The sequence below is a fragment of the Mchenga conophoros genome, linkage group LG22 (assembly GCF_057382185.1).
Source record: "Mchenga conophoros isolate Kocher_MC1m ecotype Shallow Benthic linkage group LG22, M_conophoros_male_GT1.1, whole genome shotgun sequence".
Taxonomy (NCBI): domain Eukaryota; kingdom Metazoa; phylum Chordata; class Actinopteri; order Cichliformes; family Cichlidae; genus Mchenga; species Mchenga conophoros.
The window spans coordinates 34,194,304-34,338,482 of NC_140546.1; the positions used below are offsets into that span (position 1 = coordinate 34,194,304).

The 144,179-nt window shown below is 43.3% G+C and overlaps 2 protein-coding genes across 20 annotated transcripts in view; one reads left to right on the forward strand and one right to left on the reverse strand.

Annotated features, from left to right (window-relative positions):
* The first annotated feature begins 10,353 nt into the window (after positions 1-10,353).
* Positions 10,354-91,035, forward strand: LOC146549786 (triple functional domain protein). 17 transcript variants are annotated; one of them, XM_085263331.1, is made up of 63 exons: positions 10,357-10,983; positions 30,953-31,003; positions 45,702-45,776; positions 48,862-48,976; positions 50,600-50,792; positions 54,371-54,475; positions 54,694-54,890; positions 55,178-55,418; positions 56,137-56,259; positions 57,079-57,270; positions 59,969-60,100; positions 60,211-60,441; positions 61,111-61,233; positions 62,539-62,730; positions 63,158-63,327; positions 65,399-65,573; positions 66,439-66,634; positions 67,122-67,288; positions 67,412-67,531; positions 67,626-67,817; positions 67,895-68,044; positions 68,152-68,266; positions 69,603-69,718; positions 69,801-69,923; positions 70,017-70,211; positions 70,295-70,413; positions 71,087-71,153; positions 71,310-71,419; positions 71,527-71,596; positions 72,038-72,127; positions 72,211-72,303; positions 72,398-72,509; positions 72,621-72,811; positions 72,948-73,049; positions 74,105-74,134; positions 74,655-74,797; positions 74,905-75,004; positions 75,119-75,362; positions 75,966-76,073; positions 76,281-76,474; positions 76,558-76,728; positions 79,090-79,185; positions 80,015-80,163; positions 80,277-80,343; positions 80,445-80,548; positions 80,651-80,720; positions 80,816-80,905; positions 80,988-81,080; positions 81,229-81,279; positions 81,395-81,472; positions 81,561-81,752; positions 85,288-85,468; positions 85,582-85,839; positions 85,933-86,399; positions 87,160-87,407; positions 87,527-87,668; positions 87,750-87,777; positions 88,072-88,234; positions 88,374-88,495; positions 88,581-88,659; positions 88,752-88,952; positions 89,050-89,188; positions 89,330-91,035. In XM_085263331.1, exons 1-63 carry the CDS (start codon positions 10,914-10,916, stop codon positions 89,879-89,881), a joined length of 9,273 nt encoding a protein of 3,090 aa, XP_085119457.1. In that variant the 5' UTR covers positions 10,357-10,913; the 3' UTR covers positions 89,882-91,035. The 17 variants fall into 17 exon arrangements, with proteins under 17 accessions (XP_085119445.1, XP_085119448.1, XP_085119450.1 ...); XM_085263325.1 differs by lacking the exon at positions 10,357-10,983 and adding an exon at positions 27,239-27,371 and having other exon boundaries at positions 75,951-76,073; XM_085263326.1 differs by lacking the exon at positions 10,357-10,983 and adding an exon at positions 27,239-27,371 and having other exon boundaries at positions 75,951-76,073; positions 87,530-87,668.
* Positions 91,036-97,439: 6,404 nt separating this feature from the next.
* The window catches only part of LOC146549787 (growth factor receptor-bound protein 10-like), a 68,603-nt gene continuing 21,863 nt past the window's right edge, over positions 97,440-144,179 (reverse strand). For all 3 annotated transcript variants that reach the window (XM_085261780.1, XM_085261779.1, XM_085261778.1), the window contains exons 3-17: positions 138,669-138,762; positions 128,561-128,798; positions 126,095-126,218; positions 115,010-115,166; positions 112,613-112,728; positions 111,485-111,559; positions 110,624-110,761; positions 110,357-110,467; positions 108,677-108,775; positions 108,498-108,575; positions 107,208-107,324; positions 106,669-106,735; positions 106,463-106,550; positions 104,164-104,257; positions 97,440-103,139 (exon numbers count right to left, since the gene is read on the reverse strand). In XM_085261780.1, coding sequence (XP_085117906.1) covers positions 102,993-103,139; positions 104,164-104,257; positions 106,463-106,550; positions 106,669-106,735; positions 107,208-107,324; positions 108,498-108,575; positions 108,677-108,775; positions 110,357-110,467; positions 110,624-110,761; positions 111,485-111,559; positions 112,613-112,728; positions 115,010-115,166; positions 126,095-126,218; positions 128,561-128,798; positions 138,669-138,762 — 1,743 coding nt within the window. In that variant the 3' untranslated portion in view covers positions 97,440-102,992. The remainder of the gene's footprint in view (positions 103,140-104,163; positions 104,258-106,462; positions 106,551-106,668; positions 106,736-107,207; positions 107,325-108,497; positions 108,576-108,676; positions 108,776-110,356; positions 110,468-110,623; positions 110,762-111,484; positions 111,560-112,612; positions 112,729-115,009; positions 115,167-126,094; positions 126,219-128,560; positions 128,799-138,668; positions 138,763-144,179) is intronic.

Sequence of the window (144,179 nt, forward strand, 5' to 3'; positions counted from 1 at the left end):
TATTTAAGTGTGAGTGCAGAGTGGAGTCCATCTAGTCTTCAAAGTCGAGTCACTTATGCGAGTCTCGTAAAACATATTCATACAGCATTACTGCAACGGCACCTCAACAGCTGGTTTACAGCGAAACATTGCGGGGTCTGCTCAGGTGAACAGCAGCTACCCATCCAGGAGGAAGCCCAATTAGGTACACCTGTTGAACTCATTATTAATGTTAATATCTGATCAGTTAACCACATGGCAGGACCCCATGGTTTCCCTAGTAAACCAATGGGGTCGGCTCTGACCCCATGGGTTCTCCAGGGTTAATGCATTTATCCATGGAGACATGTCTGGTGAAGTTTAAATTGAGCATCAGAAAGGAGAAGAAAGGTCATTAAAGTGACTTTGAATGTATTATTGTTGCTGTTGCCAGATGAGCTGGTCTGAGGATTTCAGAAGCTGCTGATCTACTGGGATTTTCACACTTTAGGCCTCTTTGTACCAACTGAGCCTCATTTAAACATCACAGCCTCTCTGAGTATTGATGCTGACCATCTTTGGATGGCTGCTTCCAAATAATCATCTCAAACTGGTTTCCTGAACACTGTCGTGTTCAGGAAACCAGTTTGAGACGGCCTCCTCCTACTGTGGAGGCCGTTTGAGGCTGTACTCAAACGACCTCCACAGTAGAGCATCTTTGGGTTGAGCTGGAGTGGGGGACTCAGCTCGTGGATGTGCAGCTGTAAAATCTGCATTAAAACATGAAAAGGGGGTCCAGCCTAGTATTTGCAAGGTATACCTAATAAATTGGTCACTTAGTCAGTTTAGTAAGGAGAAGGAAAGAGAATAGAAGATACAGAAGAGTGCAGAGGATGGATGTGTGTGCTGTGGGTGGAGGGGGCTGTTTATTATAATTTATTGAACTGTGACCATTGGATGAAAGATATTTTTCCTCGGGTGTCAGTTTGGCTCACTGGTCGAGGAGCGAACCTGCTGCCAGCTGCCGATCAGCCCCGATCTGAGGCCGTCTGCTGTATGCCTCCGCCTGCCCTCCCTTTCTATCTGCTCATCACTGCTCAACTGTCAGTTAAAAGCAAAATTCAAACATAAATATTTAAAAAAGGCAAATATTTTTCCTCTCAGTTTATGCAAACATAAGTGCTCTTTTTTCTAAATATAGCAACATGCTGTGGAAATCAGCATCTTAAGAGTATTCCCTCTGATCCACGACAGAGGTTAGTTTTATTTAGAAATGTCCTCGTTTAAAGACAGCACACTCGGTGTCAGTGAAGGAGCACTCTTCCAGATTCCTTCTCAAACATTTTGATCACCCCGGGTTATATGTTGTCAAAATGTGCTGTCATTTTGGAGGAAACGGTTTATTCAGTGACTCAAAAACATGGAGGAAAGATTCTGGGCGAGTTACAGCCTTTCCCAGTGTTACGTTTCGGTGTTGTCAGTGTGTTGTTTTTGGCGTGACTGTTATGTGTTTTTACTTTTTTCGTGTTGCACTCCGGTTGCCTAGGCCGGGGTGTAACATATGGGGGCTCGTCCGGGATTGCCTTCGCTGGGGGGTCCGGGGACCGCCCCAGCCTTTGTTGTCGCTGGAGGGTCCGTGGGACCGCTCCAGCCTTCATCCGCCTTCGTGCATCGATCCAACTTATCCACGGTGGGTTGTAGTGCAAAATCATCCACATCAAAAGTCATTGTGACTAGATCACCCCCAACACTACAAGAAAACTGCCAACCAAAAACTGCAGACAACCCACAAAATACAATGAGCAAAAAGGATGGCAAAAGAAAAAAAAAAAAAAAAAAGGACGAGCCCCCACTTTATGTTACGCCCCAGTCTAGGGGTACAGGAACGCAACACAAGTTTGAAAGAATTGCCCCGCCCTGGTCCCCAAAACCATACACAAAGGGAAACCAATTTCTTAGTGAATCGTGATTTATTTTTCTGCACTGCAAAAATGAAGCTCCGGGGTGAACAAAGGCCAAAATAACAAACAAAACAAGCTAAGTCAGGAGGAGGTGTTATCTACAACCCTATGTGAAATCAAATATCAAACAAAAGACAAGCGCTACACCTAACTCCCTAACTGAAATAAACAGGAGAAAACAGTGCAAGGAAAAACAATAAGGCAGCTCACCCCTTCTGTTGCAGTGCTATTTACAAGGCTATTTACAATGAAAACTAATGTACACACTATATACAAAACTCCAAAAAAAGTCGCACAAAGTCACAGGCACAAAAGTCTCAGGTTTTGGAGGCCAGGGTCAGGTCTGCTGCTGCTGTCAGTGGCTGCCATTTCCTGGTTCATCACTGACGGGATTAGGAGTAGAAATTGACTGAACAAAACCAATGCTTTTTGGCTTTTTCCATGTGTGAGATTGCTCTTTGCGACGGAGCGACGGACAACTGGCAATGAGATGGCCAGTATCATGGCAATAAAAGCATTCTCGGACAGTCATGGGGACCTGATCAGGGCGCGTTTGACGCTTAGGAGAAACCCTCAAACTCCTCGCAGGTTTCGACAACGGGGCACATTCACGGCGCACAGCTGAAAACGCAACGCGATGGGTCAACACAAACTCATCTGCGAGAACAGCAGCTTTAGACAACGAATCCACCTTTTGCTCATTGATATATACAACAACATTCTCTGGAAGACACGTTTTGAATTCCTCCAGCAGGACCAATTCTCTTAGCTGAGCAAAGTCCTTCACTTTACTTGCAGCTAACCACTTATCAAACAAGAGAGTCTTCTCCCTGGCAAACTCTACATGTGTTTGGTTGGCAGATTTTTCACACGACCGAAACCTCTGGCGATATGCCTCTGGAACTAGCTCATAAGCCCTTAAAGCCTTCGTCGTCTGCTGGAGGGTCCGTGGGACCGCCCCGGCCTTTGTCGTCGCTGGAGGGTCCGTGGGACCGCTCCAGCCTTCATCCGCCTTCGCTGGAGGGTCGGTGGGACCGCTCCAGCCTTCATCAGCTTCGTCTGCCTTCGCTGAGGGGAGGGTCCGTGGGACCGCCCCAGCCTTTGTCGTCGCTGGAGGGTCCGTGGGACCGCTCCAGCCTTCATCCGCCTTCGCTGGAGGGTCGGTGGGACCGCTCCAGCCTTCATCAGCTTCGTCTGCCTTCGCTGAGGGGAGGGTCCGTGGGACCGCCCCAGCCTTTGTCGTCGCTGGAGGGTCCGTGGGACCGCTCCAGCCTTCATCCGCCTTCGCTGGAGGGTCCGTGGGACCGCTCCAGCCTTCGTCGTCTGCTGGAGGGTCAGTGGGACCGCTCCAGCCTTCATCGGCTTCGTCTGTCTGGATCAAACTTTTCACTTGGTGTTAAATGTTTGATTTTTGGGTGGGGGGAACTGTTACGTTTCGGTGTTGTCAGTGTGTTGTTTTTGGCGTGACTGTTATGTGTTTCCTGTTTTACTTTGAAAGTCTGTGTTATCTTAGTCTTTTCAGTTTACGTTTCCCTGTCTCGTCAGTTCTGAGTTGCCCCAGCTGTGTTTCCCTCTTGTTGTCCATTTTCCTGATTGCTCCCTCTAGGTATTTAAACCCTGTGTTTCAGTGTGTCATGGTCGCGATCTCCCCCGTGTTGTAAATAGTTTGGTGTTTTGTTGTAAATAAATAGTTTGTTGTAAATAGATTTGTCGATACTTTCGTTTCGGGATTTTGGTGGTGAGCTTTAGTGGGGTTTTTTGTGTGTGTTTTTTTTTTTCTTTATTTTTACTTTTTTCGTGTTGCACTCCGGTTGCCTAGGCCGGGGTGTAACATATGGGGGCTCGTCCGGGATTGCCTTCGCTGGGGGGTCCGGGGACCGCCCCAGCCTTTGTCGTCGCTGGAGGGTCCGTGGGACTGCTCCAGCCTTCATCCGCCTTCGCTGGAGGGTCCGAGGGACCGCTCCAGCCTTCGTCGTCTGCTGGAGGGTCAGTGGGACCGCTCCAGCCTTCATCAGCTTCGTCTGCCTTCGCTGAGGGGAGGGTCCGTGGGACCGCCCCAGCCTTTGTCGTCGCTGGAGGGTCCGTGGGACCGCTCCAGCCTTCATCCGCCTTCGCTGGAGGGTCCGTGGGACCGCTCCAGCCTTCGTCGTCTGCTGGAGGGTCAGTGGGACCGCTCCAGCCTTCATCGGCTTCGTCTGTCTGGATCAAACTTTTCACTTGGTGTTAAATGTTTGATTTTTGGGTGGGGGGAACTGTTACGTTTCGGTGTTGTCAGTGTGTTGTTTTTGGCGTGACTGTTATGTGTTTCCTGTTTTACTTTGAAAGTCTGTGTTATCTTAGTCTTTTCAGTTTACGTTTCCCTGTCTCGTCAGTTCTGAGTTGCCCCAGCTGTGTTTCCCTCTTGTTGTCCATTTTCCTGATTGCTCCCTCTAGGTATTTAAACCCTGTGTTTCAGTGTGTCATGGTCGCGATCTCCCCCGTGTTGTAAATAGTTTGGTGTTTTGTTGTAAATAAATAGTTTGTTGTAAATAGATTTGTCGATACTTTCGTTTCGGGATTTTGGTGGTGAGCTTTAGTGGGGTTTTTTGTGTGTGTTTTTTTTTTTTCTTTATTTTTACTTTTTTCGTGTTGCACTCCGGTTGCCTAGGCCGGGGTGTAACACCCAGGTTAATGCTGGTGTTTTGTTGAATCTCCTGCATGCTGCTGTTGTATTTTATACCACTGGCCCCTGCAGATTTTGACAGTTATACAGAGAAATGTCAGCACATATTGGAACGCTGTCTGTTTTCTTCAGCGACCGATATTGGTCCATCCAAATTGTAGACAACTCAGTCACCTGTCTACATTTCCTAAAACATTTGCACGTGCTACCAAAGCAGTCTCTTTATGATGGGACAAAACACTAACTTTTGCACAGAAATGACCACAAAAGGAGCTTCTCGCACATGCACGCTTTAATCTATCAGTGTGCACGTGTGTGTCTTGCACAGTAATAGTCAACTGAAAGAAAGCTTTTTGTTAAGGACATGACAGTCCAGTTAACCTCTCAGCCTTTTTCCATTTAGCAGCCGTGATGCACTGACACACCTACTGTTTCTGTGGCTGTGCCAGTCTCACCCACCCTTTTGTCTTTCTCTCCTTCCACGTAACTGTTACGGAGGAGCAGGAGACGGCCAATGAGAGGACACCGTTCTGCTGTTAGCTGGCCCTGACTGCAGCAGATCTGGGGAGCCCGGGTTCTGACGCAGAGGTTCGGTGGCACAGTTCAATAGGCGTGACGTAGAGGAAAGTCGGGGATGTGCAAACAAAAGGTGGGGGGGGGGGACAGACAGAGCCCCATCACTTCCCGCTTCCTTTCATTTCATTTCAGAGGTTGTCTCAGAGCACAGGAGTAATTACTGCTGACATTTCAGAGGGATATATTGCTATTTGGCAGGGGTTACTGTGGGAATGAAACAACCTGAAGGAAGGAGTCAGCCGTTTGGTGGTTCCGAGTTATTAAATAGAGATCACCACCACAGAGCCGCGTTCTCATCTGTATAGTTTCATCCCATCTCTTCACATCGTGTTTTATTAATGCGGAATGAAATGTGGCATATCCACCTGGTTTATGTCATTCAGAGCAGCGTTGGGTATTTGAAGTCCTCATCTGTGCGAGGCCGGATGCACAGCTTCAGCTGATGATGAGGGGTTTTTCTTGCAGAAGCGTTGTACAGAATGATAACTCACCTGAGCAGCAAATGACTCATGAAATGCTAATTAGAAACGATACAGGCATCACTTTAAATTCTAATCCAAACTGATTTAAAGTACTAACGAAATCAACTTTGGACTCACAATTAAAGGCCTTCAAAATTGTTTTTCTCATTCAGTATCAATACAAAAGCAGTTTGGTTCACGCTGAAAACAAGATTTTAGCGAAAGTTGCAACCTTTAACTGACTGGTCACATATCTCTCCAGGCATGATGTCTTTATTGGTGTAGTTTCTTGTTCAAAGAAGAGACAAAAAGGTTATATGAGAAGAATTTTGCAAGAGATTTCGAGCTCTTTTTTTAAAAAAAAAAAAATTTAAATCATTAATAACAGCCGCTTAATTTAAAAGCAAGTACCTCCTCTCTCAGTTAAGTTTGAAAGTTTTAGTCTCTCCCATTGTTGTGGAGGGATTTGGGCCTACTCTTCTTTACAGTGTTGCTTCACTTCAATGAGGTTTGCAAGCATTTGTTTATCCACAGCTCTCTTAAGGTCCTGCTACATTAACGGGGTTAAAGTGTGGACTTTGATTGTGCCATTGCAACACCTTGATTCTTGTCTTTTCCAGCCATGCTGCTGTAGAACGGCTGCTCGGCCAAGTGTTAGCTTTAAGAGAGATGGCCTCACACATTTGACTCTAGAATACTTTGGTATACAAAGTGTCTGTGAAAGTTCTCAGTCATCCAGGTCATCATAGTCTAAGGAGCTTGGAAAGAAAAGTATCTGGACTTTAAGTTTCTTCCTTTCATCTGAGAACTTGAAGAAACTTAAAGAAGTCCAGACGCTTTTCTTTCCAAGCTCCTTGGACTTTGGTACACAGAGGACATCATGGCCGACTCAGTGACGGCACAGTGTCCAGGTCCCGTGGCTGTGTTTGTGCTGATATGGCATGTTTGTTTCTTTGCAAACACGACTCTGTGCATTATCGCCAAGCATTGAGAAGATTCAGAAGTCTTAGGGTTTGTTCGGATGCAACTTTGCAAACCTAAGCTGCGCTGCCATGTTCTTTTTAGAGAAAAGAGGCTTTTTCCTGGAAACCTTTCAAATCAGACCATACATGTTCAGTCTCTTTCTAACTGTACTGTCATGAAATCTAACATTTAACATAACTGAGGCCTGTAGAGTCTTGGGTTTTTTGTAGTTTCTCTGAGCACTGGCTGGTCCGACCTTGGGGTGAATTCACCGAGATATCCACTGCTGGGAAGGTTGGCAACAAGCTTTAATGTTCACCGCTCCTGAATAATCTCTTTCTGTTCAGAATGTTTGGAAAAGGTCTTCTGTAGATGAGCCAGACAGCTTCCTTAAGGTCATTGATGATATTTTTCCACCTTAATCAGTTTATCAAATGCAGTTGATTAGCAGCACTTGGATGCCACTCACCCTCATTTTAAGGCCCGCTAAGAACCACATGATGTTTATTATATCCTGATATGTAAAACCTTACATACCCATGTGGAAGAAGACCAGTCAGTCACTAGTGTCAGCCTGCCCCCTTCTGGATGTTTCACAAGCAACACATGAGCGCCTGCATAAGAAGGCAAAGTAGGTAATAAATGAGCTTCACTTGCTGATTTAAAATGCCAACATACTTTATTTAAATCAGCTGTTGGTGAGCGAAGAAGATAATTTATTTCTTATGATATCAGCACAGAGGTCTGTGATGTTTAACACAAACTCCGACATGGTCTTTGTCTTACTGGGTTTACAGGTAAGAGGCTGGGAATGACATCAGCTGTAGTGGATGCACATTAAGCCACTGACACTCATCATCTGCTTTAAAGCACAGGTGTCAACCTAATTTCACTTTGCTCTTAAGTGGGCTAGAGCCAATGTAAATGTCATAAATGTCTGTACTAGATTGTGGAAAAACAGAAACTCCCTGTTAGTTAATTGTTTATGTATTACTTATTACCACTGGTGAAGTGTGAGCACCCATGGAGGAAGTCTTTATCATTAATAAAAGCTTTAAAACCTAGGAAAATACAGTCTCAAATGTCTGCCCTCCTGCATGTTTTCCGAAGTCGTCCAGCGGACCAGATTGGAGTCTCTGGTGGGCTATTTCTGACCCCAAGACCTGATGTTTGACACACCTGTTTTAAAGTGAGACAAGGAACAAGAATAGTTCTCATTTCAGAGGGATTTTTTTTTTTTTTACTTTTTGTTAATGAATGAATGGGCAGAAAAAATAAACTCGGTCCAAAGTTGAATTCCACACGTAAAAGGCCGTAAACTGTGAGCACATGCATCATAGTTTGTTTTTGTTTTGTTGTTTTTTTTCTCATTTTGCAAACACAGGTAAAAATGCATCTTTACTTGTAGATCTGCATTTGAAATCATGTTGTTAACAGCTGCTTCAAAGGAAAGACTGCAGAGCATCTCCAGTCCTGAACCTAGTGCAGCGAATACATTACAGCTAAAGGTCACTTTCATGCTGAACTCCAGTCAGGAGTACATTATAATGTCATCCCACTGATAAATCAATTTTGCTGTGGGACACTACACCTCCTCAGACGTCAATATAACTGTTTTCACTTGCTCAATTATTTGATAGCATGCTGCGTATATGGGTGTAGGAGGTAAGGGTCTGTTTGTGTATTACTTTCACAGGTTACACAGAAATGTTCATGTTATAGAAAACAAACTGGTCCTCCTTGTGTAAGCAAGCATAAAAACACAACAACAACACTTCCTAGAGACAGGAAGAACCAGCCTCTGGCTCGACAGACGTCCGACTTAACCGGTTAGAGTGAAAGGAAAGAGAGAAGATGAGCTTAGAAACCATACAAACAATGAACACCTAGGTTAGTGTGAGTCACAGTAGCCACACCCAGCTGCTGTTCAAGGCTTTGGCCTGTGAGAGGCCAATCAGAAGAAAGCGAGCTCAAAGGAAGGGCAAAGGGAGCAAAACCAGTCTACTTTAAACTGAAACATCAGCTGTGTGATGCTGGAAGACCTCTGCTTGATGAGCTCAAGCTATGTTCTCGGTCAGGCCTGCTGTCCCTTGCAGAGTCAAGTGATGGCTCAGTCTTATAAGACCTTATGTCATCCATTTGTTCATCTGGATGTATCTGAATGTTTTACATTACTTCATCGATCTTCATTTCACAAAAATGCACATGAATCCTGCCTTTACTGCAGCTCAAATCTTCATTTGACACCAGTGCCCCTCACCACAGTTACAGCTCAGCTTTCATAGCTTCCTGCTATTTTGTTGCTTGTCATCAAAAAACAATGAACCATGACTCTTATTCACAAATATAGTGCAGACATGATTAAGTTATCCCTCCACATGACCCACTGTGAGATTATTAGAAAAACATGGATTTCTCCCAGCCAATCAGCAAAGATCAGGTTGTGCGACAGATAGTGACATATTTGCATCTGACCAATCAATAATGGCCTGGAGCATTTCAAACTTCAGTGTTTTTACTGAATTTGGGAAATTTGAGTTTTTTGCTCCTAACCTGCTCCCACACTTGTGGTCGTCACATCAAAGCTACCAGTGGTAAATGGTAAATGGCCTGTATTTATATAGCGCTTTACTAGTCCCTAAGGACCCCAAAGCGCTTTACATATCCAGTCATCCACCCATTCACACACACATTCACACACTGGTGATGGCAAGCTACATTGTAGCCACAGCCACCCTGGGGCGCACTGACAGAGGCGATGAAAGCTGATGAAAACCACGCATTACATAGTTTAAACGTTATTCTATGGGTGAGCCATACTTGTGTTATTTCTAAAAAACAAACAAACAACTTATTATAAACATAGAATAAGTGGTATGTTGGATGTGTTTTGGTTGTTTTATTTGTTTTATGAGCTTACTTAATAATAATTTAGTAATTCTATGTTTGTAATTCATTTTGTTTTGATTGAATTTCATATAAGGAAAATAAGGAATACCATCAGTTATAATGCTACTTTTTAGTTCTTGTTATGTATTTACAATTTATCTGTCACTGTACATTGTTTTCTGCAGCTCTATACTTCACTGTTGTTGTTTTCCATCAAATTTGGCTGGATATTGACTCAAAAATGCACTTTTTTTCTTTTGCAGCTGTCTACTTTGCTCTTTTATGGAGGACAGCCCATCAAGTACCATCCGATAGAAAAGCACAACCTGTATTAGGACACATGCACATGCTCATTTCAGTGAATTAAATTAAATCTTTGAAGAAAAGTATAAATGTTGAGACACATTCTTAACATATTACAGCAGCTTTGCCACATACTGTGAAGCAGTTGAGAAAAAAAAGAACTTTTCTGTCACGTATGTGTTACTTTGGTGTAGTATGAAAGACTGGAGGAAGTGTTTATCAGTAAGACAAGCTGTAAAATGTATTAAAATATAGTCCAGTAGGCCAAGTGGGAGTGTTTTGAGGGGCCGATTCTGGCCCCGGGGTCTTATGTTTGACACCCCTGCTGTAGACGTTATAGTGGGGGGGTAAATGTCTTGCTTGATACAGCAGCACTTCCAGGATTGGCCGGCAGATGGCGTGAGTAGTCCAGGTCACAATCAGCGCTCCGGGAAAATATTATCATGAGATGGCCTGAATCAAAACAGAGGACCTTTCATGTATGGCTGTATCCGGGAGGTTATCTTATCTCTGCTCTTTGCTTTCAGTAGGCTAACGTAACATTTATACACTTTTTATGGTTGAGTCGCTGAAACAATCAGGAGCACTTGAACCATGTGGAACGGTTGTATTTTTTCTCCATAAAAGTTGGTGCTTTCCCCGAAAGTGTGGGTTAGACAGCTTTTAAACGGGTCCTTTTTACGTATTTACCACAACCGTCGGACTTTATTTTCTTTTCAGTGTTTGTGTGTCGGCTTTTTTGACCTATATTTCGCCGTAAGTTGGTCGCACACGCGTTAACTGTGACCGCCGTCGTTCGTCGATGACCCAGCCTCTGCTCATTTCCGAAAGCTTACGGAGATTCACCGAGCAGCGACCCAGCCCCTCCCGTCCCCCCCTCTCGTCACCGCTCCAGCGACTCTCCCCTCGGCTCCACTCCGAGGAGGAACCCGGTGCCCCCGGCTGATCGTTTCCAATTACGTTACCCCAAGATGGAGGTCTGCAGATGGCACTGCTAGCGTCAACGACTCCCCGCAACCGTCCGTGTGGCTTTAATGACGCTTTTGTCAGGACAGGAGTGATTGTGTGCCATCTTTTTGTCGATATTTTGGGGGGCTCTACTTGGGAGATACCGAGCTCCAGATTCGGGTTGTGGCAGCCATGAGCTCCGGGGAAGGAGCGGATGAGACCACGAAGGACGCCAGCGACATAGAGGCGTTCTTCAAAACCGGTAAGCCCAGGAAAAGAGTGGGAGAGGTCGGACTGAGCTCCGCGGAGAGCTCTCCTCTGGTCCAGCTCTGTGAGGGACATTTTTTCCTGTCCATGTTGAAAGGTTTGGGGCTCGCACAGTGAAGAATATGGGAGGTTTTAGCCATTGAATTTCATAACTGTCGACATAAATGAAACTCACAATAAATGCCAGTGACCCACACAGCTGCGGGCATCTCCGAAATATGTTCCTTGACTTCCTTTTCTGAGCAGCTGCATCCTATAGCTCAACCAGACTATGGAAAGACAACGCTTGCCGGGTTGCTAATGACCAGAGTTCCATCTCCGGACACCTCGCCTAGATATTGCAGTATTTTAAGAAGTGCAGCACTCCGTGTTACCAACCTCCCGATCCAATAACTTAAAACCACTCACATCGATGTAAACTGACAGCAAAAATAAGTGAAATGGCACAGGCTGGCGTTAGGAGAAATAAAAGAAGGGGGTAAAACAGCAATTGTAAATATGCGTTTTCTATTCAAACGCAGCCTGACTGGTTTGGATTCTGCCGACTTTTGGTTATTGGTGTTAATTAAGCGTTAAAGTGGGACAACTTTAATGTATATTTAGGTTTAAGCTAGCGGAGTAGTTTTAGAGTTTATTAGAAAGAGACATGGAGCCGTACACAGCTGTCCGATAATAGACCCAGGAGCTTGCTTATTCCAACAGCAGCTACCAGTGCTGCTAACCTCAGAGCTAGTGAATCCTGATCAGATTTGGTGAATCCTGTTCGCTAGCTGGTTTAGCTTAGTTAGCCTGGCAGTTAAAGCTGGTTTGTTGGTGGGTGGTTTTTTTTGTGTATTGGGAGGAAACGTATATGAGGAGTGTCCGCTTAGCTTTGGTATTCCGTCAAGTCGGTTTTGTTTGTAGTTTTCCATGCTGTCAAAAAAATAGCACAACGGCGCAAGCTATGTAAACAATACCCGGCGTGGCACGTATAGCCTGGGTGTGCACTGTGCAGGATAAGCTAGTTTTGTAACATGGCTAGCAGAAGCGAAAGCGTCTTTTTCCTCGGTCAAACCTCCGAATGTCAGTGACACACATTTCTCCATGTAACACACACTTTATTATATCAATATAGAGATGTTACCCCGTCGCATGTGCATAATCGCTAGCATTAGCTAAGCAGGCTAATTTGTCAGCGAGGACTGTGTTGAAGTCTTAACACGGGCCTACAGTCATTGCATCGGCTCCAACAATAGCTCATAAAACATGTTAATTCCTGGGGACACTACCGGACGTCTGAGCACAGTGGAATACAGGCCGTACGATTTGATATCACTTTCACGATTTGACACCGTGAAAACGTGACTCAAGGATGGCGTTTGTTATGCATGGCTGTCAGTAAACGTGCAGCATGAAACACACAGTTTGTACAGATAATCACAATATACTCGAATGAAATGCTGAAGGTCTGCCTGCAGTGTTTGTGGGTCTTTCATGTGAAAATCCCGTTGAAAATCCTCTTGCATGTGCTGGATAACCCTTAGCTCGTCTCAGAGGGGCTGCTGATTGAGATCCAGTGCTTGATGTCATGTCTGCAAGTGTCATCATCTAACTCCACTTAAATACACCCCAGTGGTTACTGTTGCACGCTGCAAGTTTGTAAGAGTAACCTGCTGAGAAGCGCTAAAACCATTTCTTCTTAGTGAATCGGTTGTTGGTTGTGTATCATGTGTAATGGTATCTGCAGTTTGTTTGTTTGTTTTCAGGTGCTATGCATTTTAGTACCTGACACAGAAATATACAACAGTGAAGTGTATGAGGAATAAAATGCAGCGGGTGCTAATGTACTCTGCCAAAAATTACTGCATGTTCTACTACAGCATCATGTCTGGTAGATTTTGAAGTACACTTTAGAGGGGCTGTAAACAAGGATGAGAATGCAGCGTATTGACATTCAGCCTCCTCGGCTCCTGTGGTTTTGTGTCTAGTGAGATAATAAGCCACAGAGGGAAGTTTGGTATCCGTATTGAGCTGATCTGATGGCTTCCTCTTAAGGAAAGAGAGGCAAGAAGAGGCATCCTGTAACTCGCTAACGACCGCACTTTGTGTGTTTTTGTTGATGTTGCACAGCTGCAGCCATTCTGCCTCACTGTTAATCGGATCCGTTCCTAATTTATTTATTGTATAATTGAAATTTCTAGATATGCCCCCCACCCCACCCCCTGTTCTTATTACCACAAGCCCATCTGCTCCAGTTTTAATTTATAGTTTAGAAATAGCTCTTTAGTTACCAAAAGAGCTCTTCAGCCTTATATTAACTTTTGTTTGTCTGCGAGAAGCAGTGAGAGCGATAATTAGCTTGTGTTGTGTGTGTGAGCTTGGGGTTGAACTTAGCATGGTTTGGGCTGCCTCTGTCGAATTATTAGAACTGAAATTGTTGATACAGTGAGAAGAAATCACACACTCGACGGTCGCGAATGAACATTTCGTGCCATTATCTGCAGCTGGCTTTGTTTAATCGTATGAATATTTTAACACCAGTGTCATTTATATTTCAGGCCAGTCTGTACTTGATGCGTTCAATCAACCTGTCAATGGGCAGAGATTCAAATCCTGCCTGTGTTCAAGCACTAACCTTAAACTTTAGGCGACTATTTCTGATTTTTAACACTATGTGAAGCTAAGAGTGACAAGAGTGTGTATCCGTTTGTGTTAAGGGAAAGTATATCCCTGTTTTTCCTTAGAAATGAGCTGATGTGATACCGATACTAGGCCTCTTGTCTGAAATCGACGGCTGATATTTGTTTATGTCAGTTCAGTTTTCAGAGTTTACTGTAGTTAAGAGCTGAAAGACTTCATGCCCAACAACTGGTCTGTTTTATTGGGGAACTTAATTATTACACAGAAAAATTAAGGAGGTATAAAAACAATATCAAACATCTGTATCCATCCAGACTTTCTTAGTCGGCACATTCTCAGTTTTCCTTACTAAAGCCCACTTTGATCAGGAGTCGGCCGCACCAGAAGTTTAGCTACACTTTTAATCCCTCAAGTATATTTATTTTCGTGAAATGAAGGGCAATTTCAACAATACTTCTCATATATGAATATGAGTGGAAGATCCTAAAACGAAGGTGAGCCAAGTCGAGTAGGTACTAGTGGAAAGGTTTCAGTGCCCGTGTGTCCGGCACTTACAGGGTTGCTTTCAGCAGGACAGTGATTGACAAGACCACCTACTTTATGAGATCATTCTAGTTATGGATGGAGATTTACTGTAAATGTAACTGGACTGGGTAACAACCTGCGAGCCACGTCCAGTGTGCAGCTCTTTAGGGTATAAGGAAATGCTTATTTGTCTGATATGCTGGTTCACACTGTGCAGTCTCCACTTCCTTGAGCTTTCTCTGTTCTGTCTGATAATAAATGAGCTTTTTCTTATTGTTTCAAACCATTTTTAAATGGAGCATCCCTGTATTGCTGTGAGTCAGCCATGTCTGTAGTGAAACCAGTATTGAAACTAATACAGGCCTCAGCCTACCACTGTCTTTATACAGCCAGCTCGGTGGGAGCTTAAGTGTCACGTTCGGGCTCTCCACCTTTTTTGTTTTGCTGCTGAACTTGTGGGAATCTTGTTCTGACAGGTTTGAGTGTCTCGCCACAGGGCAGGCTATGCTTTTTTTTTTTTTTTCTTTCCGTCCCCAGCTCCATCCTCGTCTCTTTTTTTCCATCCTTTAGCGTTTGTCTTTCCCATGTCTTCTCTCTTTCCTTTCTCGCCTTCCATCCGTCCGTCTGTCTCTCTGCCTGCTGGCTGAGCGTTCATTTGCCGATGTCTGTTTCATGTTTTCCCTCCCTGTTCGTTCATGCTGCGTCGTGTCGGTCCTCTCCGTCCTGATGCAAAATGACAACTAATATTAAAAAAGAAAAATGCTTCCCTGCGTCTCTGTCTATCTCTTTCCTCTCTGTCTCCCAGACTGGAATTAATACCAAGGCCTCAGAGCTGTGATACAGGGAGCTTTGTTGTGGCATGTTGTCAATCCTCAAATTATTCCACTCCGAATGTATCTTTAGCTATACCGACGATGACTCAGAGATTGATTTGGTGTCAGTTTCATACATTTATTACTTGTTGGTAGTGCTGGGGCACCATTCGCAGCGGGAAAATTTACAGTCCTCACTACTGGCCCCTCGTGAATGAACATTTAGAGGCTACAAAGTACCGTTCATAACGTCGGCCTGTGTTTGAATGGACACCAGTGTGTACGTGTGTTTGTGTGCGTCTGTGTGTGCAAGAAATTGAGTGAAACAGACAAGCAGGGAAAGAGGGAGGGAGAAATGTGATCCAGAGTTTGCATTTATGACTCAGGCCCATTCACCCAGGTTGAGATCTCTGCACACGCTCAATGCGAACACACACACACATGCGCTCTCTCTGAGACTAATGGATATTGATCCAGGAGATGGAGACTGATTGAGGTCCCTCAGTGAAGGTTTCCTCCAGGCTTAAAGCTGCCAAGTCAGACGCAGAGCAGAGGCTAAAGCCTAATGCTGCACAAAGCAGATTTCTTTTATCATCCCGTGTTTGTTGGATGGAGGCAAACGAAAGGATTGGTGCATCGCAGATCAATACAGACAAATAAGTCAAGGCTAAGGTTGTTGTCACTTTGTTTTGCTCTTTTAGCCTAGAGCGGCCAAAATCCAAAATAAATGACTAGATGAATTAAACAAAGAAGTGGTATTAATTCTGTTCTTTAATTGATCAAGTTATTAAAATTTAAGTTTATCAGTTTTATTTACTGCATTCATTTGCACAAACTGGTTTATTTTTCTACATTTCTTTCTATTTGCAATTTGAATTTTTATCAATGCAAATCAGCAAATCAATAGTTTGATTTGTAATTGAGGCATCTATTTACTTTCTCTGAGAAATGTTGGAGACTTGTAAGAGGAAGAATTAAATAAAAATGTTGAACTAGCTACAAAAATCTCCTCTGTAAAAACCAACCTAGCATGTAGAGTCATTGGCCACTGTATTAGGGGCACCATTTGCCTTTCGAAATGACCTAATTCTTTGAGACATAGAGTCAACAAGGTGCTGTAGATATTCCTTAGATTTTGGTTTATGTTGACATTACAGCATCACACAGTTGCTGCACGTCCATGTTGGGAATCTCTCATTCCATCAGATCTCTATGATTGAGATCTGGTGGCTGTGGAGCCCATTTGAGTACAGTGAACGCCCTTTCATTTTCATGAAACCAGTTTGAGGTGATTTGAGCTTTGTGACTGTGGGTACACAGTGGGCATAAAGGGATGGACATGTTCAGCAAGGTGTGACGTTAGAATGATGCACAACTGGTATCAAAGTCTGCCTAGAAAATATCTCATCATCACCACGCCGAACCACTAATACAGGATGGGTCCATGGGTTCACGTTGTTCTGACCCTACCATCCAAATGTTCCAGCAGAAATTTTAGCTCTTGAAACCAGACAACATTTTTCCAGTCTGTTGTTGGCTAATCTTGGTGAACTTGTGCCGGTTAGAGCCCCAGCTTCCTGCTCTTAGATGACAGGAGAACAGGCCAGTGTGGTCTTCTGCTGCTGTATCTGCTTCAAGGTTCAGCATGTTGTTGGTGCATAGAAGCTCTTCTGCACACCTTGCTTGTAACAAGTTGCTATTTGAGTTACTGTTCTCTTCCTATCATCTCCAAGGAGTCCTCCATTCGCCTCTGACCTCTGGCATCGACAGGGCATTTTCATTCAGAACTGCTGCTCACTGGATATTTTCTCTTTTCCGGAACATTCTCTGTAAACCCTAGAGATGGTTGTGTGGGAAAATCCCAGCAGATCAGCAGTTCCTGAAATACTCAGACCAACCCATCTGGCACCAACAACCGTGCCACGTTCAAAGTCACTTAAAAGTCACTGCTGAAGTCCCTCATTCTGGTTTGAACTACAGCAGGTCCTGCTGACTTTGTCTACAAGCCAACGCATAGAGTTGCTACCACATGATTGGCTGATGAGATATTTGCATTAACGAGCAGTTAAACAGGCATATACTTTAACCTTTTTTTTTTTCTTATTCTTTGTTTTAATAATAAGTGTTTGCATTAAACAGCTATAACCTGCCAAATATCAGGTAATAGGACAGTAAGGGGCAAATGCAGACATGACAAGCTTGCATCCTGAAGATGGCAAAGGTGTGTTGTGTATGGCTGTACTGTTTAATTCAGTCAGAATTCATTAAATGTTTCAGAATATAGAAATCAGTGCGTTTGAAACCCAAATGTTGAGATGCTCCGTCTGAGTAATCAAGTGGAACTCGTCTCTGCACTCGGGCATCACGTGGTTCGCAGTACTCTTTGTGAAACCAGTAGTCACTGTTCTCTGTCAATGGCGTTTCACGCTAACTCACACGAGCACTTTCTCCCAATTTGTTGTTCCCACTGACCCCCGTCATTTGTGTTGGTATTGTCACGGCGTGCTACATTCTGCCTTGCTTCACTACACAGGGTGGCTGTTTTTCGTTTTACTCAGGCACACATGAAAATCAGGTAGTCGACGCATCTCAAAGTAACCACGCAGAAGAGAGTAAAAAGGGCAGAGTAAATGGGAGCCAGCTGGAGGGAAAGATGATGGTTATGAGAGTTAAAGCTTTTATTTGCCGAAGCAGCTTCAATCAAAAGCAAATGGATGGTTGAGTAAAAAGCCTTTTTGAAAAGGGCCGGAGATTAGGCTAAAACACAAGGATAAAAAAAAGCCTCTTTCTGCTTGAACTGTTCTCTTTATTGTGGCATTAAAAATGTAATGTTTCACTTAGAAAGGCATTCATCCCTTAAAATGAAGCACTAATATAACGCGGAGCACATGGCAACAAGACCAGCAGCTCAGGCACTTGGAAACCATTAGTGCTGCAGAGAGGGGCGCAAACGTCTTTACACGTGGATAAGGATGGAAATTTCAAGGGATTTCATCAACATATAAAAATTTTTATATCTGGTGCTAAAACTACAACAAATAATATCACTGAGAGCCATATGTGATCGCTTTTGTGCCAGCATTTGCTTCATGTCCCAAATAAGAAATAACCCCTGTGATATACTCGTGTTTTTGCTCAGAAAATGCTGAGAATCAGCCAGCTAGCAAAATTTGGCTTAAATAATTTAAAGTGCTTACATTTCCCATGAGTAGCTAAGTAAACACATAATCTTTTTCACCCCTTGTAACAGGTGCAGGCGCATTAAATTTTAAAGGCATTTTGCAGAGCAAGCCAGACCCCCTAAATCTGCTCTGAGGTCAGTTTGAGAGGAAGGCTAATATTTTGTTCGTTTGTTTGTTTGTTTTTTGTGGGAGGGTTTTGTTTTGTTTAAACTGTAATCTGTTGAAAGCTGAGGCGTTATCGTCAAAGTTTTGGTAAATGATTAACAGGTTGCGAAAGCCATCCTAACGTCAAACAGTCGTCTTAACAATCACAACGCAGACACATAAAAGCAGCTAATCTCACACCAGCAAGGACGGCAAAGAGAAAGTAAATTAACGCTGAGAAGAAGAGGGAGAAAGTGCACTTTAGGGTTGGACAATTTGTTAAGTATTTTCAGCCAGCCTTCATCAGTCCAGCAATCCACCCCTAAAAATTGGCTGGATTAGGTTGCTTTTAGCTATCTGGAAGAAGCAGAAGAAGAATCTAGCTGCGAATCAAGAGCGTGAAGAGAGCCTGTGAGCTCAGAGAGTTGTTTAAATGGACACTTTGGGAGGCGCTTCATTTCCAAAATATAAAAAAATCAAATAATTTTGGCCAACTGGTCACTATAGGTCCATGCCTCTGGTTTTAGCATGAGGTTGCTAAACACACAGCTGTGGTTGTCAGCTTGGCTCTTAACATCTGTGGGTAAACTTTCTGCCCAACTGGCACATTGCATCATCCCGCTCAAGGCATTTGCCGCTCATCTGTGTATCGTATCACAGGCTCGTAAAGACCGGTCATCTGGTTCAGTGTCGGAATGACGTGTTCTAGTGTGCCAACTCAAGATTTGCTCCCCCGCCATCTTTTTAGCATTTTTTTATTCTGGTCGAATTTGAATTAATGTCATGAGATGAACCAAGAGGTGACTTTCTAATGGTCGTCTTGTCTTAACTGTACCAAGTTTATCAATTACGAGCAAATAGATTGAAGGGAAAAAAAGGGAGAACTTTATGAGATTATAACCAACTGATCAGCAATTTTAAAATGCAGTCCAGAAAGGAGATTAGACGCACAATTCTCCTGTGCCAAATGGATAAATGGATATTGGGAAATATCATAGTAACAGACAAAGAGGGAAAGATTATTGTTTGACCTGAAAGACTTGGGGTCCACTGCAGAAACGATCGGAAAACCCGACTCACAGATGACTGGCTGGACTATAAAGGCTGTAATTTTTCAATCAGAAGGCAGTGAGTGAAGCCATCAAGAGCCACGAAGTAGAACAAACAGCGTCACTTGATTTGTTTGTAGCCTAAAGGAGAAATGATGTCAGTGTGAACTTTTAGTTGTACACAGTAATATAATACCTAAACTCGAACAAAAAGCCTTAGATTTCTTTTCAGAGGGAACAACGCTCACTTCCTCAACAGTCAAATGCAGATAAACTAGTTTTGTACGTCTTCAGATGTGCCATACATGCCAATGCAAAATGTTCTGCAGGAGCTTACCAATCAGGGAGGACTAGTTCTGGAAATCTTTAAGTAGGGGGGGGGGTGTTTCTGTATATGTGCAGTGAAGTTATGTTCCAGATGTGTGCAGTGCTTTATGCTGAACGATTAAACTGTACAGATGTATTTCTATGTGATGTGTTAGGCAGCCGAGCAGTGTGACAGTGTGATGATGTGAGCTCTAACAGCATTAGGCATTTTAGAGGTGAGAGTTCATTGGATTACACACGCTGACCTAATCCAATCTGGCGTTTTATTCTCTGGGATTACACTGTGTGTGTGTGTGTGTGTGTGTGTGTGTGTGCGTGCGTGTGTGTGCGTGCGCGTATGTGGCGCACATAGAGGTGGAGCAAAGGGTGGATTTGGTGTGAGTCTGTGTGTGTGTGTGTGTGTGTGTGTGTGTGTGCGCGCGCGCGCGTATGTGGCGCACATAGAGGTGGAGCAAAGGGTGGATTTGGTGTGAGTCTGTGTGTGTGGGTTTGGTGCACATAGGGGTGGAGCAAATCTGTGTGAGTCACCACCCACAGTTACACACGCACAGAGGGGGTGTGTAGAGTTAAACAAACATAATGTGGTGATTTATAAATGTTAGCAGTGCCAAGCTAGCTGTATCCCTTTGCTTCCAGGTGCTTGTTTGTGGGTTTCAGTGGTATGAGAGTAGTTATCATCATCTGCTTAAGAAAATGAATACAGTTTTGCACATATATACATAAAAATTGGCAAAACTTTAAAGGGGTCCTACCAAGCTAATTTTCAGCTTTTTTTTTCTCTTGGAGTGTTAGAGTAGCTTTGCATGATTGACAGTTCAAAATAACCTCTATTTATTTTATACTGGGGCCTGGTTTATCCTGGACTGGAGGTTGCTTGTTCTCACTGGTAAAATTGGTTGCAAAGAGGTGCACAACTCTTGACTGAAAGCCTCCTTGCAATTGCTTTGGTCAGTAGCGGATTGTTGCAGTTGTTGGTACAGATCTATTTATCTGCAAACTCTCGCCACCTGCTCCCCAAGTGGTAGTGAAACTGAGAACAGTTTGATAAAAACCAAGAACAGAGACGGTTGCCTTAAAAGTAAAAGTTGCACAACTTTTACTTCTAAGAAAAATGTTGTCTCCGTTTCTGGATGAATGAATGCTGATTGGTCAGCTGGTTATGGATTTACAGCAGGATATACTCCATACTGATGGCACTAACTATACTCTAGAAACACTGTTGCATCACACCATTTTTTTATATGTGTAAAACAAGCAGCTGCTTGTTTTGCTCAGAGGTGCCCGCTATCAGGTGGCTACTAGTGGAGATCATCTCCGGGTACTGGCTTTGTGCATAAAATCAAAAGAGCAGATGCCATAAAGCGGCTTGTAGTGCTGTGATGTTGTTAATAATTTACAGTCAAAGCTGTAAAAAGTCTAAAAATTAAAATACATCCATTATCTCTGCCCCATCTATTAAAAACATACAGATATTTGTTTAAAAGTGTTTCCTGCAGCTGCATAGCCCTGTCATTCTGGGCTGTCTTTTGAGTAAACTCTGTGAAACAAGAAGTTCAGTGAGTCCGTCTTCACGAGTGTTTAGAAGTTCTTTGATTAAAAATCGTGTGGTTGTACACCTTCTTTATTTACAGCCAAACAAAAAAACAAAAAGAGTCTTAAAAGGAGCATTTAGAGGAGTTTAAAGCCTGAGATTTTGGCTCGCAGGGATTAATTACACAGATGCTGACTTCATTATTTGGAACTGTTTTGGGGTTTTTGTTTTTTTCATATGAGTATCCAGAATTGTCACAGTGTCTTTATAAAACAGAGAATCCTAAATGGTATGCTTTACACAGATTATTTTATGCGAATTAATCTGTTCATGAGTGAAAAATACTTTCTGCACAGAGCAGCTACAGTTATAACTACACTGAGTGTGCCAGGGATACTTTGTTTTCATATTTAAAGCAGCATTGAGGTTTTATGCATCGCTGTATCCGGGTATGAACGTTTAACACTTGCACAAAAAGGGGGGAAAAGTCTTTTAGTGCTATAGGGACATTTTTTATCTTCCCTTTTTTTTTAATGTCCAGACTGAGTTTTCAGTCTGTCACCATGGCAACAGCAGCTATCCATGTCATCCTGTCTGACCACGTGTTATGTTTTTTTTATTTTTTGTACAAACAGGTCTATGTAAACCAGGTCGGCAAACGCCTGCACTCTCACTGAGCCTTTATGCTCGCACAGGCGTGTAAGTCACCGCCCAGATAAGAGCAAAGGCCAGCTGATAAGAGCTAATAACCACAGTGAGCTTCTGCAATCTGCAGTTCAAGGGCGGATCACGCTCTGCATTCGGTTGCATTACAAACAGATTTTGCTGTGTGGTGTGAACATGAGGCAGAGCTAAAGGGCTGCTCGTGAAGCAGCGTGGCTGTCCACGAGAATACGTGTTAATCACAACCTGCAAAACGAGGTATTTTCGTCTTTAAAACTTTTACAAGGCGGGCGGGAGTGAGGAGGGGTGTCGAGCAGCAGTTGGCCTTTACAAGCACTGTTTTCCCCCTGTTGAATTAAAGTTGCTTAAAATTAAATATAATAATGCCAAATATAGGCCATTAGTGTGGTAAAGTGTTTGTCTGATGTGCAAATGGAAATAATTTGGGCTTTTTTAAAAATCCCCCTCAGGAGCAAGTGAACAGCACACGCACGCACCTCCACACACGCACACACATATGCAAACCTCTCGCCGCTCGCTGAGTGTTTATAAAAAGGAGCTTGTCCCACTTTTTCCCTCTCATCTACCGCGCTCTTGTTCTGTAATTTCTCCGGCACGATATCTAATTGGCGCAAGCTCGGGAAAGATTTGCCGCCCCGCCGCCGTCTTCCTTAAAAAAAAACCCAAACTGGAACAAGAGAGGCGAGCGAGTCGAGGGGGCAAAGAGAAAAATGGAGAGAGGATGGAGAAGAAGGAGACAGGAGGTACGTTTTGAGGGGAGAGGAGTCGGGGGGGGGGGGGCGGGCGCAGGTTGCGAGTTGCTGTGAAATCTTGTTTGCTGATAGCTGCTGTCTTTATGCAACCTCCTAAGAGGAGCATAAACAGCCAGCTTTTGGAGCGAGGGAGTGATTATTGGCTTGTGCTTGAGCGAGATAAGAGAGTCTGCTCAGTGCAGGTGAAAGAGAAAGAAGAGAGAGCTGGGAAATTCAAAGAGAGCGAGAGAGGCAGACGTTGGAAAAACAACGAGAGAAGCGCACCTTTGAGTGGCAAACTGTGTTAATGAAAGGGGTCACTAAAAAGACTGAATTACCTCACAATTGATTTGGATCGGTTTGAAATATTTGCCGGGATCTGTGGGCTTTTTCTGAGAGCAGAAAGACTGAGAGTGAAGCGAACTAGGACAGGTCCTGAAAGACCATTGTACTCCTTTTTCTTTGGGTCTCCAGTGCATTCAAAACTGCTATCTCACTGTTGCCCTCCCCATCTCGCTCACTTCCTTTGACTACTTTTCACCTCCTTTTTTTCTCCTAGCATCGAGTAATAAAAAGAAAGAAAGAAAAGAAACCAATTCACTGCAAACATCACAATTTGTAGCTTTTTAGGTCTTAAAGCAAAAGGCTGTTGACTGCTGAGCTCCTTGAGATGGTCCCAGAGGTACCAGCCGAAATGAAGAATAGTTTAAAGCGGTGGCCTTTAGCTCTGATCTTGGGGGGCAGAGCAAGGCTTTTTTCATTGTTTTGGCATTCAGCATGGATACACCTGGGATCCATTCTGAGGGCAGATACCAGTGTGGCTAGAAACACGTCTGTAATTGATAAATGAATATAAAGTACATTCCCAACATTTATTTTCCTCTTTTCTGCCACAGTTGAGGTTTTGAGTAAAGATTGAGTCAGCTTTCTCTGGCGTGTTTCCTGGTGAGCAGCGTTGGAGTGTGGTTGATGTTTGAGTTATGGTGAATGATGTTTGGGGTTAGATAAGAGCTCTGTTTTACCTGAGTGTTTGCGTGTGCGTGAACGCCAAGCTCTCCGGACTGTTGGTCATGTATATTTTACTGCTTTCTCTCAGTAGTGTGCAAGTAAGCACGTGTATATAGTGAGGTTCGTATGCCAAGAACAAACGAGGACGTGGGAATGTCACATTCCTTGAACCTCAGATCAGTCGGAGTGATGAAAGTCATGTATATTTATGTTTCTTATAGAGAATTAATCATTCTGAAAGAAGAAATTGTGGCGTTTCTGTCCTGATCGCTAGTCAATCCTGCAAGCACACCGGCTGTGCTGGCAAATATATTTCATTATCTCAGACATATGACATACATATTTTTTACTGATTCTAATCTCCATATTTTGGTGTAAAATAAAGTTATTAACAGTTATTTGTTGCTTTTGACAAATTAGCAAGCGTACATGTGATGTTTTTCATCTCAGCTTCATAAAGCTGGTATGAAGGCTACTGCTAAAAATATCAGGAGCCATGAGCAACACAAAATTACTTGACTGTAGTTGTCAGGACAGGCAGTGTTTCCCACGCTTAGACTTTACTTGGGTGGAATGCCAAAGTTCGGTGTAAGCATTTGGCAACTTGGCAAAACAGTTGGCTTTGGCAAAAAAGCTCTTTATGTATTGTCATCCGCAGTTAGTACACTGGTGCATGTTTTGCTCCCTTTTATTTTGAAAGTCCAGTCACTGTTGTCGTGGACTTTAGATTATTTGGTTAAGTCTCTCATCTCCCAGTTAGAGACCGCACAGCTGGTGATGGTAGTCCTCGTTCCTCTTTGGAGAAGTTGGCTACAAACTGCAGCTCTAACCTGAATCTGCAGGGGGTATTTGACTGCTTCCTGCACCGCCGTGCACAGAACAATTACTCTATCTGTGCAACTAGAGGATTATTGCTCTGTTCTTTTATATTTTCTTTTAACAGTCAAAGTCTTCTAAAACACAGCAATATTGTTAAGCTTGCCTCTTCCTCCTTTAAAGTGCTCAGCACTACCAACACTGCTTTTGCCAGTAGTGGAGTCCTAATCTGTTGGAAGGATTTAACACTTATACTTCAGCAATGAATCTACAGTGGGGCAAAAAAGTATTTAGTCAGCCACCGATTGTGCAAGTTCCCCCACTTAAAATGATGACAGAGGTCAGTAATTTGCACCAGAGGTACACTGCAACTGTGAGAGACAGAATGTGAAAAAAAAATCCATGAATTCACATGGTAGGATTTGTAAAGAATTTATTCGTAAATTAGGGTGGAAAATAAGTATTTGGCCACCTCAAACAAGGAAAATCTCTGGCTCTCACAGACCTGTAACGTCTTCTGTAAGAAGCTTTTCTGTCCCCCACTCGTTACCTGTATGAATGGCACCTGTTTGAACTCATCATCTGTATAAAAGACACCTGTCCACAGCCTCAAACAGTCAGACTCCAAACTCCGCCATGGCCAAGACCAAAGAGCTTTCGAAGGACACCAGGAAAAGTATTGTAGACCTGCATCAGACTGGGAAGAGTGAATCTACAATAGGCAAGCAGCTTGGTGTGAAAAAATCAACTGTGGGAGCAATCATCAGAAAATGGAAGACATACAAGACCACTGATAATCTCCCTCGATCTGGGGCTCCACGCAAGATCTCATCCCGTGGGGTCAAAATGATCATGAGAACGGTGAGCAAAGATCCCAGAACCACACGGGGGGACCTGGTGAATGACCTGCAGAGAGCTGGGACCAAAGTAACAAAGGTCACCATCAGTAACACACTACAACGGCAGGGAATCAAATCCCGCAGTGCCAGACGTGTTCCGCTGCTGAAGCCAGTGCATGTCCAGGCCCGTCTGAAGTTTGCCAGAGAGCACATGGATGATACAGCAGAGGATTGGGAGAATGTCATGTGGTCAGATGAAACCAAAGTAGAACTTTTTGGTATAAACTCAACTCGTCGTGTTTGGAGGAAGAAGAATACTGAGTTGCATCCCAAGAACACCATACCTACTGTGAAGCATGGGGGTGGAAACATCATGCTATGGGGCTGTTTTTCTGCCAAGGGGACAGGACGACTGATCCGTGTTAAGGACAGAATGAATGGGGCCATGTATCGTGAGATTTTGAGCCAAAACCTCCTTCCATCAGTGAGAACTTTGAAGATGAAACGAGGCTGGGTCTTCCAACATGACAATGATCCAAAACACACCGCCCGGGCAACAAAGGAGTGGCTCCGTAAGAAGCATTTGAAAGTCCCGGAGTGGCCTAGCCAGTCTCCAGACCTCAACCCCATAGAAAATCTGTGGCGGGAGTTGAAAGTCCGTGTTGCTCGGCGACAGCCCCAAAACATCACTGCTCTCGAGAAGATCTGCATGGAGGAATGGGCCAAAATACCAGCTACTGTGTGTGCAAACCTGGTAAAGCCCTATAGTAAACGTTTGACCTCTGTTATTGCCAACAAAGGTTATGTTACAAAGTATTGAGTTGTATTTTTGTTATTGACCAAATACTTATTTTCCACCCTAATTTACGAATAAATTCTTTACAAATCCTACCATGTGGATTCATGGATTTTTTTTTTCACATTCTGTCTCTCACAGTTGAAGTGTACCTCTGGTGCAAATTACTGACCTCTGTCATCATTTTAGGTGGGGGAACTTGCACAATCGGTGGCTGACTAAATACTTTTTTGCCCCACTGTAACTATCAGTTAGCGTTTAGGCAGTGCAGCTGCAGTGGAAGTAACACCAGGATAAATGCTGTCAGTGGGATGGGTACGTCACAGGACCTATAAAGATGCTTAAAGTGGGAACAGATACCCCTTTTTATTCTTTCCCCCAACTGCAAATGATGTCCTTAAAGTTAAAGTTGGTCAATACCTGAGTCAGTCTGATATCAGTCTGTGGCTGAATGGGGTCAAGTTGGCAATTATATGCAGTCTGATTCTGATAAAACAGATATTAACTGTAACAAAAAAATCACATCTGTTTGATCCTTCGTTCTGTGCTGGAGTTGAGTCCCCTTGTGTTGTGCTTATTGACACACTCATTCAGAGTGATGGCAACATGTTGATAATTTGTCTGCATTTGTAAATTAGACAGGAATTATTTTCAAAGCTTTGACAATTTCTCTGAGAGCGACTGCAGTCCGTCCAAGTCAGGCTGCGACTGTTTTCAGAAAGGTGGCCTTCTATCATGAGACTTGAGCCCTCTTGTAGTATTTGGTATTCCTCTATGGATGCAAAATCACCACGCAAAAGACCGTTATACTATACTGCATCAAGTTCCCACCCCTTAATTCAGTCAGTAGTGGTACTTTCTGTTTCCCAAATATCTGTGTATTGTGTAATGATTCATGGCAAGCAACAAAAACCCCTCTCACACAGATGATCCCTTAGGTAATATGTTGTTAAGTGCTCTCTCTGTGGCCTCTGACATTTAAACATTTTCTCCACCCTGCAGCTATATCTGCCTCTAAACTCTCCAACGCAGCCTTGACAGCTGGGTATTGCTCATTGTTTTTAAGACACTCACCTCAGTTCAGTCAGTGTGAGCCAGACAGTCGGTATTTTTAAATGAAAGGGACTCTTTCCTATTTGTGTGTGAGTCAAACGATGAGTGTGCCTGCCGAGAAGCTGAAGGCAGGGGCCCACAGAAAGGGTGGTCCCGTGTTAATGCGGGCTAAGAGTCAGAAACGGTGTGTGTCGGGACAAGAGAGAGCTGTCTGTTTTTTAAGGGGCTCCATAAGGATACAGTGCAGCCAGTGTTCAGCAGGGCTCGGTGAGTTCACTCTATCTCAGTTTTTGGGAGAGGAAAGTTTGGATTTGTTCAATGGGAATCGGGCCGTTGGAGTTTTCGCCGTGTCGTTTCCTCAAAAGCCGTTTGGTGTGTATGTGTGCGAGCTCTGTTTAAGTTCATCCAAAGAGCTTGGCTGACGGTTCAGCAGTGGGCTTATCCTACTATGGTCTTAACAAAGTTGGCTCAGAGTGTATGCATGTCTGTTTGTGTGCGGTTGGATTAACCCACTGCTGTAACGGCCACATCGCAGAGGAAAAGCCTGTTTTCGTGCACACGTGTTGTGTTTTTACCCCCCCTTCATGCATGTTTGACTACTGGCTCAGCTACAAGTGTTGTTGTTTAGATTGGGATAAGCTGTGGGCTGCCACTACTGTAAGTCTGGTATTACATTGTTGCACACTGTGGCTTAAGCGGACATCTTTGGCATGGCAAATATGTGAAGTATGTAGGTGTTTGGTCTTTCTCTTGCCTTCTCCCTTCACCTCTTTCAGTCTTTGTGAAGATTTTGTTTTTCCAGGTACACTGCTTTAGAGAACATTTCCTTGATATCTTTGGCCTTCTCTCGACAGCTCGGCTCTACTTTCCCATGCAGTGTTTTGTGCGTGAGGCTGCTGTTGCCTGCAAGTTAGGTCTTGTGTAGTTTTATGTGTACTCTGCTGCTAAATGTTCATTACTGAGAACTGCCACCAGCAAAATGTTGCTTACCTACTACCTAAGCTCACAGCAGAAGATGTTTGATTTTTGCATGAATGGAGCCAGGCTGGACCTCCTTAAAGAAGACTTTTGCAAAACAAAGCAGAGTCACTAGTTTCAATCTTGGCTAAAAGTTTGAAACTAGTGCAGCTTTTGCTTTTTACTGTTCGGTCACACACCTGCAGGTGCAGATTCCTGATGGATCATTGTTTAATGAAAATAATTGCAATTCTGTCAAAGAGTGCTATAAATCTTTGTCCAGAGCATTATTCTGCTGTTGGACTTCCTGGTTTGGATTTCATTTTCTTACCTTAAACCACCTGATTATGAACGTGGTATATGTTGGATAGATGTCTCATAAGTTTGCAAGTTCAGTGAAGAGCAGGTTTTGCTGCTGCTTTAATTAAAAGCGGACTCTTCTGGGTGTGATTTAAGGAATTTATTTAATGCGGCTTAAACTATTACTTCAGAGAAATCTTTTTTCAGCTGTAAGAGAGGAACTGTAATGCCAGTGTAGAAATTTACAGGGATGCCTTAGTGCCATCCGGGCCGAAAGGGTTTCCTGGTAAACAAAAGTGTGTCGCAACACAAATGATTTGCATGCTTTCCTCAGAGGGATCCAGGTAGCCTCTAGTTATGTCTCAAATGAGCTTCTACACTGAGGGTGTTTTCACACCTGTTTGTTTACTCTGGTCCGAATCCTTTGATGAGTTTGTAAACGTGTAGCTTTTCCCTGTGATTTGGTTTCTTTTTACACAGAGAAAAATCTAAGTGAACGCTGAGCAAACCACAACGTGTCATTACAGACCACGTGAGAATGTCCTGTCCGCTTATTGGCCAGATGTGTCTGGGAGCAACAAATGTAAATACAGGAACAAGGTGCTGCGTTCTGGACAACTGGAAAATACTGAGAGTTTACATTCATTTCACATCTAGTTGCCGACTCACACTGACATTTGAACATCTACAGCTCCTCAACACATCCCAGTACAGAAGTATTTTTACCCAAACTTGCAATGTCACACAGTACTCAGACTAACTGCACCAAGTGAGAAAATGAACTGCAGTTTGCTTTAAAAGGACTAAACAGGCAGGTGTGAAAACGCCCTAATGCTGATTTCCAGCTCCATATTTTTAGTGATGGACTCTGCTAGACTCTGCAGGATCGACAGCTCGAAGCATGTTTCCACAACACTGCTTTGCACGTAAATTTCTCATGAAGTTCTTTAAACTGAGATACGCACAGAATCAACTGTAGGCGTCGGTCACAGCACGTCATGCGTGAGTACTCCTCACCAATGAGCTTATGCTGCGCTTTGCTCAGTAATAGGATAGACAGGTTTCAGAGTGTAGTAGGTACTGCTTCCTATGTGAAAAGGCCTTTATGCACTCAGTCTAACTTGTTTGAAGCTAGCTGTTTTAGCTCCCTTGCCCTTCCTTTAAAGATACTTTCTTTTGATTGGTTGTCTCTTGCAAAGAGAGGGTCAGTAGGTAGAGATTGTGTGCTCACAGCTGGAGATCTATGCCTGGGATGGCCATATTAGGGATATCTGCTCTCTGTGATATCATAAAGGGGGAAAATCATTCTTCTGCTCATTTATACACCGACCCTATTATTTGAAATGTTGGCCATGTTTCATATGAGCACCTACCTTAACAGTGGAAATCAAACTGCACGTACCTCAGTGCATATTGTAGATACTTGGTATAGATCATGTACTCAGTACCACAGTCAGCATCTCTCTGCCTCAGCGCAGCGATCTGTACCATTAAACAGGAAGCAGCAATCCTGAGTCAGAATAGATCGAGCATGTGTCAGTGAGTCAGCCAGTCGAGCGTCCACCCTGTTTACATGTTGACAGCACATGACGCTGACGGTATCTTCCCCTCCGTCACAGCAGCGGCCTCACTCACTCACAGGCTATAGGCTGCATCAATGGACTGATTGTTGAATTTGCAGAGAAACCACCGGGCTTTGGTCATGAGTTATAGGCTGATGAGAAGATGACTCCGGCATGCTCGGGTCCGGTGTAAGCAGAACATGCTGTTTAGGGGTCGTGGGAATCATCACGTTCCTGGTGCCTTGCTATAATGTTTTACTAGTTAAGGGAGGAGAGCATGATGAAGGTAGTCTCTTCCCCCCATAGTAAGGTGTTTCCTGTGACTAAGGCAATATCACTTCTCTTATTAATGTTGGGGATTTTTCCATCCTAAGTAATGCGGAAGCCCTTTCAAGACAGCGAGTTCTTGTTTATCTTCTTTATCCAAGGCTTTGCTGGTAATAAACAGTGTTCTTAATTATTGAGATTTTTTCTGGCAGTTGATTAGTCTTCTGTTTTTTAGCCACATTGATGGCATGTTAACCTGACAAGTTTGTGTTTGTTGTGCTTTGGAGTTTTAAAGCCTCAACAAATATGGGATGGTTTTTCATGGAATTGATCGCTAACATTCTGATCCTGCTCAGATCAACTTTAATCACTTTGTAGCATAGAGCGTAGTTGTTATTATTCCACTACTTTACCAGAAACTGTTAAAACACAAACTTTCCTTCAGCCGTACTTACCATTTATTCTATTTAATAGCAAATGTAGGAGCATTTTAACTGGAAGTGTTTATGATACACTGGTATTGATAGTAACTCTGATATTGAAAAAAACATTCATATGATGTTTATCATTAATGCTGTTAAAGATACAATGTTCTTTTAATATGTTTTCATGTAGTCATGCTTACAGGACTTCTTTCCACTTCGTTTTGAGTGAATTCATTTGCCAAATTCGTTTTGGCTGCGATGTGTATTTTTATTTCTGTGTCATGCATTTTAATTGGGGATAAAAACAGTTGCTCTTTTTTTATCTGTGTTTCTACAGATGGATCCCTCCCTAAAGAGCCAAAAGGAGATGTATCGAGCCAGATAGCAGGTAAAACATAAGATTGTTTTTTTTTTCTTGCAAGGCCCGTTTATATCCATGTGTGTGCTGGTGGTGCAAGAGGGGAGTGTATTTTACTGAGGGTGGAGGGTCGGGGAGGTCGGTATATTTCAAAAGAAATATGGTGTGTTTGGTGTATTTTTACATGCACACGAGCAGGCTAAAGCCCTTTTACAGATGTAATGTAGACCTTTTTTAAATTTAAAAAGTATTATCCTGCTAAGGGTTTTAGCATACATTAAGTGGGTAAAGAGATGTTCTCCAGAGATGTTCAGTCAGATTCAAGTCTGGCTGGGTCACTCGGGGACATTGACAGAGTAGTTCTGAAGCCTCTGCTTTGGTATCATGGCTCTTTGCTTAGGGTTGTTGTCCTGTTGATGAACCTTTGCCTCAGTCTGAGGACCAGCGCGTTTTGGACCAGGTCATCATCAAGGGTGGACCTGAACATTGCTGGATTCACCTTCCCTTGACCGTAACTAGTGTCCCACTGCTGAAAAACATCCCCCAGCTTGATGCTGCCACCACCATGCTTCAGTTTAGGGATGGTATTGGCCAGCTGGTGAGCGGTGTCTGGTTTCCTCCAGATGTGATACTTTGCATTCAGACCACAGTGCTCAAGCTGGGTTTTATCAGACCAGAAAATTGTTTCTCATCCTCTGAGAGTCCTTCAGGTGTCTTTTAGCAAACTCCAGGTCATGTCATGAGCCTTTTATTGAGGAATGGCTTCAGCTTGGCCACTCTACTATACACCCCTGATTGTTGGAGAGCTGCAGAAGTGGTTGTCCTGCTGGGAGGTTTTCTTCTCTCCACAGTAATGCTGGAGCTCTGCCAGAGTAAGCATCAGGTTATTGGTCACCTGCCTGACCAAGGCCTTTTTACTTCGATTGCCCAGACTGGCCAGCCAGCTGTAGGAAGACTTCTGGCGGTTCCACAGTTCTTCTGTTTTCAGATGATGGAGGCCACTGTGCTCATTACTATCCTCAATGATAAAGACAGGTGTGTGCCTTTCCAAATCATAGCCAGTCGACTGAATTTACCACAGGTGGGCCCCAATCAAGTGTCAGAAACATCTGACAGATGATCACTGGAAACAGGAGGTAGCTGAGCTCGATTTGTATGTGTCATGGAAAAGGCTGTGAATACATGTACTTGTTATATTTTTGTTTTTCATTTTTGATAAATTTGCAAGAATTTCAAGCAGAGTTTATTCACTTTGTCATTATGGGGTGAATACTTTTTGGATGCTCTGTTAAATTTCGCCCCTGTTCCTGTCCATTCTCTTGTCTGCTGGTGTTGGACATTGTAAGGTTCTTGTCTAATAGCACTGATGAAGGGCGGTTCAATGCTCTGCCCCTCCCAGTATCAATACAGGTCATTGTCATCCTAAATCTCACATGTCCTCACTTTTCCTGTCATCCTCGTCTCCACCTCTCCCATCTATTCCCAAAACATACAGGATGTGGACAGCTACCCATGTCTGGCACCTCTCCCCATAGCTATAACAGGCTATTAGCAATGAGTTGAGATGGACACTTACGCTGCCTGCTCCATGATTTATTCACACAAACTGCCATTCATTCAGAATCACTCACCCTAAATGACCTTTTCCTTGTGTCCTTTCTCCAATCAGTTGTACTAAATCTTCCCTTTTATTATCCTCATGGTGCAGCTGACACTTAAAAAGTAGGCTATGTTCCTCATGTGAGGGTTAATATGTGCTGCTGAAACGACACATTTAATGACCAATTTGACATATAAAGTTATTTCTGCTCTGTTCTTCAGTGAGAAATTTTACTATTTCATAGGAAATTAGAATAGAGCCATTTGTGCAAACCTCTTAATTAGAAACTCTAAGACTATCAGCAGTATTGGCTTTGTAAAGAGAAACAAAAACAGCCCTCAAATTCTACACACAAAGGAGGACAGTGAGTTGGCAGGTTGCTCCAAAGCCTCAGGGTCTTTATAGAGAAAGCTTCAGTGCCCGTAGGAAAAAGGCGATGAAAGCAACACAAACGCGGTTATATCTGAAAAACACTTGGCTTTAGTGTGACTGTTTAGCCTTTCTGCATGGTGCTTTTCTTAAGCATCCTGCTGCTTAACAGTTATCACTTCGTGGTTTAGACTAGGTGGTGGGTGGGGGGGATTATGTCTGTCCATCTGTTGGACCTCCTCATCCACTGGTCTGACTGGGTGACTGGAAAGTGGGTTGCAAGGGATGGGAGGGTGAGGCGAGTGCTCTTATGTAATGATGTTAAAGCTTTCGAACCCTGACAGATGTGCTTTCTATCACCGTCTCACTCTCTCTCTCAACCCTTTTCGTCTGTGTCTGTCCAGAAGTACCCGGTGTAATCTGCCTCAGTGCTTGTTGAAATGATTTGGCATAAATCTTCAGCAATCAGCTGCAATCTGCAATCTGAAAGCATCGCCTCAAGATGGCGTGTTCGAGCAGATTGGAAGAGCTGAAGCACAAAAATGCTGCAGGAGTGTCTGATCTGCAGCAGTCGTCTGTAGAAGAGCCACTCCTCTGTCACTTACTGTGTAATCTCAGTAAGTGACAGGAGCAACGTGTGGAAGGAAAATGAGTTTTTATTCTCACTATTACAGCAGTAGAAGGGTTTTTTGGGGTGGAGGGTTAAAAAACAAACAAACAAAAAAACAAAACAACTTGTTGTTGTAACGGTCTTTTTCTCTCTGTCTCGTCACGGTTCGTCAGAATAGGATCAGGTGGCATTAAAAGACCCGGCCGACTGAACTCTTGGCACCAATAACAAGCTGCCTTTTCTTTCTCTCTGTCTCTCTCGCTGTCTTTCTTTTATTCCTGCTTCCTCTACTCTCCCTTTTCCCTTCTCCCCTGCTGTGTTTGGGTCGCTGGGGTAACCCTGGCCTGTTTCTCGCTCGGTTAGCCTACCCTGCTATTAGAGGTCTGGATGGATGGGGAGAACAGGAAGAGGCGGGGGTAAGGGAAAGATGGTGTGCGCTCTGTCTCGGTCTCCCAAGCCAAAACTCCGATTTGGGGACACAAAGGGGAAAATTGGGAAGGACACGGAGAATCTGAACGGACTGGAAACAAACACCCAGGCTGTGCTGTTCAGTCTTGAATGCTGTCAATTCGGTGTTTTAGATCGCTGCTCGTTTTCATCAACGGCAAATGATTTTCACTGCAATGAAAGTGCTACACAGATACCTTATCAGTGTAAGGGTGGTAAAGGGAAAGTAGTGACACTGTCCCTGTATTGGATTGAAAGAGTGCATTTGATGCAGAATTTACTTAGATGGCACCTAAACATGACTAATTGACCAGATGAACACGTTCTTACTTAAACTGGTTTCTAACTTTGTGTGTATGTACAGTCAGTGTGAGCTGTGGCCACAGTGAGGTCATTGTTATATTGGCACAGCAGCCAGTCAAAGGTAAGCTGTGCAGCAGCTAATCAGAGCTGCTTCAGTAGGACTGATAGATGGGACATGAGCCATTTGTCAAGAATTCAAACCACATATAGACAAAAGAAGATTGTTCTTTTCGTCTGCACTGATCTGGCGTTGTGGCTCTGTTCTGAGATCTCACAGAACAGGAGTCTGTGGCAACAGATATAACTGTGATAAAATCATAAACGGCACTAAAGGCAGAGCTAGGGCACAGGTGGGCTATTAAGCTGCTTGCAGGTTGTGCAAAAGTAGCAGCTCAAGTAGTCCATTAGGCCTTGGTCACGCAGACACAGAGACCTGTAGGCGACTGCATGGCAACCACCAGTTGGTAGGGAAAAATTAGCATTAACTGACTGGTTTTGGGTGATTGCTGGAGGTTGCTGGCAGTCTCGAAGAGGAAACCTCACTGGGAATGCTTAGGTTGCTAGCAGATTGTCACATTTAGTTTGTAGAGAAGACTTTTGTGCAAAACTCACTGACCAATCACCAAGTGGTTGTGAAACTGTCTTTGTCATTCTTCAAAGCAGAAGCTGCACATTTTTTTTTCCATTTTTTATTTGTTTTAAATGGGTTGATTTTAGGATAAAAATCAGCTTTTACTTTGAAGATGGACCTTCTCCATTTCCAAATGGGGTTGCACCCCTTTAGTGGTTAGTGAGCATTTGCAGACTGCTTGCAACTAAGGCAATCACAAGGAGGTTTTTGGTACAGCACCCTCTTTGTGGCAGTTTTCCTCCTAGCAACCAGAAGTTCACCAACCAGTCTCTAAGTGTGGCGGAGGCATCTTATGTGATATGTAGAAGTGTATCTGCTGATGTGCCTGCCTAAAACTAAGCAAAATGGCATCATTGCATTATAGAAACATTTCAGAAGAACATTAAAAGTAACAGAGGAGTTTAACCAACTGCTGACAAAAAGACAAATACAGTCGATTCAGTAGAGCTGGAACTGCAGTCACACCTGCGAACACTTGTGTGTCATGTTTGTTATTAAGTGCGATACAGCCAGGTTAGCTGTAATAGAGTTGCAAAGGGGGAGGAGAGCTGCTGTTGTTCCCCATTGTGTCTCCCTTTCTGTTTGTTCTTAAAACAATATTCTTAATGTGTTTAACACAGAAAAGCAGCACTCTGTGGAACAATGCTAGGGGCACTGTAAACTTCATATGCAAATTGAGGGGGGGGGGAGCTTGAGAAGCTTAATATTTACTAAGGAGGTAAGGCTTAGCAGTTTAGGATTTATCTGAGATGAATCTGTCTGGAAGATTATAGTCTTAAATGTATTTCATTTAGATTTTTCTAGTACTGCTTTTTCTTCATAGGAAAGGAAAATAGCTTAATGCACGCTTCGGTTAAATCAATTTAAAGTGTAGAAATGAAATTAAATCCATTGAGCGTGTAGTATTTATGAGTAAAATGGGCATGCAATCAAATAAAATTGCTCTGTCTGGTATCTTTTTTTTGTCATGGAGACACTGCTGTCCACTCCTTTATCCCAGAGGAATTCCTGCCAGTCCCACACATCCCTCAGCAGGGAATTTATGGCACGCTGTGAATGTGGGAAGTCCACAGCTATGCACTGATTCACACTCTTGCGCGCGAATCTGGTTTCTGTTGACCCGTAACAGCTGGTTTAGGAGCGATGGCTCCCAGTCAGCTGCTGGATAGCCCTCATGAGATATAACTGCTCTTTAATCTCACAGGAAGATGCTGCGAGTGTTTCCTCCTCCTCTCAGCTGACTGTACCACCCGTCCCATCTGTTGGTGTGCACACAGCTGTCGCATTCTGTCTTCATATTGAACTCAGAAACACACACACACACCGACCCCTGAGGTATTTGTTACAGTGCCTCTGGGGAAGACTTGTTGTTGTTGTTGTTGTGGTGTTTAGCAAACTGAGTAATGCCCACTCAGAGGCCACTACAAATCTCAGGCCTCTGAGGTGTGTGCCAAGTATGTACATATTGTAACACAAGCACAGCCCAGTTCCAGTCGTGGCCTGCAACGAAGAAGAACTGGCCGTGATCCGGGAGTTTCAGCAAAGGATGATGGACATTCCTGGCATCACCCCCATGGGTGTAGTCATATCAGTGATAACTTTGTCTCGCCCACTTCATACAGCACAGGCGACACGGGAAATGTTGGGACTTTTTGTTGCCTTGGAAAAATTCACCCAGGTGTGCTTTTTTTTTTCGTCTTATGGGATACGGTTTTCCTCTGTCTCGACTTCTCAGATAATTCTTCATTTAGTGATTGGCATTGGACGCCAGTTTCCCTGAATTCCTGAATGTAGACATCATCAGCAAGGTAATGACCTCCTCATTGGTAGCTAATGGCTTATTGATCATAAAGAAAAGAGGAATGTAATTTGTTTTTCACAGTTTGTCATTGAATTGGAAAAGTTCAAATGAACACTGGCTGTGTACTTCATTGCGCTGTGAATGGATTGTAAATTTTCTTGTTAGGCTGTTTGATGACTCTCGTAGCAAGCACTTCCTCGAATTCAGCATTCCAACGTGACTCAGTTAAATCATTGGTTGTAACATAAACTCTGTGACGTTAATACGTCCTTATACAGAGTCATGGTTGTATTTAATACACTGTCCTCTTTAAGTTTTAAGAATTCTTAGACTTGGTGAACTAAAAACCAATTTGCATGAATTTCTCTGCACTTACTGAACATTGCATGTAGTGCTGAAATGTAGTTACTATACTAATACTTTAATCAGACGATTAAAGTTTTGTAGGTCCCTAGAATTAAATCACATCTGTTTAATGCATTAAAGATGTAGCAATAACGTGCCATTAAGCACCAAATTGCAAAAGTTACCTCAAAGTGCTTTAGATTGTTAGCTAAAGAGTGAAGACAGTGGGAAGGAAAACCCCTTCTAACAGTAAGAAACCTCCAGCAGAAGCAGGCTCAGGGAGAGGCAGCCATCTGCTGTGACCAGTGAGGGGACGGAGACGAAGGAAAAGATGCACAGTGAAAGCGAGGTGAGATTAGATTAATAATAACTAATGTTTAATGCAGTACTTCGTGCTGTTTCTGGTTCTTCACTTTAGCCCAACAGAGAAGACAGAAATCCTGATATATAAAGAACTTCTTTGTAGTAAAGAGATAAACATAACAACGCTCCATCATCGGGTCATACTTTGTTCCTTTTCGTTTTTCTGCTTCTTTTTTGTCAAGTGAACACAGCTATGATCGGTCTTTTTGGTGTGCAAGTCCCACTTTCAACCAGTCAGCAATCTGTCTTGGCATACCATCACCATCGAGTTAAGTGCTGTTGGCTCTTGGGAGGAGGTGCCGTAAATCCAAGTCGATACAGTCAACGTTTACATATACAGTCCCAGCCTCTACTAGCATAGGTTAATACTGAGCGGCTGCAGAGCAACAACATGGGTGATTTGAGCCGATTGAAGCAAGTACCTATACGAGTGAAGGAAAAGCACTCGATTGACATATGGCAATCTGCTAAGTACCTTAGAGGGTTAGCTACAGTAGCTGCAAAGCAGTGAACTATGAGAAGATCACTTTGTACGTGGGCGGAGCTGAAGCGTTTTGCCTACAACCTCACGACTCACTTCCTGTGCTAAGCGGCTTCTCCTCGTTCATAAATGCAGTGCAGGCATATTATAATTGCTGCCCCTCCTGCACGTTGAGGATTACCTCCATTTACCTGTCTCTCCAAAAGACAGACAGATTAGCAGCTCACCTAATGCCACACGAGGTTCTCACTGTTTATCCACAGAGCCCAAGTGTCTGCACCGGTAACCCAATTTCTCCTTGGAAATGTTTGCTCCAGCTTTCCATATGGATGTGTAGACATCACCAAAAATGGGTGGTTTTGGTTGTCTGCAGGGTTGGAATATCTCCCCTCAGGAATCTCAGGATTAGCTTCAGCTGCGGCAGCTCTGCCCGCAGCGGACTGGGATCCCGTCGGCACATCGGCCAGTCACTCTATGATTAGATGATGCTGCGAGCGGGCTGCATTTCTCCAGCAGCAGCCGAAGCCAAATCCACAGCAATTTATGGAGGTTTTACAATTTAGGGAAGAATTTTCAAGCATGGCTTGCTGGACAGCCAATCACAAGTGGCAGTATGCTTATACTGGTTCCTCCCTCGTCCCACTGACAGGTACAGTGTTGCCTGTCTGGTGATGCACAGGAGAGGGGGACGTAGAATCTACCATGCAGTCAGCACCATCCTTTCCTTTGTGCTCTTCCTCGTCATTCCTCAATCAACCCAATGGAAACTGAACTTAGTCGTCCCTCCATCGTTCCCTGACGTCTACTTTATTCCTCCTTCGCTGTCATACACCGCTTCTCTCTTTCCTCAGCCTAGTTATGACACAATGATGTGTTTCATTAGCTTACTAATTTTCCTGGTTCCTCCTAGTTGGTTTTGTTCATCATTTACCCAGAAACCCTTGTTCTCCAGTCTGCTTCTGTGCGGGTGTGGGTGTGACCTGGCCACTCTATATTTAGCTGCTGTGCCACTTTCTCTGTTCCCAGAGCACTGCAGAGTGCTGGGAGGTGATGGAGGATGGGGTGGCTGTGTCTTTAAACTTACCTTTTACTTTTGATGATTAAAGAAGAAATCCACCCAAAATACTGCTCAGATAAACTCTGGAAATAAGAAGGTGTGTGTGTGTGTGTGTGTGTGTGTGTGTGTGTGTGTGTGTGTGTGTGTGTGTGTGTGTGTTTTGGTCAGTCTGCGTGAAACCTTAATCTGATAAAAGTCGCCGTACAGTAGCAAATTCAAACAACTACAAGGCCTCACTGTGCGCTCTTTTTACACGCTCACACTCTTCCAAACACGCAGCGGTTTTCTGCTCGTCTCTTGTCAACATTAGGTTTTTCATTGACCTTTGATTATCCTCCTGCTCAGTGGCAGCCGGCCAATCAGACAGCAGGTTTGCAAGCAACATCAAAGATTGTCTTTGCTTCAGAAGATGAATCACTCTGTGGTGAAAACATGCTGACTTATCTGTTTGTGCGCATATGCTGCAGTTCACCTCGATAAGCGCGCTTCTTGAGCATTTAGCTTGGCATCGCTGCTGTAAATAAGTGGCGCCGATAAACATCGCGCTCGAGCTAAGCTGCGAGGTAATGTTCAGGGAGCAGCGTGTAGGCAGCTGCTACAAAAGCAGCTTTCTTGTAATTTAATGGCCGTATTGTCACATGATGACCACAGCATTAGACAATCTGTTCCAAAGCAGTTGTATGTGTCGCGTAAGGTTGTAATTCATAGAAAGTATGATCATTTTCATAGCTGGTCTAGATCAGTGATGTCAAACTCATCTTCAATCAAAGGGGACGTACGGCACATATAGCTCATAGGATAGATCGAACTGGTGAAACTCTGCCTTCTGTCAATGTAAAGACATTTAGACACTTTTAATTCCTGAGTTATCCTTGTATAAGAAAATTTGTTTTTTTGTTTTTTTTTAAATAGCACAGCTCAGGTTTTCTGAAGTCACTACTGGGCCAATTCTGGCTCCCAGGTCACATGTTTTACACCTCTTTGTCTAGAAAATGAAAAGCATTTATCCCAGTTTTCTAAAATCCAACCAAACCTTGTCATGTAAGTCAAAACAAGTAAATGCTCACAATTGTTATCGGTGTTTACAATAAATATACCTTGAATAGGTGTTTCATTTCTTGCTAATGTGTTAATCACTCAATGTAACATTAAAAACACCTAGAAGAAGTATAAACATTTTTTAAGTGACTTTTTTCAGTTCTAACTCCACTACACTAGCTTTACATGAGTTAACAAACAAAACAATCCCTGTTTATCTTTTACTTGGGCCCTCTGCAGCTTCTCAGTTCCTCTGCCTGAAACAAGCTGCCTTAGCTCCCTTCCCCATGACTTTAAGACGTCTTTCTTCTGATTGGCTGCTCGTTGTAAACGGAAGCTGTGATCAGCAGGTCGGTAGGCCAAAGCTTTGTGCCTGAGAGGACCATGTTGGAGTGAGCCACTCTCACTCACATTATAGAGAGTTAAGGGTAGAAAACATCACTGTTTGTTATGACGGTGTGTTGTTGGAACATACCGTCTGTGACAGATGAGAAAAATAGGCTAACTTTTACCCATATTGATAGCACATTTAGCGATTCCTAATACCTTGTGTCCTAATTTTTCATAAAGAGACTTAAAGGTAAAGCTGCCGATGCAGCAGGATCATATGGAGAGAGGTGGGGGTGAGCCTTTCCCAGCTGTCGTAGGGTGAGGCAGGGTGTAGCCTGCACAGGTCTCCAGTCTGCCACAGAATAACTGTGAATGTCTCACTGGCTGCAGCTTCTCAAACGTGACAGATGAATGCCTCTTTGACATTTTGGAACCATCCCTTTTTTGGCTTTAAGTGTTGCTCGGACAACCCAAGCTTACGTCTTTTTAAGTTTGATGAAGTCGAATTTGAAACGCAGCGATCAATAAATAATCCTGAGATTCAACCCAGTTTGACTCCCCCAGCGCTCTCCGTCTCCTCAGAGAGCGGATCTGGACCATGTGCAGCTCCCAGAAATAGAGCCAGAGCAAGCGCTCTCTGTCTGCACTCCCCTCCTCTCATGCTTCATCTATAAAGAGCTACAAGCTCATTCTCTACAGGAGCGCAGTGGGAAATGTAGTTGATCATGCTAATTTGTTTTTTGTGGCACCCTGAGGGAGGGAAGGAGACAAATGAGAGGAGAGAAGAATAGTAAAAATAGAGACAAGTCCTGATTCTCATCCATCTCCTCCGGTGGCAGGAATGAATTAGCATCTCATTAGCATACAGTCGTAAATACGACGCCATGCAGAGACCTGAGACTGGAGTGCAATTTCAAAAACACTTCAGTGCCCGAGAGGGGTGTGTTTCTGAGCGTTTGTTTATTATTTAATCTTATTGAAGGTACACGTATTGAAGGTGCTTGAGAGGACGCAGCGTAGGGCTCTTGAGTTTAATTTGTAGTACTGCGTTCAATTTCCTCTGCAGCGGGTAGTGTTATTATTTACGTTAGCTCTGTCATCACGAAGCTGAGCTGGATTTGGAGCTGATAAATCTTGGAAAATGATTAATGTAACTGAACTCTCAGAAGGAGACAAGACTTAAAATTGCCAGAACTATGGAAATAATACCAATGGTGTGTGTCTACACACTTACTGCACAATAATGAGCTAAATACAGTAACCGCTTGTTACATTTTCTGTCATGGAGGTAGTGTACGTGAAAAAATCCATTATTTCTTTATATTTTCCTTCCAAGAAGCCAGTCTTTGTTTTGCTTTATTTAAAGTGGGTTTGAACAAGGCTTTAAGGTTTTCTTGGACATCGGCTGCTTTCTCACTTTAGTCTGTCGATATCTGGAGTTCGTATCTTTAGGCAGTTTATTATTAGCAGCCGGTTTTGTTTTTTTTGTTGTTTTTTTTAACTGAATCTATGATAAATAATGAAATCACATTTTTGCACCAACGTGGTGATTCCCAAAGAGTTCCTAAAACTTGGCAAATCTCGGCATGGTGTGGAGTGTGTCCTGCAGGGCCTGGAAAAATGGAGGGTAACAGAAGTGGGAATATCCAGGTCCTGGGAAAACCATGTGGCCCTTCAGTTGACCCATCTTTTATTCACTGAAACCTCATCAGAAATGATCACAGTGGAAGGGTGGCTGTCAATTCAGTTCAGTTTTATTTATACAGCATCAAATCACAACAACAGTCGCCTCAAGGTGCTTTATATTGTAAGGTAGACCCTTCAATACATGCAGAGCAAAACCCAACAATCATATGACCCCTATGAGCAAGCACTTTGGCAACAGTAGGAAGGAAAAACTCCCTTTTAAAAGGAAGAAACCTCCAGCACAACCAGGCTCAGGGAGGGGCGGCTGGTTAGACAGGATAAAAGACACGCTGTGGAAGAGAGCCAGTGATTGATAAGAAGTAAAGATTCAATGCAGAGGTCAGTTAACACAGAGTGAGTGAGAAATGTGACTGAAAAAGAAATACTCAGTTATGCTGCAATAGGTAAAGGCTGCTGGGCCTATACCTATTGCACTAAGGGAGGATTCAAGGTCACCTGATCTAAACCTAACTATATACTTTAGCAAAAAGGAAAGTTTTAAGCCTGATTTTAAAAGTAGAGATAGTGTCTGTCTCCCAAACCCAAGCTGGAAGCCAGTTCCACAGAAGAGGCTGAAGGCTCTGCCTCCAGCTTTCTTCTTTTAAATACTCTAGGAACACAGAGTAAGCCCGCAGTCCGAGAGTGAAGTAGTGTAATGGGGTGATGCGGTATTATAAGGTCATTAAGATAAGATTGTTCAAGACCTTGTATGCGAGGAGGAGTATGTTGAATACAATTCTGGATTAGGAAGCTATTCAAGAAGCTATTCTTAAGGAAGGGAAACAGGGAGAAGGTATACAGAATTGGAAAAGAACTTGGCTGAACAGTGGTTTTCAGCCAGTGGTGTTGGAAATCTTGTCAAAATTGATGGAAGTATGGATGCAGAAAAGTACCATCAGATTTTAATCCACCTTGCGATAATATCTGGTTGCATCTGATTGGCAGCAGCTTCATTCTTTACCCTGATAATGATCCCAAACACACTGCCAGGGCAGTAGAAGCTTACCTGGACAGGATAACACACAAAGGAGCACCATCAGTCATGTTACAATAACTCTGTGTACCTATTTCCCACTTTCCTAGCAAAATGTAAGAGTGGAGAGTGGCTCAAGATTTTTGCACAGCACTGTATTATCTTTGTGCTAATCCATACACTGTGTTTACACTGCAAATCAGGCATTACTCTGACACCCAGGTTGACAATAAAAAGGAGGCAAACGTCAGTGGGACACAGAATGTCAAGGAGAGAATAAGAGAAAAAGATTCACATGGGAAATATAACTCGTCTGGGCCATCAGTCATATAAACTAGACCTCTGCTCTGTCTGAAGGACAAAATTGGGGCTTATTCTGCCTGTGTGTGTTTGTGTGTGTGTTTTAAGGCCGTGGGTTTAATCACTTCAGGGATTTCTGTGTTTACAGGAGTTGCTTGAAAAGGTTTGCTCTTATTGACTATCCCCGTCCAGCTGTTCACTCTCTTCCGGCAAGGTGTCTCTTGTTTGACACCGTCACACCCATGAGGTTCAGCTTGACATTTCCATGGCGACAGTTTACAGCCCACATTATCACTGTAGGGTTTCTCTCCAGTTTATTCTCATTATCTATTCTAGACAAACCAGTATGTAAAACACATCAGTCGTTATGGTCTACACCAGAGGAGTTTTTCCGGCAGTATCGGAGAAGCCGCGATGAAGAGAAAGTTTATGCTTTCATGAGGAAACCAAAGGGTCAGCCACCATTGTGTGATTCATCAGTGAATACAAGCAAGTACTATTTATAGGAAAATGTCAGTCATTGGGAGACTGAGAGAGGAAGCGGTGAAGGTAACTTTATTTATATTCATGTTTTGTGGCTGACAGCTCGATGGCCTTCAATAACCGTGCCATTTAGAAATCATCATGTTTTCCTCAGATAGAGGAAGGGGAATTAGGAAAGTCGAGATGCTTTCTACATTCGTTGCTGACAGTCAGTTGGAGTTGCCCGGGATTTATGGGTTGCAGTCGCAGAGACAGAAGTGCTTGTGGTATTAAAACACACAGTTGTGTTGGGCTAATAAGGAGGCAGGCTTTGTTACTTATGTAGCAGAATCATTTATTTTGTGGCTTTATGGTTAACAGTGTTTGTCTCTTGCCTGCCATTCCAACATTTTGTCAGCCACCTTTTCTAGAAGGTCAGTCGTAATGACCTGACGACCCCTAAAACCACAATGAGGTTGACATTTATAGATATTTGATAGACTGCTGTGCACTTTGGTGCTGACTTTTATAGTCCTGCAAGGTGAATAAAATGCAGTCAATTTGGCAATCCGTAGACTTCATGTGTTATAGTCATCTGTTGATATATAGTACAGTGTAGACTGTGACGACTATGATTGGTCCGCTTGGTGCCATTATGACTGTCCAATAAAAACACAGCACACTACTTTATAATTCTTAAGTTAGACAGGAATCTTGAGCTATAACAGCTTTAATCAGTTGCAACATCACCCTCTGTATAGCTGTGTCTGAGCTTCTGTGCTGGACTATCTTACCTGTACATTTACAAAGGACAAAGAAAGCAAAACGAATATGTAAAAATTCCAACACTAATCCCTTAAAAGTAAATGCTGCCCAGCTGCCTCGCGCTTTCAGAGTGCCGCTTGTTCATTTTCGTTACCTCCAACACAATCTGCTTGCAATCAAAGTTGCAGTGATTACAGAGTGACGTGGACATAGAAGATATTCTTATTGAATTGAATAATTAGAGTTGTTATAAAACAACTCTGGAAAAACAGGATCAAAGTCCGTGTCACCACGTGGTAACCATCATGGTAATAGCTCTGCCCTGGTATGTGAGCCGTTATTTGCAAAGCCTGTATATAAATGAGTAAAACGTTCAAAACTTTTATGCGAACCGTATTCGCCATTCTCATTGGTCGTTGCATCAGTCGCTCACCTGGAAGTTGAGAAAAGTTTGTCTCTGGTCGCCTGTGGATGCTCCGCTGTGGTCGCCACGTTGCTTTCACTGTGAACACTGTACATATGCTTTCAGTGACTCTCTTACCCAGGGGTGGGACGAACTGTGTATGTGTGTCTGCTGTGCTCTCTAACTGGGAAGCTCTTATTTTTACATGTCAGGTGAATATGTTAATCGCTACACTGCAGAGCAAAGTTTAGTTAAAGGTTCCTTTATGTTTAATCTTCATAGTCCAAGCGTTTCCACCACTCAATGTTTGGTAGATGTGAAAATTCACCAGCTACTCAGAGTCTTTTTCAATAAATGCGACATTTTATTATTACTCTAGCTGATGGGAGCTAAAGTGGCCTGTGACATTTAATGTTTCTTTACCCCGTTTCACCTCTGCTACACTAAGAGCTTTAGCAGCTCTGCGTCTGGCCTCACAGTCTCACCATTACTGTTTCTGACCGCTGTCTCATTGTGTGTATGTGTGAGCGTGAGAGCGGGAATCTTACAGACTTTTTCCTCTTGATGCAAGCAATCCAAAACTGGGACTGAACACGTTGAGTTTTAAAAGCTGCAGATCACCAGATTACAACTAGACAAAATCTGCTCTGTCCCAAATAATCTGGGCTCTTCAACTGCACAAGAACGGGGGAAAAAGGGAAAAGCTTTTTTTAATTTCGTTCTTGTATTCAAACCCCATGTTTTCTTTCCTCGTCTCTTCACAGGTTTCAGGAGAAATGAGGAGATGAGAGCGATGGAGGTGCTTCCCATCCTCAAAGAGAAGGTTGCCTTTCTGTCAGGTAAGGTTATGTGTGTTTGTCTGGTCTCAAAAATGTACCACCCCCTGCTGTCTGATCATGGCAAATAAAGCTAATAGAGCCTGATGTATACTTTGTACTACTTAGTTTGTATACACACACACACAGACAGTTGCTAGGTAGTAAGCTGTACTTTTGACTTCCTCTTTTTCTTGCGCACAGACACGCACACAGTAACAAGCTGTGCAGGGGTCAGGCTGAGGCCCAGACACTTGGCTCTTGACCTGTCTTTAAGCACACGCATGTACACCCAGTTGACACACAGCACACACGCTGACATGCACACAGATATCTGTTGTTTGACCGTCATCAGCAGGACAGTTAGCGTAGAGAGCTACAGCAACCACGTCCGACACACACTCGCACTCACACACTCGAGTGGTGCCAGAGAAAACTCACAGGAGGCTGAGCTGGAGATGCGGATTGCCAAGAACATCCAGCAGGATTATTTGCACAACACACAAAAGCATTTTTTTTTGAGTGCGTGTGTGTTACTGTTACGTTTGTGCGTATTCGTGCAAATGCAAGCACTCAGATCTCCAAAGAGCCAAATGGAATAACAAAGTGAAATCGGTGTGTGCGTCGTGCGCTGGCAGAGAAGGTCACAGTTAGAAACACAATGACGAGGAAAAGGACTCTGACAAACAGCGAAATTGAGAGAAGGAGAGTCAGGGCAGCGTTGCCATGGAGATGACTTACTGCCAGCTTCCCATAGTGGACACTGGTGGAATAATTGGCTTTGAAATGAAGGTAGAGGAGGGGCCGCTAGTGAAAAGCAGGGTAAATAAGCTAAGCCTATTATCCCCAATTTGGCCCCTTAATAAATCGGCCATGTTCGCCCTCTCTCATGTTTGTCTGTTGCCACGTGAGCGTTTGATTTTCTCCTCTGAGCGGCAGGGTCAAGCCTACAGGCGCCCAGCAACCCGACTGAACTCACTAATTTGCGGGCTGAGCAGAGAGGGCCTGTGTTTATGAGTTCCCACGTGAGCGAAGCAGCCTTCTTCTTCTGCAAGTGGCCAGAAACTAGGAGCAAAATATTATTACAGCACAAAATATGACTGCAGAGAAGATAAAAGGTCTGAAAAATCCTTTAAAAGACCACAAAATATCACAAACAAACACTGCAGAATTCAAACACCATGTACAAAAAAACAGTGCACAGTTTCTGCATAACAAAATGTATGCATTTGGCTTGCTTGCTGTTTGGAGAGAGCCAATCATATATACATGTTTGATTTATTTCTTTATCTTTTCTGTTCTTTTAAAGGAACAGACTCTGCTTCTCCTTGTTGTGTCGTATTCTGTTATAGTGCAGTGTTAATATTAGATATGGCTTTAATAATATTCAGAAAATGCTCAGTCTAAACAAAACCCTTTCAGACTGCTCTACATGCTTCAATTCAGACAGTAGTTGTTTTGTTTTTTTAACATTGGGCTCTGTGACATCAGGTGAGGTCAGGCACGTAGCTATGGCTATGCGAATAGACTGTACATAGAAGATGGATGTAGCCACCAGCGTTACCATCTTGATGTTTAGAAGATGTGACTCAGAAGGGGCGACTAACTGAGAACCTGAACACTGCACATTTAAATGCTACCATGTAGCCATTTACAAGCAATGTTGGGCCGTGCACAAAAATGGTGTGTCACAAACGACTCGCTACTTTGTTTCTAAAGCAGTGCATTGCCTTACTTAAACGTTGCCAGGAAAAAGTCATTTGATATAATAGACGTTACATTGTTTTCACATTACTCAGCAGCATGGCCTGAAATGCTTTGTCACATAATTACCAAGCTTAGGCTACAGTCTCACACCCTAAAATAAATCATTATACTAACACGTGCTCACACAAGATCTTTCTTCTAGCGATTAATTACGAACACAAAGCCAATAAAACAAAGCAGCGTTGAGAACCAGCCCAGAGAGGCTTTAGAGCAGTCGTCACGGTGATCGCGCTGTAGAAAAAGGTGCAGGTAGAAATGTAAGCTACAAGCCGGACTGCTCATCGCTGCCTCTGTGTTGAGCTGAGCTCATCTTTAACTTCACTCTGAGTTCTTCTCGGCTCTCTGCACAGATGTTGTGTTAGCAGTATAATTCAGTCATTTCTGCCCTGGATGGTGTTTGCACTTGGCCATCGCACTCTCATCCTTTCTGTTTACTGAAAATCAAAGGAATCTTCATATTTGAAGAAACAGTTTCCTCCTGCCTGCACATAGACTGAAATCAGTCTGTTCAGCCATCGTGCAGATAATTGAAGAAACTTTGTTTTGAAACGCAGTGTCATGATTCACTTAACACAAAGTAAAGCTTTCTCCTCCTTTCTGGCCCTAATGGTGACGATCATTTACAAAACAAAATGTGTTTAGTAGCTCATCAGGAGTAATGGAGGTCATAGAGAGGGGCGTCAGGGGTTATTTCTGTATGTTTTGTTTCAGACAGTGGATGAACTGAGGGTCTGCACAGGACTCTGTCAAAGATAAAAGGTCCACTTATCGTCTGTGACCTTCACCCTGTTAAGATAGTTTTTCCCTTTTTTGCTCATAAATGAAAGCTTAACTTCATTGTCATCACCAGCTGTGTTTTGTGTTTATTCTTAATTAGTGAATGTAAGCACACCACCACTACTACAGTGAAGAACTGCTGCACGCGCTGCTCATCAGCTAACGTGAGTGCTGCCGTGCCGCCGTGCAGTCTCAAACAGCCTGTAGCGTGGCCACGAGCCCATTGCAAGCAGGTCCACTTCATTTTTCACAGCTCGACTGCACAGAGAGACAACGATAAAACACTTTCAGTCTAAATTATCTCCTGTCCTTTAAAAAAAAAAAAAAAAAAAAAACCCAAAAACTTCTGTTTTTTTTTCTTCTTTTTTTTTAAGCATTCGGTTCAGCGGCCTCGGGGTCACACATTTATCTAGCCTGTCGCTCATTTTTTGGTTAGCTAACTGCCTACGATCATCTCTGTTATGCTCCAGTGGTGCAAATGATACCACTAAACCTGCAAAACTCCACATACACACTTGTTCTTACTCCAATTTTTATCTGTGTGTGTGTGTCTGCATCACCTCAGGTGGCAGAGACAGACGTGGTGGTCCTGTGTTAACGTTCCCATCACGCAGCAACCACGACAGAATACGAACAGACGACCTGAGGAGACTGATCGCTTACCTCGCCGGCATCCCCAGGTTACTTATTTCATTGCATGTGATTTTGTGTGGGTGGGTGTGTGTGGCAGTGCCTCAGAATGACATGAACTCCCACAGCAAGTGCTCAAAGCTCTATAAGCGAACACGTGAGAGGGCTGAGATGAGCATGTGATAGGAACGGAGAGCGTAATAATTCAGGAGCAGTTATCTTGCTGCAGCTTCTCGGCTGCCAGAAATCGCTTCTAAAGATGGTGAGATGCTGAGACAGAGAAGAGAAGCCTGGAGCTAACAGAGGCGACATGCAACAGAAAAAGAAATGGAGAGGGAAAAACAGGAAAGAGGTTTAAACAGAGAGAGAGAGGAGGCTGCTGAGATGGGCAGAGGGTGGAAGGATTAAAGCTGACAGAGATGGAGAGCGCATGTGTGAGGAGGTGTGTGTGTGAGGGAGGGAGCGAGCGAGCGAGCGTGTGTATGAAAGCAAAACAAAGTGTCGCAGTAGCCGAGGCAGTGCAGCAGCAGTTCCTGTAGGCGAGCAGCTCCTCACCTCCCAGGTAAAGCGTCGCTCATCCGCCTCCTTCTCCTTCCTTTTTTGACCCGGCATGCTGCTTCTTCTTCTCCTCCTTGCGTATCTCTCAAAAGCATCCACCCTCTTCATCTACACTCACCTCCATAACATTATGTTTGCTTTTTTTTTTTGCTTTTTTTAAATTAGACTCCAAGTTGAATTTCGGGCTTTGAAAACCTCACGTCATCGTGTCACATCTTGCACATCTTTCTTAACTTTGGGGTTTTTGGCATCCCTGTGTTTGTGAAAGGGAACATCTGCACATCGCTGCACACTGTGTGTGTAGCGACAAGCTGTTCCACCGAGAGAGGGAGGGAGAGAGGCTTGGGAAAGGATGGAGGTATTTAGGGATGCAGTGATGGAAAGATTTTAAAGTGATGTATTTTTTATTATTATTTTTTTAAACAACACGATGACATACTAGAAGGGAACGCAGCGATCTGAGTTTGTGGATTGAATAAAGTAGTTGTGGTTGGAATGACATGGAAACGGACAGATGGCAGATGAGCTGCAAAATATTCTGAATCCTAAAGACAAATTCTGTTTGTTGTGGCATGTCAGATAACTGTGACAGGTTTCAGCTTCAGTGCGTGTATGCAAGCTTGTGCAGCGATAATAAAGATGATGATGGTCAGAGCAGAGCACCACAGGGGGAAGAGGCTGCTGATGCACAAACGGACTGAACTGTATTTTTATATATATACATATATATGTATGCATATATGCGTTTGTGATTCATTCGTCGCAGGTTTCTGCGTACGTGTGGGTGTGTGTGTGTGACTGTGTGTGCATAGGGGTGCGTGGGTGTGTGTGTGGGATTTGCTGCGTAGGCTTCTCACAGTATAGAAAATGCGTCATCTCACTGTTTGTTTTGGTTCTCTTTCCTCTTCTTCTCTATTCTTCCTTCTTCCATCTGTCCTTTCCTCTCCATCATCCCTCTTTCATCCTTTCCCACGACTGTCATCTCTCTCTCTCCGGATTAAACTCTCACCAATCTCTCTTGGCCCCCTTCCCCCCACCCACCCCATGCCCACCCCCCCATCTCTTCTCTTTAATTCCTCCCACTCCCGCCGACCTCCATCCTCTGTCCATCCCAGCGAGGAGGTGTGTAAACATGGCTTCACGGTCATTGTTGACATGCGTGGCTCCAAGTGGGACAGCATCAAGCCTCTGCTGAAGATCCTGCAGGAGTCGTTCCCGTCCTGCATCCACGTCGCGCTCATCATCAAACCGGACAACTTCTGGCAGAAGCAGAGGACCAACTTCGGCAGCTCCAAGTTTGAATTCGAGGTAGGATGTTGAGCCAGTGTTCGAGGCAGTGATAGAATATTTTGATGTCTTACTCAAAAATAGCTTTGGAAGCTGTTGAGTGAATAGAAGCAACAGACAGTGATTTTCATTGAAATAACAGGTTCTGGTTTGTTTCGCACTGCCAGATTAATCAGTGATCTTAACACTGTTAGATTTAAAGACTCGGACTCTGTTTGTGGAGGGGTTGTACTATTCACACTGGTGATGCGGCGCTTTATCATCCAAATATGAGCAGATATCAGCCATGTTGACTGAAATCACCTAACAAGATGGTAGTTATCGAGTGTGTGGCATCAGTTTTGCTCTAGTTTATCAATCAAGAGCTTAAAGACTTTAAAACGGGTTAATTTGTTTTTTCTTTTTGTTTTTTAAATGAAGATTTATTTTATTTCCCTGGTGCAAAGGGGAATAATAAATAACAGGGGGAAACAATATTGCCGTCAACTAAATTCTCACTCAGAATTTGTCCAGAATTTCATTACATTTTTTTCCCTCCCTCTAATAAACGTTATGCGATAAGCAATAACATTCGCAATAATCAGCTGCCTCTCCAGGGAGTCTCGCCTTCTTGGACTGCAGCTGCTAATGCTCGTTCTGCTGTGCAGCCTCGGTCGGTGAGCGTGGCGTAGCGGCGCACGGAGCAGACCTCCACCTGCTGCAGGTTCTGGTTAAAGTGGCCCCAAAAGAACAAGGACTGGCGTCACCAGCTGCAGTCCAAGCTGGTGGAGTTTGAGTCTGTTTGACTGTCGGCAGGTGTTGGATGTTTAGCAGAGACTGAGCTTTCAAAATAAGAGCGAGAGGGTTTAGTAGGTGGCAGGGCTGGATGACCAAAATCTCATACCCCGATTGTGCTAAAAGTAACAGTATAGTACATTTTCTGTCAAATAATATAATGACTACATACAAAGGACTTGTTCTACATTTAAAATTTTGCATTTTAAAGTGGAAAACAATCCATCCAAATGATGAAATAAACACTGGTGTACACAGTTTTGCAACACTGTGAAATAAACAGATGTTTCTATGTCGTCATCGTCGTGTCCACAGCATAGTGGTTAAACGTTTACCTTACATCCAAAAGATCCACGGTTGGAGACACAGACCTTGCCCGGTGAACTCCTACTGCCGATTCTGAGCTCGGATAAATGAAAGTATCCATCTACATGCCGAAAGTACCTTTTTCATCCAGTGTACATCACCTTAATCCTCAGAAGGATTAAAAATTATTATCTAACGATTTATATCGGTCTTTAAAGCAAGGAAGGTTTAGGACGAGGGCGTTAAACATAAAGCTCAGGGGAGCGGGACCAGAATCGGACCAGATCGCCAAAGACTCCAGTCCGGCTCACTGGTTGACTTTGGGAAGTGTGAAGGAGGGCATCAATTTTGGACTTTTAACTGTATTTTGTTGCTTTTTTCTGCTGATAAGGACCTCCCCCATCACCATTCATACTAGACCAAAGTTAATAAGTTGTAAACAATTAAAAGTAAGAAAGTTCCTGTTTTCTGCCATAGAGATGTGTTATTTTGCACTTCTTTTTATGTTAAAATAACTTCTTTACACCAGCCCGGCCCACTGAAGCTCAGAGTGGGCGGTACGTTTCCCACAATGTAAAATGAGTTTGACATCCCTGATTTAAGGGAACTGTTGCAGTTGATATGTGAGCATATATATCTCACAGCTGCCTGTTGTCAAGCGTATCAGTTTTACATTTGGCATTTTAAAGGAACTCGTCACAAAAGCATTTTAAAAAGCCCCCACCCTCACCTCCCTCCAATTTGCTGTCAGCTGAGCTGTGATAACAACCGCTCTGCCGCCGCCCCTCCCGCCACACCCCCGAGCTGCTCATTGTCAGCACATTTCATTATTTTCCTCTCCCCGCTGCTTTGGGTGCGTACACCACCAGCCAGCTGTCTGCCATAGGGAAAAACATTTCATCACATCGAACCCAAAAACGGCTCGCTGCAGATCACGAGGACGAGTATTCGTTATGCTGTCAGTCAAGCGATAGAAGGCATTTTCACAGCTAATTAAGTGATGCGTTCACACGAACAGGCTTATTTTTTACCCTCTGACCATTTCGTCGTCATCAACTCGACACTGAAATGTGCACCAGCGGAGCTCTCGACTTCATCTGATTACAAGCCTGTGTAGTAAATGTCTTCTGATGAGAGCGGAATAACAATTCCCCTCCCCCTGTTTGATCTGTCATTAGCCAGCCTTGCTTACTACGATGATCATCAGCTCTCATTTGTTGTGGTGAAACTTGGGTTGGCATAAGCTCCTGTGTTGTCTTTATTGGTTTTTTATGCAGTGCGTTTTTCTGATACGGAGTGGAAATTTTCCCCTCTAGCTTCTGATTATAGCTACGTAGGAGAACGCACGAGTGTGGAAATTTACTGTGATTGCTCACACGTGTATGAACACGACCTCACTGTAGTCTCATTATATCATATTGATCTTTTGATAGGAAGAATAGCCACAGGGAACGTTATAGTTATCCATGCACCGGTCTGTCATGCCGCACAAGCATTGATTGGATAGCGTGCATGTGCATTCATGTGCAGGCTTCATCCCCCCTGTCCATGCTTTATGTTTTATTAAGATTTCAGAAGTTTTCATCTTGCACTCTTCATGCAAAATTGATATAGGGCTGTTGCTAGGACTACAGTTGCGTATGTGTGTGAGCGTCCAGCATTCAGTGTGTGCATCAAGGATTTTTCTCTCGCTTTGTGCAATAGAAACCAGAAGTAGGACATGTTCCTCCCTTTTTGTCATCAGTTCATACACAAAGAAAGCAAAGCTCAGAGAGCCGGTCGCAATCTCTCTTTTTTCCGTTCGATTGTTGATAAATGGCACAGTTCAGCACAAGCATAAAATGCTACCCAAACGTCCCTGGCCGACTATCGCTCCATTCAGCAGAGTACAAATCGGTACAATAGCGAACGCGGCAGCATCAGTATTTTTCCCTGGCAAGAGCCGCTGTGCTTTTTTACCCAAGGACAACAGTGCATCTCTGCATTGTTTGGCCTACACAAAGCCTATCCAAGCGATCGCTCCGACTCCATCCATCTCTGGCCATGTGTGTGGGGGTGTTTTGTGCGGAGGTGGAAACACAGGCAACACAGGGAGACTTTTCCTCGGCGTATCACTGAAATTGATATCATGCTGGGGATTTGAAATTCACTTAAGTCTAACATCAAGGAGGCAAAGAAACGTTGCGGCAGGCTGTTAAAGGTTTAGTTCTGAGTTTTGAAGTCTCAAAGACAACATTTTGGTTTGGGGAGGATCTCTTTGGTAGATGGGGGAGAAGTGTTCTTAAATTAGCAGCATCTCAATGTTATTAATCGCGGAGCTTCTGCTGAAGGTCACATCTCTATGTGACCTTCAGCAGAAGCTCCGCGATCTCCGCATTGTCTTTTCTGTGAGTAAATAAAAATCGTACTTTTCAGCAACGAAACATGGCAGAAGGTGAAAGATTAGAAGCATTTACCACTCAAGTGTCCACCTGAACTCCCTCCTTTAAACCCTCGTTCTTTGCTTCTCGCTCCACTAGACCACCATGGTGTCACTCGAAGGCTTGACGAAAGTGGTGGACCCCTCTCAGCTGACAGCAGACTTTGACGGCAGCCTGGACTACAACCACGAAGAGTGGATAGAGGTACGATCAGCTCAGCCGTCCTGTCACTTCAGACTGTCTGTGCCAAGATCCCCCAAATCCCCAGTGATGTCCAAATCGGATGATTAAGACACAAGTGGACACAGGATTATTCTTCTTTCTGATCTGATTGTTTCCTTCTTAAGACAGTCAACCAAACTGCCCATAAGTGGGTCACCATAACTCAGTGTTTTTTTTTGTTTGCTGGTGTTTCCGTCCAGGTGCGTGTAGCATTTGAGGATTTCTCTGGCCATGCTACCCAAATGCTGGCTCGACTAGAAGAGATGCAGGAAACCGTGTCAAGGAAAGACTTTCCCCAAGACCTGGAAGGAGCCAGACGGATGATAGAAGAGCACGCCACACTGAAGAAGAAAGTCATTAAAGCTCCTATAGAGGAACTGGACACTGAAGGGCAAAGGTAAAAAAACAAAACAGTGGTTTTGCATCTTTCTATATATCATATATAATGTATCAGAAATGCCTGTTTTTAAGTCTTAGTTCTGGTTGTGTATGTGAATCCAGATCATTTGTATGAAAGATGGACAGGGCAACAGGTTGGAGCGTGATCAAGAGTTTGGGCAGTGCTCTTTTTCCCCCCCCTTTTTTTCTCCTTTTTGGGGTTATCAGTTAACAACGGAGGCTAGCTTGACTGAAACAGTAGCAAAAAGTCTTTGATGTTAATGCAAACATCAAATCTGTTTCCAGATTGCTCCAGCGCATTCAGAGCAGCGAGTCTTTCTCCAATCGCAATGGCAGCAGCGGCGGCAGCAGCAGTAGCGGCAGTGGAGTGTGCAACGCGGACACCCAAGGCCTGGTGCCGCGCATCACCCAGCTGCTGGACAAGCTGCACTCCACCCGGCAGCACCTCCACCAGGCGTGGCACGTCCGCAAGCTCCAACTGGATCAGTGTTTCCAGCTGCGCCTGTTCGAGCAGGATGCAGAGAAGGTCTGTGGCTGGTTCTCTGTGAGCTGTGATGTAGTGATAATCTATAACCAGAGCTGGTGATCACTGCAGAGCACACAAATGCCAATATACATATTAAAAAAAAAATGCAATTACACACACTGAGAAGCATCGACTGATGCTGTTTGCGAAGACCTCGTGTACTGTAGTCGAGCCCTCGGGATCTTAAACACTAAACAGGTTTGCCCTCCTCCACCGTGAGAGGCGGGAAGATGGAGGCTAGCTCACTCGGGTGCACCGCCACCTACTCTGGCTGCCACACAGACGGCTCGGGCGATGACAGCTGCGTCACAAAATAAGAAGAGACAGGGAGAGAAATGCACAGATCTGTGTTGGAGTGAGTAGAATAAAATAGCAGGTTGCAGCAACACAGAGCGAGCTGCAGTCTTGGATACACTGCAGTAGTAGGAGCTTGTTGCTAGGACACCATAGGCCACAAGTTGTTCTCTAAGAGAGCCAGAGAGGATGCTCTTAATAGAGGCAGTCCATTTCTCTGTATGCTGGCCTGGATAGATGTTCGAACACTGCAGCAGTGAGCAAACACGCTCAGGTTTGCCCACACGGCTCAGTCCCAGCTGTTTGTGCCTGTTCTTGCAACAATCTGCAGGAGTTAGTAATGAACCCAACCCTTGTGTGTCTGTGCTTTCATTTTTTTTATTGATATTTTTTCTCTGTGTGTGTATTTGTCGTCATGCTTCAGATGTTCGACTGGATCATGCACAACAAGGGTTTGTTCCTGGCAGGCTACACAGAGATCGGCAACAACCACCCCCATGCTGTGGAGCTGCAAACCCAGCACAGCCACTTCGCCATGAACTGCATGGTGAGACACACACTGATTCGCAGCAGGAGATAATGCTTTTCTTCCCACTTGGACTCAAGTCGGTGCCCTACACTGTATAATAATATAGTTATTGCACTTAGTGTCAAGCTCTACTGCTGGGTTTGAGTGTTTGTTTAGAGCAGCCTGCGCTTCCGTGCGCTTGCACATTTTCTCCATGTTAGGAGCAACACAACCAGGTATTAAGTAATCCTATTCTCTATCCACAGTCCGCCTTACATAACCATTATGAAACTGCTGAGACGAGGAATCAATCCAGCCGCTGAGGGTTTCTGCTCACGGATGAGAAAGAAACAGTAGCAGACCAATAGTGTCTTAAGCTCCTCAGTTTGCCATTTTCTCTGGCCTATTCACTTATTAAACGATGATGTATTAACCGTGTTTTCACGTCTAAGGCACTTTTTTGTCTTTTTTTGCATATGGAAAAAAATACTTTTTTTAAACAAAAAAACTATTTATTGGTATTTCAGAAATAAAAACACAAAAATATGTGCATTATTTTCTGGGTAATGTGCAGCCGTGTGACCTAATACCGATGTTATAATGTAAATTGAGTAATCGTGGAAGCTTTACCTTAAAAATATACCTGAGTACCTGAAGTAAACATGCTCAATGTGCAGAACGACCCATTCTCACAATAATATACCGCTTTAAACCTTCTTTTGGTTCCTCCTCTCAGTTCCTCTCTCGTCTGCACGTACCTGTGGCCTCGGATGTTAGACCAAGTTTTTGCTTCTTTATGAATTAGTGATTGAAAATATTCTGCCATTTCGCACCTTTCTTCCTCATCGTCCTGTACAGAATGTGTACGTCAACATCAACCGGATCATGTCCGTGGGGAACCGGCTGCTGGAGTCGGGTCACTACGCTTCCCAGCAGATCAAGCAGATCTCAAGTCAGTTGGAGCAGGAGTGGAAGGCGTTCGCCGCCGCATTGGATGAACGTAGCACGCTGTTAGAGATGTCAGCCAGTTTCCATCAGAAATGTGACCAGGTGAGTGTGACGGTTTGGTAAATGGCAAGAAATGTTCATGGACTGAATCTGTTAGAATTTATCGTTTGAGCCTTTAATGTTGTGATTTGAAAAATGCTGGACTCATGCTTTAATTGTTTTCTTTATAAATGAATGGAAATGTCAAAAAAGAATAGATCCTGTACCCTCACTTTAGTAATTAAGCTCAACCCTATCAATTTTTAGCTCTTATGATAAGTAGCTTGTTTCTCAAAAGTCTTAACTAGTCCTTGAACACTGGTTCAGTGGGAACCAATCGGTAAACCTCGTGCTGATGTGCTGTTCAGGTAGCTGAGGTGTTGACCTTTTGTAATGAATGCAAATGAATACACACGTGCACACTTTTTGGATTGTAAAGTACCCATTTGGCTTAATTGAATAAACACTAGCACATACATTTCATTTACGTGTGTGTGTGTGTGTGCGTGTGTGTGTGTGTGTGTGCGTGTGTGTGTGTGTGTGTGTGTGTGTGTGTGTGTGTGTGTGTGTGCTGGTATTTTTGCCCGAGCTCATTAGTCTGGCCACTATGGAATGATTCATGGCCTTAAAAAGTACACAAGCAGAATAACAGCCAGGGAACATGGGCGGTGCGACTTTTCCGACCTGGAATGCTGCCGTCATCAGACCAGCCTTTCATGTTTGTAAGATGAAATAGAAAAGGGCATTTTGTTCCCAGAGGTTTTTCCACTCCACACATACATGAAGAGAACAAAGACTTAAAACAAGCTTCTCTTCTGTATGTGATTCCAATTATGATGTGAGAGGTGTTTAAAAGGCAAATCATTAAGATGGAGATATTTCCCAGAGGTCAATCTTAATGATTGTTATGTTTTCACCCATCACTCCTACAGGGGGGTACAGGAAGCTTCTAGGAAGTCACCACAGGCCAATGAACAGCAGGTTCAGCTATAGATAATTCTTCTAATAGATCTCATGGGCAAAAGATGATTTCTGTAGGTTTACACCCAGGCGATGTCTTTCTATGCTCTGCTGTTTCTGACCCCTGGGAAGAGCGCACAGATGTACAGTGGGGCAAAAAAGTATTTAGTCAGCCACCGATTGTGCAAGTTCCCCCACTTAAAATGATGACAGAGGTCAGTAATTTGCACCAGAGGTACACTTCAACTGTGAGAGACAGAATGTGAAAAAAAAAATCCATGAATTCACATGGTAGGATTTGTAAAGAATTTATTCGTAAATCAGGGTGGAAAATAAGTATTTGGTCACCTCAAACAAGGAAAATCTCTGGCTCTCACAGACCTGTAACGTCGTCTGTAAGAAGCTTTTCTGTCCCCCACTCGTTACCTGTATGAATGGCACCTGTTTGAACTCATCATCTGTATAAAAGACACCTGTCCACAGCCTCAAACAGTCAGACTCCAAACTCCGCCATGGCCAAGACCAAAGAGCTTTCGAAGGACACCAGGAAAAGTATTGTAGACCTGCACCAGACTGGGAAGAGTGAATCTACAATAGGCAAGCAGCTTGGTGTGAAAAAATCAACTGTGGGAGCAATCATCAGAAAATGGAAGACATACAAGACCACTGATAATCTCCCTCGATCTGGGGCTCCACGCAAGATCTCATCCCGTGGGGTCAAAATGATCATGAGAACGGTGAGCAAAGATCCCAGAACCACACGGGGGGACCTGGTGAATGACCTGCAGAGAGCTGGGACCAAAGTAACAAAGGTCGCCATCAGTAACACACTACAACGGCAGGGAATCAAATCCCGCAGTGCCAGACGTGTTCCGCTGGCTGAAGCCAGTGCATGTCCAGGCCCGTCTGAAGTTTGCCAGAGAGCACATGGATGATACAGCAGAGGATTGGGAGAATGTCATGTGGTCAGATGAAACCAAAGTAGAACTTTTTGGTATAAACTCAACTCGTCGTGTTTGGAGGAAGAAGAATACTGAGTTGCATCCCAAGAACACCATACCTACTGTGAAGCATGGGGGTGGAAACATCATGCTATGGGGCTGTTTTTCTGCCAAGGGGACAGGACGACTGATCCGTGTTAAGGACAGAATGAATGGGGCCATGTATCGTGAGATTTTGAGCCAAAACCTCCTTCCATCAGTGAGAACTTTGAAGATGAAACGAGGCTGGGTCTTCCAACATGACAATGATCCAAAACACACCGCCCGGGCAACAAAGGAGTGGCTCCGTAAGAAGCATTTGAAAGTCCCGGAGTGGCCTAGCCAGTCTCCAGACCTCAACCCCATAGAAAATCTGTGGCGGGAGTTGAAAGTCCGTGTTGCTCGGCGACAGCCCCAAAACATCACTGCTCTCGAGAAGATCTGCATGGAGGAATGGGCCAAAATACCAGCTACTGTGTGTGCAAACCTGGTAAAGACCTATAGTAAACGTTTGACCTCTGCTATTGCCAACAAAGGTTATGTTACAAAGTATTGAGTTGTATTTTTGTTATTGACCAAATACTTATTTTCCACCCTGATTTACGAATAAATTCTTTACAAATCCTACCATGTGGATTCATGGATTTTTTTTTCACATTCTGTCTCTCACAGTTGAAGTGTACCTCTGGTGCAAATTACTGACCTCTGTCATCATTTTAGGTGGGGGAACTTGCACAATCGGTGGCTGACTAAATACTTTTTTGCCCCACTGTATAAACCACCAGTGTGTCATGTGAACTATGCTTCTCCTCTCGCTGCAGTACATGAGTAATGTGGACTCCTGGTGTAAGGCATGTGGCGAGGTGGACTTGCCTTCTGAGTTACAAGACCTCGAAGATGCCATCCACCATCACCAAGGCCTGTACGAGCACATCACAGCTGCTTACTCGGAGGCAAGTTCACACACACGATGGAGTTAGTCTGCTGTCCAGAGGGCAGAATTAGCTTTAGTGGCATTTATCTTTCCGATTCACATAGAGTTCAAAACATTTTCTAACCTCAGGTGAGTCAAGATGGCAAAACTCTGCTGGACAAGCTGCAGCGACCTTTGACCCCAGGCAGTGCCGATTCACTGACGGCAACGGCAAACTACTCTAAGGCGGTGCACCACGTCCTGGACATCATCCACGAGGTGCTGCATCACCAGAGACAGCTGGAAAACATCTGGCAGCACCGTAAAGTGCGTCTGCACCAGCGCCTGCAGCTCTGCGTGTTTCAGCAGGATGTCCAGCAGGTACGCACACGTTTCCAGTTTACTGCGTGTATTTTTGTTTATACCTTCATGCATGCGCGCATTTGTTCGAGCACACTGCAATTCCAAGGACCGAGCTTAATTGCCAGGGTTAGACATTAATTTGAAAATAGCAGGCTAGGCTTATGGCTAGATGAATACTACACTTAATAGAGGGTTTGATTGCAACCGCAGGCATGTTTCCTATCGACATGTCCTTGAGTTATTTGCTGGGACGATGCACGTTCAGTCCTCACATGTCGCTGTGGATAGGAGCACTGGATGAAGGCCTGAAATAAAAAGGCTTTCTGCAGAATAAAAGCTTGCATACTGTAATCAAATGGTCCCAACATGACAATACCGCTGCACACTGTCCAAAAATCATAGGCATTCCTCAGTGTGTTGACATGGCAACTATTGCTATGGCAACTGAATTGGGTCATATGGCCATGCAGATGCTGTTCATCCTAAGAAGGACAAAGTGCACAGAGGGGAGTGTGCAAAGAAAGACTCCGTGCTGTGGCTCCTGTTAACCGCGCTCATGGTTATTTCTGCCATTCCTTTGCACTCATGTACAGGTTTCATCATTAACACTTGTGGCAGTAATACCACGTCAGAGCGCCCCCTTGTGGTGTTATACGTTTCACAGTGGGTAATGTGGTCTTTGCACAGGTTTTGGACTGGATAGAAAACCATGGCGAGGCCTTCCTCAGCAAACACACAGGGGTGGGAAAGTCTCTCCACCGAGCCAGAGCTCTCCAGAAACGCCATGAAGACTTTGAGGAAGTGGCACAGGTAGCTTGATTCCTGGCCTTTTGTCAGGTTTAAACCAGTGCACCAGTCACTGCATTGCTGGTGTTTGTATTGTTTCTGTGTGCTGTTTTTCTTCTTCTTTTGCCACTGTAATGTTTTCTACTCTGTTGTGTCTCCATGTTATTATATTAATTTACAATCTTTGGGCATTTCACTATTAGTGAAAGACACTCTGACTCATTGGGGGAAAAAATGGAAAAAAAGTAAAGGTGCAGTGAGGGTTAGCAAATCTCGGCTATGCTAAAGCTTATTAGCTTTAATTTGTTAATGTAAAATATTAGCTATTCAAGCTAGCAGAGATACTTTAGTTTTTGTTTATAAAGACTTAGTTTCTAGGTTTTATTGTTTGACATTGTTGGTTTTATTAGTTTCAGTGTTAGCTTAACTCTATTTTCTAAATAGTTTTTTATGAACAGTATTTGTCCCAAGTAAAAGTTAATGCATTCCCAGCATTTTGTGAAGGTGTTTGGCCAAGGTCAGGTTCTTGCCTTGATTTTAGTTGATTAAAATAATTTTACAAACTAGATAAGCTCTTAGTAGGTTTTTAACAATTTCACCCAAAGTAATGTGTAGACACCTGCTGCACACACAGACTTGCATCTGCATGTGCAGCTGTTTGCAGTAAAAATGTCTTAATGCCAGCTTACCCCGTGACTCTTCAGTTTGGGTTATACTGCCATATATGGTTGAGATGTTGTATTAACTGTACTGGTTTTTTATTTTTATTTTTTTATCTGTTTATATAAACACTAAGAAGTGGTGTGCACCTGCTACATCTGTGTTCCTACTCTTTGCTTGCATATATTTATCTAACACCTTCAGTTACTGCATACTATATTTATACAGCAAGCATGTAAAATATTACTTGCATATACTTAAAAATACTATGTTTTGCATTTGTTACAGCTGTAATCCTTTTATATTTCCACACTAGTAGTGTAGAATACTCCGACAGCCTCATTAACTTTAACCAAAAAATATCAACAACTTGTTGACGTCCCACCGTAACACAGCCATTTGTTTCCGTTTGCTTCTGCACCTTTCTTTGTATATCCCCTTCACCCGCTGTCTGTATGTTTCCTTTCACTACCTATTTCTGTGAAGCTCTGCTGTCACTGATTTAATCAGTATACACGTCTTCATATCCTGTTTTTTATTTTTGTCTCTGCCTGTACGATCTCTCTCTCTCTCTCTCTCTCTCTGCCCATCTTCGAACTGCATTGCGCTTGTTTTACACTGCCTTCTTCAGCTAATCCGTCTCCCCCTTTACCTCCGGCCTCGGTGTAGAATACGTACACCAATGCAGACAAGCTGCTGGAGGCGGCCGAGCAGCTGGCCCAGACAGGAGAGTGCGACCCAGAGGAGATCTACCAGGCCGCCCACCAGCTCGAAGACAGGATCCAAGACTTTGTTCGCCGCGTGGAGCAGCGCAAAGTCCTGCTGGACATGTCTGTCGCCTTCCACACGCACGTCAAAGAGGTGGGCAGGAGGGATGACATAACGTTGAAGTGGATGGTGGGCTGCGTGTGTGTGTGGTTGAGAGCTTTCACAGGGCTCTCTGAGCAAGAGGGAAATAATTACCAGGTGAAATGTTTATATTTTGTGTTTAATGGACTTAGTCAGAGCGTTGTTCAAACTGGTGAGAGGACTCGGTCAGTAACTATACTGTCCTCCCTTTAGGTTCTGATAATCGCCATTTGTAATACAGAAAAAGGTGATTAATGTATGCCGGATCCTGTCCTGTGGTCAGGGTGAGAACACGAGTGTTAACAAAAAAGAGGTGTCACACAGGCTCATGTATATGCAGTGTATGAGACTTACCAGAAACCCAGTGGATAAACCATTAGACTAGTTTACCTGCAATCAAACTGAATAAGATTTCTAAAAAATCTGACCCTTCTTCTAGTTGTGGACATGGCTGGAGGAGCTCCAGAAGGAGCTGCTGGACGACGTTTATGCCGAGTCTGTGGAGGCCGTCCAGGATCTGATCAAGCGCTTCGGCCAGCAGCAGCAGACCACGCTGCAGGTCACCGTCAACGTCATCAAGGAGGGAGAGGACCTCATCCAGCAGCTCAGGTAGTGCAAATGAGATTGTATTTCGAGTATGGACTCTCAAAACAAAGATGTTCTGATGCAAAAGTAATCCTTAAAATCCGTTCAGCTACTAGTAACAGATAATGGTGCACATGTTCTGCCCACGTATATGCAGGGATATTAAAACGTGTCAAGACAAGGAGGGAAGAAAAAACTCATGTCTCCTTATGTAATAGTACTCGTCCCGTGTCTCTCTCAGTTGTAGTTTTGGCAGGTTAATTTAACCGGGGATGAGTTTGGAATTCAAATTTGTGGCGAAAGCGCAAAATATTCAATATGTGTCATTTTGAAGACGTTAATGGCAGTGCGTGAAAAGCGACAAAGCTGAGAGGCAAGGAGGAGGTGTTGGAGAAGAGGATTCAGTTGACCCTCATTATCCAGCTTTATTTTTATGCAGAGGACGTTCCAGTCCCCCCCCCCCAGTTTTTTCCTCTTTCTTTCTCTCTTTGCTCGCTCTCCACGGTGTATTGGCTCCACGGTGAAGTCTTACATAACACTGCTTTTAAAAATGCGTGTCCAATGGTGTGACACTCTCCCCAGGAGGCAACTGTAACTCCACACACCTTCTGCTAACGAGTGTGCGCAGGACTAGGAGTGCACCCGCTGCACAGATTAACCAATGCGATCGGCCAATCAGAACACACCTGACCTCCGATTCTTTGCTTGCTCATATTTAGCCTCCCCAAAACTGTTGTTTGCATGTTTGTGCACCATACGTGTATCTGTGAGACTGATGAGTCAGAATGTGTATGAGCTGCTTCATTTTCTCTCTCTCTTCTCAAACAAAAATATATGCATCTTTGCAGACCCCGTTGCCCACGCGACATGTGCGCTTCGGAGCGATTTAGGCCGTTTTAATTCTTTATAAATTTGAACGATTGGCATCTGGTTGAGAGTGAGAGCTGTGAAAGGCTGGGACTGGGTCCACAGTTGCCACTAATTTGTATTTATTAATTAATTAATTCACCTCTTGTAATAAATACGTATTCATTATTATTTTTTCTAGCTCTAAAATCCCTGAAAATATGCAATAGTCCTTCTCTTTAAAAAGAGATGAGGAGCTTCTGTAATTTTGTGGAACCAGCTCCCAGTTTGGGATCGGGACACAGATGCTGTCTGTGCTTTTCAGGTGACACTAACCCCCCCAAGTTACACTGTAATAGTTCTAGGCTGCTGGGGGCTTCCCATGATCCAGTTTCACTCTCAATGTGTTCAGACACCTCTAATCTCTCTTTTGTCCCGTCTCCCTCCCCCCACTCTCAACCAGTCACGGCTCTGATTGTGGTTTTGGTTCTGCCGGATTTTTCTTCCTGTTAAACGGGAGTTTTTCCTTTCCACTGTTGCCAAGTGCTTGCTCACAGAGGGTCGTCTGATTTGTTTATTCAATTTAATATTCGCATTAACACTTCTGTGCAGGTTTAATGTTTTGTCTTACTTTATGAAGATCCCAGCTCGATGGCTTAAATGCACGACTTCAGTTTTCCTTTGTGGTGAAACAGTAAAATATATGTTGCTATTTTGGCTCCAGTGCTGTGTTATGGACTAGAAATCTTTCTCATTAAGTAATGAAATCCATTTAAGATTGCTGACAGGCTGCAGGATTTCAAACACTCAATATATTGTCACAAAAATGAAGGACAGAGGGAGTCTGTCACGATGCTGGGTGCTCCTATTAAACATGCCCACAGTTTTAATATGTGCATTGAATATGTAATTCCTCAAATACAGCGTCTCAGTTTCTTCTGCTCTGTGTGGTGTAAGTGAGCGGACATCCCAAATATTGTCCCCTTACAAACATAACTGGCACAGAAGTCTCACTCGGGAGTCATTCAACCCTCCTGTTTAAGAGGGACAGCCAATCAGAAGAAGGAAAACATAAAGGGGCAGCTGCTTGTGATTTGGCTGAACCAAATCCTGATATAAGACAGTATATCGGCACAATGGCTCTCCCTGTTGTGCTGCGGTGTCCCTTTAAAGCTGCTCTGCGTCCCTTGTTTTTATGGTCAGCACTTCATCACATGGTTTAATAGCCGTTTGTGCATTTGTGTTGCAGGGACTCCGCCATCTCCAGCAACAAGACGCCCCACAACAGCTCCATCAACCACATCGAGAGCGTCCTCCAGCAGCTGGATGAAGCCCAGGCACAGATGGAGGAGCTCTTCCAGGAGAGGAAGATCAAACTGGAGCTCTTCCTGCAGCTCCGCATCTTTGAGAGGGATGCCATTGATGTGAGTCCTCATAGGTGGATTTGTTTCCACAGGAAGCTGTTTATACGAAAGAAACTCTCAGTTCAGCCTCACTCACTGCACTTTTAGCTGTAAATGGTTCAGCTACAACTGATCAGTGTCACTTCTCTCTCATCAGACATTTGAATACCTCCCCTGTACCCTAAATTACAAATTATTGACTATTCTAATGATCGTTAGCAAAGGTAGTCTAACCTTGGAAAAAATACACAAACTATTCTAACTGCTGATGCAAACCCAGTCATTTTATTTGAGAAGCAAGGTCTGAAATGTGACACAAACTGCTCCGTTCATAAAAGAGCGTCAGTGCTTACTCCTAGTAGGCTTTCAAGAGGTAAACATTCAAAGAAAGGGGAGGAAATTAGGACATCAAACACTGTCAAGACGGGTGGAGGAGAATTGAACTGTTCTCAGTGACAGCCCAGTTATCTGCCATTATAAGAATGTTTAAACAGTCTTAAGCAAACTGTAGAGACCTGATGTCCACAAAGAAGGAATGCAGAAGCACTAGAAACCGTTTTTTGTAGCTAAGCAACAATAATCCCTCGATAGCTCTGAAAATGAGGTCACGGGTGCTTCAAGTACAAAGACGGTTGCGTGTGGACACAGAATCGAACAGCCTGTGCTTCTGTATAATGTATAAGTGAAAATGTGCTGTTCACACGTTTAAATGCAAAAGTATTTTTCATTTAGAATTAATGATATTGGAAGAATAATGCGTGTAATTTGTATGAAAAACATCTACCCACGCAGCATTGTGCCTTAGTGCAGCAATCTCACAGACTCGTGACTCACTAAAGCTACTCTATACTACGCTTCCTTTAAATTCAATCTCTTCCCTCCTCAGATCATCTCTGACCTGGAGTCGTGGAACGAGGAGCTGACAGGTCAGATGAATGACTTTGACACGGAGGACCTGACGCTGGCCGAGCAGAGGCTTCAGCACCACGCTGACAAGGCCTTGACCATGAACAACCTCACCTTCGATGTGATCCACCAGGGCCAGGAGCTGCTGCAGTATGTCAACGAAGTCCAGGCCTCCGGTGAGTCCGCTCCTCAGACTCCATTATTTTTTTTAGACATTTTCTTATTACCAGTTCTTCATCTGCCCTTAAGTGCTGTAAAGTAAACCTGTGGAGGTGTTTGACTGTCGCCCGGTGGCCTCCCTCAGACCTCTGTCATCTTCCATCTGAGGGTGTAGTCAGGATGTAGCTCATGTTGGCTGCTGCTGCACAGATTTCTGTGTTGGCTACCTTAGTTTTAATATTGATGCTGTGTAGGTGTCGCGGGTCAGATTCAGTCAGCGTTTGTGATGAGAGGCACCCACTCACTAACCATAATAACTCACCTGTGATCTCACATGCTAATAGGTGCTCTGTAAAACGGCACAAGGAATGGTTGCGCCATGCCACGTGTATTAAACATGAGTTTGAATTGATGCACACGTGACTGATAATTAAGACTGTCGGGAAAGTTATTTGACTTGCTCCTCCACACCAAGTCTTATACGGTTACGCGTCTTCCATCCAGGTGTGGAGCTGCTGTGCGATCGGGATGTGGACATGGCCACGCGGGTTCAGGACTTGCTGGAGTTTCTTCATGAAAAGCAGCAAGAGCTCGATTTAGCAGCTGAGCAGCACCGCAGACACCTGGAGCAGTGTGTCCAGCTGAGACACCTGCAGGCAGAAGTCAAGCAGGTAAAATGCCTGGTCACATACCTGCAGCAAGGCACCATCTGCAGGTTAAACAGGTTCAAACGCCAGAATACCAAGAAATCTGCAAGTTCTGTGAGGAAAAAGCTCTCTCTGTCTCTCTTACAGGTTCTGGGTTGGATTCGTAATGGCGAGTCGATGCTAAACGCTGGTCTGATAACAGCCAGCTCCCTGCAGGAAGCTGAGCAGCTGCAGAGGGAACACGAACAATTTCAGCATGCTATTGAGGTAACAGAGTTTGTGTTATCCCATCAGCCCGTTTGAAGCTAGATTTCTCCTCTTCTTTGACTAACTGTAATCCTGATCTTTCCCCTTTCTGCAGAAAACACACCAGAGTGCCCTGCAGGTTCAGCAGAAAGCGGAGGCTCTGCTTCAGGCCAACCACTACGACATGGACCTGATCAGAGACTGTGCCGAGAGCGTGGCTTCACACTGGCAACAGCTCATGCTGAAGATGGAGGACCGACTCAAGCTTGTCAATGCCTCTGTCGCCTTCTACAAGACCTCTGAACAGGTATGAGAGAAGAGTTAGCTTTACCGTCTCCTCGACAGTCCACACAAACACAACTGACTGCACGTTTCTCTCAACAGGTGTGCAGCGTGTTGGAGAGCTTGGAGCAAGAGTACAAGAGAGAGGAGGACTGGTGTGGAGGAGCTGACAAACTGGGACCCAACTGTGAAACAGACCACGTCACCCCCATGATCAGCAAGCACCTGGAGCAGAAGGAGGCCTTCCTAAAAGTAACACACACACTCCCACACACACAGAGTATGAGTCAGAATCAGAGCGGAGCAAAGCTTTAACTCACACTTCTGATCTTACTGTGCGTGTTTTACGTTTTAATTAGGCGTGCACGCTGGCAAGGAGAAATGCGGATGTCTTCCTCAAGTACATGCACAGGAACAGTGTTAACATGCCCGGGATGCTGAGCCACGTCAAAGCACCAGAACAGCAGGTCAAAAGTGAGTATAAGAAGGCACGTTTAACATCATGCAGACTTTCTAATCAACAGCCTCGTTAGCCCTCGTTTTGATAAAGTCCAGCAAAAGTTTGTTTTACCTTTCATTTGAATTCACATTGACACATATTTAATAGCGCTGCGTAAGACATGAGATGCACACCAACTGTGCGCTCACTTCTCGCATTGACACTAAAAGAAAATGAATGTTTCCCCTGCAGTTGAAGTGGAGGCACTAAAACACCATAAACAGACAAATTTGAACTAACAGAGATTTAAACTGTGTGCTCGTTTGAGCCGTTGATGCATCGTGGGAGGTTGCTGCAGAGACGTTGTACTTATTTGATTTGATTCCAGAGGCTGAACCTTACCTCTGCTTCTACACTGAGCACTGAGATCACTGGAGCCAGTTCACAGTTGAGCAGCTGTACTAGATTCACTTTAGGGGTAAAAGTACTAAATAAAAGCAACTAAATACAAGAACACCACTGTGATGTTGTAGTAGGATGGCACTGTTGCAACAAGTCACAGAGCGATGTCGCCGAGCGCATAATCGTCACGAGCTCTCTGCTGACAAAAACAGTGCTGCGCAGCTCCTGTAGATGTGACGCTGTAATAGGATGGCACCGTGGTGGGAAGATTCTACAGTTTATGTTTAATGTTCGGTTCTGAAAGAGATCGATCGACGGTGCTGCCTGCACCTTTGTTGATATTGTTACATGTGAATTATTTAATGTTATAGTAACTGTGAATAATTCACTCGTGCAGTCAGTCATCTGTCTGAAGACGGACCTCCTTCAGATTTTTCCACCATTGTTTAAAAAAAAATAATTGTGTCAGTGGCAGAAAATAATCTGTTACATGGCTGCTGGTTCAGTCTGTGTTTGTTCCTTCATATTAGAATTAAGAAAAGTTCAGGATTAAGAACAGTAAACAAACAGAAACAGTTTAATTCACTCTAGAAACGAACTGAAACTAAACCGAATTGAAAAAAAATATTAAAAAGTATTCAAATGAAAAAACATCTAAGAAAATATAGGAACTCAAACATGATGGAGTCAAACACTGAAAGACTCCGATAACCGATAAATGATCAAAACCACTGGCTCCTAACGTTTGAAGTAGGAGCACAGTGTAAGTAAAGATTACTTACAAACATGTTTGGAACACCGCCGGTGGTGCTGGGAAAACCTGACCCTGCAGCAGAGCTGTGGTGACGAACACTGAGCCAAATCATAGCGAGGGGAGTTTGAGCAAAATGGTTCTTACACTTTGCACTGTGGCTGCAGGAAGGTTCTTACCTTTTGGCTTAAATCTCTTTCTCCCTGTTTTGCGTGTAGACATCCTTAATGAGCTACTGCAAAGAGAGAACCGCGTTCTCCACTTCTGGACGATGAAGAAACGCAGGCTGGATCAATGCCAGCAGTACGTGGTGTTTGAACGGAGCGCCAAACAGGTACGCAAAGCGCACGCTGCAATTTTACAGCGACACATCTACACACTCTACTTATGACAAACATCCTCTGTGTGTTTTTAAGGCTCTGGAGTGGATTCACGACACCGGGGAGTTTTACCTGTCCACACACACATCCACAGGCTCGAGTATCCATCACACGCAGGAGCTGCTGAAGGAACATGAGGAATTCCACATCACAGCCAAGGTTGGGCTCGCGAACGTGCGCACAGAAACCTTGTGTTGATCTTTGCATGCATGTGCGTCAGGACCACATTGGCTCTGTTTCTCTCCTTCTTAGCAAACTAAGGAGCGCGTTAAGCTGCTGATCCAGCTGGCCGATGGTTTCTGCGAGAAAGGCCACAGTCATGCAGGGGAGATCAAAAAATGGGTGACAGCTGTGGACAAGCGCTATCGAGACTTTTCGCTGCGCATGGACAAGTACCGCTGCAGTCTTGAGAAAGCTCTGGGCATCTCCTCCGACTCCAACAAGGCGGTGAGTGCTCAGGTTTTTTGCTAGGCAGCTGCTCGCTCTGTACCCCGAAACCTAAACTTTCACTTTGCTTCTCTCCGTGTCAGAGCAAGGATCTCCAGTTGGACATCATCCCAGCCACGGCTCCAGGGTCAGAGGTCAAGCTGAGGGATGCTGCCGCCCATGAGCTGAATGAGGAGAAACGCAAATCTGCACGCAGAAAGGAGTATGTTACCACCTCCTGCTTTATAATATCAGAAAAACAGAAAAATTAATAGATGAAGAATAATTCTTATTTAGCAAATTGGCAAGTGCTCCAGGTTATACCTGAAGAATTGTTTAGCTAGTAGTTAAAAGCTCCTCGTGTGAACCGTCTTTGTTGTACGTCAGCAACATTTTTTCCCACTTGTTGAAAAATGTTTTATTACTGCAAAGCACTCAGAGTTAACAGACTATGAGCAGGTTACCTGCCAGTGTCCCTGTCCACAGCAGTGTCAGCACTGAACCTGGTCAATAGCTGGAAGAGGAGCTCAGTGTAAATGTATATACATAATGAACCTGCTTGATTTACGCTCCTCCGTCCGGCCTCCTCTCTGCTGTGCCAGCACAAAAACTGCAGACTGAACCATCGAGCTGTGGCTCAGAACAAATGAGTGGACGGACACAGTCCAGGAAAAAGCGCCTGCATCATTTTTATATGAGCGGCACAAATCACAAGCATGATTTCCGTCATTCATGGCTTGCTTTATGACCACGTCTTATGGCCCATAAGTCATCGTTCATTAATGTAAATGGTTGAAGTCGACAGGCTGAAAGGGAGCTGCTGATTTATCACCGCGTGAACAAGGATGATATGAAAATTGCTAATTTGTGTCGCTGTGTGTTTTGTGTGTGTTCAGGTTCATCATGGCAGAGCTGATTCAGACAGAGAAAGCCTACGTGCGAGACCTGCGGGAGTGCATGGATGTAAGTTCAACTTGTCAACCCACCACTGTTAACCTGCTTAGTGCAGAGTTGTGCAACAACTTTTCAACTAAATTTAAAAATCTTTCAGAATCCTACTATGAAAAATAAAACCATTATTATTCTTATAGTTATGATCTCCTCTTTCCTCCATTGCAGACCTACCTGTGGGAGATGACCAGTGGAGTGGAGGAGATTCCTCCAGGGATCCTCAACAAGGAGCACATCATCTTTGGAAACATGCAAGACCTTTATGAATTCCACCATAAGTAAGAAACGTGTCCTCCTTCCACTATTTTTCATTTTTAGAGAAAGCTCTAATCTTTTCTTCTGGTATCTCATGGTTCTGTCTCTCTTTCTTTTTTCTTTCAATCAGCATCTTCCTCAAAGAGTTGGAGAAATATGAGCAGCTACCAGAGGATGTTGGGCATTGCTTCGTCACATGGGTATGTATTATTGTGTCTTACAGAGAAATGTATTTTGTACTGTGTACGTGTGCATTTAGATTTCTAAGTAATGCATATGAGCTTTTTTCTACTCCTGGCTCAGTATGATGTCATGTCAGGAACATAGCTCTGGCTGTTAGCACAGAAGCCCCACCCACCTGCTCTTCTAACCTTTTGTTTACAAGGAGTAGCCAATCAAAAGAAGGCTGGCTTAAAGCAAAAAGCAAAAGGCTTGTTTCAGAAAGAGAAACATAAATTAAGGTTATTTTGAACAGTGGCTCTGCAGACATATTCCCAGCAGTGTCCACAAATTTAAAAAATGGAGCTGGAAATGAGCATCAATGGTCCCTTTAATATTTCTGGAAGTAAGAAAAATGGTTCATAAGCTGAGATCTGATGGGTATTAATTTTTCATTGTCATCTGTTTCTTTCTTGGTCAAGGCTGATAAGTTCCAGATGTATGTGAACTACTGTAAGAACAAGCCGGACTCCACCCAGCTCATACTGGAGCATGCTGGCAACTACTTTGATGTGAGTACCACCTTTGATCACTGAGATGAGACTGAATGTCAGCCACGTACAGTCACCTCACTGTTCTCCTCTGTTAATGGCAGGAAATTCAACAGAGGCACCGACTGGCCAACTCCATCTCATCCTATCTGATCAAGCCAGTGCAGAGAATCACCAAGTATCAGCTCCTGCTGAAGGTAAGCCACCACAGCGAAAAAAACAACAAGATGCTTGTATTGAGCATCTCCATGGTTCCTGTTGTCATGGTTTCTGTGCCCGCGTCCTGTTTAGGAGTTGTTGACGTGCTGCGAAGAAGGTAAAGGAGAGATCAAGGACGGCCTGGAGGTGATGCTCAGTGTTCCCAAGAAAGCCAACGATGCCATGCACCTCTCAATGCTGGAAGGTCAGACATTGATCACGTATTTGTACTATTAGCTATAATTTCACAGCAAACCTCTGTGTGTTTATTCTTTAATGATTTTTCATCAAGTCATCCTCTGGCCTTTTTCTCTAGGTTTTGATGAAAACATCGAGTCGCAGGGTGAGCTCATTCTCCAGGATTCATTCCAGGTCTGGGATCCAAAGACTCTGATCCGAAAGGGACGAGAGCGCCACCTCTTCCTCTTTGAGATGTCTCTTGTTTTCAGCAAGGAGGTCAAAGACTCAAATGGCCGGAGCAAATACATCTATAAGAGCAAACTCTTTGTAAGTACACGATGATGAAGTCAGGAGCATTTTTGTGATTATGGAAACCTCAGAACTTTACACAGTTACAAAAATTTAAATCATTTGACAGTCGCAAAGTAAAGTTGACGTTTTCTCATATTACTCTTCCTTGCAGACATCAGAGTTAGGGGTGACTGAACACGTTGAAGGAGACCCCTGTAAGTTTGCTCTATGGGTGGGACGCACCCCGACCTCTGACAACAAGATTGTACTCAAGGTAAAACACTCCTCCTCCTCCTCCTCCTTGCTTCGCAGACTCCTCCTCTTGGGTTGGACCAATATAGCTTCCTGAAGCAAATCTGATGAGTAATTTGGTCTCAATAAAGTCCAAATACTAGCATTGAAAATACGTGAATCTTCCATGTGAGTGTGCTGAAAGCATAAATATTGGTCTAACCCAGTTTCCTCTCCACATTCAGACCTTTTCTATTCTTCTTCTTATCTCTACTGTCCTCTCTTCTGTCCTGTTTAAATGCATGAGCAGCTTCAGGGTGGCTGAGAAGCTTTCTGTAGTCACTCTTCTGTCTCCTCCTTCCTTCTCGTCTTCCAGCCTGGTTAGATTTCTGCTTTTGTTCCATCTGTTAACAAAACACGGCACACATGTGTATATCTGGGGCTGTGTTTTCTGTGGATGTTTGTATCTCTAATTCTCTATGTGGGCCGACATGCTTCCACCAACGCTGGTGATGCTGATTCAGCCCCTGAACGCCCACAATCGCCCAGCCTGACTCGCTGCTGCTTTATCAAAGCAGCGACTTAGCTATCCTTCTCTACCACAAAATATATATTTTAATAATGATTTACAGCCACTGTTGAAGTTTTTAATTAATTTTTCTAAATATCGTATCACCCATGTAAGACTTCTTCCTGCTGAGTAGTGTCACAGATGGATTAAAACTTGTCAGCTGTTGGACCAGCATGAAGCCAGAGTCCTAGCACGTTCAGTACTGAGCATTTCAACATAAATACACACCGACTCCCAGACTAACCACTGAGAAGCAGTCATGTGTTATGTGTATTGTAAATTAGGTGTGTCTTGTTACTAACCACACACACACACACACACACACACACACACACACACACACACACACACACACTATCCATTACTATTCACTAGGCATTTTAATGGCCTTCATTATACTGTCAAACCAAAATGTCAGTGTTGTGCACTTCTATCATTTCAAATCATTCTGTCAGCTTGTAAAATGTCCTGTACACCTTCTAAAAGCAAACCAGTGAAATTCCCTTTTTTATATTTTAAATTCAAAGCTAAGTCAGGGATCCAAACATGGAGCCATGGTGAGTACAAACAATCCCACAACACAGCCCTCAACCATTTTTCAAAAGTCTTAAAGTTAGCTTAGTGTAATGGGTTAAAGCAGCATATTTGAGCTTTAGCATCAAGCCGCTGTAACCTTAGCAATATCACATCTTCAGACCTGAAAGGTACAAAATAATCAATAACGGTGATTCCCAAATGAGGGTAGTAAAGTAAACCTAAACACTGACTGTTCACTGTTCATGTTTGTATGACTAATACATTAAGTAACATCCACTTTAACTCAGATTATTCAGATGGTGGGTGGTGTTGAGGAAGTGGTTCTTCATCTCTGAGAGCTGTTGCAGTGGCTGTACAAAATAAATGCAGGGAAGCCACTGTGTTAGGCATTTACAGGCAGAGAGAACCTGAGTAAAATGTATATGTGAAATAAAGGCTTTGTAACGTATTAAGAGATCAGATATGTGTGAATCAAGAATTCAAATTGAGGATTTTTTGACAAGCTTTGCCTTCTTGACAATGATTGACTGCCGATAACAGGCATCCAGCATTGAGAACAAGCAAGACTGGATCAAACACATCAGAGAGGTGATCCAAGAGCGCACCATTCACCTGAGAGGAGCACTTAAAGAACCCATTCATATTCCCAAAACAGCCACCACCAAGCACCACAAGGGACGAAGGTAAACACAGCTCTAAATGGGGATTAATCTATGAACAGGAAGTTTATCTCACTGTTTTTATGCAAGAAGGGAAGAAACCTTTTATTGATCGTGTGTGCTCCCGCTAGGGATGGAGAGGACCTGGACAGTCAGGGTGAAGGCAGCAGCCAACCAGACACCATCTCTCTGGCATCACGCACCTCTCAGAACACACTGGACAGCGACAAGGTGAGAACACACACACAGAGCTCAGAAATGATGCCCAGACCTTCTGCAATTATGAGCTTTAAAAACAAATGTCATCTGGAGCAAAGGTCTCAGTGATGGTCTCGTCTTCCACAGCTCTCCGGCGGCTGTGAGCTGACTGTGGTCATACACGACTTTATGGCCAGCAACAGCAACGAGCTGACGGTGCGGCGGGGTCAGACTGTGGAGGTCCTGGAGCGCTGTCACGACAAACCAGACTGGTGCCTGGTCAGGACCACAGACCGCTCTCCTGCCCAGGAGGGCCTGGTGCCCTGCTCTATGCTCTGCATCGCCCATTCCAGGTCCTCCATGGAGATGGAAGGCATCTTCAATCACAAAGGTACAAAAATGTAACCTAATTTGCTTCACTGGCAAAAAGTCACTGATATGATGAAGTGTAGAAAATCCAAGCTTGCATCCATGTTGCCATGGAAACACTCATATTTCTGAAGGCACCGTTAATGCTGAATAACTATATACTGTTTTGGGGACAGATGCTGCTATCTAGCTTGTGCTGATGATTATGATGATGATTTCAGAGAAGAACTGTCTTATTAACCATGCACTGCACATATTACACACATTGGCTCTGCAGTAAAGGGTCTGGGACGCAGGCTGGTTAGCAGCTGAAATCCTGGCCTTTTCTAAGCATTTCACTTAGAAAGCTGCAACATTTGGTCTCCTCAGTGTCCAGATGTTTTTGGAACATATTGCTGGCATCATATTCAAAATCAGATGATGTTCTTCCACTAAAATGAATTTTCTCGGCCTTCACAGTCTGATTTGCCATCTACAAAAATTAATAATATTTAAAAAATATGCTTTAACTTTACAGATGACTGTATTGTTTCTTGTCTTTTTTGAGTACAGCTGTTGTTTTTGGTCTCATTTCTGGAATTGGCATCACAGGGCTTGTTTTCACTTACAGCTCTGTATTTCACAGACACACTGTCAGTGTGCAGCAATGACTCCATCATGCCAGGTTCCTCTGCTACGCTGCAGCCCGGTCACGGCATCGGCTCCCACACCTCCCCGGGGCCTAAACGACCAGGTGAGATCGCCAACCTTTATTTGAAAGGCTTTGAAAAAAATCTGTTTAAAAAAAAAAGTACAAAGTATTTTAAATTTCAAACTGAGGAACAAAGTGATGAAGCTGTCAACTGTAGTTGTAGATAAAATCCAGAGTTTTTAACTGTTCGCTGCAGTTCCGGTGAATTAACTTTAACCTGTGCTTTGTGCGTGTGTTTTGGTTTCTTAGGTAACACGCTACGGAAGTGGCTGACCAGCCCGGTGCGACGGCTAAGCAGCGGTAAGGCAGATGGCCACGTGAAGAAGCTGGCCCACAAGCACAAGAAGAGCCGTGAGGTGAGGAAGAGCGGAGAGATGACGATAGGCTCTCAGAAAGACTCGGACGACAGTGCTGCTACGCCTCAGGATGAAACTTTGGAGGAGGTGGGTGGATGCAGAACGCTTGACACTCCTCAAACCTGTTACAAGAGAGTTAAATGGTGCTTTGTCGTCCTCGTGTTTTGCAGAGGGTTCGTAACGAGGGCCTATCGAGCGGTACGCTGTCCAAGTCCAGTTCTTCGGGAATGCAGAGCTGCGGAGAGGAGGAGGGCGAGGAGGGTGCAGACTCAGTACCTCTGCCTCCACCTATGGCCATCCAGCAGCATAGCTTGCTGCAGCCAGACTCACAGGATGACAAGGTGAGGAGAGTTGGGGCGTTACAGCAGATGTAATCAGCTCACATCATTCTTTAAGATTGTAGGTCAAGAAAGGGCATGAAGAATCGTGTTGTGAGGCTTGCTTTTTAGGATTGTGTTGATCTGGAAATTGCCAGCGTGCTTTGTGTTCTGAACTTCTGGTAGACAAACGGAGTCACACAGATTTTGTCTTCAGTATTTATAAGTGTTAGAAAGTGTTAAATTTACTATCCACAAAAATCTACCCCATTCAAAATTGGCTTGTTTTGCTCAAAATGATGAGATGCATATCTGAAGTCATCTCTAGCTGCCTGCAGTGTTTTCTTTCAATAGAAGTGTGTCCTAAAGGTTTTTTAAATACATTTATTTGTGATCTAGTAAGTATTCATTTTAAATCTGCAACCGAATCAAACCCACATTTGGTCGCTTGCCGAGGCCGGGGGTTGGTGTAAGAGGTGGTGTAACATCTGCAGTCATTGGTTTCTGGAAAACACTTTCACTCATTTAAGTTTCTCCCACTTTTTCCCAAATAGGACCATTTCCTGACACGGTTTAAGTGACCCTTAGTTTCAGTTGTGCATAGCATTTTATCTTGGCGTGTTGCATCATATTCTCCCCTCTCTTCTAAAACAGAAAGCAATGCAAAGTCTCACGCAGCCCACGTTTCCTCCTCGACTCAAGTGGAGACTCCTCTGACACTAATTTCTGTTTCTCTTTTTTTGTTTTGTTTCCTGGTTGTATTGTTTGCTGTTTTCCATGCTGTAGCATTACCTTGATTTATGTCCTGTCTTTGCTTTGTCTCAGTTTCCATACCTCTCCATCTGAAGTGTCCCGCTCTTCCCCTTCTGTCTCTTCCCTCGGTCACTTCTTCAGTTCTCTATCGTTTTCCCCCTTACTCTTCAACTCAAAATTGTATTTTCTAAAACCTGAAACATGAAGATAGAAGCTTTTTTCTTTTTCCTTTTTTTGAAATCCACATTTCTCTGTCCCTCTGCCTAACTTTTGTATTTTTTGCAAACTCTTAAACATTCCTGGATTTCTCTACTTAAGATTTCCCCCTTTTTCTTCTTCTTCGTCTATGTTTTTTAAGCTTTACATGTTTTGACTTCTGCCTCGTTTCTTTGATCACACCTCTGGAGCAGAGAGGTGTCTGGCGGATGAGTAAGGGCTTTAAAGCAAAATGTACATAAGGAGAGGATGCATGTAGCTCCTAACTCTGTTTTCGTTAGTCTGTAAGCATAGCGCAAGACTCCAGCTTTTTTCTGCATGTTTGTCAGTTATAGGCTGGGATTGACCATAAAATTAGTGGATCTAAATCTGAAAATAAAGCGGTAAGATCCCCCAGCAGCCCCGCTGGATAATCTAACGAAGAGGCCACAATGAGGTGAAAATTCATAAGCACCCCTTCTTCCTCTCCCCTAACTCCTCACCACCCACTCCGTCCCCCGCCTGCTCGTCCTCATCTCCTTTTACCCTCTGTGCGTTAACCTCATTAACCATGCGAGTAATTGGCATCTCTAAATGCTGGCGAGGCCAGAAGGGCACACAGCATCACCCAGAAAACCTAATTGGGGAATGTCTTGAAGCACAGCACAGCAAGGGTGAGAGTCTCCTGAACTATATATATATATATATATCTATATATGCATACTTACATATTACCTCTTTCATTCTAGCTCTGTTAGCATTCTTTTTTTTATTCCAAAGGCCGCTCATCACCATCTGAGAAAGCAACACAAACATCTTTCACTCACACATCACCATTTTTTTGACCTTCTGCCCATCACTATTTCAAAGACTTCTATTTTTCTTCTCTTATCTTCATTTCAGTCACCCTACTTTCAGCCTCATGTTTTGTTTTTTTTACCTTTTCATTGGCCGCTTTATGAAGTTCATATACGTTTTGACTTTCTTTAACCTAGAGTTATAAAAACCCCGCCCCCTGTCCTGGGGGTTTCACTGATGGGAGCATATCGTGGATGAATCTCTTCAGATTGCAACATATAACAAACATTTTCACTAAGTCATTGTTCACATCAACAACTAAAATCCACTTAAATGCCACCACCAAAAGATAATTGAATCTTGTCTTCAAGTTATTCTCAATGAAAACTCCAGCATGGCTTTTAACTGTAAGCTCTTACAACTTACTTTAGGATTACGTTAGAAACAGACTTATTTCTGTTTCAGAAAGGATGGAAATTACTCCTAAAGTGTGATGAGGCTTGATTCAGTTCTGAAAAGTTTAGTGGTTCCTTTTTTCCCTAAAGAGAGTTATTACTTCAAAATTTAGACTGTCGACTTGCATGGCTTTTCTCACGCTTGTTGGTTTTCCTTCCTCTCATCTCTCTGCTTTTTGCCTAGACCTCTTCTCGTCTGTCGGTCCGCCCGTCCAGTTCAGAAACGCCCAGTGCCGCTGAGCTGGTGAGCGCCATCGAGGAGCTAGTCAAAAGCAAGATGGTAGGAAATATCAAATACTCACACCAACCAGGCCCAGTTTATCAGAAGATACCACAGACTGTATATAAAAGATGGACGTAGCAACCATGCTATTGCCAAATCCTTATTTTGACTGCCATCATGTGAATTTTCGGAGCCTGGAGTGAACATATTAAGACGAGAGGGTGGAGTGCTAAGCTAATACTAAGATAATGCTAGCAAGCTTAAATTGGCAAGTTGCTGAGTTTCACTCAGTAAAGCTGAAGTATAAACTTCTTGAACAAAGGTTGCATTGTTTGTCCAAAATTTGATTAAAATGTTCAAAAATACACCAACATTAAGAAAACAAAAGAAAGGAAACATGGTTTTGAGGTCCAGTTGAGTGACTCTGAGTAAAAGTGGTGAGGACAGATAGCTAGCAGCTATAGCTATAGCCCACGTTAGCATAGCTGTCACTGAAAGTGTCCACATGCCCTAAACTTTAAAGAACAAAATCTAATTAGGTGAGTTTAAAAACAACAGTCCAGTGTTTACGAAGAGCGAAAGTAGCTTTAGAAACCATCTAGCAATCAAGTAAGTATGATGAAAATGAGTCTGCCTCAAGTGGCCATCAGAGGAACTGCAGGTTTTGGCATTAGACTTTTCCTTTGTTTTCCAGCTCCAGAAGTTTCTGCTTGATTCAATCGCATTAATTCTTTGTTAGCTTCATATCAGCTAAATTAAATATATTTTTCTGCATTTTCTGTTTATTAAGCTTAGTTGTGTCCATTTCAGAGTCATTAGGATTAAGAGACTTTATATAAAGGAAAGAAGGATTTCTTCTTGTGAACAAACTGCTTTTGTTGTGCAGGCTCTGGAGGACAGACCCAGCTCTCTGTCTGTAGAACAAGGAGACAGCAGCTCTCCCTCTTTCAACCCCTCTGACAACTCCCTCCTCTCCTCTTCCTCCCCCATTGAAGAAATGGACGAACGCAGGGCCAGCATCCTCAAAAAAAGACAGTAAGTCTACTGCGATCTCACGCAACAGTAGACTAATGTTTAGGGAGCTCTAACGCTGCTTTTATAGCTCTCATTTTAAGTCTGCCATCTGTGGTTCTCCTCTCTTGCTCTAGTTTCATTCTGCTGGAGTTGGTGGAGACGGAGAGAGATTACGTCAGAGACCTCGGCCTGGTGGTGGAGGTAAGTTTAGTGAAACATTTTCTATGTGATGGATCTTAAAATGAGTTCTGCGAGCTTTGGCGACTTCCTGTTGTGAATCCTTCGTGTGTTTCCATCACAAGGGCTACATGAGCAGAATGAAGGAGGAGGGTGTCCCTGATGATATGAAGGGAAAAGACAAAATTGTGTTTGGCAACATCCATCAGATCTACGACTGGCACAAAGAGTATGTAGGGGAATGCACACACACACACAGACATGTGGAGACTGTAGAGTTTTCCCTGTCCACAATCGGCGCTTCAGTAACTTCTGTTTCTGTGTCGCTCAGTTTCTTCCTCAGGGAGTTGGAGAAGTGTTTGGAGGACCCTGACAGACTGGGACCACTCTTTCTCAAACAGGTTGGTCTGCAGGGAATTTCCAGCTCCTGCCTTCTTTGTAATTGCTTCCACACATCTGATCAAAGTGTAATTGTGTGTGTGCTTTATCTATCCAGGAACGGAGACTAAACATGTACGTAGTGTACTGTCAGAACAAGCCCAAGTCAGAGCACATCGTGTCCGAGTATATCGACACCTACTTTGAGGTTAGACTCTGGTATTTTGGCAGCTTTAGGTTCAAGTGTAACTCATTATGCAGCTGTTAAAGAGACACATTTGATTTTGTAGGACCTGAAGCAGCGGCTGGGACACAGACTGCAGATCACAGACCTGCTCATCAAGCCAGTCCAGAGGATCATGAAGTACCAGCTGCTGCTCAAGGTTAGGCTGTTTCTATGCAGTAGAGGGCGCCAGAGCCCCAGCTGCTGCTTACATACCCTTTATATTTTGCACTGTATCCAAATGCCCCTCGCTGTTACACGTAATGTACAAAGCTATTATTTTACTTGTGTTTGTTTGTGCATTTTAGGATTTCCTGAAGCACTCTAAAAAGGCTGGGCTCGAGTCTCCGGATTTGGAAGTGAGATCCAAATAAAAAAACCCAAAAAGAAAACACAAAACATAAATTTGAAAAAGAAATTATGCAAAACAGTTTGAGCGATTATACCAGTCTTGTTTATTTCTGACTCTTCCAGAAAGCAGTGGAGGTCATGTGCATTGTTCCAAAAAGGTGTAACGATATGATGAATGTCGGCCGGCTTCAAGGGTTTGATGTAAGAAGCCATTTTTCTCAGTGATCGGTCAAGCAATACAACATCTTCCTTAAAGCGTGCGTTAACATTTCTCTCTCTTTGCCTCCAGGGGAAGATTGTGGCTCAGGGCCGCCTTTTGCTGCAGGACACATTCATGGTGTCCGACCCCGACGGCGGTCTGCTCGGCCGGATGAAGGAGAGGAGGGTTTTCCTGTTTGAGCAGCTTGTCATCTTCAGTGAGCCCCTGGACAAAAAGAAAGGGTTCTCTCTGCCAGGCTTCCTCTATAAGAACAGCATCAAGGTAATGATTTAAGGAGGGAGGATGTACACTTGTTACTTTCCCCACTTGAAGAATGTCTGTTAATATGCTAACAATGACGAACATTTCTCCTTGTTGTTTGCAGGTTAACTTGATTTAATTATTCCTAGTTGTGTAATCTTGTTTTAGTGAGCAGTTTTAAAGTCAGAAGAATGTCTTTCTCAGAAGAATAAACCATGTTTTCTATAAAAATAGGCCGTAGGCTTCGTTTGGCTCAGCTTCAAAAGCAAAAGACATTTACCTGAAGCAGAGCTTAGTCTGTCAGTCTGTCTGGCTCCTCATCAAGTTCATGTAACAAAAGCTCAGACGCTGCTCTTTTTAAGTTGCTGCATTGCACTGATTTTAGCAATGGACTCTTGACACACAATAGTAGTGCAGTCCCAAGCTGCCTTTGTTAAACATCTCTTATGAGTAGTTTAAATCTGTAAGGCAGGTGAGCGTGAGGTGAGAGGACGGCGTGTCCGCGCTTTCAATAACAGTGCTGGTTAAGCCTCAAAACGCATCCTGAACTTCGCTGTACTCTGCAAGAGCACTTTTCACATGTGTGAGAGAGGGAGGGGTCGAGATGTTGGGACAAAATACTGTATACCAGTGCTTCCCAAACTTTTTCCAGCCACGTACCCCGTGAGACATGTCACCCTCAGCCGCATACCCCCTACTACGAACGACTCTTAATTAGTGTCTATAAATACATTGCAATATCGCATGCATAAAGATAAATACTGCACAGTCGATTATTTCTCACCACCAAATGAATTTATCAATATTTTTTAGTAATGACAGAGTTTTAATAACAAACTTTACTACTTAATACTAGCAGTGTATCAAAGGATTTATTAGAATTCACTTTTTTGTCGAGAGCATAAAGGCCATGAACTTTCATTAAACAGAACTTTATTTAATGTGATGGATGTGCTTGAGCAGAGGCACACAGCTCTTCAATGTTTGGCTCAATTTGGGAAAGGCTGAGTCTTAAATCGTTTTCCACACAAAGTCTTGCTCTGTATTTTGTTTTCATGTTTGTTAAAGCAGAAAATCCCTTTTCGCATAAGTATGTGGTGGCGAAAGGCATCAGAGTCTTGACAGCGCGCTTAGCCAGCGCGGGCTGTTCAGTGCGCAGCCCTATCCAGAAATCCGCCAGGTTCTTTTGAGCGTGTTCAACTTTTAGAGATCCATCTGTGGCGATTTCAATTAGGCTCTCCTGGTCAGACGGTGATAACGAAGTAGGCACGGCGGTGAACGGGTGACGTATCCAATCATTTGAGCCGTCCGTCTCTGGGAAGTATCGGCGTAACTGCACCGCCAGCTCCTCAAGGTGCACGTTACATTCGCGCTTTACACTTTTAGATAGTGTGAGATCATTAGAGCACAGAAAATCATGCAGCACAGGAAAGACTTCAGTGTTGTTTGTATCCAAGCAGTTCTTCCAAAGGTTTAACTTCTTTATCATGGCCTCAACTTTATCTTGAACATTGAATATAGTTGCAGAAACGCCTTGTAATCCGAGATTGAGCTCGTTCAGACGAGAAAATATATCACACAGATAAGCCAGGCAGGTAAGGTACTCTTCATCATGCAAATGTTCAGACAGCTCAAAGGGATGGTTACTGAAGAAAACTTTAAGTTCATCCCTCAACTCAAAGAAACGGGTCAGCATTTTCCCTCTAGATAGCCAGCGAACCTCTGTGTGGAGTAATAATGTCTCATGCTCGCTGCCCATCTCATTGCACAACGCAGCAAATAAGCGGGAGTTCAGCGGCCTGGCTTTCACAAAGTTAACCATTTTTACGCTCGTGTCCAAAACATGTTTCAAACGGACAGGTATTCCCTTTGCAGCAAGAGCCTCTCGGTGGATGCTGCAGTGTACCCAGGAGGCATCTGGCGCGACTGCTTGCACACGCGAAACCACACCTCCGTGTCTCCCAGTCATGGCCCGTGCGCCATCAGTACAGATGCCAACACATCTGTCCCACACGAGTCCATGTGTGTTCATGAATGTGTCCAGCTTTTGAAAAATATCTGCGGCAGTTGTCCTTTGTTCCAGCGGTTTACAGAACAGCATGTCCTCCTTGATGGTTCCTTCATGAATGTAGCGCACATATACGAGAAGATGCGCCAGGCCAGCCACATCCGTGGACTCATCTAGCTGTATTGCATAACATTCACTGTGGCGTATGCGCAGAAGTAGCTGCTGTAAAACATTTTCTGACATTGCATTGATGCGCCGTAAGACAGTATTGTTTGATGATGGAATGGACTGTATCGTCTTTTTTGCCTTTTCCCCCAACATTGTCCCTACCATATCTAAAGCAGCAGGGAGAATGAGGTCCTCCACAATAGTGTGGGGTTTGTTGTTTTTAGCCACTCTGTAACTGACCATGTAAGATGCTTGTAGTCTGTTTTTATTCATAAGATCTGGCACCTGAATGCAGGTTTTACTTGTTGAAAGTGATTTTAGCTGTCGCTCAAAATATTCCCTTGGTTTATTTTTCAAATGGGGATGATTTGTCTCTAAATGTCTGCGCAAAAGTGAAGGTTTCATTGAGTTCTGAGACAATACTTTTGCACAAATAACACACTGTGGCCGGGGAAATCCACCAATATTTATACACGTAAACCCCAGCGAAATATAATTGTCATCATATTTGCGCTTCTTTGATGAGGTTGTGTTACAGTCCGTGCTGTCATGCTTTCTCCCACTTTGACGCTCCGCATCAGACACTTCATCACTTTCCACATGGCTGGCTCCAGCTATGCTAGCCACTTGGCTAGTAACCACAGATACATCCCTGCTAGCACTGCTAGCATCCAAATCTGACAAACACATTGTTGTTGAACAATCACCTGTGCGGTCACTGGAAAATGCATCTTCAGATATGAGCTTATTGGTTGTTGTGGCCGGTGTCTCTGTGGTAGGGCCTTTTTTTCTTGTTAACCACTTGTCCATTTTCGCGCTGCACTGAATGCTTGGAGGCAACTTCAACTGTTAGGTGTCAGTCATTTGGGCAAATCACGCCCATGTATTTTGTCAGAGCTATTTTTTTGCTGAACACCAGAGGGTGGTATATAGTCATGTATTTGACAGGCAAAAAAAACTGCATTAGCGCAAATTTCGGCTTTTAAAACTTTTGATCCCCACTCCAACCCCAACCCACGAGTACCCCCTACAGCCACTTGCGTACCCCCGAGGGTACGCGTACGGTAGTTTGGGAACTACTGCTGTATACCATTCTTGATGGAGCATGTAGTTACATTAATTTAAAAGCCCTGTGCTCAGTTGGCGTTAACCCTTCATTCAGGGCTGCTTTTAATGACATTTGATTTTATTTCTCAAACATTTCCTTCTGCCTGTAGTGAACCTTTAAGCCTTTGCGTATAACAGAGGAAAGTAAGGAAATTGAGCCCATGGGAAATAAAAAAATACAAATTTAGGAAAGGTTGACATGATTAAATCTCAATATTTCTGTGCCGCTGACTCTGTTTGATGTGTTTTCCCTGTTTTCTTTTTTTACACCAGATAAGCTGTTTGGGTTTAGAGGAGAATGTGGAAGGTGATCCCTGCAAGTTCATTCTCACTTCTCGGTCAGCCAACGGCGCCGTGGAGTCCTTCGTGCTTCACTCCTCCCATCCAGGGGTGCGCGAGGTCTGGACCCTTCAGATCAGCCAAATACTCGAGAGCCAACGCAACTTCCTCAATGGTAGGCTGCTACACACACACAGACGCACACAGACACACACACAGAGGACTTATAGGTGATGTAAAAGAACTGCTGTGTACATGGCCACCCTTGTCTCTTGCATCTTATCACAGCTCTGACCTCACCAATAGAGTATCAGAGGAACCATGTAGGGGCAAGCAGTGCGCCCAGCATCGGAGCTCCAGGTGGGGGCAACAGCGGTTCTAGTGCAGCCCCCGGAGGTGGAGGTGGAAGCTCCCAGAGTAGCTCCATCCCTTCGGGACCCCAGGGTGGCTCTCGTCGGCCGTCCAGGATCCCGCAACCCTCCCGCCTGCCCCAACCCCTACGTCACCACCCCGGGGCCGACCCGGATGGCTCCAATAAGATGTCAGGTATGAAACGTCTGTCTGTCCTTGTGAAATTTGACTTGTTTGACCCAATGAAAGATGTGACTGAAGTCTGAGTTTTACTCGCTTGTGATCCAGGTTTGTCCCCTCGTCCTGTCCCTCCTCCTCTACTCCCTGTGGGGGGCAGCCCGCAGGGCAAGCGCCCTATCCACACCACAGAGGACCAAGCTTATACCCCCATCCCACGTGCTACCGTTGGGCCTCTGCCCTCCACACCCACTTCTAAACCACGGCCAGGAGCCGTGTCTCCCATGGCCTCCCCCATGGCCACTCCCGCCTTTGGCAAGGACACTCTCCCCCCTCCCCCTCCCAGCCCAGGCCAAAACCAAAAGTCTGGATCTGGATTCTGGAGCTCAATGCCGGGCTCTCCAGCCAGCCGGCCTGGCTCATTTACCTTTCCGGGTGAGGCGGGAGAGACTCCGGTGCGACAAAGCTCAAATCAGAGCCAAACCCACAGACACTCCACGCACAGCAAGGAGGCCGACCGCATGAGTACGTGCTCATCGGCCAGCGAGCAGTCCATCCAGTCCACCCAGAGTAACGGGGTAAGACCACTACCTGCTGCCCAGTGCTGATCCGACTAACCCAGCGGCAGAGGGGGGGTCGGTCTGTCCCGTCTGCCTTGTTGTCTCCTGTCCTGCTGCCAGCGCTACTAATCTGTCCCTTACTACGCATCTCTGACAACCTCCACTGCTCTTCAGCATCATCCTCTGTAGCTTTAGACGGTTTCTGAGGACAATCTCTAGACAAGGCTTCAACTGTCAACATGTTTTCAGGCTCAAAATCTTTCTAGCGGACCTCGCTCACCTCTTCACTGATTATCTTTTAAGGCTGTCTCTAGATTCTTAACTCTAACAAAGCTTATACTAACACTTGACTTCTTCTGGGCCGTCTTCATGGTGTGTTACTTAAATGTACTTTTCCTGCAACTAACTTCTGACGTTTGCGGTTCACCTGCAAACGTACTCAGAGATCCTTTCATTCAGCCTAACGTTTCTCCTCTCGTCTTTGCGTCGAGCTGCAGAGCAAAGACGAGTGAAATGGAAAACTTCATCTTATTCCTGCCTTTCTTCATCCAGTTAGCCTTTTCCGAGAAGAAATTAATAACTCCCTGTTTTGTCTTTCTTCCGCTCGAATTTCTTTTTACAAAGCCTCCACTTCTTTTTCTCTTTATCTCATCAAAAGTGGCACTCGCTAGAGATGTCACCCCACATGTTTAGATTTGAAAAAGTTACCGTGTTTAATGCATAATCGCTGCATGTCCATCTGAGTTTGCCCTTACCGTTTTCCATCCCTGTGGTGCAGAGTGAAAGTAGCAGCAGCAGTAGCGTATCCACCATGTTGGTGACCCAGGACTACACAGCTGTGAAGGAGGATGAGATCAGCGTCATTCAGGGCGAGGTGGTCCAGATCTTGGCCAGCAACCAGCAAAACATGTTTCTGGTGTTCAGAGCATCCACCGAGCAGGGCCCCGCCGCCGAGGGCTGGATCCCCGGATTTGTGCTGGGACACACGTCGACCATTGTCCCCGACTGTCCCGAGGGATCCATCAAGTAAGAGCACGATGATTGGGGGGGGATTATTTTCAAATTCATAATATGTGCACTTGAGATTCTCATCTGCCGTTTTTATCAAGACACTGAGCTCACTGCCGTCATTTTCGTTCTCCTAGCAGGAAGTCTTCATCCTGGCACACGTCCCTGCGTATTCGCAAGAAGTCTGAGAAAAAGGAGAAGGAGGCAAAGAAGGAGACAAAGCTGGAAAATGGTTACAGGAAGTCCAGAGATGGCCTGGCCAATAAAGTTTCTGTAAAGGTGAGTTTCACTTCACTTCAAAACTCTACAGCGATGCCTCGAAGTTACAGACTGTTGACATTTGTTTATCTTTCTTTCCAGCTTCTAAACCCAAACTACATCTATGATGGTGAGTTTGAGCTCCAGACCCGATCCCTCAACATCGTTCCAGGTTTCTCTTTGTCACTGCAGCACACTGCAGGAGCTTGTCTGTATCAGATGCATTCTCACTGCACTGCAAATATCAGTTGGCTTTAGGCTAGGTGTGGGGTAGAGGGTGCTGCTGGAGGCGGGACATGTGATGCTCACTTGCTCCCTGCAGATTTTCCATAACCTGCATTCTCATTGGCTCAATGTGGCATTACACAGATTTGGAGCCTGTCTGTCAAACAATGACAACAACAAATCTCTTCTTTCCTTTCAGTTCCCCCAGAGTTCCTTGTACCTCTGAGTGATGTGACATGTGACAACGGAGAGAGCGTCACCCTAAGGTGTAAGGTTTGTGGGCGACCCCGGGCTACAGTCAGCTGGAAAGGGCCCAACCAGAGCAACCTCACTAACAACGGACACTTCAGCATCGCCTACAGGTAAATAGCCGAGCAGGTTTTACTCCTCGCATCAGCTTTGTTGAACACACTAACTCGAGAGTGAACCTGCCGCCCCACTCAGCTACACTCACCCTGTTATGATGGAATAGATGAATAAAGGAGTGTGTGTTTGTTTCAGTGATACGGGTGAAGCGACTCTGCGGATAATCGGCGTAGCCTCTGAGGACGATGGCGTTTACACGTGTGTTGCCACCAACGAGCTGGGCAGTGTGACATCATCAGCTAGCCTCAGAGTGTTGGGTGAGCGTAGAGACAGACGTGAAACGTATGCGATGAGTGTCACTGCAGATTTTATTGAACCACCTCCTGCTTTCATGTGTCTCAGCCGTGTCCACTGACGGGGTCCGAGTGAGCTGGAAGGATAACTTTGAGTCTCACTACACTGAGGTGGTTGAACTGGGAAGGTAACAGACACGCTGTGAGAATTCAGAATATAAAAGCTACGGCAACAAAAAACGATAAAGTAAACGGACCGACTGTGTCGTCTTCTCGTCAGGGGTCGTTTCTCTGTCGTCAAGCGCTGCGACCACCGGGGCACCAAACGCGCGGTGGCTGTGAAACACGTCAACAAGAAGCTGATGAGGAGAGACAGAGTGACCCAGGAGCTCAATCTGCTCCAGAGACTCCAGCACCCGCACATAGTCACCCTGATTGACACCTACGAAACTCCCAGCAGCTACGCGTTAGTCCTGGAGATGTGAGTAAACAGCAAAGGCGGAGTTAAACCCTACATACACACACACACAGCTCTGTCACGTCATACCTCCGACCTGATGTTTTGCTTTGGGTTTCAGGGCCGACCAAGGCCGTCTGCTGGACTACATCGTGAGCTGGGGGAATCTGACTGAGGAGAAGGTGGCCTGCTACTTGAGGAACGTTTTAGAAGCTTTACACTACTTACACAACTGCAGAATAGCACACTTGGACATAAAAGTGAGTCCTCACTTTTTCATTTTCCTCCAAACATTGAAGCCATAAAAAGGTTGACTGACATGTGGATGCAGTGCGGTCATGTACAAACCATGATGATGAATGAATGAGAATCCATGAGGCTAATCTTTGCTCTCGTTACAGCCTGAGAACCTGCTGGTGTCCCACACCGCCAGCGGCCAGCCAATAGTCAAGCTCACAGACTTCGGTGATGCCGTGCAGCTCAACAGTGCCCACTATGTTCACCCTCTGCTGGGCAGCCCTGAGTTCGCCTCCCCAGAGCTGGTCCTCGGAGAGCCCGTGTCGCTGACCTCTGACCTGTGGAGTCTGGGCGTGGTCACCTACGTGCTGCTGAGCGGCGCCTCCCCCTTTCTTGACGAGAGCGCAGAGGAGACCTGCCTGAACATCTGCAGGCTGGACTTCAGCTTCCCCAGGGATTACTTCCAGGGCGTCAGCCAGGCGGCCCGGGACTTCGTCTGCCTGCTTCTGAAGACCGACCCGGGCAGAAGGCCCCCGGCCGGCCTCTGCCTCCAGGAGCCGTGGCTGCAGGCTGGCCAAGGCGACGGCCGGGCAGAGGGCTGCTTGGACACCTCCCGCCTCATTTCTTTCATTGACAGGAGAAAACATCAGACCGATGCCCGGCCCATCGGAGGGGTCAGGAGCTTCATTCACGGTCGCCTTCAGCCTCGGGTTTGAGCAGCTCTCAGCCTCAGTGCTCCGACCACAGCAGGAGACGCTGCTCAGTTTGGGGTCCAGCACTGAGGTTGAAGAGACTCTTTATGGTCTCGATGTAAAAAGAAGGAGAAAAAAATGAAAGCTGATCTCATCCTCTTTCACAGATTTTTCACTAAATAAAATCCTGTTATCCTTTTAGGTTGTTTATTTGAGACCTGCTGAGGTCTTCAGCCAATCAGAGCCCAAGAGAACGGAGTTCTCACCAATCATAAATGAATGGATGCCCTCGTCTACTGCTGCTTGCTGGTTTCGTCTTTTTGTAGTTAAGTGAACAAAAACAGTTTTAAAAAAAACTATTATGAAGTAAGTTATTTTCCTCTGCGCGAGTTGAAGCTGATCAGAAGAGCCAATCGATCGAGCCTCAACGCCACCACACGGGCGCAGCTCCTTCAGGAGAAACCGATGCCAACGGAGCTCGCCACAGAGAGCAAATCGCCCTCCAGGAACAGACGGTGTGTTTTTGTCTTTTACCCTTAAACAGTAACTGGCATACTTTTGAGAAGCAACCCTTTCTTATAGAAACAGTGTATAGAAAGGCACAGTAGTGTCTCTGATTCCAAGGAGGAAAAAAACAAACACATTGTAGAAAACGCTCATAAGTTGAAGATTCGTGTGCTACTCTGGACACTGCAGACAGGCGGAAACCGCGACAGAGCTCATCAGCTGAGACATTTATACATCAGAGCTTCTCGATGGCTGCGCTTACATTAATGTACCCTAATCTAATCTGAGAACACCATGATGACCGTGTCGTGAGTAACAAATGCTGCACTGTCCAACCCGAGAAGAAACAATAGACGTGCGTCTTTTTTTTTCTTTTTTCTTTTGTCTTTTCCTGTGTTGCGCAGATATGACATGTTTAAGCCTTACCTTGTATAGAGACTTCGGCCTTCTTCCCCCTCACGTTCGCAGTGGACTCGAGACTGTTGGAGCCCTCGGTGGCAGCGCTGAATGTGGAGGCGGCGGAAGATGAATTTACTGTAAATGCACTCATTGTATGTTATGTTTGATTATCATGTGCAATGTTGCGGCTTTAACATTTTATGCAACTATTTATGAAAACATCTGTTGTATCTGTAATAAATCTAGAGAAAAGCATGTACTTGGTACTGCAAGCACTGCTGGTAGTTTGTGTTCATTCGATCGCCGAGTGTTAACGACCGCTCCGGGGCCAGGCCGCGTCAGAGGTCACGACCTACAATCATCACGTTTTGATCAAAACTAATTTAACACTTTTTTTTGTACTGTATGCCTCTGTAGTATTGGTACACCAAAGTTGCTCTAGCTTTATAGTACTTAATAAAGAAATGGTTTTATTGTGATTACGTTTCACTTGCGTTAGGCCATCCATGACCATGTTAAAAGATTGTTTACACGAGTAAATGTCAGAGGAACACTTTTAGTTTACTCTCTTTATACCTTTATTAAAAAGGTGGGAGATTAAAGGACTGAAATGTACTCTTGGATGGGAGCTGAATGCAAGATTTTACTTACAAAGTGTTGTTTTCACTTTATGTACAGATACATGTTGCCAAAATATTTCTTCCATTTAAAAAAAACAAAACAAAAAAAACAACAACAACAAAAAAACACCTAACCAGTAACCACACAAGATTACTATGGTAACAATAGCACAGATAAGTCCAGTAAGGGGTTATGATCAAATCAGCCCCCTCTTAACCTTTTTTAATTTACTTCAAAAGGTGTACACACAGGCCATTTTAAAACAAGAAGACTGGACTGGATACCTCAGTTTGGGGGTTTTTTTGTTGATTTTTCTGTTTTTGTCACTTTGTTGTGTTTTTGTTTTCCCGTTTTTGTTTCATAAATTGTTTTTTTTTTTATTATTATTATGTTTGCATGTATATTTCTTTGTACAAATCATACATATTCTCTCCTGTAAATAGTGTCATTTTGCCATCACTCATTTGAAAATTAAACTTCATGAACACACAGGCCCCGTCTGACATTTACGTTCTTTTGTGTTTGTTTTTATTGTTTGTTTGTTTAGTTATTTATTTTCTTGTGGGGGGAGTGGGGCGGAGGGTCTTTAAACGCTGAAATAAACATTAAAGCAAGTTTTGTTTAGATCGGGTTGCAACATTTTCAAGACTTTGTTCATTTTCCCATCATCTGCTCACCACTTTCTTTCTCTTTTTTTTTTTCTCTGTACAGGTCAGATGGTTTGATTTTGTACAATTCCGTGTTCGAGTTTAGTGACGTAGGCTGACGTCATCATTTACAGGACTGGTAACAAACTGACGCTCACACTTGCCTAAAATACCTACAAATACTTAACACTTTCAAAACTCTTCATTGGGACTTTTTCTTTTCTTGATTTGTTCTGCATTGGAAACTCATACCGTTTGAGCTCTATATGAAAGATAAACAGAACTTTCAGGATTTAAAAGCCAGTGCACATGTGCTTTAAAGTGGCATTAATCCTAGTGACCAGCAGGGGGAGACTGATGCATTTGCAAAGAAAATTAAAAGGGGATGCAATTAAAAATGCACATGATACAATTATGGTCTCAGTCCATGGTTTCATATTTTAACTGTTCCTACACGGTGTTATTATGAAATGACTATGCTTAAACCCAAAGTTTCCTCCACATCGATGGGAGGCAGTTGAAGTGTTTCAGGCATCCCAGACCAGGAGAAAGAAGATGTCCCTCAGCTGGCTTGGGAATGCCTCACGCTTCATTCACAGCAGGGCAGTCATGTTCGTTTGTGCATGTATTTGCCTGCAGAAGACAGGTTTTCAACCAGTGCAATCCTCAGAAATCCCTGCTGCACTCTGCTTGACGTGGACGACGCTGTGTGTCGCTCACATGCTGAGTTGTTGACGAGTGAGGTGAAACAGTTCACCAGCAATGGGAGAAAAGCAAGAACAAATTAAAATAAATATTAAAAACTACAGCGTGAAAGGTAAAGACTGGTTTCAGTGAACATTCTTTACTTTTTTAAGCATATTTTGCACTTCAGCTCGTTGTCTGTTAAACTGTACGTACTTCATCAGTATTTTATAAATAAATTTATATGAATAATATATATTAGATGAAAAACACGGGGAAAGCAAAGGTTGTTCTGTGTGTCCACTGTTTATATATCAGGCCACAAGATGAAGAAATGTCACAGTTGGCTGCATCCATCTTTTATATGTGGTCTATGGTACAGACACTTATCTGCACACTGCATATCTGCTGTTTCTTCACCATAACACTCATAATTTGTCAGCTGTTATGTCTCCTAATACTTGAATAACAATTTTAAAGACTCCCACAACTAGTAGTGCTGTGGAGCCACTGGTTGTTGCTTACAGGTGAGGACATGTATCTGTACTGAACGGCATGTTATGGTAAGTAAATGAATGAAGAAAACTCCACAGGATTCTTTTAATATTGTCCGATATGCGTAATCAGTCGATTACATCATTTTACATCAACATTTTATATTGTGTGTGTGTGTGTGTGTGTGTGTGTGTGTGTAGTTAGATTAGATTAGCAGCCATTTAGCATCTGAGTTACCACGAAACATTTACAAAGATCAGTAGGGGAGACCGGGGATAGTTGTAACGTGGGTCAGTTACTTCCAGTTTCTCCAATCAGGGCTAAGTTTCAAATGATGCGACTCATCCTGTGCATGCCCAACTCAGTTCTGCTATCACATGTGAAAAATCAGCACATTTTGTCAAACACAGACAATTTAACACGAAAAAAAGTAATTTGTATGCCAAAAAGTAAGTTTTTCTACTTTATTTCAATGTTTAATAGCATTATCTGCTTTGCAGTTAAACTCATCAAATTTAAATTATGTTATTTGTATGTCTATGGGGATATATTCTGTGTAGGTCTTTAGTGCTAATGTTTTAGCCGTTGGCTGTAATGTTAGCGAGTTCATGGCTATAGGAGTCTGGGTCAGTTGTAACAATAATGCAGATGTTACAACTTACCACACTATTACTTTAACTTATATTAAACAAGTTGGGGCAACGACATCAGCAGAGAGAGGTTCACTGGTCGCTTTTGTATATGCGGTTAATGCCATTGGCAACACAATTCCTCCACTGTTTGTGTTCCCACACATACATTATGCAGACCACTGTGTCAGAGATGGACCAGTAGGAAGTACTGGTAGTGGAAATAAATCAGGATGGGTGCAAGAAACAGATTTCCTCATCTTTCTGAAGCACTTTGCAAACCACACCAAGGTAAGCCATGATAAAAAGTAATGGAATTGCGATGCTGGTGAACAACTACATTTTTTCAGCTTCATTGTTATGTTCAAAAGTTGGTGCAAGAGTTGTAGGTTATAATGCCCACTGAGCCAATGAGGCCAAACTCAAGGAAGACCAACCAAAATTAATGAAATATTCAGTTGCAGAAAATTCCATAACTTGTCTTTTTTGGGGGGTTGGAATATGTTCAAAAGCTAGATTTCTGCATTCTGTCACACACACACACACACACACACACAGCTACATAAATGGATGTAAGTGCATTCATGTGTTGAATAAAAAAGATTACATGTTAATGTTTTGTCAGTACTGTCAACTAACCCAGACTATGGGGTTAATTGTAACATTTCACTCTTTGTGTTTGAGACCATACCATGCAATGGGTAATTGTGCTGCAGAGAAAATAGCTGCACTATGTAATAGCCGAGACATGTAAATACTTTGCATTACATTTTGAATCCACTACCTTAAAAGAGCTCTAATTTACAGAAATGTCAAAAATGTCACAACTATCCCCGGTCTCCCCTGTTGGCCTGGCTGTGATCTCTGCCACAGGTAGTAAAGCAAGCTAAGCTTGTTTGACTATCCGCTACAAAGTAGTGAAGTTTCTTTAAAGAACAACTGAAAAATGTTACCCTTTAACAGCTATGGAAGCGGCCTTTGCAGGGTTCTAGTCAAATACCTGGTCTGTACCGCCCCCAAGTGGCTCTTCTCTTATATTGACGAGCGGCTGCTTTACAAACCTCACAGATATTGACGACTTAAAAGTTGTTTTGGGTGGGAAACAGATATTCTGTGTACACATATCTACATTTCACCTTATGAACAGAGCGATAGGTCAAATATCCTATAACATTTGCCCAAATTCATTCATTTAAACCATCCAGAATGTCCAAAAAGCTTCTGTAGAAAATGCCTTCTAAAGACAATTTTTTAGGTATAGCAGAGCCGTTATTAATCTTTTTTTTTAAATATTTTATTGTATTTATTTAATCTTTTTGTCAAATGTGGCTTTCTGGTATTGTGGTTAAAACATCTGCATTATACGTGAAAGTTTCCTGGTTTGGTACTGTGAGGATACACAAAACCCACCCTCAGAGGGTCATTAGCTAGTTCACAAGCCCTGATTGTTGGGAAGTCTGTCTCATGAAGAGCATCCGGTGTAAAATCTGTGCCAAATCAGACATTTGGATCATTTTGCTGTGGTGACCTCTTGGGAAATAAGGGAGCAGCTGAATGTAGCTCTGGTTAATTAGTATATAATAAAACCTGTTACTGCAGGGTTGAAGCAAGCAGCATTTATAATTTTCTAATCCTGGGTTAGTGAATATTTTTTGCTGCTGTAATACCGTGAAATTATTATTTCTTCTCCAGATGTGCACAAATGTGGGTTTAAAAACCCGATACGGTGTTTCCGTTTCGTGCTCACAGTTTCCACTCTTTATAAGACATTAAAGACCAGTTAGAAACACTTATGTGTGAACAGATCTTTGCACCATCTGGTGCCTTATTTGAACTTGTATGACTCAAAGTCAGCAGGTTTCTGACACTGGGGGCGTTCACGTGCAGTGGGATGTTCCAGTACATTTTAACTGAAATAAAACTGACCTCAGCATGGGCACACCTCTCCACATGCCTTGAACTGGCTTTGACAGCTTTTGCACAGGACGGGCAAGATTAAAGATTAAAGTGTGCAAACAGGAATATAACATGTTACACAAGCAAGATCAAATTGCATCGATTTACTTTACTCGTGCTTTTGTCTGTAGGTAAGTCAAACTAATAAAATAAATTATTTGATTCAGGTAAACAAAAGTAATTCCAGTGACATTCAACATGTTGCTCCAGTGATGCAGTGGTGCAGGTTGAGGTGTTATCCTTTTCTGCTTCAGTAACATTTGATAACACTGATTATAGCAACTTGTGAGGTGATAGATGCACCACTGTGTTGCCCAGCTATTTGTATACTTACACATTTATTAGCCTAACTACATGTGAGGTTAGTTAGTGTTCTACCCTGTCCTAGTTTAGTGGTAATTGGTCTCAAAAAAAAAAGCACTGGACTGGCTTTTTGCACTGCAAGCTGCATCCACACACCTAGATGGACAGATCGGGGGGTAGTGAGGGTTCACTGTCTTACCTGAAGACCTTATGAGTGTTGGACAATGTGCTCTAAATCTCGAGCCACCGTAAAAAACGGAATATTTGGGGACCTTAGTGAGAGCCAGGTAACCAGTGAAGTGGTCCATCCGGGAGATGTGACTAAAAACAAAAAGTATCATTTGTACTACACTGCGCACAAATTATTAGTTCAATTGAAATCAGTTGTAATTATATAGCGCTAACTAACAACAACAGTCACCTCAAGGATCTTCATATTGTGAGATGAAGACCATACAGCAACACAGAAAACAATCCAACAATCAGATAACTCTGTATGAGTGAGTGGGAAGGAAAAACTCCCTGTTAACAGGAAGAAATCTCCAGTAGAACCAGGCTCAGGTAGGGGAAGCCATCTGCCGTGACTGGTTGGGGTCTAAGGCTCATCTATTTTTACTCAAATGGCTAGTGGGTTTTATCAAAAGAAGTAAATAAAAGAATAAAATAAATAAACAAAAGCAATTTCCTTTTAATGTTACTTTATCTTCTGTACGAGAAGGGAAATGTAGAGATATGCAAAGTATGCGAGACCTGGATTGAAAACCAGGAACAGGTTTGATGAATCCAAATTTGAAAGTTCTGGTGCAACAAAAACTTGCAGAAACTCTACAGTGACTTGCAGGATCTACAGTCACCTGTAAAACACGGTGGAGGCTCCATCACAGTTTGTGCTAGAAACCGGCAAAAGGTGTCAGGTGTTTTTTCCCCCCAGAAATCTCTGCAGCTGTTTCCCATTTCCTGGAAAAATATAAAGAAATAAGGGGTGGCACAATACTCAAAAGTAACTGTTTTTTGGATACAATGGACAATCCTAGAAGCTAACTAGCTATCTCTGTAGCCTTTAAATTACATTATTTATTACAGTTAAATATATTTGCTTCACATTTCAAATGAAAGATTAATTGATGATAAAAAGGCAAAATGAGAAAGACAGCTTCCTGTACCTTATTAGACTGGAATACTCTAAGGAGTATCTGATTTACTAATCCTGAAAATCTTCCATGAAGAATGAAAATGTCCAAAATTGGAATCTGGTTGCAAGAATAAAAGCGAGTGAGAGTACATAGCGTATCTAATCCAAACTTCAAACAGCAGAGAACAACAGAGCAGGAGTCAGGCATGTTTGGTTTATAGCAATGTTGTCTTTTATTCTAATTTCCAATAAACAGAGAATATATCAGTCCCTTATTTGTACAAAAAATACCTGAAAAGGATACAATGTAGATCCAGGAGCCGCACAGACAGAATGAAGCAAAGCACAGTGGAGGAGTGTACATCAGAAAAAATGACTACAGTTCATTTGATCCTTTGTTTTTTTCCTCCCTGGAATTTTATATTTGACTTCAACTTATGATGACTTTGACCCAGCAATAAAAACAATGAGTTAGCTTCACTTGCACCTATAGTGTAAGTCACCGAAGTTCAGTGGGACTGACGTGTGACGTCCACATTAGCATTTAGTTCCGGTAAGGCTGCATTTCACAGTCACAGCTAATTTGAAACGCAGTGTGAGAGTGGACGGACGGCAACTAGGGAGCTGTGACCGTTTCAGAAAGAGGCACGTGCTGCGAGAGAATACAAAAAAATGTTACGCACCTTTAAGAAAAATAATCAGACAACATAGACATTATAATGAGATGCACAATCCTCTGGAGCTACAGCTTATAATTGCACTACTTGTGATGAAAAGCTTAAGAATTAGCGTGTGCGCTCTCCATCAAAAAACAATGCTGTGTGTGTGTGTGTGGGCTTAATATCCAAACATGGAGTATAAATGACAGAGAGGGAATACTGAAAGAGTTGAAACCTGGCAGAGATGAAGACTCCGACAGCCTGTCAGCTTATAAACACAACTGAAGTTCAGAAATTTGACACATGCCAAAAATCCAGTTTGATTTCTTAAAATAAAATAAAAAAAGAAGTTTAATTTAATTAATACTGTATATGCTGTGGTATACGTCATTTTGTGGCAAACCAAAGACAATACACAATAAAGTCATACACACAATCATAAAATAAAAAAAAGGAAAAAACAAATCATTCTTCATTTTACATGGAGTTATGAGCAAAAGCATAACAGCCCATACATAGTGATCTGTGACCTAGGTACAGTGTTAGATCTACATCTTCTCCATAGCTTCACATACTTTGAAAACAAGACTTTATACTGGTATATATTCATATGATTGGACTTCTGTGAACGATTGCATTGTAGCACAGTGACTTAAAAAAAAAAATGGAGGGAGGACGGTGATTTTGTCCCCGCTGACCCATAGTGACGTGGCTTTCATCCTCTGTCAGACAGGGAAGAACCTAAACTGATGACTGGGAATGCTGGGAAACTTCCAGTCAAACTCCCGTCTCCTCTAAATCTGCAGCTTACCCCCCCGACTTTACCAGACTGTCTTCTTACCGCCTCTAAAAGGGCAAGCGCGTTAGCCAGCAGACTTCCTGAAGAGTGAATATAACAGTCTGGTCATCCGCACACCAACACACACATTTACCACAGGGTCATATAGCTTACAGGCTGGACACAGGTGGGAGAGGGGGGCGGGGGATTCAAGCATTATCCAATCCCTGGAGAGAGTCTGACCTGACTGACCAGAAAGGCCTGATTGGTGGAGTGCAGAGCTGGTGAGTCGTTTAAGTCACGCGATTAGTTGGCTGGTGGCGGCAGTGGATTGTGTGTGTGTCTGTGTGTGTGTATCAGTGTCGGTGCTTAGAGTCTGCCGACCTCATTCTAACCCTGTGAATCTGGGGTAGGATGGATGGAAACTGCAGGTGAGGGCGGGACGGGTGCTGCACAAAAGCAGGTGTTATGTCACACGGGTTCAGTTGGTCATGTGACAGTAGGAATGACAAAAAGGATTCCTCGTCTCCTTTCTTGGGCATCTTTTTCCTGTTACTATAAATAAGGTCAAAAATAAACTAACTCGTGATCTGTTTAAGCTACTTTGAGAGGAATTTCTATGTGAATCTAATTCTTTGGAACTGATCTCTATGCTGACTATTACAGATTCATTTTTAGAGACCTGGCAACAGCATCAACAATTGGCATTTTCTCTTACATGTCATGAATTGGTTGATGACAGCTCATTTTTTTTCAGTAGACCAACTAGGTAGAGGGGGGGAAAAGCTTATGATACCGACTGATTCACAAACTGATGCCACTTTAATGAGTTTTGAACCATGAATGCTAAGATTGGGCATAAGGTTAAGGTTCTGTGTTTAGCATTTAGCCACCTATTAGCAAACTCGTTCTCTGTAACATACATGTGGTATGTTCTAGTATAAAGCTAGCGTTCAACCAAAAATTCAAGGAAACCGAAACAGTAAAATGGTAACACATTTTGGACACATTCACGTGACAAATGTTTTCCATGAGATCTACTATCACAGCAGCTAGACTTACAGACTAACCATCACTAATATCCAATTTAGTCAATTTAGAAGATTTTGGTCAAATTTTGGTGTACTGAGATTTCTCACATGGCATCATATTAGAAATGATACAACCACTAGTTGTCAGGGAAACATATTTACGGACTGGTTGGTAGTACTTCCAGGAGGTTGGTGGCTCTCGCTGGGTGAAATCAGTTGCAAAGTAGGTGCTATAATGGAAACCTCCCAATGACTCCTTTGGTTGCTAGCATATTTGCATCGCTGTGTGTCATGCATGTCTGAAAGATATTTGTAATTACTCTCTGAGCAGTAGTAAATTGTCACACAAACCAGCGATGGAGAGGATTCCTTCTTCAAAGTAAAAGCTGTGCTTGAGATTTACAACCAGCATGTTTCAAAAAAGGACAACTTTTACATAAATACAAATATTCCTTGTTTCCTTTTTTTGCTGCACTTTTTACAGTTTCCAAAATGTTTTCCATACTGACAGGTGGGTCATTGGGGAAAAATAGGGGCCACTGACCACCCGGAAGGCATGTGTGACTGAGACTTTATTTTTCGAGTGAAAACCATCAACCTCCATTAACTACTTGCAAGCATTCAAGTAATACTTATTTCCCCATCATGACCAGTGGTTTCCAGCTGGTTGCAGACCAGTCTGTAGGCTTGTGTGATTGGGGCCTTGTTCACTTTATCCTACATTGTCACATGTCCAAAATGGCCGACAAGTTAATGTCACATGGTTAGGGGTCATGTGTCTACAAAAAATAAAGAATGAAAAAAAAAATCTCAAGAACCAAAGGTGACAGCTAGTACAACAATCTGAAACTGGAGGTTCAGTTCACTAAACCTGTTATTTGAGAAGCTTGAATAATTGAATACTTTTACTTTTTCAAAATGAAAGAACAAAAACAAATACTTGTTGGCCCTTAATTTACTCAAACAATGACCTGGTACTACTAAACTAAGCGAAACCCCTCTGTAATGTTAGCTTCCTATGTCTCTGTAGCGGTGGATTTGTTGTTTGATGGATTGGTTGTGAAATCAAGAAAGAAGCCATTTCTGCTTGATTGTAAAATCAAGAAAGAAGCCATTTCTGCTTGATTGTAAAATCAAGAAAGAAGCCATTTCTGCTTGATTGTAATTTAGCGACCCTGTTGATGTTTAGCAATGGTGCTCACTTCATGCAGCTAATGGAAATATCTAAATATAGAGTTAACTGACATTTTATCCAGATCTGAGATTGCATCACCAGTACATGTTTTCAAAGTTTTGTTCCAATGGATTTTTACTTTACAGGAATCTTTTAGACCTTTTGGAAAATATATTTTTTGCTTTCCTGTTAGAAAAGAAGGCAGAGATGAGAAGCTAGCTAGTTATGTGTGATGCTAGCTAGCAGTCTACAGCCAGCTAGCCAAGCTCAGTAAAAACATCAGATAACTTTCACAAACTGTTGTTTCCAGGATGATAAAACATGTTGATTACTGACTTTAGAGGTGGCTTTAGGCAGACTTTCTAACTGCACAGAGTCAAGACTGCTAGTCACGCTAGCATTAGCCTCATATTTAACGTACAGATCCTGTGAGTGTGTTACATTTCTTGACAAGAAAGCAAAAAAGGACTGTTTCCCAAATCTCCCACCATTTCTCCCCACTCATGATGTTCTTCCACCACCCCTGAATAAAAAATCCCAAACGTGTTACTCTATGTGCATTACTTTTTAAAACATAGCTTCAATTTTATACACAAGGCTCACAATTTTCACTTAAGGCGAGTGAAGCTCATTTGACTGCTTGTTGACACACAGACAACTGAGTTCACGTTTCAAGTAATTTGTTCAAATTTCATATTTAAAATGTTTTTAATAAAAGTTTCGAGAGTGCTTTTGTTGCTTTCAACGAGGGAACAGTGGTCAGAATCCGAACACGACAGCTCCAACCCATCGACAACAAATCAGGCTGATTTTTTTAAAAATGTGCAAGCAGAGAGCTCAGAAATTATTTAGTAAAAGGAAAACATTCAAAGACAAATTCACCAACAGATAAAATAACCATTTTGATTGGAAAAAAAAGACCGAAATGGTAGAAAGCTTGGGCTCGACACACTTTAAAGTGAGTCTATTTGAAAATCTTCCTCTTCTTCCTTAAAGTCTTGAGACACCTACAGCTGGTTCAAGAGCACATTCATGTTTTTTAATTGTTGTGGTCTTGTTGGTACGACACACACGGCTGGGGAGGTTAGTTAGATGTTCTTAAACCTTACTGGAAAGCACTGCATGATGTGACTGTGCTCCCACACCACCGTAATCCAGCCAGAGCTGATGGAAATTCACATGCGTGCTTTTCAGAAGGGGAGTGAAGGAGGAAGAGGAGGCAGCTTCTCTTAGCTAAAGAGCTGTCGTCTGTCCGCTCGGGAGTGCAAAACAAGTTCTTCATTGAATCAACAGTAATAAAACAGCATTAAAATGACATCAAGTAATCAACTCTACAAGAGAGGCTTGTACAGCCTTCCTGATAAACATTCCTCTGTCCTTTCAGCAAACCCTCGCCCCTGCTCTGCTCGTCTTGCCTTTCAGCGACTTCTCATTTCTCTCCCGACTTTTTTCTGAGCTCGTGTGGAGGCGGGATTGGGGTTGCATCAGGGGTCTGTGGGTCGGGACACGGCAGCGATGCCACGTCATGCCCCGCTAAGGTGTTTCCGGGGGGTGGAGGGCAGGGTGTCAGCTTATCCAGACTGGACTGCACAGGTTGAGAAAACTCCTGGATCAAGTTTGATGGGACCCAGGGAGGTTCCCGTCCATCCCTGATGATCATTGAGGAAGTCAGAAGGTGGCGCTCCCCGCCCACCTCGGTATCGAGGACAGGGCGGGCACCACAGCTTATCAGGCCTGGAGGATGGGGAAGGTGGGTGGGTGGGGCTGAAAGGTTTGGGACTCTAAAGGAAGGGATCCATCCAAGAGACCCACTGGAAACATACTGTAGCCATCTTGTGGTTTCACATCACGCTGGTCTTTTTCTGGGGTCTGAACACCAATAACAAAACAACCGCAGGAGTCCACAGTCTTCGACACTTGGCCGTTACCCACTGGGGGACATCGACTTCCAGTCCTGGCTCCTAGCAGAGTTGTTCACATCCGCAAAACAGGACGTAACTTTTCTCCATCTCCTCAACCCCCACTGCGTTGGTAAGGGAAGGGGTAAAGGGGACAGAAGGGGAGGGAGGGAGATCTCAGGGAGAGAGGTGTGCAAAGAAAGGTTTGGGGGGGGAGGAGTGTCACAAGGCCACAGCGGTGCATGGGTGTTTGAGCTTGCAGGGCAGCACTCCTCTGTTAAGCTGGTAAAACTCCACCAGGTGAATCAGATCGGTGAACTTGGTGGCGCCGTCGTCGAGGCTGAAGAATACCTGACCGTCCTCCTCACACTTCAGAGCAGAATCAGACGGAGGAGAGGAGATAGTTTAGACACCACATGACAGAGACTGATCTTTATGAGGTAACGATAAAACATGGAACATCTGACAGGAGTGCAAACAGATGATCACATCCAGGTCTACATCGCCAGGCCACTGTACTGCATTTATAAGATAAGCAAATGATTTAATATCAAACACTAATGAAGCCGGTTAGGTTTAGGACATTATCCCTTCTCAGACCTGGAGATGACATTAATATTCAGTACAGTCTGTGGAGTGATCCGACTGGCTACTTTTTGCATTTCTTTGACGATATAAACTACAAACCAACAAATTTTATACTCCTACAGATTAGTTTGTCTATCAGTCACTTTGATCCACACTAGAATATCAGGGATGGATGAACATGAATGAGTTTTATCAACTGGGCATTTTTAACATTTACACTTTTGACTGAACGGACAGAAACTCCATTGGAGGAGAATGGCCATCTATTATCAGTTCAATGTAATCAGTCTGAAATACATATATACCTTTTTCCAAATAAAGTTAAAACACTTTCTCCATGCAACTGCATCTTTGTCAATAACTGATTGATCTGTTTCCTCTGAGCTGTTTCGAGCTGATTTCTGTCCTGCAGCAAAACAAATCTAAGTGCACGGCTGCCTGGGAGGAAGCAAAAAACACATTTTAAAATCTTAAAAAAGCACAGCGTACTTTGGACACGGGTTGGTGGTGATGCTAAATGAGTGTAGCAGGCTCGCTGGGCAGAGTCTGCCGTAGGGTTTTTTTACACTATAGAATTAAACTGCATCGCAGACTATTTTTAAAGATGGACCTGCTTCTGGGGACAAATATACTCCTTTGCCGGTGATGCCAACAAGCCACAGCAGCTGGTTTATGAGACTGTGACTGCAGTTTAGCAGTCAGACTATAACAAGAAGTCAAATTTGTGTCATTTTCACACCGTTTCTCATTTCAGTGCATCTTAACAGAGGCGGTGAGATTTTTCTTGCTTTGTAATCACACTGACCGGTAGGATCTGGAAGTGCTTGATCTTCTGGTGGTGGCACAAGGTGAGCACGAATGCCTTGGGATTACTCTGACTGTCCCGCAACAAGAATAACCTGAAAGAAAAAGATTACATCATGAGAACTAGTTCAACCACCTTATAAAAAGGACTGACATATCTACCATGAATTTCCATATGCTTGATAATACACACCTTGAATATACTGCTCAAAAAAATTAATGGACCACTTTGAAAAATCACATTGGATATTACTCCACTGGGTAATGTGTTAGGATGAAAAGATGCCACATCGTTTGATGAAAACTAAATGATCAACCTACAGAAAGCTGAATTCAAAGACATCCTGAAAATTTAAAATGATGCAGCAGGTTATGGATGGTGTACCGGGGCATCTCCTCCCAGATCTGGACCAGGGCATGACTGAGGTGCAACCTGGTTGCTCAGATGCACTGAAACATAGAACATAATGTGGGGTGTTCTGTTGCATTTAGGTCAGGCCAGCAGGGCCAGTCAATGGTATCAATTTCTTCATCCTCCAGGAATTGAGTGGATACTCTCACCACATGAGATCAGAGATTCCTGATAGAGTTGTATTGTTGATTGTCATTTATGCTTAGAAACATTTACTCATTTATGCTTAGAAATATTTAACCATAGATGCTTAGAAGTGTATAATCCATTGTGTAGTGATAAGTTGTGTGATCTTTAACAGGCTACAGAGGCCTGGTGTGCATTCCACACTGGGAGCATGGGAAAGTTCGTACCTTGTTTAATTGTTATGGTAGGATTAACGTAGTTACATCTGTTCTAGTCTAAGTGCTTTTTTGTTTAGATAAATCTGTTAGACTTCTAGGTGCCAGCCTTGGGGAGGCTTCACAGGGTCACATCTTGACCTCACACACACACACACACACACACACACACAGGCAAGGTACTCTTTGTGTATGTAGACGTCACATGTTAGTGAACCTATGCATATTCATGTAACCTCAATAAAAGGACAGTGTACGGGAGGACGGACGAGAGCAACTGGGGCCAAGCGAAGGAACGGCGTTTGTCCGGTTCTCTCCCGTGCACGAGTACCATGAAGAAGTTTGCCTACTTGCGTCTTGCTTGCAGTGTAATTATATTGTCTTAACGTTCCAGCGAATAGGTTTATGCTACAAACCTAACATTAACATTCAACAGGAGGAAACCAGGATCCACCCAGCACCAGAGTAGGGTCTGAGAATGGCTCCAAAGATTCCACCCTGATACCTAATGGGAGTCAGAGTGCTGTCACCTAACCTGTAGAGGTCTGTGTGTTTCCCAGACTATCATTGACCCACCACTCAATCGGTCATGCTATGTTACAGGCAGCATAATGTTCTCCACGGCTTCTCCACATCCTTTAATGTCTCTAATACGTCCTCAGGGTGAACCTACACTCATCTGTGAAAAGTACAGAGCTGCCAATTCTGGTATTCTATGGCAAAAGCAGATCTGGCTCCAATGTCCTGGGCAGTGAGCACAGGGTCCACTAGGGGATGTTGGGCCCTCAGGCATCATGAAGTCAGTTTCTGATTGTTTGGTCAGAGACATTTGCACCAGTGTCCTATTCGAGGTCATTTTGTATCTATGGCAGCGCTCACCCTGTTCCTCCTTGCACAGTGGACCCTGCTGATGGGTTAAAGACCTTCTACAGCCCTGTCCAGCTCTCCCAGAGTAACTGCCTGTCTTCTGAAATCTCCTCCATGCTCTTGAGACTGTGCTGGGAGACACAGCAAATCTTCTAGTAATGGCTCGCATTGATCTTGATTGGTTTGTACTGTCCAAGCTGTCCAGCCTTGGTAGGGTCCAGGTATCGTCTCATGCAACCAGTAGTGACACAGACCCAAGCTAAGTGCAAAACTAGTGAAAGAAACAGCCAGAAAAGATGAGGAGGGAAAAATGTCAGTGGCCTCCACCTGTTTGGGGGTTGTCTCATCGTTGCCCCTCTAGTTCACCTGTTGTTTATTTCATCAACACCAAAGCAGCTGAAGCTGATTAAAACCTCCTCTGCTACTAACCTGACCACATCAGGTCTCAGAAGTTTAACTGACTTGATGCAATATTCTGATTAAAAAGTGCTCCAGTAATTTTTTGAGCAGTGTTCTTTTGCAGTTTCTGGAAAGCATTAAAATTTGCTCTGTGTGTGTTGTTGCTTTGATGAACCAAAGCACAATCATCCTGACAGCACTTGGACTACTTTGACAAAATTATCTTCCTCCCGGAGCCTTCACGTGAGGAGCGCTCTCCGTTCGACAATGTCGTAACTCACCCATCGACTTGGCCTTGTTGTATCATCATTTTGTGGGCTTCCTCTCTCATGATACGACCATGAAACCACACCTGTGTCCTGTGAATCACTGAAAAACACGGGAAGTTTTTCACGCACACAGACAGACACAACCATATTATATATATTTGTAAATGTATTTATACTGCTCATGGTGTTATTGCTAGGCCAGTGTCACATGAGAGTACCTGTGCTCAGAGAAGATGGATGCAGGGGACTGGGACTGCCCAAGACATTCATACGCTGACTCCTTTTCTATAAACACCACATTTATCGTTAGATATCATCATGTAAAACAAAACTCCCTCAAAGTCAAAGTCCCTAAGCCATGCCCATCACGTGTGTAACCCTCATGGCAAACTAAACTATGTTTAAACATCACTTTGGACCAAAACAAACACAGGAATGTTTTACTGTGAATCACTCTCTTCAATTCTTTTTAGTCCAATAACAAACACTCTACTGAAGGATGCACAGCTTTGGTAAAGTGCAACTACTACACACTTTAATTCACAAAGAAAACGCAGCCTTGTAGGGTATGAAAGGCTTCAGTGCATACCATCCATAAAAGCAGTCAATTTTTAAATATACTGGGAAACTCCTGCATATTCTGTGGTAATCACACAAAGCAGCTGCGGCTTGAATACGTTTGCACTTCTAGTCAGATATCCTCTATTTCCTATCTAAGCCCACCCTGCAGAACAGAATCCTTGCTCCCTCTGCTTACCCTCCAGGTATGCCCTTCTTCCAGGGCGGCGCTCTGGGCCTCGATGGGGTTGTCGATGACGCGACCGGTCCGCCCGGAGAAGTCCATGGCAACCAGGGAATTCTCAGATACGCTTCGCTGTTTGGAGAGCGGCAGGGTGGGTGGAGGGTGATGGTGGTTGGGTAGGGGTTAGAGGGAGGGGGCATACAAGAAAAAGGGTGGAGGGGTGGTAGACAAGGGTCAAGGGTTAAACAAGCCAGACACACTCACTGGAGCATGACAAATCCTGTCTGCACACAGACCCACTTTAGTCAATCCACAAATGCCCCTTTTGAGGAAAAGCACAAGCCTCTGCTGGCTATCTGGCTGTGGGACTCAAATTAGTCAAGACTTTCTTATAATAAATGTAATATAATATAATATAATATAATATAATATAATATAATATAATATAATATAATATAATATAATAATATTACTCTTCACAAAATAATCCAACATTAATTTTTCCCCTTTTTAGGAGTCGTTGTTATATTATATCCTAACACCTTTCAGAAGAAGTTACATTAATTAAACATAATGCTCGAAGATCTGCTGTGTTAATTTTTTCTCACGGTCTTTCTAACCGTTTCCTAAAAGCTTTGATAATCATACACCATTACTCTATTGAACAAGCGCAGTGGCAAACCCAGCTTCAGCTTCTAAACTGAACGCTGAGTTCAGGAAACATCAGGAAAACTGAGTGGAACTGCTTTTAGTTTGAGCTGCCACTGATCGCCTAACACTTTCAGATAGCGGGGTTTGTGAGTATGTGTGTGAAGTTTTAAACACAGGCTAACTCGCTGTAGAAGTATCTAATCTTAAGGTTAGGGCACAGACTTCAATTGTGGAGAATTGCGACTAATTCTATTCACAATCTTTCCAAAGCAGCTTATGACACCTTTTTCAACACCTCATGGTGCGAGGGGATTACACATCACACCTGCAAAAAACAATTCTCCTGTTAACTGTGCATGTGTTGGAACAGTATGTAAATATTCACTTATTAAAAAAATAGGATAAGATGTTTTTTAATGGATGCCATTTTGCTGTAAACTGTCTGCTTACATTAGCAGCAAACGTCAGCAGTAGCCTGGTCATCCGAATATAAAAATCTATTTCAGCATTTCAATAAAACAAGTTTTTTCCTCTTAAGAAGCTTTGAGCTTCGTCCCAAGATTACTATCGGCTAATTCATGCATCAATCTGGATTCGTCCCTGCTGTTAGAGCAGAGCTGCAGTAAGGCGATGTCACAGAGAGCAGATCCTCACCACAGGTGCAGTAAAAGGCGAGAGGTTAGACTTCCTCTGCTGGGGCACGTTGTAGCTCTGATACAGCACTATTCCGTACTACGGGGGCAGGAGAGAGGAGAAGGCATCAGCTTAACATCCAAGCACCAACTAACTCATTAATGTTTAACTGCGACGCAAGAAAAGTGCAGGGTTTTTACTTTGAACAGCCTGAAGGCAGTCATCCAGCAAGTCCTGCTCTGCTCGTCCTCCGCACACAGCATTTTCAGTTCCTTGCAGTCGCTCCTCACTTTGCTGGGCTGTCGACCAAACAGAGGACGCAGCGGGGAATTAGATTAACGAGATGCACATCGCAAACATGAACAGTAATAAGGCTTCATGTGACCGTGCCAGAACACAGTCACAGTGCAGCCACTGTTGTGCTCGGCAGCACAGGTCTGCGCCCTAATCACAGCAAAGATCTGGCAATCAGGAGTCGATTGAAAAGAATTTAGCATTTTCCACATGACCCAATCTTTATTAAATATTTATACACTGCATGCAGTCAAATAACATGAAAGTAAGTGATACAGTAAGGTTAGGAAAATCTATTTTTTTATGATTTATTTATGGACAGAGTTGCGACTTTCCAGGCAACTCTGTCCAAAATCACAGCTTAGACTTTTTCCTTTTTCCTTTCCTCCTTCCACCACCAATAAGGGCATGAGGCACACTGCTCCCTAAATACAACCCCATACTGATAAATTCATTCATGTCACCATGGCAACAAACCCCACCACCCCCTCACCCCACCAAGAAAAATCCCTCACCCAATCCTGCACTGTCACCCCCGCTGACAGCATCTGACACGCCAATCGTCTAGCACGTGTGTGTCTGTGTGTGTGTAAAAGAGAGGTGAAGAGGTCAGGTGGGCCAGATTCCCTGTGCCATCCCTGCTTATCCCCCTGAGCTTATCCCAGATCAGCAGGTACGCCCACCGCAGATACCACCCGGAGCGGGGCACAGTACTGAGAGTGTGTTTAAACCCCTGCTGTGCTGTTTTAAACCCATGTGTCCTCACAGACACGCCCACTACATACAACATATGCAGAGAAGTACTGACTTTAAATAAAGATTTCAAAACTGTGAAAAAATCTGTCAAATGAGACATTTTTTAGCTATTAAAGAACAATAATATTCATCTGTAGTGGGAGCCCTGAAGTTAAAAACTGCACTTCCTGTAATGACCACTAGAGGCTGACTCTAAGACTGAACCAATCCCCACAGACTCCCATGTTAGCACAACTTCCCAGCATGTTTACAGTCTGTTCAGCCAGTTCTTTCCTCTATAACCACAGAATGAGAGGTGAGATGTGTTGTTACTGACCAATGACTGTATACAGTCATTGTTACTGATGCACTGAAACTTTATTAAAGTTGAAGTTATGCAGTATTAGCGGATTAGCAGCTGTAGCCGCTAGCTGCCCACTGAGCTACATTTCAGCTAATCTGAATCACTGCACTTTAACTGCGTTTGTGCATTTGGTACCTTTTGGAGCATTTTGTGTGTAATTATGTGGCTAATAATAAGGCCTGAAGTGTGACTACTTCTACTAACAAACTATTCGAGAACTCTTAGCTTCAGTGTTGCTGAGTCAAGTTCTACTTCCATGTTATTTAGCAAAAATTAGGATGAAATCATGGCTAAATATAGCACATATCTGTTTATGGATGCAGCTTTCTGACCACCCAAACGCAGTCACCTCTGGCTCCACAAAAATAACAACCAAGCGGCCAAAATCCTAAAAATCTGAAGCCTCAAAACATGATTTCACAAACCAGTGGGTGATGTCACTGTGGCTGCATCTTTATTTACAGTCTGTGGTTTGTCTGTGTGTTACCTTGATGCAGAACTGGTAGTCTGTGGGGGCGTTGTGAAGTTTTCGGCCCGTGATGACGGTGAAGACGTTACTGTCCTCCAGGTCTGACAGTACCTGCAAGTGCCGGGGCTCCTGTGGGGGTTGTGAGGGTGGCGATATATGATTTAAGCTAATGCACAACAAGCGCAAACACACACACACACAAATTGTGGGATTAGGCAGCTGACAAGCCCCAGATCTAGTTTACTTCACACCACTTCCACAATCAATAAAGCAATACTTTCTCACCTTGGATGTTCCTTTAGTGGAGTAATAAAGGCCGGAGCGGCGCAGGAACATGTAGAGCTTTTTCCAGGACTTGCGTCCAGGCTCTTTCACATGCAGATAGCCCTGAATCTCTGGACAGCTGCTTGAGTTCAGAAAGTTCTGGAAAACGAACGCACAACAACATCTATCGTTAATACTGCTGCAGGGCAAGGATATTATAATTAACCAAAACTAAATATGGTTTGTTAACTAAAATAAAATATAAATAAATAAAATTAACTGAAATAATTTGGTGGAACTTGGAAAACAAACTAAAATAAATATCCTTAGTTTGAGTGTTTGTTAGTTGGGTAAAAAGTTGTATTACAGCTTGCCTGATGAGGCATTAGTGGACGTGTTTGCTGAAAGTCTGGATGAGTCTCTATGAGTCAACCGCGTTCAACACGTTCTGTGTTTTTATTGCAATAACTGTGATTTTCCCCAAATCTGACCTGTGACCTTAAAACTCAAACTGAAGCTAAGAGAAAACAAAACTAAACAAACATTTTCAAATATTAAAAACTAAACTGAATTAAAAAGAACAAGCCAAAATAAAATAAAAATAACTATAATAGCACTGCTGCAGGGGAAGTGAATGCAGCACTGTTTGGGTATCTGCTTTTAAAATAGATCATAATGAAAATCTGAATTAAAAATGAATATCGCAGTGAAATAATGAGGCAGCTTATTTTATATTTCTAAAAATCGGGAAGCAAATTGAGCGCAGCACCATAATCTGTCTGTGCATGCGCATGCATATTTTTGGATGAACAGATGGTAACGCTCTTGAGATATCAGGGCTCGTATAATTCATAGTATTGCTTCACTGAGTCATCAACTCACCTGTAAGAGCTGTGACGGAGGAATTGAGCCATCAGACTCCTGACAAAAAGCCACCATCTGCTCCGGAAAAAAGTTCTGCATGGAAAAGACACACGGAGATCGCCAGTGAGCGAGAGACAAAGAGACAAAGAAAGAGAGAGAGGCACTACAGACCACTTAGGATAGTGCTTCTCTATCCAGAATGTGTGTGTGTGTGTGTGTGTGTGTGTGTGTGTGTGTGTGTGTGTGTGTGTGTATGGGATGTGTGAGTGTTCAATCAACACAAGGACTAAGAGCCAAAGTGGTGCGGAGACAGAGAGAGAGGGCACTCCAGCCCTCGGAGTAGATGCAGTATGATCTCACCCGCTGATGTAATCCCCTTTAACCAGCAGCGCTACTCTTAGCGTGATTGACAAGCCGTGGCCAGCACTCCTGTGTTTTACTGTGCTCATTACCACAGAGCTGAGGTCACCTGCTGGCTCTGACACACACCTAAATCACCCACAGCAATAATGTCACCGTATACCCGGCCAGCACACAACAGTAACAGCCCCACGCTGCGTCCATCGCCAGAAAAGATGCCACGCAGGCCGCTCGGCGCTGGCTGCCAGAAGTAGGGACATGTACGTCTTTAAAAAAACGACGATCGGCTTTGCATTTTGAGATTTTAGCACCTGTCTGAAGGTAGGATAAAAGGATAATGATGAGTTTTAACTGAAACCGTTAGCTTCTTCCAGGAGGAAGAATGAAACGGGAAATGCAGAGAGTGTAGCTAAAATACTTTAGCATTGCCATTTACCCGTCATGTAATGAGGGCTTAAAACCCCAGCTGTGACTCTTTGTCTTATACTAACTGACGATTCCTGAACAGAAAAATGACTAAAAGGTGATTTAAAAACCCCGAAAACACAACAATCCTCTAATTTTTGGCTAAAACGATTAAACACAGAGGTGCTGGCTGCTAGCAACAAATTTGTTGCTGCATTTCAAAAACATCAAAAGATGAAAAACCTTTTGAACCCCAATTTCTCTCCCCCTCTCTCACTCTTTGTGTGTGTGTGTGCTGCTGTGTCTACGTGGCTCTGTGGGGGATGCGTGCTAAACCGAGGCAGTCACAGAAAGGTCACTTTAGGGATGCAGGAGACTCACCAGGGGGTTCCTGAAGAATTCATATTTGGCATAATTCTTCCTGAAGAGGAATTTACTGTCACTGCTCATGGAGGCTTGAACCTGAACCACCAGCTCGTGGTCCTCCACACATCTCTCTGAATGAGGGCACAGACACAGGCAATGTTAAAAAAAAAGAAATTGCCCTCTGGGGACGGCGTCGAACAGAAACCGTCCGGTTTTAAATCTGCGAGCGCGGCTTTTAGGGCTCATTTGTATACTAAAAAGATTTTCATGTCAAAAACACCGTTCATTGTTCTTATTTAGATTCATTTTAGGGATTCATCCACAGCATAACAAGCAGCTCTTTTGCATACATTTCCACTTTTTTTCCTCCCTCCTGTGTTGACAGCATATTTAGAAGTGTCCTTGTCACTAAAGGACTTACTGTGAGCTGTAACTGCATCCCCTAGCAGGCTGAACAAAACAGCTTTTGAGGCGCTGAACCTGAATGTAATTCCAGTGCCATACACTGGAACCGTCGAGGATATTTTTATTTTAAAGTGTCTCGCAGAGTAACAGAGTATTAATAAGCTGTTCACATATATGAATAAATACAAGAACCTTTTGTTTGCTTGCTGCCAATCAGAAGAATGCTGGCTTGTTTCAGATAGAGGATGAACAAAGATAATAATAAGGATTATTTAGAACTGTGATTCATGGAAAGCTGCTATGAATTAAAAACATGCAGAGATCCATATAAGATGTCTCCAGCAGAAATTTAGCCACGTTAACCCCCACATCAGCATTGTGTACAATGACGCAGCAAGAAATAAATACTTTTGATTTTTTTTAAAAACATCGCCTGTTACTAAGAGACGGGCGAGGAACTAAGAGGTTAAATAAGGAGGGGCGGTGAAGAGGAAGAAGCGCTGTGAGGCAGAGGGGGGAGGAGGTGAAGGTAGTGGTGTTGGAGGAGGAGGGGGGGGGTTTGCAGGAAGATGATGTCATTTATTTAGGCTGATTGCTGAGAGCAGCAAAGCCATAAGCAAAGTACAAACCACAGACAAACACACAACCACACATTACAGGCTCACATAGACCTAACCTGCTCACTGTGCACCACGGAGGCCCAGTTACTTTCTTTGTGTGTGTGCTTGCTTGTGTGTGCGTGTCCTCGTCTATCTTAAGTTGAGGGCACATGATCTCAGAGTGATGCAGGTAAGAATTTGATAGTGGTGGGATGTTCCAGTTAGACGTGGACGTGCAGGCAGGGTTCTCCTGTTTCACTGAGGCACAAACACACATTTCTAAACTGAAGCTGTACTCACTTCTTTTTTTCTTGCTTAGCTCTGGCTGTAGTTAAGGGGTGGAAATGTCTGGACTCTGCGCGCGTCCGCTCGTGCACGCCCTCGTTGGCTACAAGCGGGGGAATTTCCTGTGGACAGTCAGGAAAGGGCCGATTGGCTAGAAAGGCTAGGGGCTCGTCCAATAGAGACCGGCGATTGGTTCCTCGCAGCTCTGGTATGACGCTTCAGTCCCAGGCCTCTCCGCCCTCCACCCCCACCTTCTGTCTGTCTCTCTCTTTCTTTCTCCCTTCATCTCTCCTTCCCTTCTTCCCTCTCCTCTCCTCTCCTCTCCTCACCTCACATTCCATCGCTCCGGTGCACTTTTTTCCCCCCCCCAGAAACGCAGATCAAGCAGGAAAGCACAAAGCAATCCTTTGACTCTAAAAATACGACTCGAGAGGAGGAAAGCCTCATTGAGGACAAAGGCAGACCCAGAGAAGAAGAAGAAAAAAAATAAAGCTTCAAAAAGGGACACACGGCAAAAGTGAAGAAACGAAGCACGAGTCCTATGTTTTCCTTTTTTTTCCCGCCCCCTCTACCTCTTTTTTCTCGCTCCCCCCACCCTCTCTCTGAGCAAACTATTTGGGAGGGAAAAGCATGTGAGTAGAACATGGAAAATGCTTAATCCTACAAGCACCACACCTCCCTCTCAAGTGGTAAAGCCATGCAAACACTGGTGCTGTGATCAAGTGAATACACAGAGCACACACACCTGCAGAAAAGCACACGCAAGGCAAATATGCAGAGATTTAGCAGGAAGCGTTTATTCTCTTATTAGAAGCTACAAGAAAAAAATTCCTTTTTTCATGGATCGCATTATGTGCTTTTTTCTTTTAATCTACAGGAAAGTAAAATCAAAGCTCCCAGGTTTTTTTAGAAAATGTTATAATGTAACAGATTTGTAACAATCTGACGACCTCACTGAAACTTCTAATGGTGTTTAATCACCTTTTCATCACTGCATAAACACAATACAAGAACCAAAGTAGCTTTAATCCCTTTTCTTGCAAAAAAGAAAGGAGGAAAAAAAAGGCGAGGATCGAGCATCGCTGTCCGCACTGGGATCCACACAGAACACTGAGATTCTTACCAATGCCGAGGATGGGGTGGTGCTCCACCAGCGACCAGGCGCTGTCGTCCAGGCAGTGGCTCTTGTAGACCAGCAGCTGGCACACATCTCGAGTCGTCATGTCGGCCGGGATCTCCACGACTTTGCCGGCCCCATCCTCGCTCCACACCTTCACTATCTGAAAGCACATACACACACATAAGAGGGATGGTGAGGATATGTGTACATGACAGCAGCAAAGGTCATGTTTTCAAAAACAGGTACGAGGCATGAAGTTGCTGTCAGGAGCATTTGCAGAGAGAGGAAAAACAAAAGCTGAGACTACAACAGATGACCAGCTGCAGTTACCTCCATAACCAGGTGCTCTGGTTGGTCCCGTTCACAATATTCTGTCACTCGAACACAAGAAGGTCTTAAAATAAGAAGAAGGATGACGTCCAGGAAAGGCTGGCTGGTCCCTGAGTGTTTAGTTCAGCCCTTTTTGTCCGCAGCAAACGGACGTCAGCGAAACGGACGTTTCCCCTCACATACGAGAATATCTGCACTTGGAAAAGCTTAAAAATCTGCCCCCCCACCCCGACATTTGAACTTTGATGGCGAAACCGTGTGGTGGATTTATACGTGTTGTATATTGTCATTAAAAATGTCACCGCTGGGAGCAGCAAGCGGGCAGAGTTCAAAGTACCTCCCAGTGTTGCGCCATTTTGAACCATTTCAGCCAAAGTGCCCAGACCGACATTTAAGCCGGGTGTATTTTTTTTTGGCTTCTTCAAGTGTGTTGCTGCACAGACAACCACAGGCCAGCTGCTTCACACCACTCTACGAGCAGATTCACACACACATAGGGACAGATTGCCCTCACAAATATGAGCAAACCACAGAGGCAAAATTATCTTCTAAATCTCAGAAATGGTAGGTGGCTCTTGTGTGTGTTCTCACACGCCCACGTCCCAACATCCTCTGGTCACAGCCGGGGATTCGGCTGCCCTGCACTTCACAGACTGCCAACCAGGGAGCAACTGTTGAAAATTACATGAAACAAGAGAAAAACCTAGTGATGGGCGAAGGGTTGGAAGGTGGTGGGCGGCTGGCGGGCGGCTGGGGGGTTCACGGAAAATTAATTCAGACCAAGGCCCCCGTAGAGCGGGAATACGTAAAAACGCCAAGTAAACGGCAACCGCGGTGGTCTGGAAACGACACAGAGCGTCAGGAGCAACAGCATGCAGACATGGAGAAAAACTCCCAGCGCAACCAGAAACAACGTCACGGCACTCTTTGCCCCTGCAGAGCCCGAAGACCGCCTCCTCTCTTCCCAGATGCCACAAAGGAGGGGGGACAAAAACTGCATTTATGACGCATTAGTTTGTTTGAGAAAAGTTTTAAACACACTGACCTGAGGGGGGGGGGGGGGATGCAAACTGGCAACCAGACACGCACACACAAAACTGATGACAGAGACCCATAAAAGAAACAAACACACACACCCACACACACATGCAGAAGTCTCTTACCTCCACAGCCTGTAAGAGGCAACAGTCTGGAGAGCAGGATGGCATTTTCACACTGAGACGCTCTCCAGTGACACACAGGGACAGAGAGAGCGAGAGCGAGAGAGAGAGAGAGGGGAGGGGAAGGGAAACAGGAGGCGAGAGGAGAGGAAGTCAGGAAGAGAGAGAGAGAGAGGGAGGGACGGATTGGCAAGGAGAGCGCTAGAGAGGAAAGAGGAAAGAAGGGGGAGGAAGTGACAGAGGAAGGATGAGAGAGGAAGAGAGAGAGAGACAGCCCCCGACTTCTCCAGTCTTCTCGTGCTGGGCAGCATAAAGACTGAGCTGCAAGGAGTGGTCTGAACAGTAGCTCCTCTCCTCCTCCTCCTCCTCTTCCACCACTCCCCTCCCTCCGTTCGTCTCCTCACACAGGATTAACCCAGTGTGGGATTTTTAAAACGGTGAGCTGCTACCTGTCACGTACGCTACCACTCTTATCTTCAGGGTTGCTTTTCAATCCTCTCCTCCAAACCCGACTTCCCAAAAACAAAACACTGTCAGCTCCTTTTACTGATGGCGCCGCACCAGAAGTAGCAGTCCCTCTCCCTGAAACACCCACACCTCCTCACATGCACGAGGACAGAAAGAACAAGCTCAAACTACTAAGCCAATCACTGAGCAAACACACACACACACACACACACTGACATTTTCTTTGAGCTGCCTAATGGTTTCAATTTCTAACCCCTCCCTCCCCCTTGTCCTCCCTCCTCTTCCTCTCCTCCTCCTCAGCTGTATGTGAAATACTGTGAGACGGTGTTAGGACCAGAGCAACATGTGTAACGCACAATGACGGCTTCAAGGGTCGCTGAGAAGGCAGCAGGAAGTCTTAAAGGCAAAAAAAAGGAAGAAAAGTTGGGGTGATTCGATCTGAAGCTGCACGGATCACGTGCCGGCTGGGCAAACAGTCTTTGGGGTGGGAATGGAGGGGAGGGCTAGAAATGGAGGGATGGATAGATGGATGGATAGGCGGGTAGGTTGGTCAGCAAATCTGGAGGAAAAAGGAACATGCTGATAACATGTGTGTGTGGGGGGGGGGGGGGATAGAAAGAGAAAAGAGCGAGAGCTATGGAGGAATGTCAGTAATGCAATACTGAGTCATAATCAGGCTCATGTGTAGAGCACAGGCCAGCCCAGCTGGCCCCTAATACAGTGTGCACGCCAACTATGAGGTGCATGCGCTCCAGCACAGACACGGGTACAAAGGGGGAAGACAAAATGTAAACTATGAAGACGAGCTCCAGGAGATTTTTTTCCTATACGTTACTGCTCGACGTTTGCTCCAGCCTCATGCTGCAGTTTGGCACTCAGAGTTTACGTTGATTACAGATATTAGAGAATCCCAAATATGATGAGAGAAAAGATTGGAAGAGATAATGAGCTCACTTTTGGAGTCTTCAATTTCTGTTTTTCGACTTTTTTTAGTCGATGTTTTTACTGCCAGGGTCCTTGGAAAGTTTAAAATCCCTTTACCTAGTTTCATGTTTCCATCATGAAACTTAGCTCACCTTGCCGCCCCCCCCCCTCCACTTCCCTCTCATCTCTCTCCAGGCTGAGGCTGAGGTTACACGCCTGCTGCTGCTTATAGCAACACATAAAGAGGGCCGTGAGCAACAATATACCGGACTGGAAGGTCATGTACAGACACCCGCGTGCACACACACTGCACACATCGGGTCAGAGGTCAAACAAAATAACTTACACCAGGGTCAAACCCACTTGACCAGGAAGTTTATGGGACCTTAAACCACAAGCTAAAAGTGACACACACACACACACACACACTTTGAGTTTACTGTGTAAATCCATGCCAGTGCCACTGTGAGAAGATCCACAGGGAGCCTAGTTGAAACTTCTTAACATGTTTTTTTCCATCTTGTAAAAACTTTAAGTGGCACAACTGATAAACTCTGGAAGGCTTTACTGTTTCTTGGCTGTTGTGAGAAATGGAAAATTGCATACATACTGTATATAAATGTGATTCTTGTTGCTCATCAACCATGAAATGTTCAGAATATAGATTCATTCTCCTGTTTTCTGGCACGCAGGACATTTAGTGTAGCCAGCAGTACAATCCATATAAACAGACAAAAGCTGCAAATGCTCACCAGCAGGCAGACTTTCCTAAATATTTTAAATAACATTTACAAACTGTCGGAGGTTTCTTCCTGTTAAAAGGGAGTTTTTCCTTCCCTCTGTCGCCAAGTGGTTGCTGAAAGGGGTTCATCTGATTGTTTAGGTCCTCTCTGCATTATTGTAGTTTCTATACCACACAATCTGAAGAGCCTTAAGGTGAATGTTGTTGTGATTTGGTGCTATATAAATAAAACTGAATTTAATTGAATATTTTCAAACACTGAAAATGTATTACCAGCAGAAACCAACACCTCCACTGATAGCTGACTATGCAGCCACAGTCAGCTAACACACCCATCACTAATGCCAATTTTTGAATGCTGGCTGCTGGTGACTCCCACCCTGCTCTGTTACAGCGTCATCTGCCTTTCATGTCTGAGTGGTCGGGTTTCAGGCCAGACAGAGCTGATTAGCTCTGCAGACAGGCCAAACTCAATTTTACCTCACTGGAGAGCCATCGCAGAACTTCGTCTAGTGGCTCGTTTCCCTGCGACCCACCACGGACAGGGCACACCGTCTGTCCCACACACACTTGCACGCGCACAAACACACGCACAAACATATATCAGCCAAAAGTTTGATGGATATCTACTGTTCAGTTCGAGGAACTTATCGGGTTTAAAGATCGCTCATGTGGGCACGGTGAAATCAACAGAATGTACAACAAGTTTCTAGCTCCACCACACAGCAAAATATTTTTTTTAAAAAGAGTTAAAAGAGCACATTATGTTTCCATGCAAAGGTCCACATCCCTTCCACACATCTTCTTTCATCTAGTTTGTCTGAGCTCACCATTCTCCAGTTCCACAGCAAAATCAATACCTGCTGCATAGTTTGGTTATGTAGAGGATACAGTCTCACTGATCTTTTTTGATAAAAAAAAGTCCAAAGAATGTGGGTAAACTCCCTCTTCAGGAATTTGGATTGAGCACATGTTAATATCAGAGCAGCAATCAGATGCCGACAAAGAATTTCTGTCTTCCAAACTGGGAGAAAAGGACCTGAAACAAGCACTGATCTGTACAGCACCCCCAAATGGTCAGAGCAGGAGGATGCAGCTGAGGATGCAGCTGTGGATACAGCTGTTGCTCTGCTTTACGATGAAATCTACGGAGGCTTTGCTGTGACTGCTTTTTCAGCAGAGAACATGCAAAAAGTTCCTGCACCAGAACACCAAGGTCATTTCAGGGAAATATCTCCACAATATTACAACACTAGCAACTACATTTTGAATCCCTTAGAAGACTTTTCATTGTTTCCGTTCATTATTATGATTTCAATGGGAAAACTGAATCTACAGTCTATTATGACAGAAATGACCCATGTAATCCTCAGAAATTACATTCAAGCTTGAGTGAGTATGTGTGTCAGAGTCCTGTAAATCATCATGACACACACACACACACACACACACACACACACACACACACACACACACACACATAACTGTACTGAATCCTATTCAGGTGAGTAACTAAATTAAAATTGATCACAAAGCATGATGATTTATGCGAGACTATGCAGCGACCTCGTGACTATGCAACGAGGAGCTTGTGCATCCTGTCATTACAGGCTGACTTGGGTGAGCAAGCTTTCACTGCCATCTTTACATGCACAGAGACACACACACATGCACCTTATCTGATTGCAGTGGGTCAGCAGACCATTGCGTGCAGAAGTACATCAGCTGACCACAGACAAAGAGGGAGGTAGGAGTACTAAATAGAGACTGAATGACTCAGGGCTTTAGTCTTAAATTAGTTTTTAATAACACAGCTACAGATCACCACATGAATCTGCTTTTAACACTTATGTATAAGAATAACGGCTGCATACAGAACAGCTATTAAATAGCTGCTCACAACAATATTTTGCATTATTTATTTAATAAATGTTTTCAAAACTTGTGTGTACCAGTGAATACTTACATGTTGTACTCACAGTCCTGTGAAAAATGATTCAGCAGGTTTTAGAACCACCTTTAGCCACAAGTGATTGTTTTTTATATGACCTTTTCTCTTATCTTTATCTTCACATTGCTGTGGAGGAATTTTGGTCCACGCTTCTTTACAGATTTGCTTTAGTTCATTGATGTTTGCAGACATTTGCTCAAGGACAACGCCACAGTAGGATGGGACTCAAGAACCAGTTCTTGGGTTAGCCTGAACTGGTTCCCAGTAGTTCAATTCCTTGGAGTTGCTAGGGGAATTGTTAGTCTGCTTGCCTATCGATCCCACTAATCAGTTCTACTTGCCCTCACGCTACAATCAGCTGATTTCAGTTCGTACATCTGAGGTGACAGCGGCGCAGTCTACAGCGTTATGGAGAGTGATGGTAAAGAGCGAAGTGCATCCAGGACAGACACAAATGCATTATGTTGCTAACACAACTTCAGCTTTTTTGCTAACGCTAAGCTAGCCAAGAACCAAGAGTGACGTTAACACGCCGAGTCAACGCCGACCCCGGCCCAGCAGCCACAGCCTGAGCAGTCAGGCTGCAGCCTCTGTTTCTACCTGTTCAAAGTGAAATCACTGTGGAGATCACTTTGAAGTCTTTTTGTGTTGTTGGCTTTGTGTTCATATGTAATACTAAGAGAAAGACCACGTGTGTTCTCATTAGAATAGGGATTTGTGTTGGTGTGTAGGACTCTAGCCTCAGGTTTAAACTGTTAAATGGTAGTTCTAAGACATTGTGTTTCAGCTATTTTACAAAGTAACATGAAAGTAATGTAACAAGTATTATAGCAAGTAATGTAATGCATTACTTCTAAGAAAAGTGTTCGGGGTAATAATTACTTTTTTTGAGTAACGACCACAAAATGATCACAACGAAGAGGGGAAATACCTCCAACATGCACAAAGATTTGACCACAATGCAATCAATAAATCTGCATGAATGTAATGTCTTTGATATGCTGTTTATCAATGGTGGTGACTCTCAAAGCCAATGAGAACCCAGTGAGAATCAATAAGGAATCAATAAGTGATATCAGTAACAGAATCTGAATCCTTAAATTCTTGTTTAATGTTTCAATTAAGGACTCGCCAAAACTAGCCATTACAGTGTGTTTAATTTGCTATGCCCCAATAAGTAACTCTTATTTTAGGATGGTCTAATCTTAAATGACTAAATTAAGCCAACGCAGAGATACAAAGCCATCAGATTTCACCCTCTGAGAAGTTGTTTTGATTTCTGAGTCTGGACCGAAGTGGTGGCAACACTGCTGAAAAATCATCCCTAGAGTCCTGCCGCTGGCACAGCTAAAGACCGTAGACCGCAGCCAAGTATGATTCCTCTTTGTACATAATCAGCTTTAACCTTTGAAATATTTTGCAAGCATCAAACATTTCAATAATGAAACCATGTGCTGAACAACAAACCATGAGAAAAAGGGGTTTTTCACATCCTTTTTTTAAATTAAAACCCTCTTTTCTCTTAAATCTTTCCAGAAGAGGTCAGAGGTCAAGGTCACTGAAAAGGGTTCGGTGTCTTGCTCACTAACTACTTCAAAAGAATGGAGGTTAGCCAACACATGGGGCTTCGGTGCTTTGGTTGAGGCTGAGAGATTGGTCTCTATAACTACCGGGGCTCCCTGCTGTCACTGATGTTCGTAATGCTCTCTCTGGCCACAAATAAAAGCACAAGTTGCATTGCAGCCATGGTCGCGGTGCCAAAGCAAACTCATTTGCCCAGCAATGACAGACAAAACCTGACCAAATCCTTGTGAAAGCCAGGGGAACATGACTGAACTCTATGGTGTAATACTGCAACAACATGCGTGGGAAATGGCCATTATCCAGTCCACTATTGAGCAGAATCAGACCACTGAAAGAAAGTTTCACAAATCTGATGGAGATGCAGCATCATGTTAGTTTTTTATATTTCCAGCCTGCTTATGATTCTACGAGGACACTGCTCTACTTGGCTCACAATGTGAGCAGCATATCGCTTTGAGAAAAACCGAAGCTCAGTGAAGAATGTCCAGATTCCAACTCTACAGCTGGAGGGAGCGAGATCCTCCGATAAACCTTTGCCAATGCAAATACAATGCAAGTATGTCTGCAGACCAACGCACGCATGTGTGACGGTCCCATCTGCATTGTTGTGTAAGTCATACTCAGCACTCCTCAGGCTTAATTAAATTCACCTGATCTGCACACATCAATGCACATATTTGCTCCAGCGCCAGTAAAATTTAAACTCGCTAACTTTCTGTTATCTTAGATACAGTGAAAGCCTGAAAGGCCATGCTGTAGACAGTCTAACCCTAAATTTGCTGAATTTAAGGAATTTGATCAGTGGACGTTTTACTTAATTTGATTTAGAAAAAGCTCATTTTAGAGCATTAGAATCCATTAAAGTGTACAATGTTTCAAAAGGCATGCCCCAAAGCAGCCCAATCAATAGGAGGCTGGTTTAGGAAGATCTTACACAGTCAACAAATTAGTAAATAAGCAGCCCACAGACATGCCTGCAGCTCTGTGAGAGTGTACTCAGGAACGGCAGTGCTTGGAGCTAAATGCTAACATCAGCCTTGCCCTCTCTACTGTGCTCAGCAACAAAGCTAACACAGACATTTAGAAAAATAAGGATTAACGCATTCACCAGTTTGTTTATCGGCATTATGATCAGTATGAAGCACGCTGGTTACAAGTAACAGCAAGTTACATGACTTTTGCTGGTATTTAGTAATGAGCCAAAGTCATATTTGTCTGTACTTAATCAAGTACTGACAAATTTAAACTAAACTGCTCAAATGATTACTTAAGCCCTAGTTAAGTTTACACAAAGATTATTATTAATTATATGTTCTAGAAGGTCAACACCCAAAACAAAAAAGGATCTACAGGCTACACCAAAAGGCTACACCAAAAGCCGCTCTGAGAACCTTCACAGACATACCGCTAGAACTTGTTAGTCAGTTTCAAATAAGATTTTGGAATCCTGACTAGTCCTCATGTGTTTACCTACATGCTAGACGCACAACTGAGGTTCAGCAAAATGTAGAGTTTATGGTGTCAGATGACACACGCAAGCTATGACACAGATATTAGAACTATATTAAAATTATTATTTTTTCTTTAACAACTGATTAATTATTTTGAAGAATCATGAATAAAAATAAGTTTTTCCCCCCATTTTTATATTCATCACATTTGTAATCTCTTTTTCTCTAAGCCAGGTAGCATGGAGGTGAGCAAACGAGCCACGTGTGGCTGTGGAGTTGCTTGACTGAGTCCCGTGACTGGACTTGATATAATATCAGTTTTCCTGCATTTCTCTTTCAGGGATTTCAATTTTGTCCATAAAACTTTAGCACTTTGATGATTGGTTGATTAGGACCTCAGTCGATTATGGTTTGGAGACTAACCTGGTAATATGCAGTAATTAGAAAAAAATGTGTATTTCCTGACCAGCTGGTGTGTGGTTGCTGGTTATTAGTCACACCCAAAACTTCCTTGTGATTAATTTGTTTGCTAGCAGAAGGACGGTTTCTGTGTAGGACACCTCTCTGTAACCAGTTTCACACTGACAACAGCCAGCAAACACCCATTCAGGCAGGTCTCTAAGCCTGCATGAATGGGGCTTTAGCAGTTTAGCAAGGAATAGTCCTTCGATGGCGCCAGTTTCCAAAAAGTATTTACAACAAGCGTTAAGAGTGGAGTTAAACCAAATAGCTGGTTGGGAGGATTGAACATGTTGTCAGAAGGCTGCTGCTGTAAACCTCTTGAAAACTGAACTATATCTATTGCTTAGACTCCTACGATTGAAAACATGATTAAAATTGCTTAAAAAAATAATTCTGGACTTTTTTGCAAGCACCAGCTATGAGACCCCAAACCAAAGAGGTAAAAGCCAAAGTCAAGAAGTTGGCTGGCTAAACTCCATGGCCATCCACCCGCCTGACACAGCCATCCCAGTTAGTTATTAATGAATCATTGCTGACAATCAGTGGAGATGTTTCTTTACATGGGTGGTGTCCAGTTCCCATGATCCCCATCACCCTCAGCCACACATTTATCAGTCTCACAGCCACCTCCTCTTCTCCTTTGGACAAAATGCTTTTGCTGACTATGATAAACATGGTGGAATGTTAGAGGTGATTTTTCCACGTGCTTTTTACTCCTTCCACAAGCTCTATCGCCTAAACAGAAATACTACCGCCATCCTGTTTTTGTGCATTTAAACACTGTTAAAGAATGTCCTGCCTGCTCTAAAGTTGTCACGAGCAATGAAAAATGACACAAGGACGAATGAAAATGGTGCCAAGCCTCAGCCATTATCTGTATGAATAACTGGACAGAAAACACAAGTTAAAGCCGCGTGAGATAAGAGAAAAATAGAAACGTAACTGCTACTGGCTGGTTATTTGGCTCGCTGAACGAACAAGAACTGTGGACGAAATGAAGATGATCTGGGAAAGAGAAATGAAGCAATGTTTAGTCAGCTCTCACAGACTCGACCGCGCACACAAAAGATCCTTTGTACAAACTGCAAACTTGCTCTCTGACTCCAGACCTTGTGAGTTGATGTCAACGAAATGCAAAAATAATGCTTTGGCTTATCACATGTCTCTGTGCGTGTGTGAACTGAATAATGCCACCTGTGTGTGTATAACTGCGTTAACAACACACAAAAAAAGTGTGCGTGTGTATGTAAAGAAAGCGAGCGAGTGAATAAGCATCTAAAATAACTTTTATTGTTCAGGGTGGGCATCCTGAAAACATCTTTGAGGAGGATGGAACATTCCTGGGACAGGAGGCTCAGCAGGGGGAAGGAAGGGCAAGGCTGTGACACACACACACACACACACACACACACACACACACACACACACACACACACACACACACACACACACACACACACACACACACACACAGAGACTCTCTCGAAGTGACGCTAGGAGCCGAGGTTGAAGCGTGTGAACCGGAAAAGGGCGCCTGTCTTGCCGGAGCCAGCAGACGGATTCAGAAGGTTCAGAGAGATCCGACCTGCAGATGTTCCCAGCCGTATTCCTGGCTCTGCCACGGGAAGTCTGCACTCTGTCCGCAGCATCCTGGAGACGCGGCTCACCTCGTTCTTCCACAGCAAAACATGTCCGTCACATGTCTGCATGCGTGTGTAAATATGATTGATGATGATTCCACAATAACACACATGTACTGCCAGATAACCCCGGCTGAGTTGTTGTGTAATGGATAAAGGATGTGCGCAGCCAAAGTCAACACATGCTGCTCTGACCCGCACATAACAGGCCAGTCAGCTGGTTTGAAAACACACACTAACACAAATGCAAGATCTAATTAACATGGGCAACAAAAATGTAGCCAATCCCTTGACCACTTGTGCCTCTACCAAATCAGCTGTACCATTCTCAGTGATTGCGTGCTGGTGCACGTGGCGTGTGTGTAGGTGAACTTACATAATTGTCAGAGGTCTGTATGGGGCTCAGAATAGGGGATCCAGTTAGGCTGCAGAGCTCAGGGAAAGGGTTGGGGATGGCTGGCAGCGAGGCTGGACGCAGCTGGTGCTCTTCCTGCAGGTTCCTGCAGAGGGAGACACACATTCATGACACTGCCTCAGGTTACCAGTGAGAGACTAACACTGGAGGATATATATACACATGATTATGGGTGTCATTTGGGTATAATAAGGAATACAAATCAACATGGTTTCAGCTTAAAAGTTAATCTGAACTCTGACTGGACCACTAAACTTTTTAAAAAGTTTAAATTCTAGCTACTGTAATTTATTCACACAGATTAGCAGAAGCTGTCCCAGGCTCACTCTGTTCAGTGTCACTCTGAATAATGACACTTTCAAACAGGGCACACTGATCTGGATATTCTGTTAAAGTTCAGAGTCAACAGTGGAGGAAAAGGGCAAGAAGACAGTCGGTGCTCACTGACCACTGGACGGCCTCTGGCCTAGATATTAATCCACTTCTGTCTAAATAAACAACAAGCATTTCTCTTTAAAATAACTTTATCATGCTCAAATGCTCAGACTTGCTGCCAATTATTGCACGTTTCTTTTAAATTGTTGTGTTTCCAAGCTTTCCAAGCTTGCTTTACACTCATTGTGCAAGTATGTTCAACACATTATAACCTTTATTCTGCATGAAGATGGTTAAAATATTAAATTGCATAGACTTATAGCTCTGTCGGGCCTCTTTATTAGATCTGCAGTAATTTATATACAGTAGAGTTTCCATTGCATCGGCCTGACCTACCCCGCTGTCCACTTGCCTCGAAAGCCTGAGGAAGAGAGAGCAGTAGCAAGAACTGCAAGAGCTGCTGACAATAACAACGGAGATGGTCAGAAAAAGCAAAAACAGCTTGAACTGAAGGATCTGGGATGGGGGTGGGTTGCAAAGCACCTTGGACAGGCAGGGATTAATGTAAGCAAGTGACTACCTTTAGCTAATGCTAGTCCTTTAATCTCTTTCAATAGACACATTTGTTATGTGTACTCATTTATAACCTTGTTTACTCTGACTCTGCTTGGATCAGCTCATTTTTGTTTGTGCCATGTGGCCAAAAAGGAAACTGCAGTGCCCTCTGGTGAGTAAAATATGCAACATCAACACTCGTAACATGGTTGAAGGGTGTCGTCTCTTCTTTACGTGTGTAATTTTAACTTATCGGCTGTTATTAACGTCAACGTCGGTCAATTACATTAAACCTCTCATCATCTGTCGGCTTCTAACTATTACATTTGTAATATTTCTAGGTTTGTACATATTTATGTCCCACTCTTTGGAAATTGTGGAAGCAGATACCCTGACGACCCCAAAATACAGTTACAGTAACATTAAAACGCTGGAGAACGCAATAAATATGATTTTTACAGAGTATCGCACTCTCTTGTTTAACACAGCGTGCAGTGGTCAGCACTGTCTCCTCACAGCAAGCAGGTTCTGGGTATGAATGTCCTGGTCAGCCGGGATGTTTCTCCCATATTCCAAAGACAAGAATCTTAGGTTAACTGGCAATGTGAGGGTGCCAAAGGGCTTAAAGTGAATGAAATAACACGCTGTATGAGTGCAGTTAATCTGTGTAAGTGTTTATTGAGTCTACTCTATCTGAAGGTCTGGTGAGATGGAACTGAAATAGAGTGAGGGAACACTGGAGACAGATCGGTTGCCTGATCACATGGTGCACCTGCCAGATTTGTAAAAACATGAGCAAACTGTGTGGGACAAGCAGTCAGACTGCAGTTTAGATCCCGAAAATGAGAAATGCTCATCATCTCAGTTGAGGGTGTAAGGACGGTGGATGATGTTTGCGCTTCAGACCTTTGATGTCTATGTTGTTGATGTTTTGTTTTTTTAATTTATGACTTATTTTGTTGAACTTCTATTTCATTAGTGCGTAGGTTCACTGACAGTGATTAGAAGCAGTCACTTTTCTTGTATGTATACACATGCTGTGGCCAGGAAAGCTGATTCTGATTAAACCCACAGAGAAGTTCAACACACATCTTAAATGTGGCAACACAAAAAAGCAATATATAATATCACTGCAACTACAGAGTTACCAGAAGTTAATTCATGGTCACACTCTCCCCTTCTGTTCCTGATCATGGCCTTTAATAGTGGCCAGAAAAAAAAAGGTTTCTGCAGAAAACTGATTTCACGGTGAAGCTGACCTTTGACCTTTGGGATATGAAACGTCATCACTCGTCCAAGGTGTTCCTGAGATAGCATGTTTACAAGAATGGCACAGACAGACAGATATATAATAGCAGAGTGTTCTTTTGCTGGCAGTGCTACGTTATCTTTTATTCATATCTTTATTTCTGCAGGTGTAGCAGAGCGATCTTTTTATCTTTATCTTGAACATAAACCAGTGCGATCAATGTAGAGGCCTAGGTTATGAGCATTTACCTGACAGCTTTGATGTGCATGGGTTGAGAGTGTCTCAGCCTTTCTCTGGAGGGGGAAGAAGAGGGCAGGGCTGGGGTGTGGCGACGGCTGTGTCCCAGGTAGGAAGAGTGCACCTGATGGTGGTGGTGAGGGGCGTGGCCGTTGTTTAGAAGAACCGCCGTGTCTGTCTGTGTGGAGTACACACTCTCCATAGAGGAGTTCATGTCATTCACCAGCTGCTCCAGATCCACGTCATCATCTGCGGATGCAGGTGGACAGCGGGATGAGCAAAGGGAGAATGAAATGAGTGACAGTGATGCATTGCATCTACAAGCAGCTGACAGTCATCAAAATCATCATAGTTTAACACTACAGCAACCAAAGTTAGTGATGAAGAAAACACAGCTGTGGAATCACAAGCAGGACAGTAAAGAAAAGAAAGGGTGACAATGCTGCAGCGCCCCCTGCTGGGTGGCAGGACTACAACCTAAAATAGAAATTTAAAAAAGTTATTTTTCACATTCTATTACAAACATTTTTATTTTATTTTATTTTTTTTGCCATATTTCTTTTATTTTTAACCTATATTTGACAACAGCATAATAAAACTGGAAATTCTGCCATCCTAATATTTTTAGTGGCCCTCATATGGTCACCACCAGTGTTGGTCAAGTTACTTGAAAAAGTAATCAGTAACTAATTACTGATTACTTCCCCAAAAAAGTAATCCCGTTACTTTACTGATTACTTATTTTCAAAAGAAAGTAATTACTTAGTTACTTAGTTACTTTTTTAAAACACGATTTACAACCTGAAGAGGTGATAAAGCGATAGATCTGTCAGCCCAATTCTACTTTTTCTGCATAATCCATCATACAAAATGTAATCAAATGGAAAAGTCTCTTTTTTTTAACTTGTTTTATCAGTTTTAATCTTTTAACTTTATGCATCAAGCAAAAATTTAATTATATGCAACATTCTCTGACTTGAATAAATTAGTTTAACATTTAAACCTATTTTCTGCACATTCCAGCACATAAAATAAAATATTTTTTGTGTTTACACTCAGTCTTTCAAATAGATGCAAGTAAAACACAGCAGAAAATAAATAAAGTCACAGACTCAGCGGTCCTGTTGCTCTATTTTCACCTGTAAAGCAGGAGCAGGGTAGGCGGAGGTTTACCCAGTTGAAGAATCCGCGAGTTTCTCTGTGAGTTTCCCATTACGTCGTAGCTACTCGGTGCTTGTTGGAAGTTTAGGGGTTTTTTCGCTGTAAAAAGAAGTTTTCTTCCCACGCACAGCGGACACTAATGTTTTTGTCACTTTTTATGGAATCAAACTCAAAGTAAGGTCAGTACTTCCACGCTTTAAACGCTGCACGCTCATACTCTCTCCCACAATCGATATGTGGATTGTTGATCTGCACACAGCTGTTGTCACTAACAGCGCACTCGCTTACGTCACTGTCATGAGACATTCTCGCAAAAAAATCACGGTTTTAGTAACGCAGTAACGCAGCGTTCCTACGGGAAAGTAACGGTAATCTAATTACCGTTTTTGCAATAGTAATCCCTTACTTTACTCGTTACTTGAAAAAAGTAATCGGATTACAGTAACGCGGAACGTGTTACTGCCCATCTCTGGCCACCACTATGAAAAAATTCTGGAGGCATCCCTGCCGAGTATCTCAGGTAAACTTTTACCAGCAAGAGGAAAGGTAGCCAAGGAGTTAGAAGTTTCATCAAACAGAATCCCGATGCAAGAATGCTTCCGGAGGACGAGAATTGCCAACTTATACTTTCAACTCACATGCCCAACTAACCCTATTAAAACATGTTCCCACACCTATCTACACAGTTTTCCCGCCTTGGCAGGCTCAGCAGTTGAAATAAAAGACTCATTATAAGATGTAAAAAAAAGAAAGAAAAAAAAGAGGAACCAATAAAGTCTGATTAGAGAGACAATTGTGTCAGTGAACCTTTTCTTTATCTATGTCTGCAATTAAACACAGACTGGGCACTAGTTTTACTTTGAGCAAACAGCTCATAACCTTTGTATCATGTCTACAGTACATACTGAGACAATGACACTGAAACCTCAATGGCACTTTGATAGAGCAGCAATTTAAGCAATAAAAATATTGCCAGAAAAACATCACGGCCCTGAATTATCAAGCATGGCAGCAGACAGAGAGAGTGAGAGAAAGCACAGCCCTGATGTGAAGTATCATTCTTCCTTGTGTTGGATTCCTCTTTGGCTTGGATTTCATTCAATTCCTGTGTAGTACACCACCTCCCTGGCTTGCCTTTGGCCTAACTGTGTGTAAACTGTCATTCAAGGGGCTGACAAGCCTTCCTGGCAGCCAGCAGCAGTTTCGAACCAGCACTCGCCCACAGACCAAACGACTAACCAAAGCAAACCAGAGTGAATGGGCCCCTGGTCGTGCAGGTCAGATGTCGATGCCGATCTTTTACCGTAAACTGTTATTAATTAGCTAAAGCCAGGCCCGGATTTGCAAGCCCCACTTTGGGCTTCCCTCAAGGCTTTGATGCTGTTCATGTGGTGCTATCTGATGATGAATTGGTTCACTTCTTGCAGCACTCTATAATGCAAAATGAAATGCCCTCTGGGGACAGATGGAGATAATCCTGTGTATGGCAGTCATTACTAACAGTTTTCCAACCTCGCAGCAATAGATTTTTCTACTCTTAACTTTCTAAAAAGTAAATGTGCACTGTCAGCTTGTGGGGGAAAAGCCTGCTAGCGGGAGAGAAATCTCTCTAGTGAATCAACTTTTACATAAGCTCTGTTAAACGTCCTCACAACTGTGGTCTCAATGTGTTTCGCTATGTGTGTGTATGTGTGTCTAAAGGCCTTTGGTCCTCCGTGAGTCCCACCCCAACACCACACACAGAATTCTTGACATTCCTCTCAGACGAAATTACAGCACTCTGGGAACGTTAACCAGGCCTTTTCATGACACATGGTGGCCAAATGACTGGGACAAAGTAGGACATCAAAACAGACACACAGGAATGTATGTGCACTCTGCAGTGCTGATGTACATGTGCATCTAATTAAAGAGGAGAAATTTAAAAGGAAACGCAGCAGTGCACCGAATGTACACAAACACTGTGAACATCCACAGTGAGAGCAGGGGGGAAAAGCTGCTGCACCAAAAACAACAGGAGTCGCTCATCTTAGGTTATAAGGAGTTATGCATGTCACGCGCACACACAAACACAGAGCACAGTCTGGGACATTGGGTCATGTGATGCTGGGGTTCATGAGTGGGACATGGTTGCTTGGGTGGGGTGGGGGCTGTGTGTGCAAAAGATGTTCTAGGAAAAGAACAAGACCACGCAGGAGGAGAGACAGTCATGGCTGTTATATAAAGATGTAACATAATGTGGACTCATGATCTGTAAAAGCGAGAGGTGTTGTCATTCGTCTCATTACTAATGCCTGTGTTTTTCCTTCCATAGCATAATAAAAGTTATGCTACTTTGTGATTTTTAGTAAAAGTTGCGTCCTTAAGAAGCAGGACAAGTCCAGCCAAGACCTGACAGATACATCTGGCCCTTCAGTTAATTCATTTATTATTCCCTGGAGCCTCATCAGAAATGGTCTCAGTGGACGGATGGCTTTAAAGAAACCATTGCTTGGGAAGCAAAATGGGGAGAAAAGTCTGAGGTATAACAAACGGTGAGTGTTCATATCCATCTATGAAACATAGTGGAGGCTCTGTCATGGTTTGGGGCGACATTTTATATTGAATGCAACACGATGATGAAACGATGAACACAGAAAAGTACCATCAGATCTCGACACAGATTTTTTTGTCTGATTAGCAAAGCCTTCACTGCCAGTGCAGTAAATGCACACTTGGATAGAAAAACACACAATACCAATGTATCAACCCATAGGTTGGTCTCACAAGCCTAAACCACAACATTACTGAAGCAGTGTGGGTTCATCTAGACAGAAAACAGAACAAAAGGCAGCCAACATCCAAAAAAGAGCTTTGGAAGTCCTTCAAGAAGTCTGAAGAACTATTCCAGAAGACTACTTAAAGAAATTACAAGAGAGTTCAGCCTTTGTTGAAGAATAAACGTAGTAATAACAAATATTGACTTTAAAGCTAAGAAATGTACAAACTCTGTTTTCATCTTATATGCTGTATTTCCATCTGTTTACATGCGTTTCTCTAAATGGCTGCAGCTACTTCCCATTTTACTAGCAAAATACAAAGAAATGAGGGTGGCTCAAGACTTTTGCACAGTGTTGTACGTTTGGTAGGATGCTAAAACTTAACATTTAGTCTATTTTTCTCTCAACTGCTAATGTGCATCAATGCAATGGCAAACAACACTTGCAATAATATTTAAAGTTGCTCACAGGAAGATTCTTCATCATCCTAATTATTGTGAGTTTGAAAGGTTTTGTTCTTGCTGCTAAAAGAGAACTTTTACAAAAAAAAAAAGTATCCCAGTGCCACTTTAAGAGGATAATGATGGTATCATTGGCATTCCTCCCCCTCCCCCTGTGGCTTGGCCCACACGGCGCTGCTGGCTATGGACAGGGAACCCAGAGGACATATAGAATGAAAATGTCTTCTCCGTCTCCTCCGCTAACTATAACTTGGAATGTAGATGACTCGCTCCAGCCGTCTGGCTAGCATCTGATGACAAAACCTACCATACAAACGTGGCCAGTTCAGTCCTGTAAGATCCCAAAATATACTGAATGAGTGCTCTCTGTCCCTGGCCACGACAACCTGCAATCATCGATCTCTGACAGCAGTCTAGAGGTCAGCGAAGAGAGCTGAATGTTCAGATTTTCAAGGGCAAAGCGCAACGGAGTTCTTTTTATGCAACAAAAACACAGGGGTTATATTTAGCATCCTTTTTGCGTTGGTACTTTCTCAGTAGGTTTTTCTTGCTGCTGCTGTTTTTTATTTGAAAAGGATTTATGTTGTCAGTGCATTTACATTTTGCATTGTTGGAGGCACAAACACTCTCAAAGTTACTTTAGTGTGTAACTACAGGTGCATAAAATGAATGATTTTCTATCGTGACAATGAGTGTTACTGCTGTGAAAGCCTCAAGCTATCTGCAGAAATCTGCTTATTACTCAGCTGCAGGACCGGAGGACAGCACATAAATCAGATAAAAGAAAATTATGAACAAAATATTAAATCTACTGTTAACATGTCATCAGATTGTAAGAAAAAACCCCCACATCTAGCATAAATGAAGGGCATGTAATCTGAGCCAGTCATGATCTAAAAATACAGCACATCCATCAGTGAGGCTGAGGTAAGGTTCAGCTACCAACCAAAGCCAGAATGAAACTGGAGATGGGTGACTTTGACTCTTGCCTTTTCAGTGAAGTGAAGTGTTGTCCTGCACAACATTTTATCAGATAAACTATATACAGTCCTTTAATAAACTAAGTACATCCCTACTGCCCCCAAGGAAAAGAGGGGAAGTAGCAGCCAAGTGTTGCTAACCTGATTACTGAACATCATTCCCCATTAATCTCCATCGCTACTTTTAAGATTAGGCTTAAAACTTTCCTTTTTGCTAAAGCATATAGTTAGGGCTGGACCAGGTGACCCTGAATTACCAAACGACTCACGGACCGGTACCGATCCGAGGCCTGGGGGTTGGGGACCGCTGATTAAGAGGACCCGAGGGAAGCTCGGAAAGCTAAGCAGAAGTTATTTGGAGAGGAGAGTGACTGCCGTTGGTTGAAAAGAGAGGTAAAAAAACTTCAGTGGTGTGGAAACATTATGGGTTCGCGGAGTCAGACATGGATCAAATAGACATAGTGTGTAAACTTTGCTACGGTGTCGTAGCTGCACCACAGAGCAACACTGCAAAGTTCACTAAACATAGATGTTTACATTTTTCATTTATTTTTTATATTGCAAACATTTGCACTGTTATCAGTATTTGCACACTATTTTAGATTATTTTTTGACAATCTTTAAAGTCATTATTCAACACATTGTTATTGTTAAATAAATATCGTCAAATAATCGAGATCTCAATTTCAGTGAAAATAATCGTGATTATCATTTTTGCCATAATCGAGCAGCCCTACCCTGAATCCTCCCTTAGTTATGCTGCAATAGGCGTAGGCTACTGGGGGACTCCCATGATGCACTGAGTTTTTCCTTTTCAGTTAACAGACCTCTCTGCATTAAATCGTACTTGTTATTAATCTCTGGCTCTCTTCCACAGCATGTCTTTATCCTGTCTTCCTTCTCTCTCCTCAGCTGGTTTACAGCAGATGGCCCCGCCCCTCCCTGAGCCTGGTTTCTTCCTGTTAAAAGGGAGTTTTTCCTTCCCACTGTCGCCAAAGTGCTTGCTCATAGTTGCTCATTGATTGTTGGGTTTTTCTCTGTATGTATTATTGTAGGCTCTACCTTACAATATAAAACGCCTTGAGGCGACTGTTGTTGTGATTTGGTGCTAGACTTCATTTGGCATGTTAAATGTTAAATTTTATGATTAAAGTACAATTAGAGGAAGACTAAACAAGTATAATTTATTTGGAAGGGATTCCAGGAGAAAACCTCTTCTCTCTAAAGAGAACATGGCAGCACAGCTTGCGTTTGCATGCTTTCATCTGAACAAACCACGACTTCTAGAACCATATTTGGAATAACACCGGATAGAGAGCATACAGCACAAATACCTCATACCAAACTGTCAAGCACGGTAGTGGAAGTGTGATGATTTGGGTTTGTTTGGCACCTACAGACCTGGACACATCCTCTTTATACCAAAGTATTCTAGTGACAAATGTGAGGCTATCTGACTGTCAGCTAAAGCTGGCTGGAAACTGGAACCTACAGCAGAATAGTGGTGGGACCTCAAGAGAACTGTGCACAAACGAATGCCTGCAAACCTCAGTGAATTGATGCAAAGTTGGAATGATAATGTAAGAGACTGATAGTCTCTAGCAAGTCTTACGGAAAATGATTATTAAGTTATTACTACTAAAGGTGCTTCTGCAAGCTTCTAAATCATGTACTTAGTTTTTCTAGTACTACATAGAGCCCTGTGAATTATATAGACAGATATCAAGAGAGGTAAGTACACTGCTGAAAATACAAAGAAACATTTTTATATGTATAGCATCAAATTAGTTAAACTTCTGGGACACTGATTCGGTCAGTCAAGTGGCAGAGGGAGTCGTTAATCAGTTTCAGTGGTTTTAAATCAGGAATAGTTTTACAGGTGGAGGCCACTGACATTTTTTCCCTCCACATCTTTTCTGGCTGGTTTTCAGTAGTTTTGTATTTAGCTACGGTCAGCGTCATTACTGGTAGCATGAGGCGATACGTGGAGCGTAGAGAGGATGCACAGGTAGCCCAGCTTGTCCAAAATGGCACATCAACACGTACCATTGCCAGAAGTTTGCTGTATCTCCGAGTACAGTCTCAAGAGCATGGAGGAGATTCCAGGAGACAAGCAGTTACTCTGGGAGAAGTGGACAGGGCCGTCAAAGGCCCTTAAACTATCAGGAGGACTGCTATCTGTTTCTTTTTGGAAGGAGGAACAGGATAAGCACTGCGAGAGCTACAGAATGACCTCCAGCAGGTCACTGGTGTGACTGTCTCTGACCAAACAACCAGAAACTGACTTCATGAGGGTGACCTGAGAATCCTAGTGGACCCTGTGCTCACTGCCCAGCACCGAGGAGCTTGATTGATTTGCCATAGAATACCAGAATAGGCACTGTGTACTTTTCACTGTTTAGAACAGGTTCACCCTGTGTAAACAAACCAATTTGTTTGAACAGTCTATTATTTTGTGTACAAAATATATGATCATATATTACATAACTGAGGGGCTGACTATTTATCTGCATGTTATCAGCTGGGTTTGGGAAATGGATGCATATACTGATTATTGGCCATGTCCATAAATTTTTGCAGGCTAGTTTTGCTTTATTTTTATTGTTGTACTTGAGAATTCAACTTGGTAAATGTTTAACTTAAAAAACAAAACAGAGAAAAGCTCCAGAAACTAGAAGCATCATTTCAATGGTTCCTTGTGGAGACTTGTTCCTTGTTGGTTTGTTGAGTTACTATAAAAAGTTGTGCACAGACTGAGAGATTCTTGCGTCTATTGTGCCAATGCATTTACATTTGCATGATCTTGACCCCATATTTAGTTGTAGCAGTTACACTTTACAAGCTATCACTAACAACAAGAAAAGATTCTGGAAGTGCTGTTTTACTGTCTAGTGTGTGATAGTGGCAAACGGCTGATCACTCCAGTGGCGTCACTGCCTGAATAGAGTATGAACCTGCTGACCTCCTACTATCTACAACCCTGACCCACAGACCTATGGCTTACTTTCTATGAACTCCCTTCTGCCCTGAACTGTTTGACCTATAGACCTATGTAAGCACCCATTCACTTATTGTGAAACCATGTTTACAATACACGAGCATGACCAACAAGCAGCAGAAGTGAAGCCAGTCCAATAAATCACCAAACCAAAAGAAAAAAAAAAAGCTAATCCACAGGATAACCACTAGCCAAGAATTCCCAAGATTTTCCTGGAAGTGTGAATGAAATTCTGGAAATATAATGGGGGCAGATTTAATACTGAGGCACTGTGGGGAAGGGAAGAGTTCAAAATAGTGCCGAGCAGCGGTAGAGGGAGGGGTCCAAATTACTACCATATCCCAGAATTCATAGCGCGGCCCAGCCAAACTCCAGTTTCCAGCAATGGCGGCCGCTACTAAGTTTTAAAATTACTCATACTAATCTTTCTGGGTCACAAAATAAACTTTTAACATATTTTCAGGCGAGAAAGTAGTTGTGTAAACATCAAATATCTGCTCGGTTTATCAAGATATCCCATATTTGCAAAAGTGCTTCGACGTTTTCAGAGGCGTCTGCTACCCACCAACTCGACAGCTAGCCGGGAGCTCGAGGGTTACTGATGCGGCCGAGAACGGCACAACTCCCGGCACATCATTTTCAGATCACCGCGGAGTTTCGCTGCTCGGGTTAAACGTAATATATAAGTCACTTAGACAACCTAAAAATGTTATTGTTGGGCTTTTTTCAGTGTTTTGTTTGTTCGTGAGTAAATCGGTTTGGCTGAGATTAAAGTTATTAGATTAGATAAAATAAAACTTTATTAATCCCCCGGGTGGGTTCCTCCTTGGTTTTCACACAGCTGACTAAACGTCAAACAGAAAACTTATTAAACAGAAGTATGAGACAGTCGAGAATTTACACCAGTGTCTGGTTATATTTTAGATAGCAAGAAGCAGACGGCCGAGTTTAATAAACTCCACCGAGACAGCGGTGACGCTAATCAGAACTAGACCGTCCAATTTCACGCCTTTAAACTTTAAAGGCGTGTTTGTGTGTGTGTTTATACAATTGCTATTATGTTTGCACTTTATGTGTAATGTTACTGACTGCAGAGATCAGTAAGCTGTGTGTATTTTTTATTTATTAGTTTTATTTATTTAATATTATTTTTTAATTGAATGACTGTCTAGTAGTTCACAGATGTCGAAAAACTGAGTGTGGTAAAGCCACTGATTTTGTTTATGTATATTTCTGCAATCTGCACATTGTACTGACTTTCATTTTAATGTTTACACCAGGGTTCCTTGTCACCACTTTATGCTCAGATGTTTGTAAGCTAAAAATAAACTATTGTGTATGTTCAAATATACTGTTGTGATTGAAGAAGTTAAATAAAAATGTCAGTCATCAATTCATGCATCACCTCATGTCATCATAACAGAGGTCTGTCTTCCAGGAAAGAACAGTTTAAAATTAATGTAATATAGTATTGGCCATACTATATGATGTATTGCTTGTCTTTGTTTAATAATACAGAAGACAAAGACCTTAAAAAATAATCGCATATCGCATCGCAATCGCAATATTGGGGCAAAAAAAATCGCAATTAGATTATTTTCCATAATCGTTCAGCCCTAGATGGAAGGATTTCATTAATCACTCAGGACATACCAGAAAAGACCAATGGTAATAACCAGTTATTATAATCCAACCTAAATGTTCCAATTTTTTTTAATAAATCCAACATAGGTTCAAGAAGGAGAAGAGAGAAGAGTTACCATGGTGATGTGGCAAATTCTGACTGGCTGAGCGCTGAAAGCCAGGAACAATAAGCTCGTCAGGCCTGCGAGTGGAAGTGCGGTCCATCCTTTCCTGTCCCAAAAAAAAAGTAAAGGACATAAAAAAACATTTAAAAAAAGAACAATTTTGAGCACGTGGTTAAAAAAAGCCTCATGCAATGTGTTTAAGATGTCAGATATTTTAGTAAAACGGGAAGACAGCGTGTCATTTTCACAGAGTTCAAATGGTCGGGCAAAGGGTGGGTTCAGGCCTCGGCTGTCGAGGAATGCCAAGTCAGGCATTCAGAGCCCGGTGACACTTTGTCACTTTGGCTTTCTGACCCCTCTGACCTTTCCTTTATGCACACTCTCTCCCTGTATCAGGTATACTGAGCTTTATTTTAAACTTGTGAAACTCACTAATTAACTAAACCTTGATGTATTTCATGAAAAAAAAGATTATCAATCAATTCAATAATTTTTAGAAAAAAAAAAAATCCACCCAAAAAAACCCACCAGTCCCAGCCCACTTATACAATTTCACACGTCTGAAGATACACGCACACATCCTGCCAAGTTCTTCACACATTGTCTAATTTGAAGCAGCCTCAAGGCAAGAAAGCTGCAGAGGAGAAAGAGAGGGAAAAAAGCCAATGAAATTTTCAATCTTCTCTTTTCCAGGAAAAAGAAGAACGCGGAAGCGTTGCTTCCAGGAACTGCTCGTGGCCAGAGGTCTCAGTCCACATGCATGCACATACACACACACTCGCAGCTCCCCTCGGTGCTTCGAAAACATCCATAAATGCCCAGAGTAAGATTTATAGCTCTGAGAAGCAGCATCAGCCAAAAGCTTTCCAAGGAAGGCAACTTGGCTGCAGGGCCTATGGGCTGAAAGAGAAAGTCTGCAGGCCAGGCTATAGCTAAGACTGAGGCACAATAACTTACAAGCTGCTAAACACCCATAAATATATACACACATATATATCAAATACATACATACTGCACAACACCAGGCATTACTCCAAATCTACAGAAAGTGAGACTTTTACCAAATTAACTGAGATGACCTTTTATTTGCATCTTAACTACTAGCAGATCTACTTGTGGCTCTTTCTTTAAAACCTTCCAAAACAAATAGTCTAGTGGTAAGCTAGGCTACGTTAGCACAACGAGAGTAAAACCTTCCATGATTATGTGGATATCCACCTCAATTTTTATATATATCTTAAGAAAACATTATGAAAATATTATTTAATATCCTTTAAATACACCGGTAGGTAAGTTTTCAGCCAGACCACCTCTTTAATCCAGTGCTCAGTGTTTGTGCTAAGCTAAGTGCTAGCTGTAACCCCTTTTAATGGACCTAATCTTAATTTTCACACCAAACCCTGAACACAAAAGCAAATCAGGGATGCTACTCCTTTAAGTCAGATGGAAAAACTTTATCACCACACCTATAAAGACAGAATATCTCCATAAACAGCAAAACCTGATACCTAAAGCTAAAATGAAAAGCTGGAAAAAGTACGCAGAGAATTTATAAGTGAATGTTTTTAATCTGATGATATCAAGTGATCAAGTGATTTACTCACTGCAATCATACTAATCAATCTTCTCTTGGCACTGTTCAGAGTCTGGGCTTTCCCAGGCACAAGGGTATACACTGTTTGGAATTGGAGGCAGGACGATGTTCCAGGTCTTTAAAGAGCTATCAGTAGCAGCAGTGTTAACATATAGCTACAAGCAAACGTAGGGAAAATTACCCTTTCCTTTGCAGCGCTCTTGCAGTAAAAGGGTCAGCTTTAATGGCCACATTCCCCATAAAAAACTCACCTGGAACTCTAAATCGAGTAGTGATGCTACATCAGCCGTCACCTGGGTGGTTATATGAGTAGAAAAAGCCAATTTTGAAAGACATGAACCTGTTTCTTAGAAAGAGGCACTGATTTCCCGCTAAAATCATTTACCAGATGTGGACTGTTTTGCACAATAGTTATAGCAAACAAAACAGCATTCTTCATATAACTAGTCTTAAGGGCATACTGAGTGGCACAGTACATGAAGGGAGGCTTTCTTCTTGTAGTTTTACGGCTTGTGAGTCATTCCTGCAGTCGTGTGTTTTCTGTTTCACAACACACAGCATCGTTTAACAAATCTCATTTACACTGAATTACTTTGAATGTTCATCTTAGTATTTTTCCATAGAAGTTTATTACAGTTACAGAGCCTTTTTAGCATTGTGGCTTTGCATTTATGGGCAAGCATAAGTCTGATCAGGGGGCACGGAGGACCAAAGGTTATTAATACAGTACTGTGCAAAAGTCTTGGTGTAACTGCTTTCCTTCTTCAACACAGTCTGAACCCTCTTAGGGAAGCTTTCTTGTCTTCTTTAACTAGTCTTCAGGAATAGTTCTTCATGAAGGACATTTAAATCTTTCCTTTAGATCTTGCCTGCCTTTTGTTCTGTTTTCTGTCCAGATGAGCCGACACTGCTTCAGTAATGTTGAGATTTGGGCTAGTCCATGACTGATACTGGTCCTCTGTGTGTGTGTTTTTCTATCCCGGTATGCTTTTACTACATTAGCAGTGTGTTTGGGATCATTGTCTTTTTGAAAAATAAAGCTGCTGACAGATGGTTTTGCATATTACCTTTCTGCGTTTATAATTGCACTAAGTTGGCTAACATCCTCAACACAGCTGACCTAAATGCAGCCCCCAATTCATTACTGTGCCTCCACCGTGTTTAACACATAACTTTTCTCCCCACTGATAGCCACCAAGATCATTTCTGATGAGATTTTGGTGAACAGCTGCTACGTTGTCTGAGTGAGATACCTTTTTATGTTTGAATGACACATATAAAATAATCTGAAATGGAATGAAAATTAATGAAAAAGCAGCCAATGTCCAAAGAAAACTTTGAAAGCCTAGAGAACTGCTCAAAACCTTTTTAACATATTAAACGAAAATCTGTCTCATTGGAAGCAAAATATAAAGAAATGAATGGCGTCAGATGCTTATTCACAGCACTGTAACTCTCATCATGACCCTAAAATGACTGGCTTGCCCAAAGCAACCACAACAACACAGCACTGTGTAATATGGAAGTAAACACTGAAGCCACTGTGGACAATGTTCATCTTTGTTTTATGTGCAGTAGAAGCACATCTTTTTGTTTTTTTGTGGGGCAATACCTGCAATTTCTGTGTGTGGATCCAGAGCCTAAGACTAGAAGTTGACTTTAGTTCTTAACAGAAAATTATAATTTCTTAATGGTGCCACTATAAATACTTCCGGTCTACTGATGGGAAGCTTTTGTATCTTTGACAAAGCATACAATCTCATCCGACTTAGCCAAAATACTTCTATATGCATTAACAAAAATCTGTGCTAAAACCATCTTTGAAAGATTTGCTACGTTGGAGGTAGCGGTGTTGGCTGCACATTCTTTTTCTCAAAACGATGCTTTGATTCTCCGTCTCGCTGTCGCATTACGCTGATTTCCAGAATGTCTCTGGGCCAGAAACTAGCATTAAATATTGAAGAGCAGTTTTCCAAGATTTGAGTGATTTCTTGTCCTGGGTTTTGGAGCATTAAAGCTATATCTCACTGAACGAATGCTGTGGCTCTACAGTTTCCATCAGCTTGACATACTGGGGTTGCTTTTGGACAGACATCCTGTAACTTCTCTTGACATCGCCTTCATAAATAGCGAGCTCCCCTTTCACTCCATTGCCCAAAGCACTGACATCAAGGCACTTCAACAAAGTGCTTTAAAGGCTGCGCTTCCTCGAAAGCACAAACACAACTGAGCGTGCCCGTCACCATGCTCGCACATAACCACTTACCTGACGTCTGAGAATATAGAGACACAAACTGTCAGGCAGAACAGACATGTTTAGGAACAAATGGTATCAATGCTGACGCTGAAGGAGAGAAGCAGAGGTTAAACGCTTCATTCTTTCCGCTCTTAGCAGTTAAAGTCATAACTCATCAGAGCTTTGAGACTGTGGACAGTGGTCTCTTGGTCTGTGGAGAGCATGTGTGTGCACATTTACAAATACATCCATAAGAAAAAAAGGGAAAGCAAGGGTCGCCGCCCGTTTAATCTGAGACCTCCCTGGCACAGGTCCAACGCTCTCAGTAAGAGTGCGAGACACAGGAACACACATAAGACTTTGCTGCCCAAATTCCCAAACATGACCACCATTATGTATAGTGTTATGTAAGTACAAAGAAAAGGGGCTTATTTGCTCCTTATCTCTAAACACTGAGCATAAAGTCATTGCCGCGCAGAGACTCCATGTGTGCCATGCTGTTTCATGACAACTGGCAAGCTTTACATGAGCAACATACACACAGACCAACACAAACAGAGCAATGTTGTAACCCACTTCTCTCCATCAAACTATCAAACTTTGGTTTTTCTCTGCTACATGCAGGGTGGAGGAATGTTGTTTTTCGATGGGGATTCAATTCACTATTCACTGCAGCCTTACTGGGGCAAAACTCTTTCCTGGAAGCTAACGTGAACCAGTCTAACTTAATGTCAGCTCAGCAGGGGCTCAGCAGTCCCACAGTTTGGGTGAGCAGGATTTTTGTCCCTCCACTAAGAGAAAAAAAAGACAGCGGAGACTACATCACCTCCATCATTCCATGGGTCCCAGCAAGACATCATACCATCAATCCAGTGCTTTTAGGCCTGTCACACAACAAAGCCCAAACTTGTTATTGTTGTTTGCTTAGCACTCTACTTATAGACCTCCATGAAGCTCTTTAGCCAAATTCTTTAGGTTACTGGAGGGTTGGAAAGGAGAAAATCCAAGCTGAGAAACAAAGGGCTCATTCTGCAGGAGTTGGACAGTGGAACCAGGTCTGTCGTGTTGCACCAATGCCATATTTCACCAAACTAAGCTGGGATTCGCTCACTTTGAGGCAAGCAAACTTTAGCCCACTGCTAAACTTTAACCTTGGTCTTGCCTCATAATCAATATTTCGGTGGTTTCATCTGTTAATGTTTATCTTGGTTACCCAGTTGACATATTCAGTACAGCAGCTGGTTTCCACAAAAAAAGCTCTGCTCATCGTTACTGCTAAGCACTCAGCACCAGAGTGCATTCAAAGGTGGCTAGCTTACTAGGAAGTCGGAGAACTGAACAACTGCAATTATTCTTGGAGCAGCAACACAAATTTCAAACAAATGATAATTTAACTATCTGTTATATATGAATAGGCAACTGTTTGCTAGTCTCTTGACAATATTATAAAATAATAATGTCATATTTTTTATTTACTACTCGGAGAATATCAATCTTTTCTATTATTTGTATCCGTTTTGATAACATTTTAGTCTCCAACTTATTTCTAGCACAGCAGTTAGCCAACTGCAAACTTTGTGCTGCTGCAGCTGGGCTGAAGACACCAGTGCATGATCATGTTGGTTTTTACGGCCATTTTAATAGTCAAAGATTATACAGAGGGCGCTATTACAACAATTTGAAAACATGAGAC

What these genes read in the sequence shown, in the direction of transcription:
- LOC146549786 (XM_085263315.1), top strand. Translation starts at nt 27,266, where the DNA reads ATGCGGGCTAAGAGTCAGAAACGGTGTGTGTCGGGACAAGAGAGAGCT. An exon ending in CTTTATGAATTCCACCATAA is followed by an intron (nt 71,420 to 71,526) that starts GTAAGAAACGTG and finishes TCTTTCAATCAG; the next exon opens with CATCTTCCTCAAAGAGTTGG. An exon ending in CCCAAACTACATCTATGATG is followed by an intron (nt 87,778 to 88,071) that starts GTGAGTTTGAGC and finishes CTTTCCTTTCAG; the next exon opens with TTCCCCCAGAGTTCCTTGTA.